The 144,179-nt window shown below is 42.7% G+C and overlaps 4 protein-coding genes across 5 annotated transcripts; 1 reads left to right on the forward strand and 3 right to left on the reverse strand.

The window, feature by feature from the left end:
* Window positions 1-19,175: 19,175 nt before the first annotated feature.
* Window positions 19,176-59,932, reverse strand: egf (epidermal growth factor). Its single transcript, XM_036550740.1, has 24 exons — window positions 59,476-59,932; window positions 53,883-54,082; window positions 53,557-53,738; window positions 52,643-52,870; window positions 51,853-52,058; window positions 50,782-50,901; window positions 45,194-45,316; window positions 38,585-38,707; window positions 38,159-38,284; window positions 35,486-35,622; window positions 34,863-35,011; window positions 34,222-34,326; window positions 33,515-33,738; window positions 33,229-33,396; window positions 32,974-33,123; window positions 32,477-32,629; window positions 31,948-32,064; window positions 27,704-27,829; window positions 26,988-27,110; window positions 25,959-26,136; window positions 25,151-25,315; window positions 21,496-21,610; window positions 20,665-20,767; window positions 19,176-19,565 (listed from the first exon to the last, which is right to left on the reverse strand). Exons 1-24 carry the CDS (start codon window positions 59,582-59,584, stop codon window positions 19,474-19,476), a joined length of 3,522 nt encoding a protein of 1,173 aa, XP_036406633.1. The 5' UTR covers window positions 59,585-59,932; the 3' UTR covers window positions 19,176-19,473.
* Window positions 59,933-64,733: 4,801 nt separating this feature from the next.
* On the reverse strand, window positions 64,734-77,451 carry LOC118793715 (leucine-rich repeat, immunoglobulin-like domain and transmembrane domain-containing protein 3). The gene is made up of 4 exons (XM_036551969.1): window positions 77,336-77,451; window positions 75,686-76,152; window positions 67,320-67,625; window positions 64,734-65,800 (listed from the first exon to the last, which is right to left on the reverse strand). The coding sequence occupies exons 1-4, from the start codon at window positions 77,449-77,451 to the stop codon at window positions 64,734-64,736; spliced, it is 1,956 nt and encodes a 651-aa protein (XP_036407862.1).
* Window positions 77,452-81,368: 3,917 nt separating this feature from the next.
* On the forward strand, window positions 81,369-86,597 carry LOC118793442 (uncharacterized protein FAM241A-like). The gene is made up of 2 exons (XM_036551624.1): window positions 81,369-81,577; window positions 84,828-86,597. The coding sequence occupies exons 1-2, from the start codon at window positions 81,440-81,442 to the stop codon at window positions 85,077-85,079; spliced, it is 390 nt and encodes a 129-aa protein (XP_036407517.1). The 5' UTR covers window positions 81,369-81,439; the 3' UTR covers window positions 85,080-86,597.
* Window positions 86,598-92,647: 6,050 nt separating this feature from the next.
* LOC118793266 (AP-1 complex-associated regulatory protein-like) lies at window positions 92,648-102,588 on the reverse strand. 2 transcript variants are annotated; one of them, XM_036551363.1, is made up of 10 exons: window positions 102,265-102,588; window positions 99,404-99,452; window positions 99,153-99,179; window positions 99,014-99,039; window positions 98,365-98,461; window positions 97,548-97,646; window positions 94,717-94,778; window positions 94,290-94,363; window positions 93,790-93,912; window positions 92,648-93,235 (listed from the first exon to the last, which is right to left on the reverse strand). In XM_036551363.1, exons 1-10 carry the CDS (start codon window positions 102,333-102,335, stop codon window positions 92,961-92,963), a joined length of 903 nt encoding a protein of 300 aa, XP_036407256.1. In that variant the 5' UTR covers window positions 102,336-102,588; the 3' UTR covers window positions 92,648-92,960. The 2 variants fall into 2 exon arrangements, with proteins under 2 accessions (XP_036407256.1, XP_036407257.1); XM_036551364.1 differs by lacking the exon at window positions 97,548-97,646 and having other exon boundaries at window positions 94,717-94,781.
* Window positions 102,589-144,179: the final 41,591 nt, after the last annotated feature.

A 144,179-nucleotide genomic window follows, 5' to 3' on the forward strand; every position in this document is an offset into this window, starting at 1 on the left:
TCACGTGTGCTCTTCCTGTCCTTCCCCTCTACCCCCAGCTGCTCAAAACCACCTCTATTACAGTGCTGCTCTGACTGATTTACAGTCATGGTTCCCTCACTACGCCATGGCGTGTTCTATTCTGGCAGTCTGTCTATCCCTACCCATCTCACTGTATATCCTCCCTGCCCCCCCAAGCCCTAGTTTAAATAACCCTCTGCTACCCTAAGCATACGCTGTCCCAGTGCAGCTGTACCCCTCCGGTTCAGGTGTAACCCGTCCTGCTTGTACAGGTCACCCCTGTTCCAAAAGGAGTCCCAGTGCCCCAAAAACCTGTACCCCTGTTTCCTACACCGGGTTTGTAGCCACGTGTTAAACCTCCATATAAAGGCTTGCTTCCCTTTACTTGCATGTGGTACTGGTAGAATTCCAGAGAAGACTACCGTGGAGGTTCTACTCCTAATCTTCCCCGCTAGCTCAATAAATTTTTCTTGCAGAACCCGGAACCTATCCCTTCCTATGTCATTGGCTCCAACATGGCCCATGACCACTGGATCCCCCTCCCCCGCTCTGGCCAGGAGCTTGTCCGCACTCTCCAGGAGGTCTCCAACCTGGGCAACAGGCAGGCAACAGACCATGCAAGACTCCTTGTCGCGTGAACACACTATGCTAATTACCCCTCTAATTAATGAGTCCCCCACTATCACTAATTCCCTTTTCTTGGAGGATGAGGCCGCCTGGGTGCCCTGGGGCTCATCAGTGCTCCCATTCTCAGGATCGTGGGCCAACTCATCGTGCAGTGGCATGAAATGATTGGTCACTGCGATCTCTGGGGATGCCGCCCCTCTTGGATTTGTGCACCCCTTTCTACACCTACACCCTACTGTAACCCATCTCTCTCACCCTATCTGGTCTGTATCTTCCCCCCTACCCGGCTTTGGTGAGCACACTATCTCCCTATAGGGCGTATTAATCAGTTCCTGAAACTCTAACAATTCAGGATGTCCAGCTAGTTGGGCCTCGAGATCAAGAATCTTGTTCTCCAAGTGATCAACAAGTCGGCAACGGTCGCAGATGAACTCATCCTGGAAGTCTTCCTCCAGATATCCAACCATTTAGCAACTTTCGCACAGTTTTGGCCACATTTTTCTCCCCTAACTAAACACGCTTTTAAATAAAGATTTATTGCCGAGACAGAATTACCAGTTAAGAAGTGCTAGAAGCACCGAGGTGGCCCAGAACAGCCAAAGGCAGAAGTCAAGCACAAGAAATGCCACTTAGCCTAGATACAATAAAACTACACTTACAGTTCAGCAGACACGCTAACACAACCAGAATCAGGATATTCTAAAACAGGGGTCGGCATCCTTTTTGATATGAAGTGCCAGTTTGAAATGTTCTTGTTAATTAGTGTGCCATATCAACATTAAGTTTAACATTAGGCTTGCACAATATGAGGGAAAATCTGCAATGTGCAATAACGTTGTTCAATATTGCGATGACGATATGACTTGCAATAAATAAACAAATATTGAAGTGTGCATATTACCTATCCAGTTCCTATGTCTTTCTGCTTCTGCTACATTGATTAGCCTATGCCCACTGAAGAAAGAAATAAATTATTTTGAACATGCTTTTACTGAGCAAATTGCACATGAATGCCCAACCAATTAAACAGAACATTAATTTAAATAAGACATTATAACTATAAGAAATTAAAGTTTAATTTCCCCTGCTCCCTTTAAAATATTTTCTTCTAAACCAGAGGTGCCCAAATTCTTTCCTATGAAGGGCCAAAAATTAATCTGGATGGTGGGCTGCGGGCCAAAAATATATGTTGATGTTGGGTGAAATTACATTAAAATGTAATACATTTTATAGAAAATTAGCATTCTAAATCTAAAATAAAATTTCAGAATAAAAACAATACTCTTTAATCTGCGTAACAGTAATTTTATTTGCAGCGATGATTGTCAAAAACATTAAACATCCATTTGCTTCTTTTTTGGAGCATGAACATATTTAAAAGGAAAGACAGAAAGTGCATGCAACTCAAGGTGCTTTAGAAAATTAAGTTGAAAACAGCTGTATTATCCACCTTTGTAATCAAGAGTGGAAATTTGACTTCAGCTTGAAAAATTGACAAAAATATAAAGTTAAACATCATACTGACAGCACTGAATAACAAATCAACATTAAGTTACACATCATCATAAAATGTCCCGATATGGTAGCTAATGACTCACAATATCAAAACGTATTAACGAAAATTACTTTCGTTTAAGAGTAACGTTGGCTAACTAGTAACACCAACAACAGTTTATTGGTCGGAAAAACAACAGAATCCGCTAACCCGGGCTGCCAGGTTTGGCATAATTATTTTGCCTAATTGGTAGTGACTTCGCACTGACATGTGTGACTGAAATAGCAATAGTTTGGTTTCCTTACCATAACAAAATAAAACATGCATTTTAGCCATCAATTACAACACTCGTTCCTGCGCAGATAAAGCCACGGTTTGTTTCTACGGTTAGCAGTTTATTGTAAGTAAACACATGGCAGAGTGTTGTTTTAGTACTTTTTCCAAAGCGAAACTTGTCGGGAATTGGTTTTGATAGCGTGTAACATGATTTCAGCTCTGTATGTGACGTCACTTGAAATCACACTGGCAACCCTGTCGAGAAGGCCGACTGTAGTTCGCAACGACACGCTTCTTTAGTGCATTTTATTTTCTATTCCAGTGTTTCTCAATCCTACTCCTGGAGGCCCCCTGTCCTGCATATCTTCTATCTGTCCTTGCTGCTTGATTAAATCAGGTGTGCTCAGCTAATCAAAAGTGCCACTGATGAGTTCAGTCAGGTAGATAGAGCAGGGAAAGATGGAAAACGTGCAGAGCAGGGGGCCTCCAGGAGTAGGATTGAGAAACACTGTTCTATTCAACCAGCGCTCGCTACGCCCCTGCCCCTTTCCGCTCATTGGTGGTACGTCAGTTTTAAGGGGCGCATCATTTTATTCGGAAGTAGTGGTGTTCAAAACGATCATTTTTAGTGATTCAGTTCCTTTCGTTCATTTCCATATCTGGTCGGACGGCATACACGAATCTGTAAATGGTTTTATTGCGTTTTAAAAGTTACTGTACATTGTTCCAAACATCAATGCCATTATTAGCCCGCGGCAAAACAGCACGTGTCACACCAAATGTCAATGAAATTAATAATAAGCCTAATTAAATCGTAATATTCATTACGTGAAACTGCACCATGCTATTCAAACAATCATGCAGCCGCAAAAGGTAATAGAACCCCACATTTTAACGCGTAAAATAGCCTAAGTACATATCATTTGCTAAAACTAAAAAAAAAAAAAAAAAACACTGAGGAAAAAAGAACCACGCTTATATTTGAAGCGAATAACTTCGTTTTACAAGTTTTGAACTAACCCAGCCCAAATATTTTAATATACTTGTTGGCCTAGTCAGCGTTGTCGTATTTTTATTTGTTGTTAATGTAGACATAGTACGCTGCAAATGTGATGCATAGGCTTATGCATCGCATTTCTGTTTTGTTTTGTAGCCCACTATGTTGACTTGTCAGTATTTATTAATAAGGACTTTATTCACGTTAAAAGGAAATATGGTGTCAACATTAAATACATCGTATCCTACGTAAAATTGCAGTTGTGATAAACACGAACTGCGATATGTTGTGCACACTTAAAATATGCTACTGCTAAAAATATAAATATAAAATAATATTCCAGGTAGATGAGCAAGATAATATTTAATAATATGTTTTATTCCTATAATAATGTCCAGGAAGCGCTCTGATTCCTTTTGCATCGTCACAGTCAATGGCGGATGTAGCCCAAGCCTGTTAGCGATTCTGGCAACACGTAGTCACCAAGTCTTCATAGTCAGTGAATCTTTGGAGTCCGAAGGAACTGGTGAACTGAGGACTCACAGTTCCTTTGAGTCGGAACGAACTGAGGACTCACAGTTTCTTTGAGTCCGAAAGAACTGGTGAACTGAGGAACTTGTCAACAGTTCATCAGGTCAATAGGTGGAGTTTAGAGTCTTTGTAGTCACCGGATCTTTTGCAGTGTCCCACATCGTCAGCTGCGCCGAGATGGCCAGTGGGAGGTGCTTCCAGAGTTTTAGCATTTCAGCCATTGGCTAGTTGTTGTCATGAACGTACTACTGATACAGTTTTGTGATAGGCTGCTTCATGGACGGACCGCATATCTAATATCCACTGAAGGGAGAGTTATAGCTCCTATGCCAGCTAATCAGCGCGCATGTTTGCAAAGAGGAAGAAACAAATCTTAGACTAGGGATTCAGTGCACTCAGTTCACCTCAAAGATTCGTTCGTTCATGAACTGCACATCACTATTCGGAAAAACATGGCGGTGGGAGCTAACTGAAGCTTAATAATGCTAATGAAAACATAATGAACCATGTAATATATTACACGCGCTACACAGCATAAAAAATAAGTTACGTGCAAAAGGGTTAAAAAATAATTAATTAAAAATCCTCTCTCGCGCGCTTATCGCCAGCGTGCCAATGATTACGCTGCCGCAAACCAATGGTGGCACGCCTGCCCAAGGTTGCTGACCCCTGTCCTAAACACTGAAGAAAAAAAAAAAAAAAATAGACAAGCGAACAGGCTAGCTAGCTAGCTAAACTACCCGACTAGCTAGCTAAAGTATGCTACTTAAATATTTAAAGATTTGCTCCTGAGAGGGCAAAATACCACAAAAAATCTATCGTCAGCAAGAATGTGCCCAATTAGCTACACTTGTTAATGAGCTAGCTCCCTGGCCGCTTCGACAGAGGAAAAAAGTGGAAAATTCCCTCTCTGTCCCCTAATGGCAACAAAAGATTCAGTTTTAGGAGCATATCAGACCCACTTTATTTAATAGCTAGGTAAATAGCCTCAATTTTTAGCTTTATCCTATAGAATGTAATGCCACTACTCCACAAACACAGCACAAACTAGTGATGGGAATTCTGGCTCTTTTTAGTGAGCCGGATCATTTGGCTCAGCTCAGCAATAAGAGCCGGCTCTTTCGGCTCCCAAATGGCTCTTCATTTAGTACCACTTCTGGCTTTTATAATTCAGCCAAAATTCAGCCACATGATTGGTATGTGTGCAGGTATATCACTTAAATTATTCAATGTAATTATACTAAACCTAATAATTTCCAGAAAACCATTATTTTACATTAACTTTGGTATAAAAACATTAATGTAAAAACATCAAACACTATTACACGTGTATTGAACATTTTATTTATATTGAACGTTGTAAATTAGTATTTCACTACAAACACTAAACACAGTTCATCTGGTCCTCGTGCATAAATGTATGTTACAATTCTAACATTCAGTCAGTGCATGGAGTGCCTGTGGCCAAGCAGTGTGGCAAAAAGATCATCCTATTATTCTGTCTTGTATTAATTAACAAAAAAAAAAAAAGAAATCGGCTCTCAGACGGGAGCCAGCTGCTATTGTTCATGTAAAGGAGGCATTAACTGGTTTCTCTTGTTGATGGAGTTCTCCGATGAAAATAAACCAATATTTTTCTAACAACATCTGTGGGACACGATCATTTGGCTCACCCAGTTAAGCACTATCAAGTTGGATTCACATAATAATACACAATATTGTCAATCATGCCAGAAATACACAGTATGACTAATGTTGCTAAAATCTTAACGTCATGCTATGTACCATAACAAACTGCCTATAAATGTACCTCTTGCTGTTGTGACAGTAGACACAGTGTGACTATTTCTCCATCTGCATGGCAACCAAGAGGCAACAGGCTTTTACCATAGTTGTAGCATTATTTTGCACCAAAAAAATGAACAAAGAGGCAACATATTGAAGAGATTCATCAGTAGAATGCAGAAGACTGTAAGTATATAGGCATTGTCCTCCACAAGTTGGGAGATGGCTATGAGCAAATTTATTATATGACATACATTACATTCATTTAGCACCAGAGTGGCTTCTAAACACAAGAGAACAGAAGTGTATCCATCCAAGTTAAATGAACAACAGTGCCAGACCAGGCTAACAACACTCCCAGAGATGTTAGTTCATGAACAACACCTTTAAGCATTACCTCAAGTCAACATTACTGTACTTAACAATGAACAGTATTATAGCACAACAGAACAGGAGTCTATCCACCCAGGTTAATTGAGCAACAGTGTTGGGTGAGACAACTCTCCCAGACCAGTGAATATGACCACAGCACCATTCAAGAACTACCACAAGTTAACTTGCTGCTGATGTGAAACTAGGCAGCCCAGAAAACTGAGTCAAGTAACACATCATCATTCATCATGCAGACAAGGGAAGTAATTCAAAAGCTTCATCTTGCCCTTTCCATTGTAGTTTCCATTATGAAGAGGTCTAAGGTTACTGGCACAGTTACAAGTATGCTAGAATGAAGATGCATGGTAGTCTGAGATCAGGCAACAGCTGGAGATATCCTAAACAATCGCCAATCTTCAGGTTATGAAGCATCAACGACAACTATTCAAAGTTGTATGCATGAATGTTGCCTTCATGGCTAGGCTACGAGAGAGACTCTTTCCCATACTCTTTCCCATAATTTTATGAACCCATGTTTTTGTATTAGCTAATTTCACATTAAATTCATCTCACTGTGACAACCTCTGCATTTGTACAGGTGTGCTGAAGTGAGAAGAGCACAATCATCTGATACACTTGCATGCACTGATTTCAACCATACAGATTTGCTACAGTGTTGGTGGGTTTATCACTACTAGCATTGCTTCTTTGTATGCTTCAGTTTTTCATAGCCATTTTTATCCTTTATTTAGCCAGTAGAACCATATGGAGAGACTCATCTTTTGGAACTGACAAAAAACAGTTACACATATTTTGAAAAGACCACTGACACGATACATGCATGTGCACAGTGAGATGGACCAATGTTAATCAACAGTAAAAACAGCAGTAGGTTACAGTGTCATGAATGATGTGTGTAAAATCAGAAAATTAAATAAGACTGTCCAATTAAAGGTCTTTCTGTAAGATGTCCCAGCTGGGTGCAGGGTAACTAAAAGCTGTTTTGCCAACATCACTAGAGTCTTTAAGGAACTTTAAAAAGAAGACTTTCCTCTCAATTTATTCATCAATTGTCAGTGTGGGTTTTAAAACTCAGTTTTTCATCCAGCCAAAAACCTAGGTATTTGTAAAAAGACATTTGTTCAATACATTTTCTATCCAAAGTTAAAATATTTAAGCTCTCGAAGCACACTCTCTAGTCAATACCAAACATTCTCTGCATTGATGACAGTTGAGTAGCTAATGTTGGCTAACATCATTTGGGTGATTTGCTACATTGCTAAAGTATGTGTCTGACTGGTTGCCCCGCCCAGTAGGATACTGGTAAAGCTAGGCAGTATTGCTGTTCCTGCTGCTATTAGGGGAAGAGGCTTTATGCTTTATGCTGTGATAATTGACTCAAAGTATGGCTGGAAATCTAATAATAATAATACAGGTTATTTAAAATTTGTAATAATTTTGTTTCATAGAAATTGGTATGTACATACAAGTATGCCATACTTCATGGAGTTACCAATTCCAATAAGGTTAATCTGTTGAAACAAAACTAAATGTTTTCTTTTAAATAGTTTATGTGTTGTCTTTCTCTGAAACACTGGCTTTTACTGATCATGCCCACAGAGTGAGGTCAGCGTTTACATAGAGGTGATGGGCATCGTTTGTGTCACTTATTCCATGAAATCACATTTTCCAGGTACATTTGTAAGTTGCTTTCAATAAGTGGGGTCATCACAAGTGACGTAGTGAGTAATAAGGCTAACATTGTGTGTGCATCCTCAGAGCTAACACACTGTGAACTGGAATTGGTTACCCACATGGGACATGAGAGGAACAAAACACACAAACTCACAAAGCAGAAAAAAATATTCTGTGCCATCAGGGTGAGAGTAAATAGGCGTATGCATTGTATGTGGTGAGGACATTATGGGCCATTACATCAGCGGCAGAGGGCTTCTCTCAAAGATGCTGCATCATAGAAAGTATACATCAGTTCCAGTTCATGGCTCCTGAAGGGGTGGGACTGTAGCCAGCCTGTTTAATACCGATCCCTAATGTGTTTGTTGTCAGTGTGTGCATCATTGGTTGTGTTTCTTCTTCATCAGAGCAGGATCTAGGAAAGACTTTGCTTGTTACCTTGCTTAGAGTAGCCATTGCATTCTATTTACTCTGTTTGCTCTGTTGTTTGGTTAGGGTTCATTGTCAATTTATAACCGTGTGTCTTGTTTAGTAGCATTGATAGTTTATGTTACTTGGTAGTCTTAGTTACTGTCACATTAGCTGTTGAGTTGCTAATTTGCCTTTGTTTGTTAGGTTGGTAGTTTTTTGCCACATTTGTTCTGGTTCCTGAGGGGGCAGGACTGTAGCCAGCCCATAAGCTGCGAGTGTGTGAGCCACAAGGCTCTTTAATTGTGTTTCCACTAAGCGGCAACTGGAGTGCTCTCATCTTCCTTGTTTTGTCGTACGAAGACTCAGTCGGACTAAGACAAGGGAATCTACCTGCGGGAGTCCACCGAGGAAGGAAACGAGGGGCACTACTGCGGTCTGCTTGCTAGCTACCCTGTGGTTGGTTTTTCTCTCAGTCTTCGTGCTCTAGTCGTTGTGTTGTTTTTCTGGTTCGTTAGTCCATTTTGTATATCTACTGAGTTTGTGCTACTAACACCTGTTGTTCTGCATTGTCTTGTCCCTCTCCCACACATACACTAATCATGTGCCATCTACCCATTCCTGTCCGAATCTCCCCTCCCAATCTTCGCAGGCAGCAACCTCACAGTCATAACCTGTCTAAACTTATTCATCCACCCCGTTCTACTGATATTACTGTTGTCATTTCCAGTGGCCTCTGGAACAGCCAGTTGGCAGTACAGAAGGCTGACTTCATCTCTGCTCAGGCCTCCATGCTGTCCCTTCACTTCCTAGCCCTCACTGAGAAGTGGATCACACCGGAGAACACCGCCACCCCCGCTGCCCTCTCCTCTGCCGTCACCTTCTCCCACTCCCCCAGACCCTCGGGGAGGAGTGGAGGAACTGGTTTCCTGATCTCCCCCTCATGGAGTTTCTGTGTCCTTTCCCTCCCTTCCATCTCCCTCACCTCTTTTGAATTTCATGCTGTTACTGTTTCCTCCCCTTGTAAACTGCACATGACTGTTCTCTATCATCCACCCTGCCCTCTGCTGTCGTTTCTAGATGAGCTGGACACCCTCCTCAGCTCCTTCCCTGAGGACGGCATTCCCATCCTGCTGCTTGGGGACTTCAATCTTCCACTGAACTCCACTCAATCTGCTAGCCTCCTCCAGTCCTTTGACTTCACCTCAGTGGAGTCCCCACCAACACACAAGGCTGGCAACCAGCTGGACCTTACCTTCACAAGAAACTGCCCTGCTCCTGATCTCACGGTCACACCTCTCCACACCTCTGATCACTACTTCCTATCCTTCTCCCTTCCACTCATATCCTCCCCTAAATCCTCTGCTCCCATCCCGTTAGTGTCAGCTCGATGCAACCTTCGCACCCTCTCCCCAAGTGCCTTCTCTTCTGCTGTGTGCTCTTCTCTCCCTTCTGCTGAATCCTTCTCACTTCTCTTTGGAAAGAGGAGGATAAATCCTCTACTGTCCTCTCTGCGCTGTCCTCCTCCCTGGACACCATCTATCCCCCTGTTACCAAACCAGCTTGCCTGTCCCCTCCCAGTCCCTGGCTGACAGACTGCATTCGTGCAGACAGAACCAAACTTTGTGCGGCTGAAAGGAGATGGCAGAGATCAAAATCTCAGGATGACCTATCCCATTTCCATTCCCTTCTCATTTCATTCTCATCTACCCTATCCTCTGCTAAGTCTGCCCTGTCCTACCTTTCTCTCTGATCACTCCATACACTCCAACCAGATCTCTCCGCTCAACCTCCTCTGGGCAGCTGGTGGTCCCCTCACTCCAGGAACCTGGCAGTCGTTACACTCGGCCACGTCTTTTTTCTGCCCTTGTTCTGAGGTGGTGGAATGACCTTCCTCACCCAATCAGAACTGTAGAATCACTCGCCATCTTCCGCAGGAGCCTGAAAACCCACCTTTTCAGAATCCACCTGTCCCCTATTGTGTAACCTTTCTGTTAGGTTTCTAAAAAAACAAAAAAAATCTTCTGTACTAACCCTGTCTCTATGTTGCAGGTTTTGTTTGCAGATTTCTGTTTTATTGTTGCAGGATATACAGGACCACGGTACTGTAAATAATTAATTTGCCTTCCTACTGCGATCTTTTGCGTATAAGGAAGTCAGCTAAACCTGATTGATGCGCTAATTGTAAGTCGCTTCGGTTTAAAAATGTCTACGAAATGCCAAATTGTAAATTGTAAATTCTCTACAGAGACTGTCAGTTAGCTGGAGGGATGGCCCTCAGTGGGGTATGCCAGGCTACAGACAGGGGCTTCCTGTATAATGGCAGCTGGTGCAGGGAAAAGGTACCCTACTACATCAAGACTGGACCCAAATCAAGCTGCATTCCTTTAGCCAGGTTATTATGTAATTATGGAGCCAGGATAAGCTTCACACATATTAATACAGGCCAGTAAGGACAAAGGTCCTTAGGCCATGCACTTTGGTCACTGCATTTCATGTTGAAAAGGTAGGCCACCTTTGTCATTACCAATGTCCTAAGGGGCAAATAGCAGTAGCACTGTTAGATAAGTGTGCACTGCTATGTTACCTGTGATGCATGTGGTAGCTTAACCTTGTTGAGGTGACAGGTCACTGCAGTGCTCTTATCTGAACAAGAAAAGTGGAACTTAAAAAAAAAGAATAGCCCTCATTTAGTGTATGACTGTGACATTGGGTGGCCTTGCAAAGCAGATGCAATCTAGTCATATCTCTCTCTACCCCCCGATAGCACTTAGTAATCACTGCAGGCAATCACTGAACATTCAGTCTCTTATCCTACAGAGGAGGGACTTGTATTTTCCTATGTTTAATTTTCATTACATTTTCCATAGACTCTATAGTGTCTTTTGCCAATGTTTTTACCAATGGCCAAAGCAAATTGAAACTTGATTTATCAGCTTGATTTCACAAAACTCTGAACACTATGAGGAAAATGCATTTCACATGTTTACTGTCAAGATGAGGGTATAAAACTCCACACCTCTGTAAATGTAATTCTTTCCTAACAGAATTTAAAAGGTTCATCTTTTAGAACAAAATGCAGGGTTCTCAATTTAAGTCAAACATTATTTTAAAATTGTTTGTGTATTTCATTTGTAATTTGTAAAAGTATGATAAATGAATTATTCCGGGGAAGATGCATTAGAAATAGAATATGTTGTAACACAGAACCTCTTCGGGCCGCCATGCTCATTCTGGCTGAGGGGTTTGTAATAGGCATACTTACAAAGTGACTGAATGACTGTAGGTACGTAGGCAGGTGTGGACAGTACCGCATCAGCTGAACGTAGTAAAAGACTAAATATAATAAAAAAAAACAATAACATTCCTGGCAGCAGCCAGCACACAAATGCAGGACTTTCCCAATGCACACAAAACACTCTTCTACGTATTATTTAAGCTTGAATATGTTTTAACAGAAAAAATAAAAATATTATGTACTCTGTGATAAAAATTGCCTTTAGTATGTCAGCAACTGTTAAAGTGGAACTATTTGCCATTGTTGCTTCCTTTCATCAAAGCCTTTGAAGGGACTTGAAGAAACAGGTAATTTGGGGTGATATGGAAGACTGAAGTACTGAAGTATGGTACTGAAACTCACCCTCCAAAAGTCTAAACAAACTACTGTAGTAGCAGTACTGTAGTAGGTGAGTTACTGCAGAAGCTGATGCATTTCATTGAAAAATGGTTCCATAATGAGATGCTGGCAGTGGTTTTATTTAGACCAAGATTTTATTACGAAAGGATTTTCTAAATAACAGAAACCAGCTAACACAGCTCAGACATAAAGTCAAACCCAACCTCATTCCAAATGGAAAATGTGCTGCCTCCCCAGTGCCTGGTCCCTTTCCCATGAGCAGTCCACTTTTCTCAATGTAACGGACAGGTCATACAATGACATCACACAGCACCAGGACAGTGATTCATAGCTGCTTTACTCATATAGAGTTCCAGTCCATCCTAGCTTAGCTTCTCTGAAAGAGTCATTACAATGTTATGTTTCTAAGCATGATTACATTAAATTACAATGGAAGTACCATCTCAGTTACCTCCCACAGCCATCTTCCATTTCATACACCCATCTCATACAGCCATCTCCCACCTTATACAACCATCTCCCATCTCATACAGCCGTCCCCCACCTCATATATCTATCTCCCACCTCATACAGCCACCTCGTACAGTCATCTCCCATCTCATACATCCACCCCCCACCTCATACAGCCATCTCCCACCACATACAGCAACCTGCCACCTCATAGGGCCACCTCCAAGCTCATACAGCCATCTCCCATATCATACAGACCTCCCACTTTATGAACTGTCAGTCAATAGCCCCTCACTGTATGAGTTACATCATTCAATATCCAATAAATCCAACTGCCAAAAAAGTGTATTCTTAAAACAGAAATAATACTTGATTCCAAAATTCTTGATGATTGGATGATTTCTTCTTGAATGGAGAATGCAAGTTTCCTTTCATAAATGCAGGACAGGCTCTGATTGGTCTGTTCTTGATCAAATACTCCTCCCCTCACCATATTGGCTGTGAGTACTTGGTCAGTAGCCACTCTATGAGCTTGTGAGCTGTTCTCCACCAGGAGTCATAGTAAAATCTTTATCACGTCTCCATCAGAGGGACCTGGCTCTGCAACATAGTGCCCTCTCTAAGCTTTTGCAGTGCCTGTTTGCATACGTCACAGGTTCCATCCAGCCTGGAATGAGTCTGCCAACCATATGGGCGGTGCCTGTTTTCCCAGCCTGTGCGATCCATGCTGCAGTTGGTCCTCCATGAAAACCACAGAGAGAAAACCGCAACACACAGAGGGACAGGGTGATGGGCGCATAGCAAACACCCATGGAGATCCTCATGCACTGAACACATAGCTCTGGCCCCATCATGTGAAAAGAGTCTAACGTGTATGTTACACTACTTATCTTTAGCTCTTATTTACATGTACAGTTATTCACTCTGCAGATGTTTATCCAGAGTGATGCACAAAGGGAAATCTAAAAAGCAAATGGGGGACAAAAATCACTGCTTACAGTTTTTGAACAAAAGTGTATATACAAAAGAGTGCTGCAGCGGTCAGTGATTAAAAAAAAATACTGCTACCATACTCCTGCAACACTACGTTTTGTTTTGTTTTTTTTTTTTGTTTTTTTATCTTGATTATCCTGTCCTGTCAACCACTTTGAGATGTGATTGTGGTCGGTACAATATATCTCTTGGCAATTGTAGTATCCCATTAAAATGTTTTTAACGGATATATTCCATGCAATTGCATTATTTCAGAGCCATGCAATCTCATTGCTATGGCCTTTTTTCTTAACTTCAATAAATTTAAGAAACATTTTTCACATGTACATTATTGCAGTCACAGTAAACACTTATTTCAGCTCTGAAATGCATCCATGTTGTCATGGCAACTCAAAATAGGGAAGAATAGATTGCTTGGGTCTTCACTTCATACAGTGAAGATGTGACAACACAACACTGGAATATCGTACTGCCTCAATTACAGATTACACTGAGGATTCCCCCAAAAATATCATAATTTGCTTTTATAAAAACTTTATTAGCAGTCAGATCATTTACTAAACACTATCGTAACATTGAAAAGACTCATTGTTAAAAATCCATAATAGTTTTGGCCCAATTACACCTCCGAACATTGTAAAACAGACAGTCAGCATTGAATGAAAATTGATTGTGAACTATTGCCATCTTCTGGACAGGAGAAATAATTACACTGCTTTCAGAAGCCATTCAGGATGGAGAGCAGCTAATGCAATGAGGACTATTTTTCTATGAGTATCCAATTGTGCACGATGAAACAGGACACATGACATGATATCAGTAGTTAATGCAACATTTCCTTTTGCTCATTTGAGGTAATAATGCAAATTACAACTCAGTGAAGAATTTGGATATGTTTGTTTTTTGATTATTCTCTGGGTTTCAATTGAAATATTTGCCTTGAGATATTTCTGTCTGCATCAAAGGTCAGAGGTTGTTTTAGGCCCAAATTTTATCTTGGTTCTTATCATTAGCACCACACAAATGTTGTACTTGTGCCAGTAAAAGTTGATCACTCCTGTTATTTAATTTATCTATTATTACCAAACTGGATCAACTGCCTACATCTGAAAATAAGAAACAACACATTCTTATAAGCATATCAGACAACTTAGTCCAACTAAAATGTGTTTTCATTGATTCTCAGGAGTTAATGAGGGCAGGTTTGCTGGTCTTTGGAGTTCTCCCCTTGGGAAAATGTCATCTATTGCTTTTTTGAGTATTCAGTTCATAGCAGTGGGGATGTCAACATACAAAGCATGCACTGGCAGCTGACGGAGACTGATGAGATCACTGAGTTTGCAGACCCGGAATCCCCCAGCCCCACAAATGACCACACCTTTGCCAGGTTGTATCTTTCTGCTTAAATACATGTCATACACTGCCCCCAATTCTGAGTTTGGCAAGGAGGCAAAGGTGAGGCCTCTAGGATCACCATCACAAATCCTGTGACTGGGCAGCAAATGCTTTATATTCCCCTGATCTGTACTCTGTATAGACTAATCTGTAGCTATCTGTTTAGACTAATCTGTAGCTAATCTTTGGCAGGTGATTTAACTTCTGTTTTTCTCTCATCCCAGTTTTAATTTGTAGAACTGTGATTGGACTGCAGTAAGATGTCAGTAAACCCCATTGGGCTCTCTCTCTCTCGTCTGATGTTTAAGTAAATGCAGCCCTGCTCAGACTAAAATGAATAAAGGTAAGTGATGAACTGTGGAATATTAATAATCCAAGCTATCAGTGCAAGTCTAGCATAGTACTTCTTACAGAATATATCAGACCCACCCACCCTCTCTCAATGCCACTTTTTCAATCAGGTTTCTCCTATACCACAATAATACTGCTTGTAGTAGTATATTCATGCATGCTCACAACAGAGTACCCAGCAAATCACATTTTATATGCTGTCACACAGGGTGAGCCTTAAAAAACTGAAACACCTTTCAGTGGACAAGTACTTTTGTGGGAAAAAACCCTCCTCTGACACATGGTTGTCTCTCCTGGCTCCACTGGAGGGTAACACAGTAGAAATTGACATTGGTTCAATTTCATCTTTATTGCGGAACCAATCTGGTTTCATTTAGAGTGTTAGCTGGGCTGGCCTCCAGCACCTAATAGAGGGCACTATACAGCTAAGTGTCCTCTCTCATGAAATCAATATCGATTTGGCCTCTGATGGTTTTGATATGGAAAGCATTTTGTTTTTCTCCACAACATAAGCAGAATGTGGCTGGAGAGGGGCTTGCAGTGGCTGCCCTTGTGTGCAATTGAAAGCCCTTTACTGCAGTGGGCTGTGCATGCAGGCAGACAGAGAGGAGGTGTAGCATTATCATTAAGAGGAAAACATACTATTTGCCTCAGGTACTTGGTCAGATTTATGAATTTAGCTCTATGTATTTAAATGTAGCTTGGAAAAACAGATATTTTACAGGGGTCTCAAGTTAATAGCCCTCACAAAGCTGATTTTGAATGTTCCACATCTTTCTTGCTGACCAAAAGTGAGAGATCTCTTTCACACTGACTAAATGTGACAGACCTATTCCTGTCTGTCCAAATGTGTCAGATCTCTGGGGTGCCAGTGAGTACTCTGCTAAATCGCACTGAGAATATGCCAGACAGCCTGAATTCAGAGAGAATGCACCTCATCTGAGTTATTTTTCTGGCACTGTCCTGGACATTGCGTGAAGTAGGGAGGCGTAATAGATGGACGACTACTTAAGCTTCTGCAAAGGACAGCAGAACATCAACAAGGCTTTATGCACACATAGCTAAATTAATTAAAGTGCTGTGAGTTATACATGTGCCTTAAGAACAATCAAATTTCATTTTCCTCACTGTCATTTATAAAATGGCAAAATGTGCAAGAGCAACGTAATGTCAATCTGGGTTTGGGTAAAAAAGGCACACACTGCATGTTTTCAAGATTTTATTACTGGACAAAAAGTCAAATAAGTATCAACTCAAAAGCGCGAAAACATTGAGACATGGGTCCTGTCTTGTCTTTCTGTTTTGGTTTATCTGAAAGGAAATGCACCACTGGCATGCTGTAATAGTTTGACAGGAAGGACCTGCTGTTTGTAGGAAGGAGAGAATACAGTGAAAAGGGAAGCACACTAGCAGCACTCTAATTGTTCCATACAGCAGACACCATCCTTTTCTCCTTCATCATTATTTTTTTAATCAAGAAAGGAAACAGAATTTTGAGCGATATTATTGACCAGAGACATACAAGATAAAAGATACAAAAAAATTAAAACAGGAAACAACAGTAGTAAGTCACATCATTAGTCTCATACTAAATAGCTTATTTAAAATTGTAGTTTAATAGTCCGCACATGCAAAGATTAATGTATACTTTGTAGCTGGTCATACACAGGATGGTCCATTGATAAAACATTATCAACTGTTATTAAAACTATAAAACTGTTATTACATGTAATTCTATTGTGATTTCCCCCCTGCTCCACACTTTGGCCCATATGGTTTGTTAATGGGCATGCAAGGTTAGGCCAAGCCCTGCCTTGAGTGTACCGGCAACTAGAAGAAACTGGGAGGATTCTAAATGAAAGATGCATAGTCAGTCCCTTAGCCCAAAGCCCAAGCTGCATTGCAGGATCATACAAGGTGGAATAGATTGAAATCCCAGAGAATGTGTTTGCACTATATTTGTTTGTATCGATTGTTGCCATTATTGCTTTAACTGTTAATATTACACTTCATCTTTTAAATAAAACCCTGTTCTATTTTCCTAAAGTCAACTCTGTACCAAAGCACATGGAATGATTAATTAAATCAAATATTGTACTGGTTTTTCTTTCAACACCATTCCTGTTGAAATGCAATGGAGCTCAAAAGATTATGTTCCCCATCCCAAAGGTCCCACTCTCCCCAATAGAAAACATGTAACTCCGAAACTCATAACCATGGTCAATACACCAGCTTGCTCCTGTCTAAGGAACAGGATACAACATATGTTTGGTAAAATAACACAAGTACTGTACATTAACTCTCCAGGATACATTCACAACTCCGCTCACAACCAGGGGTAAACGAGTTTCAAGAAAGAATGTATAATCAACTCACATGATAAGCATCCCAAGCACATTTTTTTATATATATGGGCATGTTTGCATGAACAGAAGTCAGGCATAGGAAACCATCTGTGGTGGCAATACATGACACCCAGCAACATTCTAAGTGCTACTGCAAAGGTAGCATACAGCCAGGCCAGCAGTTACAGGAGTGTGTGCTACAGTGATTAGTTTATCATAGGCCTGGCTGGCAGTACTCCAACTACAATCCAGGCCAGCTGAGGTTTACCTGTGATCATCACAGAAGCCCTTAATGGTTCAGGATGTGCTTAAGATTGAAATCACTAAATAACTGTGAAAATAGCAGCCATGTCTAATTCAAAAGTGAGCACTGGCAAGAAGACAAAGATTTGGGTATTTCCGTGTGTACATAAAGCTGCTTTCTGCTTTTCCTACCATTGCTCCTTCGTCACAACAGACCTGGGCTTCTGGCTCAGTGTGTGGTGCTGTGTAAATTTAACCAAGGTATTGGAGCAAGAGCCCTTCACAATTTTTTTTTGATTTTGGCAGTTGTTGAAATGAAACAGTAGAATGAGCTTCAACAACTAAGAACAACCTGAACACGCTCTAAATGTGTTTCTCAGAATTAAGCACAAAAGCATTCTGAAAATGAATCAGACAGAGATGTTTTTTTACCACTACATGGATAAGGAAAGATAGTAGACGACACAGCCAAACTAAATGACTAAATGTGAAGACCACATACAAAGCAATTTCCTACACATGGTAAAGTGATTTTTTAAATGTCACTTAGAATGATAAATGATACAGTGATCTTTAATTTAAAATTTTGCTAACATGTTCTGTATATTAACCAATATATAAATTATTGGCACTTCAGTACCCAGTCAGTCCTGTGTTACAACTACTGTATTTACAACGTTAAGTAAAAAGTCTTACTATTAATTGTATTAAAATACAAATCCAGATTTACAAAGAAAAAAAGTGACAAGGAACAAAGAAAAAAATGAGCCGCAGAAGCAACCTAACCTAAAAGTTTATTCTCAGTAATTTAAATCGATTTAACTAAATTTAGCTCCATTTTGTAATTTGAATTTTGTAAACACAAAAAAGCTATAATGTGAAACATTTAAGAGGAAAGCTTTGGGATTACTTGCCACTTAATTATTCAAATTGCCATCCTTGTTCTAATAAACACTCTCCATGCTGTAGCTTTCGCATAGCAACAAAAATTTCAGACAATCTGCAGTGTTTCGCAAGCAAATCATTTATTTCTAATTACACGATTGTGGTGTTGATTATTCTGTGAATTATTTGTTTTATTGTATAATCCATGGTGGATAAAGGGGAACAGTTTTTTGAAAGTAATGATTAGATTTAAAGGTAGTGTTTGGGCTTCCTCTGTTCCAGCTCACCCGCCACCACTGTTGTGTGTTCTCTTCTTTATTTTCGTAGTTTTATGAAGGAAACTCACGAAGAGGAGCTGAGGAACATTATTGTTTTTGGAGTGGTGTGCTCTCTCCTCACTCTGCGGGACTACATAAACATTGTCTGTGTCCTGTCATTTCCTGAACTGGTGCACAGTGCATTTCACAATTTGAATATTTATACCATGCTTCATGTTATAAGCATATTGTTAATGCAAAACTAATTATACCATGTTGATTTCTTACGATTATCTGTCTTACTGCCCATCCAAGCCTTTCTTGTAAAAAGCCGTGTTGTGGGCAAATACTGTCCTACTGATATCACTGCTGCTCCCAATGATCAGGTCAACATCAGGTTCCCCAAAAACAGTGTTTATAAAATCAGAAACCACCTGTATGTATTTTTGGCATAGTTTATTAAAACAACATATATTTGTATGCATCCCATATCTATGTATACCATTGTTTGTGAAGCGAGCCTCATTCTTATCATAATTTGATATTTGTCAAAAATACCAAGATCACAGTGGCTGATGGCTGTGCAAAGGAAGAGCACACACAGAGCTGGGCTCCAGTAGGGTTCCTGCATGCTAGGCCAGGCGGTGAACCCCAGAATTGGTGTCGTGGGTGGCCTTACATGAGTGGCGAGAAGGGGTGCTCGTCCAGGAATATGAGGTTATCGATGGATTTCAGATGAAGAGGAGTCCTGTTGGACCTCCATCGGAGCCCCGGCTGAAGGGTGATTCCAACATACACACATCCTCAGACACCACACTCTCACCTGGGGCACAGAAATGGTAATGGAAGTGTAAGGCCATGGTATGCACTTGGCTTTCAGAATGTTGAGCAGCATTAAGAAGGAAGAATGAAGGCGTGAAGAATGAAACTCTGTCACTGCAGAATATCAGAGGCATTAAGTGAACTCAGGTTTATTGTCAACGCTAGACTCCATTATAACATTACATGAGTCTATCAAAATAATAAAAAAGGCAGAAGGGATTAAGACACAACCGTCTCCCAATCTCGTCACTTCCAACCCTCCTCTCCTTTCCCCATCACCCCCTTGCATCCTCCCCACAAAGACAGCTAAATAAGATACATTATAAATATACAAATATCCAATATGCTGTGTCAAAATAAATGTTCCTCAGTGAAATTCTCACAGAAGCTCCTCATGGCTAATGTTACATACAGACAGAGACAGAGACAGAGGTCCTGCTAATACTACATACAGTGACAGTGCTCCTCACTCCCCACATCTATGTTACAAACCTGTTCAGCAAAACGAATAGCTTTTTTAAATACCTGCACCATTTCTCAAAGATTATTTGGGAATTCAATGCCCTGTTAGTGTTCAATATTACTAAGAGGCAACAGCATAATGGTTTATAACTTTTATTCCATTTCCTGTGTGTCAGTGTACTATGCACCTCCACAAACACATTCAGCTAAAACATCCCAGCACTCAGTTATTTAATGTTGTTGCAAAAATACAAGATGCTCTTGTCATTGAACTTTAAGTACATTCATGAGACTTTGTGAAGTTGTAGAATATACCAGTGTGTTAGAGCAGCGTTTCCCAACCCTGCTCCTGAAGGCACACCGTCCTGCATATCTTCTATCTATCCCTGCTCTACCTACCTGACTGAACTCATCAGTGGCACTTTTGATTAGCTGAGCACACCTGATTTTGTCAAGCAGCAAGGATACATAGAAGATATGCAGGACAGTGTGCCTCCAGGAGCAGGGTTGGGAAACACGGTGTTAGAGAAATGTAATAAAACAGCAAACACAAAAACACCCCCCAATGGTTCTCAAAGGGTAGTTTGGGTAATAATGTAGCACAGCATAAGCAATGGTAATTAGACATCATTGACTACCTGTTTCTGAGGAGCAAGAGGGGCACATTTGTCTTCTCTGACAGCCTACGACATGGATAACCTTCCCATCGCTTCCTGACCCATGCTCCAAGACCATATAGAACTGAGGGGGGAGAGAGGAATGCCATAAGGGTTTGACACTTTCAACAGTATTCTTCACAACTGCATACTAAGTTACACAATACTGGTCTTAGCAAAATTAATCAAGTCTCTAGGTGGAGATGTAACTTATCGATTACCTGTTTTCTTTTTATGTAAGTGCAAATGCTGCTGTTGATGTTTTGATACCTGTTTGAACTGTTGGAGTGTTAGCTTTTAACCTATGTGACGTGGGTTAAATCTGTACCTACCCACAGTACTGGTGAAGCTGTACCTATCCACAGACTACTGAGGCTGTATATACCTTCCACAAGGTTCTGAAGCTGTTGATACCTATCTACAGACTGTTGATATTGTACAAACCTGCCCACTGAACCTGCCCACAGAGAATGTATCTAACGCCAGAGCACTACTCAGGCTGTAGTTACCCACATACTACCGAAGCTGTACTTATCCACAGAATACTGAAGCTGTATATATTTGTCCATGGAATACTAAAGCTGTTCCTACCCACTGAAGACTGAAGTTCTACCTACCTATTGAATGCTGAAGCTGGACCTACTCATGAGTGCAGTTATGAAGCTACAGTCTATCTACCTATGTACATATAGCTCTAGCTGTACATCCTCAGCAAGTACTGAATTTGTACCTACTAACAGTTCTGGAGATGAATATACTCAGATTGCTGAATCTGTACCTACAGTACTAACAGAATTTTGAAGCTGTGCATACCCGTGGAGAGCTAGTGATGGTGGTTTCTATGGTGCTGTCTTCACTGGTGCTGGTGTCACTCACATCATCAGTAGGATGGTGTTTTGGAGAGAACATCCTCGACCGTAGTACAGATCTAATAAAAACACACACGAACACATCAAGGCTGGTACACCTTAACTGAGGGGATGGTAACCATATCATTGACTGTGCTCACATCCACTGCCACCCACCCTTATTAACACTTATTGAATATTAATAGCAATATTAACATACATATTACATTTAATATGACTGTTCAATCCCTAATCCAGGGCACCTAAAAAGTTTTCACAAGTCCAATTATACATATGCATATTTTATGTGTTTCCCTTCCTCCCTGCTGCAACATCAATGCCCTACCAAGGATTCAAATCTGTAACATTAAGGTCAAACAACCAGTTAGTCTATGAACCATCTGACTTCCTATCCTAGCCACTTCACCATCCTCTGCCTATCCAACCCACAGCACCATCCTCTGCCTCTATCCAACCCACAGCATCATCCTCTGCGTATAAGAATAAGAATAAGAATAAGAATAAGAATAAGAATAAGAAATACTTTATTAATCCCAAAGGAAGTTTGAGTGTCACAACTGCACCGTCCGGCATACATCAAGACAACAAAAGAATAAATTGAATAAAATAAATAGAGAGGTATAAAAATACAACAAATAGAAATATGTTTGTGCAATTATGCGTTGTGCAGTACTACTGTAGTTGTCATATAATGAATAAATGAGAATAGTGAGATGGAGAAGTTATCATCCTTGTGCTATAATTATATACATACTATATAATGAATTATGAAACAACAATAAACAACAGTAAAGTTATTGCTATTATACAGTATGAAGTGCAGTAGAAAAAGTTATTGTTGTACAATGTGCATGACAATGATAACTGTATAACAATAAGTGTTTTTCTACTGCACTTCATACTGTATAATAGCATCCAACCCACAGCACTATCCTCTGCCTATCCAAGCCACAGCACCATCCTCTGCCTATCCAAGTCATCATAACATCCTGCTGCCATCCTATTGTGTATGTTAGCAGTCAACCCTTGGGTCCTGCATATCTGAGTGGAATTAGAGCTTGTGGTCCTCTATGCCTGCTTTCACATGGTGACACTAGTAAACACACAGTGCAGAGCCCATGGATTCAATCAGCTTCAGTGCTGCTAAAAAGGTGTGTCTGTCCTGACAAATGCTGGCCTGCCATGGGGCCCGCGACCACATGTGTGGTATTATCTTGCCATCAGACAAGCACAAGTTCACTGGTCTATAGCACAAAGCACACATAATTGAGAGAAGTCATAACTGAGGACATTATTGCTATGGATCAACGATTCTATGAATCTGTGAATGGACAATGCTGCTTGCTGTTTCAACTTGAAGAACAGCAAAGCTGGTTTCCAGAAGTCATTTCAAGCTTACATTCATTTTTTATTTTTCATTTGCATTGTAACTGGCACCTGAAACTAATTTTGAGTTGTCTGGAAAAATTAAGTGTGGGTGGGGAGAGTAGTTGGGTGCACAGGCATATCATAAATCACTGTCCCAGCCAGATATATTTCTTATCATTCTTGGTATGTCCAACTAAACGCTGGTTTTGCATTCTCATAACACACATCATGCTGCCTTTTATTTGTGGAAAATATACCCATAAGCATGGAGCAATTGATTCAGAGGTGCTGTTTTTACCAGCGCAGTATTCATGTCTGTGAACGTCACTTCCCGAAGCTTCTAGATCTGACTTTCATTGGTTGTATGCAGAACAGGCATGGCAATCCGTGATACGCACTGATTTACATGAACAGAGCACCTTGCTCCCTGTCACACAGTGTTTGTGTATGTAAAGGAACACCACAAAATAATAAAGCATCAATTTCACACTCCTGCTGGGGCGTGGCATAAGTGGCTTTATGATACATGTTTAGATCTGATTTCTTGTGGGCCCACAGGCTTCAGTTTCCCCTCACAGCGAAGGAAATATGAATTAGAAGTAAACCAGGGGCAATGTACAGGAGGGGACTATGGAGGGATGAAAAATGAAAACAACACAAGAAAAAAACACCAGCAGTCAAGTGCGAAAGGCAATTTGGAGCAGAAATATTGTCGACCACGATGCGTTTAAATAAGGTTATAGATCAGTGGCTCCATTTTTGGGTGCAGAAATGACCTATTTTGATGGGTAATTGCTGTAGTACAAGCCAAGCCAAGCATGTAATTGAAAGCGTGTGGTTTAGCGGGGGAGCCAGGGCGATGGGGGACGGATGGGGGCTCGCTTTGTGAGTCTAAAGAGCCAAAGCTGACGTGCTGTGACTGAGCCGACACAGCATTTGTAGCGGGAATCAGGCACTTAGGCTGTAAAAAGTGAATATGGAGTTGAAGGCAGATGCCCTCTCTTTCTCCTCCACAGCATGCTAGACCACTGAAGGCGAAGTGGGTCCCCATCACACCTCTGACACTCACCTGCAGACACACGAAGGGAGCTTTAATACTTGCCATCATATTAACACGCAGGTTCCCTGGTCCTAATCCCTTACACCTCCCTGTTGCCTTCCATGGTGAAAAATTAAATGTCTTGTGTTTTACACAACTCTTTCCTCTGAGGCAAAAAAATGAATCCAGTCTGACAAATGAAGGAAAAGTGTGGCCCGACCAGTTAAAATGGACAAACTGCTGCTGGAGGATAAAGTGTTTGTTTATGGTTATTGAAATGTGTTATTTCAAGGGCTTTGGGTACTGTGATGATGAAAAGGAGCAAACCTACATGTAGACATGGATGTATGTTTTGAGGGGTTAAAATGCATTTGGTTGGATTGCAATCACTTTTGCCTTGTCTTTAGATTGAAAAAAACACCTCCATGATTAAATAACCAAGGTTACATTACCACACAGTAATGCATTACATCACACTTCACTACTTTATATAGCCTACATTACTGTACTGACAATATCCCAATCTCCATCATTGATTAACCCAGTGCTATTCGGCCAACATATCTAGAAAATTCTGTCTTTCAAAACAGCACTTTTCAGACATTTGTTGTTTGATTTGAGGTCGGGTACACATTTAAATACTGCACACATATGTAAAATGCAGAGCTGAATAATGGAATAATGGGACATTTCATGCCAACATATAAAATATATCAATATGTCAATATCTCATATGTTATAGGTCATATTTCATATAACAACAAAAAAACGTACCTGCCTTAATGGTCCCATAGTCTATTAAATTTCAAACTATTTTAAATCACAGTTTATTGCATGCTAACATGCAAAAGCATGCACATGACAAAGTGGTTTTAAAATACACCAGAGTGAAAAAAGTAGAAAAGATTTTGGACTTTTGAACACAGCAACACTGATACTATATTATATGACGTTATAATGATACTACATAACATTACAGTGACAACGTGTCATATTATAGTGATATTGTATGACATAGTATTATAGTGATCATATATGTTATTATACTGATACTGCATGATTTTACAATTTATGTCCAATAGATATGGGGAAGAATTCCCTCATGTCTTTGATGTGCTTTCTTACATGGCTTTTGAAACAGTCAGTATAACTTTGTGAACGGCACACTCATCTGGCCAGCAGAGGATCTCACCCATAGCAGTAGGTCAGACAGGCAGCCAGAGACAGCAGGGAGACAAGGCCCACCATGCAGGCAGCAATGGTCAGCTTGAGCCTTTTCTCCTTCTCTGCCTGTTGCAGCTCTCTCCATTCCAGATCACTGAATTGACAGCGTTCCCCCATGTAGCCTGGAGCACAGCTGCAAGCAGATGCTGCTATTAGCTATGGGAGACTGGATACATCACCCCAGGAATGGGTGGAGCCACCATGTGCTGTCCATCACTGACTTGTTTGCACTAATCAAAATGCTTTGCCCTTCACAACAAAGTAGTCGCTGACAACACGTGACAGCTCATGATCCTTAAGATGCAAAGAGCAGAAATTCACATTATCCTACGCATGCATATATACTCACAGGAACAAACAAGCCTGCACACACATGTGCACACACATATAAATAAATGCACACATGTGCACAAACAAATGCGCACACACACACACACACACACACACACACACACACACACACACACACACACACACACACACACACACACACACACAGAGTAACATTCACACAGACACATGCACATACTCCCACATTCAAATGCATTATGACAAAAGTGCATGCTAAACAAGGTACACTGGCTCAGTGGTGATGATGTGACAGAACACTACTGACATCTACTGTCTAAAGAGTAAACTTGCACCACCAACAGCAGGGCTGTTGTCTAGGAAGCTACTATGAAACACGCTGAGGTGAACCAGCACATCTGAAGACAGGTGTTTAATCACACACAAACACAGTGTGAAACAGCACAGGAAAAGATGTTTCTTCAGACAGAGGTACTTGCTTGCAGCCGTAGGACTGTATCTCTGGAAAATAAAAGCAGCTGCCATCATAGAGGCAGTAGGTGTCATGGGAAGAAGGACAGCTCTCAATCACGTTGTTGCTTTGCCACTGAGTAGTCACATGGTGGGGGTCCCTTGTCCCCGTAGGAGTGCTGGCCATTACTTCAGCTGCAGAGACAGAGCCACAGATTTAGGCTGTTTTCACACTTGGTCTGTTTTGCTGGTCCGAACTCGAGTGTGATTATTCGCCCCCCCCCCCCCCCCCCCCCCCCCCCTGCCCCCGCTGGTCTCCTTTCACATTAGATTTTTTGGTTGCGAACCCTGGTCCGTTTACGCCATCAACACGTAAGGAACGTGCAGCTTTTATTTACCAATGTCACTAGGCAACAACGCAAAAGGGAGGCTTATTTCCTGGTTTTAGATCGAATAGCTTTCACACTAAATGAGAACCGCACTGGAGTTGAGGTGAACCGTACTCCAGACCCCCGTTGTCTGGAGGACTCAGGTATGGTCCCTGAGTTCGGAAAACAGTGTTCACATCAACAAAACAAACCGAACTAATAGCTCAAGCGGACTTGGGTCTGCACCGAAAGCTCTATTGTGAAAGCACCCTTAATGTCACAACACCAGCATCGGTGGGCGTGGACCTCACCATCAATGCAATCTGGGCAAGCCCAAACTTGGGAATGTACATGGACTGCTAAGATTTTAGGACATTATCTGCAAATATTAACAGCAACAATTTTAATTTATGTCATACAGTCAGATGTAATATTTCATAAAACATGTCATCATTTAAATTCTCCAATTAGAGGTAAAGCAAAACAGTGGTGTGTCTCACTCCTTTAATAAGAGCAGTGGTGTGTATTACTCTAATAACAGCAATGGTATGCAATATTCGAATAAGAACTATGGTTAGTGTTACTCTAATAAGAGCAGTGGTTTGTGTTACTCTAACAAGAGCAGTGGTGTGGTACTTTTTTAATGGTAGGTATTATGAATGGCAGTTTCAGTTAAACCTTGGCAGGTGAATCCCGTCCAACGGAAGCCAGCATCACACTTGCACTGATACGCCCCCTCTGTGTTCACACACTTGCCAGTGTTGTCACAGTTGTGCAATCCCAGTGTACACTCGTCGATATCTGGGGAGGGGAGTGGTGGGGGTGGCTAACAACAGTAAAATGCAAACCCAATCCAAAATGCCTTTGCAGCAACAAAACATCTCTGACTGTGCGGAATTCAGGCTGGTTTGGACAGACAGTAGACTGTAGGCAAACATGGAAGGCAATGTTTCATTCAATTGCTATTACTATAGTTTGTTCTTGAACATCTTGTTTATCTTGTAGTTGTACTTGTTGCACTTGTATATTTTATCAAGTGTAAATTTTAGTCAGTTTGATAAATTTCTGGTTTTGTGAGAACTAGAATTACAGTGTTGTTTTTATGTTCTTAGCATAACAGGTGGTCAAAATGACTGTTCACACAAAAACTATGTCTTGTTTTCCTGTATAATGTAACACACATGTAATTTGCCTTGTATGAAAGAATTGTACCTCAGTCACCTCACAGGTGCACTGCATGTATCATTTCCCCTGGCTGCATATGAGCTAAAGTGCATAGTAAGCAGAGCTTCTTCCATTCAGTGAGAAAATTCCAGTAGGGATATCGTGGGTTTCACAGAGAGGTGAGGATGTCATAATAGGAAATTGTGGATGTCGCCCCAGAGGGCCCTTACCGGAGCAATGGAGGCTGTCCCCACTGAAGCCTGCCTGACACTGGCAGAGGTAGCCACCGTCTGTGTTCTGGCAGTCCGCATGCCGGCTGCTGCAGAGCGCGACACCCATGGCGCACTCATCAATATCTGCAGAGAGGAATGCAGCGTTCATCCCCATTAGCTAACTCAGACAAAGCAGTCATTTATGGTAAAGCCACAAGACTTCCATCACTATATAAATCTGAACTCATTTCTCTGTGCAATGTGTTTTATGAACGAGTTTGCAATACTGCATTAAATATGATGTCAAATAATGAATGAATTAAAAATCAATCACGTTAATCTGACAGTAGAGTTAAAATAGTGGTACAGTCTGTATTTTAGCCAAGGTTGATTTCTCTATTTATAATGTTAGCTAGCTACCCAATTTGCCTATCAAATACAACGTTATATGACAGTAGCGAATGTAGTGAATGAGTTAGCTACTTATGTTGGCATTGAAAATAGATTTATGTCATTATCACTGTTAAAAAGGACTACCTTTGTCAATCTCTGTTTGTGCACACCACCCCATATCTCACAGACCCTTTGTTTACAAACCAGCTGAAACCTGTCCAAACTTGTTCTGCTGCTCCCCTCATCAGAAGCACCCCCACAGGTAACCTGAGGCGCAGGTGCACCCCCAAGCACAATCCCCAGGTCACCAGTTGCCCCCTGACCTGTCTGTATCCATTGGCTGCCAACAGGAATCCCAACAAAGTTGTGATTACTTTCCCTACTTCAGTGCAGCACCAGTTCCTGTGAAGTGAAGATCTGGGGACACCAAACTTCTAGGTCCAGATTGTTGTGTTTTTGTGTGTATCTATGCCAACATAAATGTCTTGCCTTCTGTAAAACTGGTTATACTACAATTGCCTGTAGAGAGAGGAGGTTGATATGCATCCTTGTTAAATGTATATTATGTGTGCAGTGTAATTACAATAGTGTTCGTCTGTTATTTGTACTGAAAGGAACTGTTTGCTTGTGGATGACCATGCGTTAGCATTGCGCATTGTTTTTGAATAGACTACACTGTTGCGGAGCAAATAGCAAACAAAACTATTTTTCTACCGTCAGTCCAGCTAGCTAGCGTCATCAGTTCTTCTGCATGCATGTGGTGCAATGTGATGACAGTGGTACAGATAGGACCTCAGGCAGTCGCGTGACCACATAGCCATATAGGCTGTTGTTTTAGTTAAATCACGTTTGTGTAGACAGCTCCCCTTTCACTGTAAAATCCATGCAGTTGTGGCATTTAATGCAGTGTGAATGATTTACAGCAGTGACTGTACTCACCTAATTCCTTGTTCTTGCTCATTCCCTTGCAGGAAACCACACACACAACCACCCACACATACGCCCAGACACACATATCCCTATCCCTTCCATAAAGCTCTGAACTGGATGCCTTACTCTTGTGTTCTGACCGACACACCACTGTGAAAGCAATAGTTTCCTGAACCCAGTGTACGGGTGAATCTGCCCCCTCAGTTTCAATCACATTTTTATGTTATTATCTGAAGTACACATGCTCACCAAATAGGCTTCATTTTTTACCCATGTTCACTTTAATTGTGATAATTTTTATTGTGATAATACTTTTTTCTAGTGAAACAGTTAAGTAGCCACAGGATTTGACAAATTGAAGGCATTCACTTGATAAAGTTGTTAAGTGTGTTCACGCACACACACATTTACTCCAATCTGTGATTTATAAAAAATATACACATATGTAATTTACGCATTTCTGTGCATGCACATTTCCCTGAAATGATCGTACATTCAAATTTAGAATTGAATTTATCCATACCTTTATAAATGAAGTCCCTGATGTTTTGGGGGGTTTTGTAGGAGTGTGAAAGACAACAGAGAGGTTTATGGTGGAGTCAAATTACTTTGTATTTAGTTTTGTTTTAGTACAAGAAGTTAATTGTACTACATCATTGTAGCTGGCATGTTACCAGAAGTTCATGAAGTGAAATTAGTCACGTTATTTTTGTTGACATAAAACAATTTTAACAGCTACTGCTTTACTAGCTAATATAAATACACAAGCTACAGCTAGCTATATACATATATGCATGTATGTACTGTATGTGTATGCAAGACTTTCAAAGAAATTTTGAAACGTGAAACCAGTACACCATATCTATTGCTATGTAGCATTAGCATTGAAGCTAGCTAGCAATGTAAGCCCTTAGCACTGTATAGCTAAATAACAAATAGAAACCCCCCTTGCTAAATTTTGACATTGACTTACGCATTCAAATTATTGAAGAATTGCAGGACTGAATGCACACTGCATGAATGTGTGCAGTGGCGGTTCTAGCTTGTATGGCATTCTGGGCATTCTGCACTAACTGTAATTTATATTTTTTATTCAGACATTTGGAACAACGAGTTCAAAATGTTTCAGAAGTGCCCCTGAATTTGCATTGATATACAGTATTTGAGTCTGACACCCTAAATACATTTGTTGCACAATTAAATATACATGTCATTGTGCACAATTTATCAAAACTTTCAGAATTGGAACCAAATGAACCATACAACCTCGTTGGCTAATTCTAGGCATAAGACACCCCAAAAGACTCAATATATCACAAAAGATACAAAATATCAGCATAATATAGACGTCTTAAGTTAGCCTACAATATTGGAAATTCCCCTTACTGAGCTCAGGACCTACTCAGTACAATCACAGAAAACCTTTATGATGTCACCTCTATGAAAGTTAACTAAATCAATAATGTGCTAGTTGTAATCGTTTTGCTGCAGGCTACACACATTATCATGGTGAAACTTTGTGAAATTATATCCAATGTTATGTAAGACAGTTGGACAGAAAACAGAATATTGTCGCCCTATGTGTAATAGCATAGCAAGTGTAACAGGAGTAGACTGCGTTTTGTGTATATTAATTAGATGTTATGTGGGTCAGGGAGCGAGCGGGTTTCAAACCAGGTCTCAGGGAGCAACGTACTGTTGCACCCGCTCGGCTACTTGCTACCCCACAGGCTTTACGCAGGACTCACACAAGCTACTCACTATATTATACTCATAAAGAGATGACATAGCTGAATACCTTTATCTTTTGCGCGTTTCTCCTCTTCTTCTTTCCTCTTTTTCCTAAACTGGGCGCCTGATGGCTTAGACCTTTTCTTATTCATTTGTGTTGATTTGGCACTCGAGCATTAATACATTAGCCATTCCCCAACACTGTCAGCCAAGAGTCAAGGCTAAACCCATTCACCTTGGTGGTGTGCAGACTGGTTTTATATTACTCTTAACGATTTCGTACAAACCAGAAAAAAATGCAACAATATGTCTGTGAAACTATATATTCACAGTATTATGAATGAATTGTGGTTTATTTGGTAGCATTTGGTAGTATGACTGATTTTACTAATTGCATTAGTGCTGTACAAAGTTAGAGGTGCGCTATTTGACAGATTCCCCCGCTCCCCCTACCTCGGGCTTCCAGTGGGGAGACCTGAAGTCAACCTACCCCTGCCCTCCTCCCCATCTTGTACTTCTGAGTGGGAGACCTTCCCAAGCAGTACCCTACCTAGCTCACAAATTAGAATCAGGGCGCCCACTCCGACAAGGTTAATTGACCCACACGGTGACATGATATCATTAATGTGACAGGCAAATGAGCGATAGAAAACTGATTGTGCAAATGTCACCATTCCGAATGTTTTTGTGCAGGTGCCCCGTGTCGCCCCGGCAAGATGCCGCCCTGGGCAGCTGCCCATGTCGCCCATACCTAAATCCGCCACTGCCTAGAAGCAACGCACACTGACAGAAACTGACACAAGCTTTGTTTAGTCCATCGATCTTGACTCCAAGCTGGCTTTTGGGTCATGAAGTGCTATGATAAATCCACTTCACTGAGGAAATACTCCAGAATACCAGACAGCCTTCTTTTTGAGGATTTCCTAGGGGGACTGACATGAGTGGAAGTAAGATGCTTTCATGTTGATCTGTACAATCTGAATACAGGCCGGACCCGTCTCTGGGCCTGACAAACCAGAAAACCTATGCATTTTCTTGGTTAGGATCAGATACCCTTTTTTATGGGAATGTAATGGGAAAAACCGACCAACTTAGAGGAGGATTCCTTGGGATTTCACAAGCTCACTGACACTGTTCATGACTTCAGGGTGCATGTACTTTCATATAAGTTGTTCTCAACCCACAAACTCCAGTTTGACTACACTTACCCTCACACAGCATCCCATCTCCTGCATACCCCTCCAGACACTGGCAGGTGGCACTATTCCCATCCGAGAGGCACTGAGCATGCTTGTCACACTGCAGTGAGTAGCAATCGACCTGATCTGGGATGACCAGAAGATAAGATACACATCATTTCAGAGCCATTCTCTCTGGGCTATTCCATAATAGAACTGATGAAAATCCAAGAAACCTAGCACAAGAACATAGTTTGCATTGCACATAAGAATCTGGGATAAATTATCAGTTGCTTATATGCAATCCATCCACATCTTTTAAACAACATGCCACTCATAAGAATCAACGTCTTACTGTAATAACAGTTAAACACTGCCAGTCACAGGAAGCACTGGGTTGAAGACAATTACACACACTGAATATTGACCAGGTACAGGCATTTAAACATTTTCTGGTGTGTCTGAAATAAAATGTACTCCTATGTTTACAGTTATCATTCAGCATGCTCAGGAGTCAACATAGCCATGTCTGCCTATCTCAAGAAAGACACCATTATACCTGAGACCATCTTCTCTGTGACAAGTGTGGGCTCAAACTCCTCCTCTTCCTGAGCTGAAAGGGGTCTGTTGGCGAGTCCAAGGGGCACACCTTCATCGTTCAGGGTTTTCTTCTTCAGGCGGAAGGGCTCAGGGCCCTGGCTGTCTCCAGACTCTGCAGAAAAAGAATAGCACTAGGCTGCCCGTACTGCAAGCCTCTATTCAGGCTGATCACACAGCGCGTTGTCATCTTGCGTACTGTGAAGAGATGTGAGTGACATTTGACTCTGCTTCCATGTGTGTAGTGGCAAGCCCCTGCCCTTTGGCAGTATGATGCCAGTGCTGATCACAAGTGTAGGTACTTAACCCACAATTGCCTCAGTAAATATCCAGCTGTATAAATGGATAACGTTGTAAAGAACTGTAACCTATGTAAGTCGCTTTGGATAAAAGCGTCTGCTAAATTAATAAATGTAAATGTAAATGTAAAGTGACAGCAAGGATGGAGGCCTTACTCACCAATTGTTGCTGTGGTTGTATTGACTGAGGAGCAGGTCTTGCCATCACCAGACTCGATAAAGTCCAAATGGCAGGAGCAGTGGGCCACTCCAAATGTGCTCTCACATATTTGGTCACAGCCTCCATTCTTGTACAGACACACGTCTGCACCTGCAGGCACAAAAGGTCAGGACTATGGGAAACTCAGACCTCAGTATGAACACAGTGCAGTCATGGCCCCCTATTGAGAACACATTCAATAGATCTTTCTTGTACCAGGTTTGGCAATGGGGTGGACAACCACCACAGAGGCAGGCCGGACTGTGTTTACATAGAGTCGGCTTGGGTTCTGGCCAGTCCGCTTGTCCACCTTAAGGATAAGGTTATGGTCCCAGTCAGTGATCCAAACCAGGTCTTCAAATATGACAATGTCAAAAGGGTGACCTGGAGGTGAACATACAAACCAGGACAGGCAACCTTTACAAAGAGTACTTCTGCAGTGCCGGGACTTTCTGCTCATGGTTTCATCTTTAGGGATTGGAATAAGCGACATAAGCCTCACCCACTTCATTCCCTGTCAGGGTCCGGCGATCGGAGCCATCCAGACGGGCCATCTCGATGGTCCCCCTCACACTGTCGCACCAGTAGAGCTGGTCCTCAGTGTAGTCAATGGCCACACCTGTGGGTGCCACCAGGCCGGCGGTGGCGATGGCCACCCGGTTGCCCCCGTCCAGCGTGGCGCTCTCCACTGCTGGCCTCTCACCCAAGTCTGTCCAGAACAGCTTCCTCAAAGATAAAAGGTCTACATCAAATCAAACCAAATACCAGTAAAGCAACACTGTTAGTTATTTACTGCAATGCAGTTTTCTTTCAGAGCAGCGAATACCTGAGTGAATTAATCCTGAGGGGCCAGTTGTTGATTGTACTGGTGTATCTTATGAAAAACAGCTCTTATTCTTATAGAAATCTGAAATACACTAGAGGTTGCTCTGTGTGTTTTGCTGATGCACAGTACCCAGCCTTGTAAGGGGAAATGATCAATTGTGTGTAGGTTGTACAAATAAAAGCTTCCCCTGAGAATGGCATTTTCCATAAAACTCAATTACATGATTAATTGTCAGGTATTACAATGATTATTCTTCAGAAACAATTCTAGGTGGAAATAATGGTGACTAGGAGCCCCCACTTTAACCCACTGAGAGCATTATAAAAGTGACCTGTTACATGAGGGACTGCACAAAGCCTAGCCACATTCCACAAGACACTTACTGTGCCACAGGATGAATGGCAATTCCTCTGGGCTTCTGGAGACTGTGGCGGATAATGGACTCTCTGTTGAGCCCATTTAAGTCACTACGTTCGATAGTGGAATGCCTGAAAAGGAAGACAGAATAAACAGGCAATGATTTTGGATGAAACAGAATGGCACAGAGCAGAGGAGAATAAAACAGCAGAATATTAAGATGGAAACCTTATCATATTGTGACGCGGCCAGACTACATCCTACAGTCCCACCATTTTGCAAAGTTTAAGTTAGACAATGTTAGTTCCTGAAATATAAACCCCTAGACCTATGTAATTTACATTAGTCTGATTACTTCAGTGTAACTTACATGTAACACTTGAATGTAAATGGTGTGTTTTTTTCTTTGCACAGTAAATCAAAGGATTTATCCCTCCAGTTGTGTCAGATCTTTCTACTAAAGAATTCACTCTTGTCTCAAATCAGACTTCTAGACATGATGTAAGCCTTCTATGAGCAAATACTGAAATACTGCACTATACAACAAGGCCTCAGCAGGTGATGAACTGAGAGTGGGTTGTGGGCTGTATGGAACAGCTTTCCCTTTAATGTGCTGTCTCTAAAGATTCTCTGACACCACTGGGCCAAATCAGGTCACGAGACACACCCCCTGTCCGTCCAGTACAGCATGCGGTTGATCCAGTCCACAGCCAAGCCCTCAGGCACATCTACTGCCTCAATGACCAGTACCTCCCGGTCACTGCCATCCAGGTTTGCCCTCTCCAAATGTTTCAGGGCTTTGTTGGCAAAGTACACCTGTAGTAACATACACACACACCAGACCTTACACACTATAAGCACTGATTCAAGCAGGATTTCAGCCAATATCAACATTACACACTAAACCATGCAGGTTGCAGTTTCCCGGGCCTATCCTTTCCTGACAGCAAAGATCAGGTGCCATCATGAAGACTCACATAGGGCAACAATAACCCTGTCACTGAAAATGACCATATCTGACCAGCAGGTGACAGTAGTCATGTTTTTTTTTTTTAACTTGAGAACGTTTTTAATGTACACTCGGAGACAAATTCACCATAACCAAAATGCACACTTTATTATTGCTTTATCATTGGAAAAACCGGACAATAAGGGAAACTATTGTTGAAGAATAAAACATTTTAAAAATCATGGTATTTGCTTACATGTGTGAGGCTAATCGTGTTTCACTAAACCCTGGCACTGAGTTGAGCTTTTCATGTTAGAGTCTCGGGTAGTATGTTCCCTCACCTTGAGCTCTACTGGGTCATAATCTAAAGCTACAACTGTTCCTCTGGGCTCCTTCAATACAGTGAACTCCCCTGTGCCATCCATATTCATATGCTGGATATCTACGACGTTTGCCAACAGCAGGTAGGGTGCAGGGCCTGTGAAAGGTAAAATGGATAAAAATATGTCGCATTGAAAAATGAAAAAAAAATACAAAAAAGGTGTTCAATTATTCTGCCTGAAAGTCAGATGCCTCAGACTGTTAATAAAAACACTGAAAAAACCCAACTTCCATCTCAGCATTCTCCGGTGTGGCAGCCCTCTAACTGAACTCCCTATTGATGGGTGAGAAACCACCATTTATGGTGGTGTAACCTGGATACGTGAATGTAGTCTGATCAGAGACAGGATGGATAAGCCTGAATCTGCAGTTAACAAGAAAGAGGCCAATCAGGCATGAGGCAAGGAAAGGCAGAGCACATTGACACAAAAGAAAATAAAAACGCACAGGGCAGGTACAGGCAGAGTACATACATACACTTACAATCAAAACAACTGGAGCTGTTTCAACAATGGGAGATGAGAGATGTTAAATTTTAGGGAAACTGTATACCCTCAGATCATAACTGCTTGACTGGTGTACAGACTTGATAGAAATAATACCTGGACAGTAAAATGAAACTGAGAGTGCATTGAGTTCAGGTTTCCTTAACCCTGCAAGTTTAATGGTATTCCTCACCAAAGTTTTCGTCAACTCGGGAGGCTTTTGACTTTCTGAAACATTTGGGGATATTAACAAAGCTCTCAGTGGCTGGGTTGCTAGAGGGAGAGCTACAGTGCAACACCAGCAGAGAGAAGAGCCTCTTTCAAGTCTTATCCAAACATGAATAACTTAGATATGAAATAGCTAATTTTGATAACAAAATCCATCTGTCTGTTAGTGAACACATGACACTTACTGGATTGTGGTCCACTCCAGTATATTTCTCACCTGATAATTCAAGTCAGAAGAGAGGTGTAGCAATACTGATACACAGTACTGCTCTGTTATGTCTGCACTCTAAATTCACTGGTAAAGAGGGGAGTTTTGTGCTAGTTAATAAATCTGCTTGCATGGTGTCAGTCTCCATGAACAATGTGTACACACACCAGATGATCCATAGTTGAAGAAAATGTTTGATGTCATATTTAAAAAGGCGTCTAGGATGCCTTTACATTTCTGTGTGTGTCATGTCCCCCTTGTTGGACAACAGACCCTCATTTTCAAGCAGGAGCAAAACACTTAGGGACTGTTGTGTATCTGGGGATTATGGACACCACTATATATTATATTCCAACCCACACTTCCATAGCTTTCGCCTTGCAGGAGGGTGCAAAACGGAATTTAGAGGAAAAATGATCAGCAAAACAAGCCAAACATAGAATTGGAATACGACATTTGCATGTGGCATTCCAATTCAGCAGCAGCAGGAAAGAAAACCATGTTTGAACAGCAACCCAAAGGGAAATTAAATGAGCATAAGAGGCCTCTTTATTTCTTTTTATCTGAAAAAACATTAGAGGAATTTACAGCGAACATGCAAGTAAGATCAGCCAATTAGTATTACAACCTGTTAAACAAAGTGGGTTGACTTTTAAAATTAAAATGACTGAATCAGATAAGAAATATCAGAAACCTTTGGTACCTTCTTTATGAATCTTTTCAGACAAATTCACAGATTGTAACAGAATAAATCCCTATTTACAAAGCATTAAGTTGTTTGAATACTTAATGACACTGTAAATGTAACGAAGACTGAAAATCCCATTCTTGACCATGTCAGCAGACTTTTCTTCACATATAATGGATTCAGATCAGTCTCGTGAAATCCGATCCATAATGTCCACAGTCATGTGGACAACTTGGTAACTATCACTAGCTGGCTAGCAAAAATAGGTAGCTAAATAGCTAGTTAATAGCTAGCAAAGCTAGCAGTTACATTAGCTACCTAAATACAACTGTAGCCCTAAAAATCAAGCCCTAAAAAACACACACTATTTTGATGATCTTCCAATGATTTAAATTCCACTCTCCAGATAAATTACATCCTGCCATTGCTTCAATTCGCTATGCATGCACTCACACTGGGGATTAAGTGATGGAGGTTGTATTCATCAAAAGGTGTGATTGGCTGTCTGTAAGGTGTCTGAACTTGATCCATCGGTCATCATTAGGTCCTTGCAGGCTGAGCTTCCTGGCAGAGCTACACTCTCATCCTAATTTTGCTACATTCCAGTCAGAGCCAGAACACCTTACTGATTTCGATTGAAATACATTTTTCTAATACATTTTAATGGGAAGGCTGTGTTCTGTGGTCCGATTTGAATTGGACAAGAAGGAATTTTAAAATGTTCAATAGTTGGCGCTGTTTTGCTAAATATAAAAACTACTGCAGTAAGCACAAATAATCCTGCTTTAAATTCACACATTTTAATTAGGTAACAAGAAAAGAATGAAAAGTTTTTTAAAAAAAGTTTTTGATTTGTTTTTTAGAGGAAGAGTGGCTTTTCTTGCTTCCTCAGACTAGCTGCCTGTACTAATAAAAACTAGGAGGCTTGCGGCCCTTGGGGGGTTTGGGTTCATATCCTAGTGGGTGAGAGCGATGAAGAGTCAGCAGTGATGGGCGTTTCTCAGATAGCCATGGAGGCACTTACCTATAGCCATGCAGCGTTTGCCATCAGGGTGGATCTCGTAGCCGGGGAGGCAGTGGCACTCCCACCAGGTTGGGCCCAGGGGCACGCAAAGCTGACTGCACCCACCATTGTGCCACGACAGACACCCTAGAACACATAAAACTCCCAGTCTGTAAACTGAGTGATGCCCTGCTTCCCATTTAATACAGTACACTAACTCCCTGTTTAAATGTATTACAGCACACTGAGTAACACCCTACTCTCGGTTAACACATTGCATTACATTTAATACAACACACTGAGTAATGCCCTGATTTACATGCAATATGGCATACTAACATCCTGATTTACATTTAATACCACCTGATTCCTCATTTCTCATTTCAGCTCATTTCCTTTGCATGCATACACATGTGTATGACAATGTGTACACACATGTGCTCTTACCAGTGCATGTGTGTCCATCTGGCTGCAGCATGGATCCCTCAGGACAAATGCAGATGTCTCCTTCCTCTGTGTGAACACATCTGTGATCACAGAGGGTGGTGTTCTCTGTGCACACACTCAGCTCTATAAAAAAAACAACCCCACAAAATGAAAAAGAGTAGTCCTCAGCCAAGATGTGCCCTTGCTCTGGAGGTGAGATCATTCTTACTTGCTGTGCACCTGATTGGCCCTCAGCTCTGAACATCACTAGCCAAGTCTGTAAGACTCACCTGTACCTACAGGTTATTCATGTATTCCTGTACATCATATTACATTACAAAGCACATTGGCTTGTCCTTGTGCTGTACAACCACTACAGAAGACCATGACTGACTGTTCCCAAGTTGTACTAACATTACTGTGGACTGTGAGGTGTTCCTGTGCTGTACTAACATTACAGAATACCATGAGCTGTTCCTGTGCTGTACTGTACTAACATTACAGAGGACCATGAGCTGTTCTGTGAAGCATTATCAGCAGGTTAGCTGATTATAAAGTAGTTTATGTGATTATTTAACAGTTATGGCGCTTGAAATTAATTTCAAATTTTATGGAAAATTTTATATTATGAAGTATTTCAAAATGAACCCCAGGAGAAATTCTCTATTTAGATGTACAAATCACACACCACTAAAAGCCTTTACAGTCCAATTTTATATTGAAAAAGCTTTGTGAGTTTAAGCAGAGGCTTTCCCTTCATTCCAACAATGCTTTTTTAACATGTGTTCTCTTCAAACACGCTCTATCCTCCACACTACTCTCCCCCTACACACACAGACACACACACAGACACACAAACACACACACACACACACACACACACAGAGAGAGCCCTCTTCTCAAACACACAGTCTACCCTCTCCTCACACATATACACACACACACAGACCACACACTTTCTCTACCCTCTCCCAACCACAGATGGATTACCACATGGGCACAGTGGGCACATGCCCAGGGCCCTTGGCCTTTAGATTTATTATTATCTTTTTTTAATGTGTAAGTGTGGCAGAGCTGAAGTGTGAGTCCTGCATAAAGCCTGAGACCTGGTTAACTAGCATTGTTGCCGACAGGTTAGGGGTAATTTGCTGTTAGCTCAACTGGCAACGACGCTGGCTGCAAGGGGCCGGCAGTGAGCAGTGAGAACCCAGGTTTGAAACTCACTCGCTTGCTGGCCCACGTAGCATCTAGTTAAAACACACAATGCAGTCCACACCTGTTACTTAAAGTATTTTTGTTCTTAAAATATTGGAATAAATGTGATTTTGAAAATGTAGTATGATTATTAAATTGTTTGAATGTTTTGTAAAATAGCCAATTAAATCACATAATGTCAGAATGACGTAGGCTATATGTCAAATGTCAATTTCGCAGTCAACATGGAGAAATGCGCGCTTAGTGGGTCAGCAAAGCGTAAACTCAAAAAAGAAAAAGAAGCTAAAGATGCCGCTTTGTTGTCCAGGAGATAGACTTCGACGACTTGATAAATGATTTCTCTTCAGCGAAGGCCAGAAGAAAGCCGGTGGTTTAGGTAGGATATTTTTTACTGTGGTTTTATTTAAATTAAGGTGTGTGTTTGACTCCTAAAAATGTACATACTGTGCTGTACATGGCATGTATAGAACGAAACAGACTTAAAATGGCAGTAATTTAACATGTCAAAATAACAAATATAATTTGAAAGTAATACATGCTGTGTGGTTGTGGGTTGCCCTATGCTATTGTGCAACCAAACTCTGTGTGCTTGGGGAGGGCACACGACGTGCATGTGTACTATTTACATGTGAAGGTAGGGGCCCGTGACAAGTTTGTGTCCAGGGCCCGTGGTCGTGATAATCCGTCCATGCTCCCGACACACATTTGGTTCTGTCATACCCTTAGTGAGCACACACTATAGGACTGACCAGTACAGAGGAGTTGGATCAAGATGGTGTGGTAGCTCTCACAATACAACATCAGTACAGAGGTTCAAATTAGCACAAGGAAAATTTCTTATCAAAACCAAGGAATTCAAAAACCCAAATATAAAAAAAAGCCAGCTATCTTCATATGATTTGTTACTGTGGGGAACTGGGAAGCTAAAACCAGTGGTTGTGTCAAAATTAAACCCGGGAACAGAGATTGATTGGATGAATCAAGCACCCAACAAGTAGATGGCCATGGATGCTTGGGTGATATCAGAGACTGTGTCTCTTATTCTAACTGTGGTGTCAAAACAAAACGCTCTGGAGAGATTGGCTGGGCTGAGTAAATGAACTCGTCAAACAAGCCTCCGAAGTGCCTCAGAGTGGCAGGAAATAATCCTCTTGAAAAAGGAGAGAGTGATTTGGCTAACAGATCCTTTTATTGTAGTGAAAACCACACCTGGGAGAGTGGATCTTTCCATGGCATTTTAGTCAGCCTGTTGGTGTATGTCCCACAGATTGTAGAAATGTATCCAAATCTGTAATCTAAAACACACCTCTGACTATTATAGACAAGTCTTATGTGAGAAAGGTGGAGCTGAGTTCATTTTAATCATTTTGGTAAGAGATAACATCTTTACCCAGGCAATAGTCATAACAAAACAAAAATATTTTACAGTGCCTAACACAATGCAAACACACTGTGTGAAAGAGGTTTAGCTGAGATGTGCATTTTATGTTCCTCGCACATTCTGAAATCCCAACCACAAATAGCAAAAATGCCTTCCAAAGCAGTGAGGAAAGCCCTCGGCTCAGGAGCCTGGTGGTAAAACCATCACCTGGCTGCATCATAAGGAAGGGGTTCCTCTCCATGTTGCATCTTGTCCAGCAGCTACATTGTACAGTGCAGTTCTTAGACCGACGCTTTTGACCTTGGCCCTGCTCTAAATCATCTTAACACAGCAGAGCTGATGATTAAATATGTTCCTTATTAGCAGTGTCATGACCTACTTTCACAGCTGTGAGTCTGAGCTATCTCTTGAGTTGTGTGTCAGTGTTGTGTACTCAGAGTAGAGTGAAATGCCTTGCTACTGCCCACACAAGAATTCTGTAGTGACATGACATCAAACACATTTAGAAGTTCAGCAAGAGGCTGTTGTTCTCATGGCCATCCCTCAGCTGACTAAATTTCTCAGGACTTAGGTAGTGAAATGATAGATGCCTCCATCTATCTAGCCTCTATTTTTCTCTCTGGACTGATGTAGTGAAGGGGTTTCATTTTTTCTTTCTAAAATTTATTTCAATTAGTTCAAATATATTTTCAAACCCATTAATTTCCTTTAGTGCTTATTGAAGTCATTCCCCCACCTTTCACAGACAGATATGGACATTTCCAGTCTAGCAGAAGGTGGAGACATAGGTTTGTAGCTCTACATGCCAGAAACATTTTGCTAACATTGTAGTTACAACTTGAAACATTGTGAGGATCCAACTTGTTTGAATAATGTCACACCTTCTGAAACATTTTACTGAAACAACTTTTTTCTCAATTGTTGCAATATTAACATGCATGATCTAGGCTACTGTGTGTGTGAATGAAAAGATGATACCAAAAAATCAGTCAGAGGCACTCCAGAATGTTTTCTCTCCAGTGGTGACACATTCCAATGTGACTGACTGAAGTGCTTCACTTCCATCAATTTCTCCATGCTAATAGCAATAAGTTTAGTCATAAAAACCCAAGTAACATTCCCCATTGCTTTGTTATATAAACATGTATTGCAGTTCCCATCTTTGAAAAAATGTCCATGCTAAACGAAGCAACACATCATTATTGCCCATATTTTTAATTCTGGTGACAGTACAGCTGTCACAGCCATCTGAAATTAAGATGAGTTGCATCCTTGTATACATTGCACACATACATACAGTGGGGAGAACAAGTATTTGATACACTGCCGATTTTGCAGGTTTTCCCACTTGCCAAGCATGTAGAAGTCTGTAATTTTTATCATAGGTACTCTTCAACTGTGAGTGACGGAATCTAAAACAAAAATCCAGAAAATCACATTGTATGATTTTTAAGTAATTAATTTGCATTTTATTGCATGACATAAGTATTTGATACATCAGGAAAACAGAACTTAATATTTGGTACAGAAACCTTTGTTTGCAGTTATAGAGATCAGACGTTTCAGGTTTGCACACACTGCAGCAGGGATTTTGGCCCACTCCTCCATACAGATCTTCTCCAGATCCTTCAGGTTTCAGGGCTGTCGCTGGGCAATACGGACTTTCAGCTCCCTCCAAAGATTTTCTATTGGGTTCAGGTCTGGAGACTGGCTAGGCCACTCCAGGACCTTGACATGTTTCTTACGGAGCCATTCCTTAGATGCCCTGGCCGTGTGTTTCGGGTCGTTGTCATGCTGGAAGACCCAGCCACGACCCATCTTCAATGCTCTTACTGAGGGAAGGAGGTTGTTGGCCAAGATCTCGCAATACATGGCCCCATCCATCCTCCCCTCAATACGGTGCAGTCGTCCTGTCCCCTTTGCAGAAAAGCATCCCCAAAGAATGTTTCCACCTCCATGCTTCACGGTTGGGATGGTCTTCTTTGGGTTGTACTCATCCTTCTTCTTCCTCCAAACATGGCGAGTGGAGTTTAGACCAAAGCGCTCTATTTTTGTCTCATCAGACCACATGACCTTCTCCCATTCCTCCTCTGGATCATCCAGATGGTCATTGGCAAACTTCAGACGGGCCTGGACATGCGCTGGCTTGAGCAGGGGGACCTTGCGTGCGCTGCAGGATTTTAATCCATGATGGGGTAGTGTGTTACTAATGGTTTTCTTTGAGACTGCGGTCCCAGCTCTCTTCAGGTCATTGACCAGGTCCTGCCGTGTAGTTCTGGGCTGATCCCTCACCTTCCTCATGATCACTGATGCCCGTGAGATCTTACATGGAGCCCCAGACCGAGGGAGATTGACCGTCATCTTGAACTTCTTCCATTTTCTAATAATCGCGTCAACAGTGTTTGCCTTCTCACCAAGCTGCTTGCCTATTGTCCTGTAGTCCATCCAAGCCTTGTGCAGGTCTACAATTTTATCCCTGATGTCCTTACACAGCTCTCTGGTCTTGGCCATTGTGGAGAGGTTGGAGTTTGTTTGATTGAGTGTGTGGACAGGTGTCTTTTATACAGGTAACGAGTTCAAACAGGTGCAGTTAATACAGGTAATGAGTGGAGAACAGGAGGGCTTCTTAAAGAAGAACTAACAGGTCTGTGAGAGCCAGAATTCTTACTGGTTGGTAGGTGATCAAATACTTACGTCATGCAATAAAATGCAAATTAATTATTTTAAAACCATACACTGTGATTTTCTGGATTTTTGTTTTAGATTCCGTCACTCACAGTTTAAGAGTACCTATGATAAAAATTACAGACCTCTACATGCTTTGTAAGTGGGAAAACCTGCAAAATCGGCAGTGTATCAAATACTTGTTCTCCCCACTGTAATACACATATGTGTAATATGTGTGCGTGAACATGTGCAATATACTCTAGACAAGGCCTTAGAGAATTTAGGGTTATTCTCTAAAATCCTGTCAAAAGATTACTTCTATAGTTTAACATGAACATCTTATCTTATTAAATTAATCTTAAGACTTCTAGAACAATGACTTCTAGGGAAATTTAAGTTGAAGGCACCACATGCAAAGTCAATGGCTCTCCCAAGGCCTTTTAAAAAATGTTTACAACATCCAAGTAAGCATTACCACAAGGTTTAAAGTTGGAGTTATGGCACTTTAGTTACCAGTAACATACCTGAGCCTAGCTTGTTGCCCATGTGCTAGACTACTTAGCTAGACAGCTACAAACATATACCTGAATATGAAACAATGTTCATTTGAACGAAACTGTCGTCATTATGGCAAAACATTCACATCAGATAGAGAGCTTGTTTCTATGACAAGCCCTGGTTCTATTTTACCATTAAATGTTCAAACAGCTTGCCATATATTTCTTGATGGACAAAACTGATAAATTTGGTAGAGTTGAAACTCGTAGACACTGCCAATCTCAATGGTTGGTGTAACTTTTTAGTAATAGACTAACAACTAGTTCATACATCAGAAATATCCTGTGTGGTTCAAATAGGGTTGAACTTGGCAATGTTTAAAATTGAATTTACTAAATACTATCACAATAGCAAGGCTATGGACAAACTTATGCCAGCCCCTGAAGCTGCTGCATTGATCAGTGTATTCAGCATTATATTAAACAGCATTACTGACAACAAGAGCCAGCTTTGTTTCCACCCATTACTGACACATTCTCGAGCAGCTAAGGGTGTCAGCATGAAGATCAAAAAGATAATGCAAATGGACTTGTGGCAGCTAAAGGCTAGTTTTGATAAGTTTGTGTTCATATATAAGTGTATGTATGCAAGTTAGAAATACAGTGTAGAATACACTTAGCAAATAAAATGGTAAACCTGCAGCATACAACTACTTAAAATACTAAATCCTAAAATACAAAGAATACATCTCAGTAAAATCCCAACAGCTCCAATGTAAATCGTAGTAATGAGCTGTTAGCTGTCAGCAGAGCAAGAATAATGCATCCTCTGATTGGTCCAGAGCTCATGGGAAAGGAAGTCTAGCTTACCGTGACATGTCTTCATATCTGGTAGTAAGACGAACCCAGGAGGACAGGTGCAGAAGTAGGATCCTGGAATGTTCTCACAACCCAGCGTACAGCCATGGTTCCAATGAGCACACTCATTTACATCTGGCAACATAGATACATAGAAATACATAAAAGCACAGCAGCTCTCAAGGGCAAAACTCACCCATAATTTGCTATGATCAGTTAGGGTATTTGTGTATCTAATTGGAGCTTTTTTCAGTCTCTGTCCTTAGGTGCACTTTAAATCTGTTACATTACAGCACAATATCCAGTTACAATACACAGGAAAATATATACATTTTCATTTGAAAAGAAAACAAAGTTGTTCTCAGACAAAATGTCTCTATATAGTAAACAAAACTTTGATGACTTCTTAAATTTTATATTAGGGCTGTCAGCGTTAACGCTCGTTCGCGATTAATCTGGAAACTTTAACGCGTTAATGTTTTAACGCAAATTAATCATGTTATCAGGTTTGACCGCAACTTCCTTCCGTAATTCCAGCGCGGATATTTACCCAGTAAACAATTTGCGTTGGCCCAACGTTGGCCCATTGTCATTTTTCAACGTTGGGCAACCGTTGTTTTTGCTCATCGGTTCGAAGTTGGCCTAACCATGATGGCCCAACGTCGCACTCTTTTGTTCCTATGACGGTGGCCCAACCGTTCATCTGCACGGCTGGCCCAACGTCGGCAGCCAACTATAATCCATATGATATTCTGTACAGAGCAGTATTTGGTTATAGAACGTTACGCTAACACCGGTGGTCCAAAGTCGCCAGCCAACCGTCACTGATTATCCTACCATTTGGTTTCAATGTCATTTTTTTCTACAGCAAAGAAGCATTTGTTAGTCGACACGGTTCTAGGATAAATAAAACGTTTTGGTCTTCTGAAGCAGGCAGAAAAATGCTGCGCTACACAAGAAATTTCCATTCAGAATTTAAGGTTGGAGAAATGATTATCTGTATCACTTTTAACGTAGTTGTTGGAGATATCAAAGAGAGGAAACGAGTGGCCTATATTAGACTAAGTTAACATGAACAAATGACAAAAACATAATAAAGAAAACGGATTTATTAAAAACATTTTAATAAAACTAACAGGATTTTAAAATGGAATAAATAGCTAAAACAAACTTAAAAATAAATGTATTTGGAACAATATAACAGGCTAAACCATGACAAAATACATACGCAAAAACACATGACAGATCATATGTTACTTTAAAAAACAATTATTTAGAATACAACTGCATTTAAAATGCAGTGGGCTACTTTTAGAAACTTAATTAAAACTTGCGTTCCTCGCCTTCCTCCCTACGTCACGGTCTTTAGCATACCGCAGCCAATTTTTCGCTGATGTACAGATGTCAGCATCTGTGTGGCGTCAGGTTTATGTCAAAAGTCGCGAGCGCAGGAAACATGCTCGCGAGCGTATAAAACATTCTCGCGAGCGCAGAAAACATTCTCGCGCACAAAGCAGCCACCGCGCGCGAGAGAATTTCTCCTTGGCGAGTGTTGGAGGGCACACGCGCTCGCGCGGGTTAACTCTGCTCGCGCGAATCGACCTGAGTTTTGACAGTTTGGGGGCGGAAACCAAGGGAGGCACTGGCCCTCTTATGATTGGTCACTTTCAACTCAATCACACGACCTCCTTGAACCTTGATTGACAGCTTCCGTGAACTGAACGACAGGCAGACAGTGCTTGGCCAGAGGCTTGTTATTTCAAACACTGAGTCCTGACAACAAGTTCAGAGTTGAAGACACGATGAACGGAACAATGGCGGTGACCCAGCAATTTACTTACGGTAACGTTACTTATAACGTCTATTGCATGAAGTCGGCTGAATGATAGGGGAAGCATAGCTAACGTTAGCTATTTACATGTTCCAGCCAAATTTAAGAGTAAGTAAATTGCTGGGTTGTTAGAAGAAGCCATCTAGCAGTATCACTTACATATAAATCTTCAGGTATCGCCGCCATTGTTCCGTCCACTGTGTCTTCAACTCCGAACTTGTCAGAACCCAGTTGTTTGCAATTTCAGACGTGGGCTGAAGACACAACTTCAGACTCTACCTGGACTGACACCCTTGCCATTTGACCTTGTAAATCTAAGATTCTTGGCTCGTACTTATAGCAAGTTATGTTGTATTTGTAGCACGTTTTGCCTAGGTAGTATAGCATCACTATTGTTGTCCCAGTGGCTGTATTTGATATGTAACCTCAGATCAGATTAGTTCTGTCTCGCTACATTGATCTTGCGCTCAGCTTCAGCACTATCTGCATTGTATGACCTGTACACATCTTGACCTTGTGCCTGTTTGCCCACGATCTGCACTTTCGTACGTCGCTTTGGATAAAAGCGTCTGCTAAATGAATACATGTAAATGTAAAACAACATGCCTCTGGGCAAACAAGTGTCTGCCTGTCGTTCGGTTAACGGAAGCTGTCAATCAAGGTTCAAGGAGGTCGTTTGGGTGTGATTGCGTTGAACGTGACCAATCATAAGAGGGCCAGTGACTCCCTTGGTTTCCGTTCCCAAACTGTCAAAACTCAGGTCGATTCGCGCGAGAAGAATTCAACTTCGCGCAAGCAGAGTTAACCCGCGCGAGCGCCTATACCCTCCAACACTCGCCAAGCAGAAATTCTCTCGCGTGTGGTGGCTGCTGCGAGAATGTTTTCTGCGCTCGCAAGAATGTTTTATACGCTCGCGACTTTTGACATAAATCTTACGCCGTAACATACATCTGTGGAATCTTTGACGTTTGCCCGCGCAGCTCCTTAAAGACAAAAACAAAATAATGACTCAATAATTTGTGTCAGAAACCCCGCTTAAGGGTTTCTAAGCACTATTTTAATAGTGTAGTTACTGTGTTTTAGCGACATGCCAAACTGTAGGCAAAACGGCACTTATTCACTTAACTAAGCTATGTTTTGCCTTTTAACCATATGAAACTAACCTAGGTTTACCTTAAGCAAACTTTGACAGCTAGCGGCAGCTGTTTGGTGAAGCAGCAGACAGCTAGCGCAGAGTATCTTTTATTGATAGCGCTATGGTGTGGGCTATCTAGATACTACAGCCACTGTCATAAAAATTAATGAGGCCAGATGGAATATTTTCTTTGAATATCTGACACCCTTATAACGTTAACCACTTCACCGTTTGTATGAAATAAAAAACGTAGCCTTAGCTAACCAAGCAGTGTGGGATTAGCTAAAAGAGCTAAATATCCTACGTAGCTACCTACGCTAGTTAATTTACCTCAGAACCAGGTAATGTTAGGTAAATCCATCTCACTAAAAGTGGCTAAAACTACCAACATACAACAACAAATAAATATATAAATACCATATGTTAAAGATACCATTCCAATTCAAATTGTACGCTACATAATTAGACACGATACGTTTACTTATTTAACGAAATATAAGACAACTGTTATAAGGTGGGCTACTTACCCAGATGCCCAACGGAGTGCTAACGTTGGTTCATGACGGTTATGCGATGGTTGGGGTAGAGTGGTAGTCCAACGTACCAATGTTGGCTCATGATGGTTAGCCTACGTGACCGTTGGGCTAAAGTGGCATCCCAACGGTGTGCCAACGTTGGCAACAGACGGTGACGGTCGCCAACCATAAAGCGGAAATGAAGCACTGAATAATGTGAGCGTTTATCGGTTGCTTTTGATGTTGGGTAAGATATCGTTGTACAATTAAACCTGAAATTCAAGTAGTTTAGCTGGAAAATGATGTAGTATTTCAGATTTTCGCCACAAGGGTGCAGCCATCTTTGAACAAGCCCAAATGTGACGTCACCGGCATGGTTATTCGCGGAGCCGCTCTGTGCTTTGTTGGGTTCTGTGGATGTTGCTCGTTATCGCTACTATAGATGGAACGGGGTAAAGAGCATAGGAAAAAACGAGGTTGTCAAATTCATATTTGGGATTCCCCTGTTTACTGTTAGTTTCCCTATTTCATTCACAACGAAGTAGGCCTAATCAGCGACACTCGACAGGCAGTAGTAAATCTACCTCCCGCTCCTCTGCCTGGCAAGCTCGTTTATGCGCCCTGTCTCTGCGTCGGAGAGCAGCACCTGTCAATTCGGCAAGGACTGGTCTTTCGGTATTCCCGACGTCGTCTGGCTTCAGTCGATTTGTAGTGCGGCAAACAGATGTCACACACTCATCAAAGCCTCCCTTCTCCTGATAATCAGAAGCATTAAAGTGGTCACTGCAGACTCTTCCTCTCGGTCCCACAGGTGGATCACGGCACTTCAGTGCAGCTAGCCAACGGCGGAGCAACTGAGGCTTCTTCAGAGGAAGAACATGATAATAGACTGATTTACTCCTCTCCTTTGTTCTGTAATACCCATTTGAGCATCCTGGGGCAATACAAAATGAGCCTCCTCGTTTTTTCCTATGCTTTTTTCCCCGTTCCATCTATAGTAGCGATAACGAGCAGCATCCACAGAAACCTACGAACAGCGCGGCTCAGCGAACAACCATGCCGGTGACGTCACATTCGGGCTCGTTCAAAGATGGCTGCACCCTTGTAGCGAAAATCTACATCATTTTCCATTTTCTACTTGAATTTGAGGTTTAATTGTACAATGATATCTTACCCAACATCAAAAGCAACAGATAAACGCTCACATTATTCAATGCTTCGTTTCCGCTACCTTAATGACCATAAACCAACGTCGGCCCAACCACCGCATGTTTATTGGGTACCTGGCGAAATTACGGAAAGGCGTGGCAAACGTAGATGTGCTGAACGGCAAATTTCGTTTTAACCCTTTGCATGTAACTTATTTGTTATGGTATGTAGTGCGCCTGTTACCTTATATGGTTCGTTATGTTTTCATTTGCGTTATTAATTTTCTTACAGATTTCAGTTAGCATTTGCTATAGTTTTAGATTTAAATCGCTGTTTCCTCAAGGCTAAAATTAGCTAGAATTTCTCCAATCTAGTGTTCTAATCGCACCAGTTTTAGCATATGCGCTAAACGGCTAATCACACCGGTGTGACTGTACGCGCGAAAGGGTTAAAACGAAATTTGCCGTTCAGAACATCTGCGTTTGCCACGCCTTTCAGTAATGCAGCCAGGTAAATATCCGCGCTGGAATTACGGAAGGAAGTTGCCGTCAAACTTGATAATATGATTAATTTGCGTTAAAACATTAAGGCGTTAAAGTTTCCAGATTAATCGCGAACGAGCGTTAACGCGTCAACGTTGACAGCCCTATTTAATATTAAAATCTGAGTATATTTAATAGAGATTTCATCATGGAAACAGTTAGATAACAGAAGTTAAATGATCTGTTCATATAATATTACATTACTACAGTACATTATTGTCATTTAGCAGATGCTCATATCCAGTGCAACTTGGGTTTCATCCATTTATGAAGATAGCCTATTTATTGTGGCAGTTGTGGGTTACATACCTTGCCCCAGGGTACAACAGCAGGGTATCCAACCAGCAACTTTTGGTTACAAACCCTTACCATGACACCACACTGCTGCCTATTAATTAAATTTATTTGAGAGTCATGAGAGATGGTACCTTCACAGTGGTTGCCATGTGTGCTGAGCACAAAGCCTTCACGGCACTGGCACACGCCTGTTCCTGTGGCACCGAAACACACTGCCACACAGTCTCCTGCCATCGAATCACAGCCCCCGTCTGTGTGGCACAGAGGAACACATACCATACCACTAATATGAAACCATAATGATACCCACATATTACCAGCCTTCTAGTATGAAACCATAAGAATCCCAATGTATTACCAGGCCCTTATTATGAAACCATAACAATAACCACAGATTACCTAGCCTTTAGTATGAAACCATCATGACACCATCTTCATCCTTACCAGACCTCTAATGTGAATCCATAATTATATAGACATATTACTGGACTTCTAACATGGAGCTTTAATAATACTGACATATTATCAGGCCTGTAAAACAAAACTGTAATATTACTGATGTGTTGCCAGGCCCTAAATATGAAACCATAATAACACCAACATATTACCAGGCAGCCATTAATATGAAACCATAATAATACCATCACATTACCCTACCTTTAATATGAAACCATTATAATACCAGCATATTACCAGGTCTCTAAAATGAATCCATAATAATATAGACATATTTCGAGGCTTCTAACATGAAGCCATAACAATACAGACATATTACCCAGCAGCCTTTAATGTTAAACCATAATGATAATGGCATATTACCAGGCTTCTAATATGAAATCATAATGATACCTGGTTATCTGGTGTCTCATCTGGTCCCTAACATTTATGAAAGTATGAAATGGGAATGAGCTCCATTTGGAATCAGGCCTCTGTTTGGTGTCTATCTCTTTGTCCTCGACCTTTATTATGCAATTTCAGGTTTATAAGAATCATTGGAAGCTAAATAGATATTATGGGGAGAGTACACACTACAATATCAAGGGCCTGTGTTTGAAAGTATCCAAATTAATGTTGTGATGATCTCTTAACAATTTCAAAGAAGCAAAGGTTAAAGAATCTTAAGTTACTTTGTGTTTAGGAACAAGAGCAAAGTTAACTTCCACTATTTCATTAACAGCATGTCGGTGGAGGTGACCTCTGACCTGGGAGAATGGGGGACGGAGCCTCTAACACAGGCTGTTGGAGGGGGTGCACCACTTTGATGTTTGCAGGGGGTTGCAGTGGGTGTTTGGGGATGATAGTCGCCAGTTGGTCGCCTGTGTATTTATCCACACTTTTTATGGTCCTTGTTTTCATGTCAGTATAATACACATACTCCAGGAACACTGACATCCCCAGTGGCTGAGATCTGGGGTGTACAAAAAATGTGATGATATTGTCAGTGGGAATTCAGTTAACTTCTGGAGCACACTTTGAGAACAATAAAAATATATACTTTCACAGCAACAATTTATACAGTTGTATGAACACAAATGTGCATCTGCACATACTTAGTGTACATTATCAAGTGATGCCATGACTTAATGTGCAATCATTATCAAACAGTGCCCAGACTCAGACAGCCTGTGTACAGACACAAGAAGTGATGTAGAAACATACTTGGCTAATGAATCTCAGTTCTCTGGAATGATCTCAGACACTTTAAAACAATTATAGGCAATCTGGAATAATGCACAGTATAGGCTTGAGCTTGAGGTTCTTTGAGCAAAGTAAGCTTTCCAAATTATGTTTTTTTTTTTTTTTTATCAAACACCTGATTCAGTCTGACCATTGCTGTACAGCAATCACTCTCATGGTTATGATATTGATAATATTAATATTCAGATACTAAGCAATTCACTGTGGTCATTATTATATTTACATAATTCATATTCATATGCTGTCCAATCCTTACTGTGATGTCTATGACAGTTATTCATATGCTGTACTTACTGTGGTGGTTGATTTATAATATTGATAACATTTCCATTGTAGTCACAGGACCCAATGGTACCACTGTGCTCCAAACCAAACTGAATCCAGAACAGTCTCCTGTCAGAGATGTCCAGGGATAGAGTCCCCAGTCTGAGGCTGGTCCTTAGGATGGTGGAGGTCATTTCACCTTCCAAGGTTGACTGCTGAATGCTTGGCATGGTTCCATCTGAAACCCAAAATATAAACCTGACAGACAAAAGATCAGACCTTGATAAAAATGTACGCAGAAACCTCGTTCCCCACCTCCCAACACTCCCATGTCCTGCATAAAACACTGAACCTCCTCTGATGCTAGTCTAGGATCAGATCTGATGTTTTTATCTTAATGGTGGAAATAGGGAGATGGGAGAGAAAAGTGACTTCTATTCTGTGAGTTTGGATAGATAGTTGTATTCTTTCTAAATCCCATATAATTATACTCTGATTTTTTATATTGCATTCTAAATATTAGTATATAAAGGGGGTGTTGATGTATGTCAAATATGTCAAAATGTCAAAATTAAATATGTGTATACGGTATATGTCATGTCATATTTTTAAAAATGTTATTGCAACAGAACTTTAGAATATTGTAAAGACCTTCAAAGCATTACTTCAACAATGTACATGGTTGTGTTATATTGCACATTACACTTCTGTGTAACTATGCTTTCTGAGATTTCTCAAATTCGCAATATATCACTGTTGTGATAGTAAAGTAAAACAAAATAAAAGCACTATGAGCAAAACACAACAAAAACACCATAAAGCAGCACAAACCCACTACAAATAAAACACAGCTAAAGTGTTACGAGTACAATTCAACAGAAGCAAAACTAGTAAAACGCAACACAGAGTAAAACAGCAAAATCACAAGAAGTCAATAAAATCACCTGTGGTTGGGATCAATGGCGATGCTGCCAGGCTGGGACAGATTTGCTGAAATTATCTTTGCATTTTTCCCATTTGATCCAACTCTCTCCATTGTTCCCTTGACTCCATTGGTCCAGACCACATGATCGTGAACCCAGTCAAAAGCAAAACCTGTGATGCCTTTGTCAGCTAAATGCAGGCTCTGGAAATATACATTAAATTTGAATAAGGAAACCTAGAATTAACGAGTTCAGGTAAACATAGTCCTATAGCCTTCATTGAAATATGTTTTCCATTGTAAATGTTTGAGTACTGCCATTCATTCTGAGTAACTATTATTCTGTACCTGTCTCTGTGTTCCATTCAGCAGAGATGTTTGGATCAGTCCTGACTCTGTGTTGGCCCAGTACAGTCTGCTGTCAGTGTAGTGGAAGTCCAACAGAACCGATGTACCAGTGCCAGCCACTATCCTGCTCTGATTTTCCCCGTCAGCATTGATTTGGTATATAGCCTGATCATGGCTGAAGAGCAGGTACGGCTCTGGAGCTGTACACAGGGAGGAACGGACATACACACATACATTTCACTTGCACCAGTGAACTGACCACTTAGAACTGCTCTCTGAGACATGATCAATAGTTTTTCTTGCTGTTATCATTTAACACAAGTATGTTGTTAGAGCTTGAAAGCATATCAGTAAGCATTTGAGCATGAACTCTAAGGGTATTTTTTCACAGGAGCACTTGCCGAGCACTTGCTCAGTGAACAAGGCTGGTACACTCAGATGCTTCCCCAGAGTGGAGGCCCAGTCTGATGAGGGAAACTAACACTGTCAACCTTTTTGAAAAGCAGCCATTAGTGTCTGCCAATGGGATGGTTGTGAGAGCTATGGTTTTATTCCTGCTCTAGTTTGGATCTCTCACTGTGAACAGAATCAGCCATGTGAATAAAGAGCATCTGTTTATCCCAGGTGGAAATCAGCTGCTAGTTCAGCTAGCAGGCTGGTGGATATGCAGGGGGTGGACTGGGGGGGGGGGGGGGGGGGGGGGGCGGTCAGTGCCGATTTACTACACAGATTAGCAGGGTTGATTAGTTATGCCTGCAGCGTGCAGCAGTCACCACAGTGCCAGCACAGTGAATTGTGAAATAATGTATCATAACATTCAAGAGAAAAATCCACTGAAATAAACTGATTTTATAGAATAAACTCTCCTTCTAAAATGCATTGAGACATGCCACACTTGTCCTCCTCTGTGATATTTGTCCTCTGAGGTCTAGAGGATTCTTTTGTTCAGAATGGTAAATCTATCTTTCCAAGAACCAAGTTCAGCTAACAGTGCAAGTTTCTCCTCATCCTTCAACCTACTAAGACAAAGGAGTTGTGTCCTAGCAACACCACAGTGAATGAAAACCTTTGGACATGAACAAAGGCTCAATGACATCATGACATTGCGTACAAATTGAGGGTCAAAGAACGTGGATACATTCATGAACTCCATATGGGCAAATCACAAACGGATAATTAAGCTATGGTTTGAACAAAACCAAATGGGGCAATTGCTCTGTCAGCTAGCTCAGCTGCGCTTTAGAACTGTACTACGTAAACCGGAGTATCACGAGTTTAACGCGCAGCTGCGTGTTAAGCTAAACGTGACTGCTGTGTAACAACACGCACGGGTTCAGGTGATTCGCAATTAAACTGTCTGGAAACAGTTGGAAGTTGGAGATCTACCCAGAACCAGAGCCCGTCTATATAGATATTCTCTGCCAGAACACAGAGTTAACAAGAATGCCACTTAATGACATAATTTAGGATTCTTTGCGAGTTGGATCCTGGATGTAATATAGATATTATAGGCTATTGTAATTCTTATTAGGATTATATATTTCTTATACAATTGAGTTCACATCGGCCAAAAATGAGGTTTATTTCTCTGCAATAAATAAATAAAGACCCTTTCTGGATCCTGTCATCACTGAAGTGTCTGAAAGGGAACTAAAGTTACGACTTTGTTGTAAACCTCGATTTATAAGCATTTTGGTCTGGATCGTGTTTGAATTTTTATCATTACTCGGGGACGTGCGTAGACATTTCTTTTGGATAAGAGTGGCTGTGGAATAAATAAATGTGTCCGATCGCCGATTGTTTGTTGTGTGTGTGTACATTTCTTTTTGTTGAAAATTGACGGTTAAGCGTGTTTAGTCTGTCTTTGTGATTAGAAAAAAACAGCCTACAATTTTCAGTGTTTGTCTGTTTCAGTGTTTATCAATGTTGTCAGTGCTCCGCCCCCTTAGCTGTGGTGCTTTTGTTTTCCTTGTGTTCTAGTCCTGCCCCACTCCCCGCCCGATCTCCCACCGCCTGATTGCCTGCACACCTGCTTCCCATACCCTCGTTAGCCCTGCTCTATATCTTCCCCGTGTGTCCCTATCCGGTTGCTAGTTCGTAGCAGCGTGTATTTCACCTGTTTCATCCCCGCCGGTTTTTCCGTCTGTGTGCTATTCTGGGTTTTTTTTTTATTAATTTTTTTTTTGGGACCCGCGTATTATTGACCTGATTCCTGCCTGCCGCTCTGCCCTGATCGCCCGATTGTTCTGTCTGCCCGGTGTTCGACCCTGCCTGCTCATGTTTCCCTGAACCTGGATTGCCCTCGGGCTGCCTCTCTGGTTTTGACCCTGCTTGCTTTTCGATTACGATTCTGCCTGTGATTTCAATAAAACCGCCTGGAATTCGACGCTCCTGTGGTCTGCTATTGAGTCTTTGCCAGAACCGTGACAGATGTAGAGAGTTATCTCCGCAAACCTTAAGTATAGGACTATATAAAGAGATATGCCTATGTAGCTTTTATTTCATACAGTCAAAGTAAGTGATGACATAGGCCTACATGGAGGCAGAAACTAACAAAATATTGCTACAGTTTGTGTGTAGGATGTGATGTAGGTCTCATTGTGCAAATGAGATGGTTTAGTCTCCCCTTAAACCACCTCAGTGTCAGGTTTAAGCAAATGCACACAAAAAGTAACCTCTAGTGGCTGATATGAAATTTCTTGAAGACACAGCAACTGAGATCAAGCTAAACCTCAGCATTAAGTTAAACCACAGGTACCAATGACGCAACAATGGGGCTTCAGAAGCCACGTGACTTCCGCAACATGCACGTTTAAAACCGTGTTAAACTCTAAACCGCAGCTAAGCTAACAGAGCAATTGCCCTAATATGACTGGGCAAGGGCCTTGAAGTTCCAAACAAAATGTGTTCGGAAAGGTTGCAAAGGTATGGAAAAGGAAAAGATATATCATCTCATTTAATGCTTTAATTTAATCGTGTTCAAAAATCCTTATAAGTTGCATTTATTGAAATAAATACCCTAAATTGCCCTTTGGAGCATGGAAAAAAGCCATGATTGCCCATATGACACAATGTTATTAGAACTCTCAGACAAAGGTGTTGAGTACATTACTTCATTATCCTCAATTAAGGTTTAATGTGAATGACCTAGACTTTGGGTAGTTGCAGAGGATCATGGATTGCTCCCATCATGACCATCACATGTAGGTATTTTACTTGTCATGAGCCCATGGACACCCCTGGAGCTCTCTGGACAATGCCCACTCTGAGAACGCTCCAAGGTAGCATTGCCAGGAAACAGAATGTTTGCCCCCAGCATCACTGGCGGGGTCAGCAGAACAATCAGTGGGTCAGGCCAGCTTAGACAGCAGGGCCCCTGCTTTGATTGGGCCTGAATGACTGGGTGAGGGAGAGCCCTGCCATTCAGCAAGGGCCAGTATAGTATTCAGCTCTTTCCAGCATCAGCATACCAATTAACATTTCATAGTTTGTCATTATAATTTGTCTATATTTACCCATTAATTTATTTATTCATCTGTGATTATTAATCTCTTATGTTCTGTATTATTATTTAACCCTTTTTATTTGTATATCTACCTTTATGTGTTTATTATTCAGAGCAAATTGATCAAATTAAAGTCAGCTTGACATAACACATGATGCATGCATATTCTGCTGAGGTAAGAAACATGTTGGCACAGTGAAAACATGCTCACTAAAAACACAGTGCACTGTTACTGAAACGTTTGGGGTAAAGAAAGCATTACAAAGTAAGAATCATAGTGCATGTAGTACAGCAATTAGCACAGTACAATACAGTGCCTTTAGTACAGCAATTCCAATCAGCTTCACTTCATGTGGATGGATGTTTGGAAACAGCAATAATTATTACAAAATTAACCCCAGGGAAGTGTTTATTTTGACATGCCAAATGCATGCAAAACAGTTGTCATTACAAGGCTGATTTACGAGTAATAGATTTATCCAGCTGAACACTTTCCCTGGTTTATGCCTGTGTTCCGTGTCACCAAGATATGATGAAGGGAGAGTCTGTCCTGTGAGGACAGGTTTGAGTAGATCCAGTTGAGAGAACAGCACAATGCTGATCAGTGCCAATTCTGTTACTATGCTGAGTGAACTGTTTGAGCTGGTCTAAGTTCAAACATGGTATATAAGGGAAACAATTTTTTAGAATTTTTTCCATTTTAGATTTTTGTAATTGATTCAATTTCCATTAAGAAGAAACCAATCTACCATGCCCTCATAAATTTACCTAGTTTGGGATGTTTACGTATTTTGTGTTTTTTCTTGTGATACACATTCCCAGAGTTTTTTTTTTTTTAACTATTTATTACCTGAAAAGCATAAACATCACATTGTTGCACAATAACTGATGAAGTATAGAAGGACATGTTATTTTACATGGATGTGCATGGAGGCTGTGGGACATCTCAGGCTTTGCACACCCCTTAGAGGACCCCAGTGTCTGGGGTTTGTTCCGATTAGAGCAGCTTTGTGGTGTAGTGGTAAGGAGCAGGGCTCCTAATTGCAAGGTTGCTGGTTCACTTCCCTCCTGGAGCACTGCTGTTGTACCCTTGGGAACGGTGCTTAACCCACAATTGCTTCAATAAATATCTAGCTGTATAAGTGGACAAAATTGTTGCTCTGGATAAGAGCACTTGCTAAATGACAGTAATGTGATGAAATGTAGTGGTTACCACCTTGACTGACCATTCCTTGAGGCCCACAGAGATAACAGTGCTAGCCCCTGGCATCTGGGGGTGTAGCCAATTACCACTGAATCCATCCAAATAAAAGACACTGGCACCAGCCCTGATTAAGGCCAAACCCTGTACATTGCCTCAGTGTCCCTGCCAGTACAGCATGAAAGAGTCAGTTGTGTCAGTGTTCTCCATATTGTTTTTTCTAGGTGGATATCACACCTGTTTGACCCCATGTACCCAGAAAAATATCTAATAACTAATACTAATACTACTGAGCCAGTGGGATAGTAAAAATCATACATTCTGAGACATTAAATGATAAAATTAAATGTTACAATAATGTTACTCGATGAAGACAAGGCAGGTACACTAGGGCTATGAACGTTTAAAAAAATACCTTTTTTTTCAACTGACACACTGCATGTTGTAGACATATCAAGTCATGGTAACCTTTATTAAAACGACCTTATCTAAATGAAATTATCTAATATTTGGCTGGTCCGCAATGGGATTTGCACTGGGAACTGGCTTGTCCTAACATTTTCATGAGTTGATGGAAGACTGGAAGAGTGATAACAAATACTTTGTATTTTTAAGAATAGTATCAGATAACCACTGGCCCTTGTATGTTTGTGTGTTGGCATTAACATTTCAAAACATTGTTTTTGCTCTGTTATTCTCCTTTTGTCCTTTTGGGACAGAGACTCACCCATACTACTCCCACCAGGGACAGAGACTCACCCACACAGCTCCTGCCAGGGAGAGAGACTCAACCACACAGCTCCCGCCAGGGAGAGAGACTCACCCATACCGCTCCCACCAGGGAGAGAGACTAACCCATACAGCTCCCGCCAGGGAGAGAGACTCACCCATACAGCTCCTGCCACCTGCTGCTGACCAATGTCCCCTCCAGCATGCTGCCTCAGCGCTCACTGCCACCAAATCCAGCAGCGCTACCACAAACACGGCAAGTAACATAATCCCAAGCTCCGTGCATCTGCCGAGGGGGGACACATTCACTGTCCCTCAGGCATCCCCAGGGGCGCGCCACAAATCCCCGTAAAACTGGGCTGGCCTGCCGTCGCTTGTAGGCATCTCCCCCGCCCGGTGTCTCTAGTCTGTAAGAGAGGACACTCGGCTTCACATCCCAGGGGCCGTCAGCACTCTGTCTGAGGCCAGCTGCGAGCGCCCACCAGCTCCTCCTGCAAGCTGCTCCCACGTTTTTTGGAGGCAAAGTACGAAATGCCTGACACCTTTGTGGCGAATTTTGCACATCCAGGGCCCGCGGCTTGAGCGGCCTCTTTTCCCAGTGCGGGATGCAGAATGTGGAAAATGCCGGTAATGAGAGAGAGCTGCTGCTGTCTCAGGCAATAACAGAGCCCCCTACTCTCTGCTACCCCTCCCCCTTCAAAACCCACCCTCCCTCCCTCCCGCTTGCCCTGGTCCAGCTTTGTTGCAATCCATTTATTTTGTTTAAATTGGCTAGTGCCTGTTTCTTCTTCCCATTGATCCTTGAATTCCAGGGTCAACCCCCCCCCCCCCCCCCCCCAACCCCCCCACCCCCCCCACACACACACACACACACACACACACACAAACACACACACACGCGCACTGAGTCATCACTGTCACCCACCAGCAGCAGGGGCTGCCCAGATGAGGCAATTTGCGCAGTCACAGGTGATGGGACGGTTCTGTGTTGGCTGCTGTGGTGATTCCATTTGGACAAGCAGCTAATCCAGGAAGAGCAAGAGTGAGAGAGGGGAGTAAGAGTGATGGAGATAGGAAGAGAGGTAGAGGAAGAGGGAAAGATGTAAGGGTACAGAGGGAGACAGGCAGAGATATAGGGAGAAAGAGGGGGGTAAAGGTAGGGAGAGAGAGGGGGAATTCAATAGCATGAGCAGGAGAGATGCAGTCAGGCTGGCAAGGCCTTCCTCTCCATCTCTTTCCCAAAGCTTTGTCATGTGTTACTAGCGTGCTTTAAGGATCTATCAGCAGTTAATTCAGAACAATATCAAGGTCTTTTGGATATAATAACTGGCTGAATACATTATGGTTATTGTGATTATCATATTATGTGACTTGCACAGAAAAGCATATGAGAACAGTAAGATCAGAGTTACTTGCAGTGTCATTTTTCCAAGAAAAGGCAATCTGCATTCATACAGTAGCTGCCAAATTTGTGACCTCAACATAAGGAGCTTTTGGCCAGACTCATAAAGCTATTTAACTGTGACAGTTCGCATTTTCAGTGTATTTGCCATGTTCTCCACACAAACCCACCATACAAACTGCACGGTCGTCAGGATTCACTACTAGATAGTGCAAAGCAGGTGAGCACATGACTGAGTGGGGGGAGTGGGTTTGTTTTTACACATGGTTACGAGGACCAGCATGTAGATCAACACCCCACCCCCTCCCCACCTCACAGAACTAGGCCGACCAGCCTCTGTCCCAGGGCAATGGGATCTCTGTACTTCTGTGCTAGACTCATGAGATCTTTATGCCTCTGCCCCAGGGCAATGGGATCTCTATGCCTCTGTCCCAGGCCAATGGGATCTCTGTGCCTCTGTCCCAGGCCAATGGGATCTCTGTGCCTCTGTCCCAGGCCAATGGGATCTTTATGCTTCTGTTCCAGGGCAGTGAGATCTCTGTTTGTCCAACAGTCCAGATGCATCATGAAGATGCAACAGGTGGGGAGGCTAGCAGGGCCATTGGAGGAGGGGGCCGGGGGGCTTGCTGTATCCATGGGAACAGTTGACGATCATCCTGTTGCCCTCCACAGTGAGGCATGACTCATTGCTCTACTCTTGGTCACGCATACCAGGATAACATTCTCACATACTGCACATAACAAACTCACACTGTTAGACATTGCAGAATAAACACACTCACACTGTTACAACTGCAGGATAAACACACTGACTGAGTCACCTGAGAAACTGACCATCATAAACCACTGGGTTGCCTCTGCTGGGACCAAGAGAACTATCACATCACCAGTGAAGCATTGCCAAGTGGACCATTCTTGTGAAAAGTAGCTGGTAAACTCTCTATGGAAGTGATTATACCTTCAAATTAAATCAAAGCCACTGTCAATGCATTTTTGAAATTGGACCTAAGGAAAAGGTTTTGTTGAATATAGTAGTTCCAAAACAATTTAATGGTCCACAACCAGCAGATCTATAAATGCTTAATACATTGTCCTACACACTTACAAACTGCAAATTTATAAATGTTTGTAACATCCAGCCATACACGTTCCTCCTGATTGTCTGTTGTAGATAGTGTATGCACGTAGTCCTTTTAAGAGCTGGATGCCTCCTAGAGAAACTTCAACCACTAATGGTTGAGTCAAGAGACATGTTGGTGGTGTAGCCATGCTCTGTGAGCAGCACTGAGAAACACAGCTGGGTCCAGACTATGTCCATGAATTTGTGTGTTGCAGGACAGAGCAGCACATCTGTTGACATGAGGGGTGGGGGAATAATTCACCATAACTCAGTCTGCTGGAGAAACAGAGCTTTGCGGATTATCTGGCCACATATATCACATCAGCATAGACGCACCCTGCCAAGAGAATCTGACCTTATTCAGTTACTACCCTGAACCCGAACCCCTCTCTTCACTTTCCACTGCAGGAACCCTCATGAAAAATGAATAGTGTCAAATAATAGACATCTGTTTTTCAACATATTATTCAACATATATTTAAATACATGTTGTATTTTAAAATGCATTACAAATACATGTCTCACTGTTTCTACATCTCAATGTATGCTACTTTTTTCACAAGGGATGGGAAAGCTGGGAGCACCTAGTCTTCAAAAATTGTTCAGCTGTTAAATGTACAAAGTGATTAAAGCTTTTCAATACATGAACGAAAACATAGAATTCGTAAAAACAATGATTTAATCAACAACACAAGTCTGAGAAGTCATGTCTCATATATACAATAACACACGTAAACAAGAATGAATAGGCTAATAGTACACACGGTACTGAACATTCAATTATCAAAAGCTCTCAGACAATATTATGGTATCTTCACAAATGTACAAATATTACAACATGGAACATCTTGACCATGAGTTCAAATGTGCATAAAACTACATCAAGGTGAAAATTCATCTTACACTGATGAAAAGTTAAAGTTGAAATTGCTTGAAAGTCTCTTGATAAACCAAAAGGCATCACCAGACTGTTCTCCTCTCCAGAGAAAACAGCAACAATAGAAATAGACATTTTCAGCCAAAATGCTGAAAGCAGTGCAGCAAACACAGCAGTGACTTCCCAGCTTCGAACCCCCTGCTGCTGCTTAGGAGCTGTGCCTCCCTACCACCCTATGGTAATCAAAGTTCTCATTTGCTTTAGAAATACAAACAGGAGCCTATGGCTGGGACAGGTCCAACAGCCACTCGATGTTGCAGACACGGAGCCTGGATATCCATGTAGATGATGGCAATAGCCTTGTTTGTCTTCAGGAAGAAAGGCCTAATAATCTGATTAGAAAATCAGCAAGGGAACTTTAGCTAGTTTAAGAGTAAGAAGTGTCACTCAAACCCACACAAGGTTATTTATAACGGAGGGTATTCTCCATGTTGGCGGCTGTGAATGATATTATGGGATGAAGCTGTGTTGCTTTGCTGGTTTATAACATTTGATTATTCTGTGTTAGCCACACTGAAGGCAAAGAAGCATTATTCACAGTTATTTACAAAAGAAGAAAGGAAACAAACAGCAAAAAATTCTATCTTTATATACACATATGGGCCTATATATATATATGTGTGTGTGTATGCGAGACATTATCTTTAATCACTTGATTAATCATTAAATTAATTGATTAATAATTTATCTACATCTGAAAAAGGATTATTCGTACATGTTTGACATAAAAATGTAAGGCATGCCCTTCAAATGCCATGTTCCTCCTTTGCACCAAAGGTTTTGGTATTTATTTTGAAACACCACTGTCCACCTCCAGGTATTACACTTTAAATATATTTTAGATGCACAATATTTTAGACTGAGCACTATATATATATATATATAATTTATACATATGCACTCCTGAAACATAATCTGAGTTGCAGTGCTCTTCTCCCTAATATGAACAAATAAGGTGATGACAAAATGTAATATGACAAAAATTATCCCATAAGGCAATGATTATCTCCAAGCTCAATGTTGTCTGGTTACCCAGACTGAATAGACTGCCAAGTCTAACAGGCATTTTTCATGTCCAATTAATGTTTTATATTGTTTTCCTGTAATTATTAGTCATTATTTATCCCAAATGTGCAACCTAAATATTTAAAAATCTATATGACAAGCTAGTTCTAATAATATTAATATTATATAAAATAAATATCTAAAAAAATATTATAATATAAATTTTAAATACTACTCATTGTAATTGCTGCCTCTTCAGCACTCCACACATATGTGTGATAATTTTTCAGAAACACACTTTATAGGTTGGTACAAAATATGCTGTAATACAGGCCCATCTGTACGAGCAAGATACTTTTACTTCTTGTAATGATCATGAGATCAAGGTCTGGCATACACGCCTGTAATTTCATTCTAATGCGCATACCCTCTACTTGTGTGTAATTACAGCAGGAAAATAAATTATTGAGGTCAAGTATAAATTATCATAAAGAGGCAGGTGAAAAGTGTTAGACACAATGTTCTTTCTCATTGGTCTGTGAGAATCTTCTAGTCCTTGTTTTATACTGGGAAGACTGGTAATTTTTTTTCAGTTGAAAGTCTTAAAACACATCCATAAAAGTGGATATTTACTGAAGCATTTCTGGTAACAGACCCACCTGCCCATTCTGCCTGCATCCCATGGGATTCAAGCTTGGCTCACTCACCACTGGGCCACACTGCCCTTACACCATCTCTAAGGACCACATAATGACTCTGAACCTCCAATCTGAAACTGAGTGTTCCGGCTTAACTTTCTGGAGCAGTGCCCACCCTGGGGCTAGTACAATAACTCCCATCTGGAACTGTGTTCCTGCTTGACTGTGGAGTAGTGGCTACCCTGGGGCTTGCACAGCAACTCCAGTCTGGAACTGTGTTCCTGTTTGACTGTGGAGTAGTGGCTACCCTGAGACTAGCACAGAAACTCCGATCTGGAACCATCACTCTTGTAGGTAACCTGAGAGTCAATGCTGGACCTGGAGCACAAAAGCATTCTTTCTGACTCCTGTGTCTCCCGCCGGGCCCACAGCTCATTAGCTTGTTCACCCGCAGTCCTCTGCTTCAGGGTCAGTGTCTCAAATTTCACGTAAGTCTCCTTAGAGAGCTCCTCCTCCCCCAGGCTCCTCTCCTTCTTGCAGCAAAGGTTCAAGATCTTGTAGAGGAGGAGGGCGATGATGGGCAAAGCCAGGGCACACGCGATTCCACTTGCTATCATGAGCAGCTGGTTCTCGTCCTCGCTATCCTCCTCCAGGGTGAAAAAGGTGATGCACTGGTCCCGGCGAGCCTGGGAGCCTTTGGCAATGAGGCAAGCCATGTATTTTGTATTGGGCTTCAGGCCCTCCACGACTACCTGGCCTTTTCCCACCTCTGTGGTAATGGTCTGCTTGTCCTTCTCTTCATATGGAGAGTACACCACGATCAGCGGCACATTGCCCTCGATCCCATCGGTTTTCCAAAGCAGCAGAACGCTGTCGGTAGTCTCCTCTGCTACCTGGATGTCTTTGATGGTCGGTTTCTGGTCATTGGATGATGTAGTGTTGACCGGTCGCCCACTCTTCACATCTGGTGGAGGCCTCTTGTTGGCGCTTGCCTTCTGCCCTTGGTTCGTCTGGTTCCCCAGGGGCAGCACCCTCTGCTGGCTGATGGGAAATGGCAGTTTCCTGTCAGCAGCCAGTGTTAGCTGTGTGGCCCCTAGAGTGACGGTGGGCGTGGTGGGCGTGGTGGGCACTGTGACCGCAGCAGTGGTAGTGACGCTGGTCCCTGGCAAAGGCTCAGTCGTGACCTGGCTAGTGGTTCCTGTCTCGCCACTGGTTGGGAGCACAGTAGTGGTCATGCCCGCCACAGCCAAGGTGATGGAGGCCTCTGATGTGCCCGCCACATTCTTGGCCCTGCAGCGGTACTCCCCAGTGTCCTTATACAAGATCCCATTCAGGCTGAGGATGGACCACCGCATGCCCTCTCCTGGAGACTCCTGAACAACTGGTGTACAGGAGAGAGAAAGGAGAGAATGTGAGACTTAGCGTGCCTTTGATCATTTAGTATATCATGTTTTGCTTATTTGGAATTCCAATAATCTGGCTTTGTCATTTGCTTGTGGTCATTGGCATTATACCTTTCTTCTTCCAGACCAGAATATTGAAAATTTCACAGGACAGTCTTTCCATTACAACATACCAGAAAAACAAAAAACAAGCTAGTATCAAGCATTTAATCTGTGAAGAGAGATTCAAGACATTCAGTCTCTTTAGTGTTAAAATGGAAGTAAGTCAAGATCTGATTGAGGTCTGCAAATTTCTGAAGAAAGTGACTATTTTAAGATGTGTTTCATTATCATAACAAGGAGACATAGGTGGAAATTAGTTAAAAGTAAATTTCATTGTGATACTAGGAATCATTTGTTTCATTCAGAGAGTTAAAAATGCATGGAACCATTTATCAAGATTCGTAGTGGAAGCAGAGTGTATGAGACCAGGCCTGACACAGTAATAATGCACTCCAGACTATAGGCAGAATGGACAGAATAACAAGCCCAGTGTGGCTGACTGGCTTGTTTTGTCCTTAAACATATGCTTTTCTGAAAGAAATGCCCAGATTTTAGTGCCAGCTATTGCATACAAAACTTATTCAATGTAAATGACGAGGCTCATTGTTGTTATATCAAGCTCTTGCATATGCACCTCCTTGCATATATCTTAAGTAATTATTGCATAATTTGTAAGACATAAATGTTTGATATTTACAGAAATAAATGTAAATATACAGTTTTACAATATACATTTACAAAAACCCTGCTGCACATGCCTAAGAGAGAGCCAAAGTATTCCAACTCATATGACAAAGGCATTCCTGTGGCCCTTCTGCTGAGGACAGGCCAGGATATAGAGCACATAATCTGCTACTATAAACCCACCATTGGTTGGTGCTTGTGATTCAGAGGATCTAATATTAACATATCTTAGCAACACCTCCACATTGTTTATTATTTTGCTATGCATTAGCAGCCTCACCCCATTACTTGTTATTCTACATCAGCATTAGCAGCATTTCTCCATTATTTCTCATTCTGCGTTAGCATTAGTGGTACCACCATATTTCTAATCATTCTGCATTAGCATTAGTTGTCTCTTCCCAGTCCTTACTATTCTGATTAGTTTTAACGGCCCCCACTTCTTATTGTTATGCCTTAGCATTCGATTGCTCTTCCACAGTTCTAGTTATTCTGCATTAGGATTACATTATTGCATTATTGCCATTTAGCAGACATTCTTATCCAGAGCAACTTACATAGGTTACAATTTTATCCATTTATTCACCTGGATAGTTATTGAGGCAAATGTGGGTTAAGTACCTTGCCCAAGGGTACAACACCAGTGCCCTGATGGGGATTCGAATCAGCAACTGTTGGGTTACGAGCCCTGCTCAATACCACTATGCTGCACGCTATGCCTCTGCATTACCACTAACAGCACCCAGTCCTTCCCATTCTGCACTGTATTACCTGTGTTGGTGACTGGCAAGCCGTTACGCCTGGTCCATAGGAGGGTTGGCGTAGGATAGCCAGTGGTATCGCAGCGCATGAGCACATTGCTGCCCAATGGAGAAGTGATCTTAGTAGCTGAAGTCATCACAGATGGCTTGATGCATTGGTCCAGCTCTGCCCGCTGGAAGGCCACACCCACCAGGTTCTCCGGCCCACTGCATACCAGGACAGGATCCAACAGTGCCACAGGCATGTTCACCATCTTAGAGAGCTCCACCAGCTTTGAGATCTGGCAGTCACAGATCCAGGGGTTATCTTGAAGACCTGGGGGTGTAGAAGGGAGGGAGAAAGGGGGGAGGTAGAAAAAGAAGGAGAGATAGACAGTTCAAAAGGTGGAGAATCAGAGGGGAGGAGAAGGTGATGCACAGAACAGGAGAGGGATTAAGGGGAAAAGGGAGAGAGGAGGAGAAGAGAAAGAAGCGGTCTTACTGTGTATCTCCTCCTTCCAGAGTCATTTAATGGAAGAAAAACTCTCAACTACTGAGGCTTATTTCTTAAACCATGAATGCAGTTGTTTTTTTGAGTGCTGCATCAGCAGAAGGCAGTTTTTTGAGAAGAGTCACACTATATGCACCATGCCTTGTTCATTTTCTGTATGTCATTCTCACCACAGATCTGTTATCTGTCATACCAATAAAGCTCATTCAAGACTAACTCTGGACCTTGAAATGTATGAGCAACAATTTCTCTAAAGCTAGTGATCCAAGTTTAGCACTAAACTACTGAAGAAGCCAACAAGGCTGTGGTACCCCAGAACCAGGACAGGTTGCTGTTTGGCCTTCTGCTCCTGGAGTGTTTATAGCAGTGTTTGCTGCAGATCTAAAGTGCACTTGCAAACATGGCTCATGTTAGCAATGCAGGTCAGCAATATGACTTAGAGCGCTACCATGACAACACCTCAGGGTAACTGGAGTTTATATGGGTTGCTTAATCACTGAAGATTTTACACCCAACCTGTCCATCTCATCACTGCATCCATGGGGGGGGGGGGGGGGGGGGGGGGGGCAACAACCTTATATGAGATGAATGTCCAAAGTCATGCTAATGCCCATTAAGACTCAAGTTGTCCTAATACCCATGAAGACTGAAGTTGTGCTAAAACCCATAAAGACTCAAGTTGTGCTGCCACCCATAAAGACTTAAGTTGTGCTAGTGGCGCTGCAGTGTGGCGTAAGGTGCTTGGCTCATAACCAAAAGGTTGCTGGTTAAACTCCCCGTGGAGGAACTGCTGTTCTACCCTTGGGCAAGGTACTTTACCCACATTTTCCACAGTAAATATCCAGCTGTACAAATGGATAATAAGACTGTAATAATGCCCACGAAGACTAAAGTGCTAATTCCGATGAAGACTCAATGATCCCCTTATCACCTGTATCTCTGCATGTCATACTCACACCCCTGATTTCACAAATTAAATGTTTCCGATAACCAATACAGATTCGTTGGTTATTTATTGATACCACCTGAAACAGAAATAATTTGAAAGATCTCAACATGAAAGTACTCAACGTTGAAGTATGGGAGACATGTTCAGCTTCACATGAGTGAAAAAATCTCAAATCTGTGTGCCTGTTCTTGGTCTGATATAGAGCTTCATGGACCTCATAAACAATGGACCCATACGGGCAGTCCCACTTTTATGGCACAATGGATTCCTGCAATACACCATCGTACACTGTCAGGAACTGAATCATATTTTCTGTTCTCAAAAATGGGATTAAAATATTTTTATTATTATTATTATCATTTACAAAAAGGCTGTATAAATATGGGGCAGACATTTTAAGTTATTGGTTTTGGACAAATATTTCTATATGTTAATATTCTGTATATATGAAGTACTATATTAATATTCAGCATAGTGATAGGACTGGTGTGACATGGAATCTGGAATGGCTAATGACACAGTCTTCAGAGAGGTATCAATTTACACAACAGGATGAAGGAGGCTACACACAGATAGGGAAAAGCAAGAAAGTGTTCATCTTCTTCTCACTAGTTCTCTGAACAAACACTACAAGCTAAAGACTAAAAAAACTAAAAATGAAAATAAAGACAAAAGAAAACATGTAAACAAACATCTCAATGGGAAACATTGTTGTGTTTTCAGACTTTTTCACTCATTTTCAACCCCAGCCTCTTTCATCATATGATATTATGTCATAAAACTATAGCAGTGTTTTTGTAAATGTGATAAGCACAAATCAGATCTTCATGAAGCAGGGCTGCTTGTATTAAGATGTCTCTTTTCTGAATATAGCCGTTTACATCTGGTGAGTAAAGTTTGGGGTAACCTTGGTTCTGGTAGTGTTGGTGAAAATCTGAATGCATCTTAATGTAATGACACTATGTGCAGGTCAGAGCAGAGCAGATCATAATCATAGATAGGGGTTTTGCAAATGTGGTTTTCAGCTGTTTTCATTGTAATTGTCTCAAAACATATAGCCCAGTCTGTTCCCTGAAAAAGGAGTTATCTGCTTCCTCATCACCGCCCTGCAGCAGAACCTGGCAGGGTGCTTTATGCCATTGCCATCCGGGAACACAATAATGAACAGCTTATGCCCTTGAGGCAAATCAACAAGATCTACATCTGCACAAGTCCCACATACATCTGTCAGTGAGAGAATCTGGGTACAAACAATCAAGACTGCATCTAGCCAAAAGTCCCCCTGTGGCCAGGTAAAGATCTGGCCTGCTTTGGCTATCTGTGTAGCATAATCACTCTACTGCCAGGAAAGTGCTGCAGACAGGATTAAAAGCATGTATTCCAGGGGAACCCCTGAGAGCAGTGTTGCAGCATTTAGGTAAAGGCGACCCCTCAGTGCAGCACAGCAGAGTTTGGGTAAGGGGAGCCCCTCAGCGCAGCACAGCAGAGTTTGGGTAAGGGGAAGCCCTCAGCGCAGCACAGCAGAGTTTGGGTAAGGGGAAGCCCTCAGCGCTGTGCTACAATGTTTAGGTAAGGGGAACTGAGGTGGTTTTCTTCCCATCCAAGCCCTCCCCGTTTCAAGGACTCTCCCTCATCCTAGACTCTACAAGCCATACCACCAATAGCACTGTCAAAATCCTTGGTGTAATGCATGATAGCCAGCTGTCCTCCTCCTCTCGGGTGGCAGCAGTGAGTCGGGCCTGCAAATTCTTCTTGTACAACATCTGAAGGATCTGACCCTATCTCATTATGTACTCTACACAACTCCTAATTCAGGCCCTGGTCTTCTCATGCCTGGGCTACTCTAACTCCCTATTTGCTTGCCTTCCTGTCTGTGCAATCAAACCTCTACAACTAATCCAGAATGCAGCTGCATGACTTGTCTACAATCTCCTTAGTCAACATAGTCAAGTTACTGCTCTCCTCGCCTCACTTCACTGGTTTCCTTCACTGGTTTCGCTCGCATCAAATTCAAAACCTTGGTGCTGGCATACAGGACAGTGAATGGGACAGCCCCTTCATACCTACGACCGCTCCTCAAACTCTGTGTTCCCTCAACATTGCTGTGCTCTGGATCTACAGGGCAACTGACTGTCCCGACCCGATGGGGTCGCTCTTTTCAGACACGATCCCTGTCTGTATTGGTCCCTCAGTGGTGGAATGAACTCCCCATTGAGGTCAGGACAACAGAATCACTGGTCATCTTCCGATGCAGACTGAAGACCTACCTCTTCAAACTGCAACTCAGTCCTACTTCAATCCCTGCCCCCTAATACTTGTTACCTCTAGTATTTGACATTTATTTTGTGTAATATTGTGATGCATTTTGATTCTCTGTTCTAGGGACTATTGTACCATAGCATACTTGGCTTCTGCCTGAGTGCACAAGTTAACTTGTGGTAGGGCTTGAATAGTGTTATACTCACACTCACTGGTCTGGGAGTGTTGTTAGCCTGGTCTGACACTGTTGCTCATTTAAACTGAAAGGATATGTTCTATTGTGATACAAGTTGCTCTGGAGAAGAGCATCTGCTAAATCCATGTAATCTAGTGTAACCCCTCAGTGCAGCACAACAGAGTTTAGGTAAGAGGGGCCACTCAAGAGAGCACAGCAAAATTTGGGAGGTGCATCTCAGACTGTTGCAGGAAACTGCAGGGACTTCTTTAAGCTCCAGATACACATCCTTGGAGCCTGACAGGCTTTGGCTTCATTGCATGTATCTGCTAACACCCTGGAAAAGTCCTGGTTTGGGCATCTACCAAATATGCTCAGAATTAAATCAATATATGAATACATGAGAAAGAAGAATAAATGTACATTTAAATAAAGTCCCCCTTCTTCCCCCAGTTGTATGGATCAGGTTTTTCTGTGCTCATGACTATTAGATAAGTTCCTGAGATGGCAAATGCATTTATCGGGAATTGGGGAAGTTCGATTTGGGTCTCTTATAGAGCTAGACATGATGTAACTGCAAAATGTATTTGCACATCATTATATGATTGAGTTGTTTTGCTTCCTCTGATCATGAGACTCTCTTCCTTTTGAAAATCAAGGCTGGAATCCTGCATCACTGTCAGTGACAAGGATAGACAACGCATGCCATTATATTAAATGAAATTTATCACACATCAGCCACCCCTTAAAGTTTCTAACAATATAATACTCCTGGACTACTCTAAAGTACATCCCATGGACACTCCATTAACAGGATTATTCTGCTGGGATTCTTGGGAAAACCACAGACACTGAGCCTCCCATTGACTTTTAACTCAACTAGCTAATTGTTCTCTTGCTGTAAGCCTTTGATGATATTTCATGTTGATTAGATGCTCTGATCCAGGGACAGGAACATGGGCCTGCCTTACACACAGCATGTATTGCACAAGCAGGGTTACCTACACACACACACACACACACACACACACACACACACACACACACACACACACACACACATATAGATCCATGAGCCTAGATCCATCTATTGCTTTTGAATAATGCTAAGTGAGAACCAATTGAGGTTTTCCCTCTCTTATGATATGGGTATTGACAGTATATTTTTGGATCAACTTGATGATTCACTATCATATGACTACATGTAGCTAACCACTTGAAGTTGGTGCCAGTGCATAGTAACTGCCACAGAGGGTGAGACGGGTGGAGTACAGTCATACCAATGCCTAGTACAGAGAGACCTGGTGGAACATGGCCATGCCAAATTCTTAGCACAGCATAGACAGGGAGACTGGGCAGGGCAGGGTCATGCCACAGCCAACAGCACACAGAGTGACTGGCCCCATAGGCAGGAGTGCATGCAGAATGGTTCTGTCTTCCTACTCGAAAGGAGCACGCACATTCAGCCTGCTGTTGGTTGGATACCTAATCCTGGATCTCCTTCAGATGTGCCAGCTTTTCCTCAGGGGATTACCAGGCCGGGCCAGAAATATCCCAATAATCTCCAAACAGTGGGGCTGCATCTCTCCATGCCACTGTTTTGCGAGGGGTACTAATTCACCCTGTGCGCTGGATGCTGAATATACAGGGCTCTGCAAAAGTATTCAACCCCACTATTATTGGCACCTTTACCTTTACATTTTGTCATTTAGCAGATGCTCTTAGCCAGAGCGCATACAAAATGGTTAGGCTTAGAGCAGAGACAATGCCAAATCATCAATATTGCAACCAACAGTAGGAGTCATTACACAATATGTAGCTTTCTGCTAAGTGGCATAGTAGGTGCAAGAGGGAGTTTGATGCTATTTTGCTTTTACTTTCTAAATATATTGTATGGATACAATATGAATGTTCAGACATTGGGGTTATCTTAACATCGATGAATTCTGAACTCATGAGCTGTCAGTCTGCAGAAGATGGACAGTGACTCAGCTGTCCTGCTTGTGCGGGGAGCTCATTCGACTACATTTTAATGGATTATTTATGATGTACCATTCATAATTATTAATAATTATTCATAATAACCATAATTATTAACACTTATTCATAATAACCTTTTCTCAAAAAGCGTACTTCAGTTGTGCTTCACCTGAGCACCATTATACGAGGAAAAGCTTTAATATGTGCAAAACTTGCAAATGCAAGATTATTTAACTGGTTGCATTGCAAGTAATGCAAGTATTCTGTCCCCTGAGACAGTATTTAGTGAAAGTAGAGAAAGCACCTTTTGCAGCAATTACTGATTTCAACAAAATTTATTCAGTATAGCACATTTTACAACCACTTTGTCTCAAAGTACCTGATAGAGGTTTTCTAGAGGGTATCAAAAACAGAAAAAACCTCAAAAGCCAATCTGAGATAAAGTGAAAATGATTCCCTGACCCTTAGCAAAGAGACGAGTGAATGAAATGAAGGGTGAGGTATGTGTAAGTCACCAAAAATTAATTAGCAGTCTTTAACAGGTGCCTTTTCGTCTGATATTGCTGAATCCCTTTTGGGTAGGAGTCATTTGCTTTGCACAGTGGGTTTGGGGAAAGTTTTGTTTGTCCTTCAAGGGAAACTTCCTCCAGTTTAGATCAGCTTGTTGGGGTTGCCAATGGACTGCAATAACATAATGTCATACATTTTCTATTGGATTCAGTTCAGGACCACTCTACTGTAAGACATCAATACAGTCAAGACATCAATCTCCCCAGTTTGAGATTAGCATTCTTAGCTGCTTCTAACAGGGTCTGACAAGCTTCCTGACAAGCTTCCCCACATCTGCTGGTGAAAGCATCTACATTCTGCAATGCTGCCTCCACAATGGAAGCCTCATCAATTTAATTCAAAGTTCAGATTTTATCTCATCTTCCCATTCATTCACGGGATCATCTGCATGCCTCTTTGCACTCCACAGGTGATTTAAGATATCTTTTTTTTTAAGTAATGGCTTAATGTCACCCATCCATACATCATTTCATTTTGCATTCATAATTCATTGCTGGTGTCAGAGTGACATCCTGAAGCATCCTGTGTCCCGCTTTCCCAGTGGCCCAACTGGCAGAGTAAGGGTGGGTTGGGTGGACTGATCTGGTTGGTGAGGTCTGGATACTATGATTCACTTCTGAAAGATGGGCTCCACAGTGAAGTGAGTACCTATTCAGTACCTCTTCCCTCTCTGTACTGCTATTGTGACTTGTTTTTCCTTTGTCAGATCACTATGTGAATTGCAATTTGAAAGTCTTTATATACCTGAGAGGACTGACTTGCAAGTGCACACAGGTGGAAACCATCTCCCAGATTTTGTGACCTTGCAAACATATCATATGAGAACTGTTTGTTAGGGCTGTGGTAGCAAAGTGGTTAAATAATTTTTTCTCTTGAACATCCTCATGTATGCTTACATGTATTTCGACTGTATCAGCTGTGGGTAAATTATGTAGATTCTACATATAAATCCATGCTTACAGACGGCTGCCACACCCATTGGCCAAACTGTCATTACCTGACCACAACAGTTTTTGTTGTCCCAGTTCTCAGGCTTTTAAAACATCATTCAATGGAACCCCTCTACAGTTAGGTCTGATAGTTTCCAGCTATATAACCATCTCTCACTGCATTACTACTTCAAAGGATGACAAAATGTTTTGCCACAATATGTAGGTGATTTTACTTGGTGTGGATGACTCAAATGATTCCAACCAAGGTGCAGTATCTGTCAAGTGTTGCTGTTGTTGATTATGTAAATGAATAATTAAAAAATTAGAACACAAATATATAAACCTTGGTGTTGCAAAGGAAATTTTAAGGATTTTTGCTGAAAATGCTCAAAAATGTCTGTTGTCATTGGCTGACATTTTCTTTCTTTTTTCCAGTGAGTGTCATTTGACACCCAACCTGGCAACCTTGATAAAAACAATGTACTGACATTATTAAACAGTATGCAGAGTTAAACAGGTCTAATCATATGAACTGACATGCAAAATGGAACAATCAGTAGGCCATATTATTTGTCCTACTGCAAAAAAAACAAGCCTGCTAGAGAGGCCTGCAAAGCACATACATGTGACCAACCAGTTTCCAGGAAGCAGCCAGAATTACTATGACAGCACACCCCCACCTCACCCAGCCCTGCACCACTCCACCTTTCTCCACCCCACAACACCCCACCCTGCTCCACCCCACTACACTCCACGCTGCACCACCCCACACCACACCATCCTGTTCCACCACACTACACCCCACCCTGTTCCACCCCACACCACCCCATCCTGCTCTACCGCACTACACCCCACCCTGTTCCACCCCACACCACCCCATCCTGCTCTACCGCACTACACCCCACCCTGTTCCACCCCACTACACCACACTCTGTTCCACCCCACTACACCCCACATTGCACCACTCCACCCAACTCCACTTGTGGCCCCACCCCACAGCGCCATGCCCCACCCCACATACCTAACACCACTTTGGTGGAGGAGTTGTTGGCCCTGACAAGGCCAGAGAAGGGTGGCCAGATGTCCATGAGGTCAGAGGGCAACGAGGTCAGCTTGTTGCTGGAGAGGTCCAGGTATGTGATGTTGAGCAGGTAGCGGGCGGCCTCGACAGGCACAATGGAGAGGCGGTTGTTGTGCAGGTCGAGCGTGCGCAGTGCAGGGGTCTCCCGCAGTGACTCCCAGGGAAAGCTGGTCAGCAGGTTCCCGTCCAGGCGCAGCTCATGCAAGCTCTTCAGGTTGTACAAGCTCCTGCTGTCCATGCTCACCACGGCATTGTAGGTCACCCACAGGTACCGTAGGTCCACCAGGTAGTAGAAGGCCTCAGCTGGGATCCGGCGGATCGCTGTCTTCTCCACTCGAAGCTTGACTGTGTCCACCGGGACATTCAGCGGGACGTCGGCCGTGTCTGCATCGTTGCACAGCACAGATCTGTCGGGGTGGAGGGGGATGGAAGAGAGAGCGATGTACAGTGTGCCTAACTGATGTGGTATCCTGTAGCAAAATCAATCCAATATCAGAAATTCCTGGTTTGGAAAACAAATCTTTCTCTAGCTCACCATCTCATGCACAGTTTTTTTACTGCGTGAATTTCTTTTCTAGATTGCAGCTGAGAGATTGCAGATTGGAGATCTTAGTCATTTTGAATGCGCTCAGAGTAGGCCTTCATCACTGAACAGGGAATGCAAACTCCCTATAACTGCAATTCAGCCAATCATGGGCTTAACATCAGATTCATTTCAGACATGGAATCAACAGATAGAAAGATATATGACATATATATGTAATTCATATGAGATGGATGTGTGACTGACAGGCGGTTAAAACTTGACTGATATTTGATGGAGGTGTAACTGATATGTGGTTGGTATGTGCTTTCCCGTCTGTTTAGACTGATGATGAGACATTTTTGTTCCAGAAATGAATAACTGACACTGGCTCTTGATCCAAATCACTGTAAGAGCCTGGGCTGGGCAGTAGCTCATCCTCAATCCCTTTGTATAGACTGCATGGCTGGATCACTACAGGATTTGTAGTCCTCGGGAGAATTTCAAATCCCACTAAGCAGAGAGGCCCGTTTGTCCTTTGTGTTTCTGAGCTTAGTGCCCAGCAGTCTGCATGCACTACTGTCTAATCAACACCCGCAACAGCTGCACAAATTATGCACCTACTGAAAATCTGCAACACATTCTTTGCATTATGCATCTACCACACAAGCACATGTAAGGCTATTAGACTACCCATCTCACTTCACCTGTCATGTCTGATACTGTTACCATTTTCCATACAATTCATACATGAACTGCTCAGATGAAATCCTACTGATTCATACAAACTTGGAATTAAAAGCCACCCACAGATGTCTTTCAGAAACAAAATACAAATATAATATATGATTGGTGAACATGCATAATTTAAAGTTTCCTGGAGAACTATTTGACAAAGACCCACTGGGAAAGTGCTTAGTTGGGAATATCACATATGCATGTCAATGACCCACCATCAACTGATGTGCCCTTTGCAGATAGATGTATGAATGTAGAAATACACACTGATAGTTACCATAAAAGCTCCAGACAAATGTACAGAAAACCTTTGATAAAAGCAGAAATACCTGGTCCCTGTGCCGTCAGCCTTTCCATGGTATGTGCATGTGCATTGGGATGGGCAGAAGGCGTGCGCCACACTGAAACAGCAGAGCAGCAGCAGTGCGTAGAGAAGACCATGCATGTTGGACGCCGCGGGTGCAATTGTCCCTAAAACCAACTGCGGCTGCTCACGACACACAGGGAAGCTCTGTCATTGTGAAGCAGGAGGAAAAAGGGTTGATGTTCAGATATTCCAACAATGCAAACAAGAATGCTCAAGCATGTCCAGCCATTGGGACAGGGAGAGATCCTAGGCAGCTTAGCTGGGGATTGAGGGGACTAAGGTCAAATTAACACTGCTGCACGCTAAGCAGCCAGTGTCTGATCATGTGACACCCCTCCCTACATGTATTCACACATATACATGCACACACACACACACATGCATACTCATATACATATGCATGCAAACACACTGTTATGTTGCTTTTCTTTACCTGTCCTGTCCTTTGACTTGATTATAAGCACATGCACATTCAGTGGGTGAATGTTAGAACCAGTGATGTAGAGGATGACAGCTCCATTCAGCTCCAGCTCTGCTCCAGGCCAATCAACATGCCAGCTGTCACAGTACTTTTAAAAACGTTCTGTAATGCACTGGTACTGTTAACATTACATTACATTACATCATTTAGCAGACACTTTTACCCAGAACGACTTCCAAATAAGCGCATCACTATGCTAGTTATCATGAAGTATTACAAGAAGTCAGTAAGATACTGAGTCAAATGCTAAACTAGTGTAGAGTACTTTTTGTTTTTCTTTTTTTATAGAAAATAAGGATAGATAGGATGGAAAGAGATAGATAGAGAAAAAGGTAGACTAGAGATATAGCTTGAAAAGGTGAGTTTTCAGCTTTCTCCTGAAGGCGCCTAGGGAGCCTGTTGTACAAATCTAGGCAGGAAGCTCATTCTACCAGTGTGGAGCCAGAACTGACCCAAGGTAGCAGAGTGCAGCATTCTTACTGGTTTGTAGGCCTTGATCATGTCCTGTATGTATTGGGGGGCTGATCCATTAAGTCCCTTAAAGGTTAGTAGCAAGGTCTTGAACTTGATCCTTGCTGCAACTGGTAGCCAGTGAAGGGACTCCAAGAGTGGTGTCATGGGCCTGCTTGGGGAGGTTGAACGTCAATCAGGTTGCTGCGTTCTGGATAAGCTGCAGCGGTCGGATGGCATATGCCGGCAAGTAGCGAGGTGCACTTCAAGGCTGTCAAGGCTGGCAAGTGGGTTTTTTTCAGGTGTTTCTTTTAGTTTGTTTTGTTTTAGTCTATGCATAGATAGGTGGAGGAACTTTATATCTGTCTTCCCATTATGGAGAGGCCTGGGTTCCTTCCTTTCTTTATTTTTCTTTTTTTGCTGCTCAACCACACCACTAACACTGTAAGAATGCAAAATAAAGCAATGCCAGTGGTGATAACCTCTATGCTCAACTCTGTTTTGTTCTTTTTTTTTTTTTTGCTGCCTCATTCTGTATTTACTATGTTACAGCTAAGGGGTAACCCTTGGGTTATTGTTGTTTAGAGGGTTGTAGCTGTAACAGCACACACACACATGCATACATACACACACACACATAGAACACACATACACATGTATACGCATAAATACACATCCACCTATCATTACAGATTCAGTTCACTTTTAACTGACTTGGGATCAGAGGTTGCTCCACACTGTGGAGCAACAGGTTCAGAAGACAGGTTCAGCTCTGCTACACAGACCTGAGATCAGAGGCTTCTCCACCCTGTCATGATAATTGGAGCCTCCCATTCACTGACCTGGGATCATTTTCAGCTTTTCCACCCTGTGGTAAGGATAAAGTTTAGGCTTGACTCAACTGTTCTAGGATCAGGTATTTAATGTACACATTTAGGTATAGCCAGCAGTGTTGACATGCTGCCATGTTCCTTTCTGCCTGGGCTGCTATGTTACTGTACTTGGTTGTGAATTGCGTGACAGAACTCAGTGACATGTGGGTGCAAGATGTAGTCTAGGGTGTGATTTATCACTCCGAGGCAAGGGGGGGGGGGGGGGGGCACTCTGTAAGACTGGAGAGAGATGGGTCAACATTCTCCATTCAGTGACACACCCTGCGAAATAAGATACAAGCAAGGCCTACCTCTTGGATCCTCATCAGCTGTGATCAAAACATGTGACTAGCTGTCTTTCTATGAGTGCACACAGGAGTCTGATCAACACCTGTAGACCGGTTAGAACAAATTGGTACTCAGCTATAATACATAGCTGGTGATTTATCTAACTGCACTGTGACATATTAGTTATCTGGTTAAAATAGCCAACTAATTATAGCAAGTACTTAACTAGATCGCTCTATATACATGAGAATACAGTACTTTCTTTGATAGCAATGCATGGTAACCAGATGTTGGCTTACAAAATTGCCCATTGTTGTTTGCGTAGGGTATTAGTGATATTTTTCTGTCTTAAAATGAATTTAGGGCTTGAAACCAGTGAAATCTCAGCCATGTCATTAGCGAACATTGACTGGGAGCCCAAACTGATGAATTGGCTTTGTTCCACCGAGGGTACGGTTGTATATATGTTGGCAGGGGTTGCTCGTCTCCCAGGCACCCTGACTCATCAGCTACCCGCAGGTTCCTTGGATGATATTAATGAAGTCTTCAACTCACTATTGTACTCTGGGCAACTTGCAGTGTGTAAAATAGTTGCTGTTGGAATGTGAGTGTATCAGAAGATTATGAGGCATCATAGCAGATTGCATTCACAAAACCCCAGTATTCCTGCATGAGTACAGTGGTTGTCACAGTGATACAGGCACAAAGTAACCAATAAGTGATTCCAATACAGGGCTGCTAAGGAAAATAATTGCAGGGACAGATAACAATTTACTTTTTTCAACCTGCATCCCCCCTCCCTCCTGTTTGTGCACGTATTTAAACAAGCAAAAACATCTGAACCCTAGATACTGGTTCCAATTCTACCCAGACCTGGCGCCAGAAGAAAATACAGAGGGGTGTAATTGCACCCACGGGGGGTGTCATATTTTTCAAATAAAAAACGTAATAAATACTATGTAGATATCGGAATATGTGGAGACAACTGGGGGTTTGCTGAGGTCCATCTGGGGGTCCAATGCCTAACCGCTAAGCACTCCCATAGCGCCGGGCCTGATTCTACCCACGTCTCAAACAATTTTGTTATTAATCAGCACACGGGCTTCCTCGAAGCTGGGAGCGCACTTCACCTAGGCTAAGGGAAGATGCGCCATCTGCTGCTCAAAAGCAATACTAGCCTACCTAGAGCGCTTGTATTCGCTTGAATCCGCCTGTATCCAAATGTGTTATACACGAATGTGGTGGAAATTACCAAAATAATTAACCTCTTATAGATATTCATCAGTAAATAATCAAAAATTAAATAAAGAACGGACATCTACGCAATTATATCTGAAATAATCGTGACGGCACTGTATCCTGTATATTTTGTATGTCATGTTAAAAAGAATTCATGCTTAGAAAGAAGTTGTATGACTTTCCCCACTCGTTTAAGCTTTTCTGTTCAGTTTAGGGTGTATGAGAGTAATGCTTGCCTTCTTGAATTTGTTCCTTTCTGAATCACTGATTACCTGTCGAGGTTTATAACTTAGAAAACTACCTAACAGGAGTAGTAACTACTGTTCAGCGATAATCGACATATTGTATTTATGCATTCACCACCTGCACGGTTGCACCAAAGATTCTCTACATTAACAAGATATTCTCTGATTTAATTCGAAACTTCTGTTCACCCAAAACCCTTTATTCCGCATACAGTGCTTCGGCAACAACCGGAACTTCTTAACAAAACCAGGAAGGTGAGCGGACTCTAATTGATTCTGTCACTGCTTGCTCTATACTCCAATCAATGGTTTCATTTTAACATTCGGAGTATGCGCCCCTCCCCTTAGTGACGTCTGTTTAGACTGGACAGAATTGTGCGAGCATGTAGTCCGGAAGCAATGCCTGTCATTTTTTGTACTTTAAACCTTGAGGTCCGAACACGGAGAACCCTTTGAAACACACAACAGTTCACGGGCAGTGAATAATTAATATGACGTCCTCTACCGTGTCCACGAATGTCAGCAACAGACTGGGTTTGCATCGACGTGATTTTGAAGACTGGGAAACTAGTAGTCGGAGAAGGTATCACTCGCATTATGCAGTGCATTATTCACGTCGAATGGAACAGGTGAGTATGCAGGTTTGTGTCAGTCTCTCAGTGCTGTCATTAGAAACGAGCCGTTTCTAACACGTAAAATGTATTAAAGTAAAATGACGCGCGTTAATGACTCAGTGTTTAACATAGTGTAGTCTATTTAATTATATCGATTTAACGAGTTTGCTAATTAATGACATAATCTTAATATTTTCTTCGCAGTGTCGTGGGACCTGCGCCAAGCGATTTGGCTACTCAAGAAACGCTCACAGGTTCTGGTGCAATACAGAAGCCTGTTTGCTTTCAGGAATAACGCTGGTTAAATCTAGATGCAGTAAACTATTTTGCAAATTAAAACAGATTACCAAGATTAATAAACTGTACACGTGAAACACTTTTCACAGATGTCATGTAAAACAGCAAATATAAAAATTTTAAAATTGTGATAGTTGTTCTGTGCAATTTTGTAAGAGAAATGTCCAGTATATCACTTCCCAGTAGCTAGCATGTACCTGGGACTGGTAGACCAGCACAGCATAGGGCACAATATTATAGTCAGTGACTCACCTTTGTGTAGCTTTATAGTCCATTATGTACCACTGTATGTCCCTGTATATCTTTGTGCGCTCTGATAGAACAGTACACAATCAGTATTGGGCCTGCTACTCCAGGGCAGCAGTAAAATGATTACAGTTCAGGGTCATTCCATATCAAGTCACCCAGAGGGTCCCAGGTCACCCTCTCAGATTCCCCTGAAAAAATTCACAGGTGCTCCTATACCAAACTTGTGGACACATTCCAAATATTAGGTCTGTATCTCTAATAGTATTGACTACTGTCACTGTGAATCTGAATACTATTTAAAATGATTGTTCATGTCTTGAGAAGCAAAGGTTCTTGCTGTGATTATTTGTCCATTACTGGTGATAATTCTTTGGCATGTTTTTGACAATAAAATTGCTTAACTTGAAAAAAAAAATGTTGTTTATTTTCACTATTTTGAATAAATTTATGAAGGGGTAGTATGTTCCTCTTATTGAAATAAGTCTATGAAACTGAAACTGTGAACTATGTAGTATTTGTGTTTTGGTTGAATTTGTACGGCAACAAGAGCATGACAGCTCATTCTTTAAAAAAATCAAAACTCCAGAAGGAATCTCAGCAACAACATGGAATTTTTGACAGGTCATCTTCAGATATATAAGAATGCATGGTAAAAATATGAAAATGATAGTTAACTGCCATGGTCAAATGAGGACATGAAAATAGGCAATTTTGAGGAAATTTGAAAATAGAGCACATTTCAAAAAATTATTCTGACACTCTTATAACAGTAATAAATATGGTCACTGCATACACATAGCCTAATATGTCATAAATCACAGGAAAAAAAAATCTGAGTGCTTTATCCAGCATACTGTTTGAGTGAGAAGCTCTCAAAGGGGTGTCAATTTGCTACATTTTGAATTTTTGGCCATTTTCAGAGTCTTGTAGGAGGAAAAGTACATAAGATACACCTGATCTGATTACATTACAACTCTACAGAAAAAGTCAGCCCTAGTCACAAAGTTTCAAAGCTGTACATGCCATATCAAAGGAGCTATGAATGTCGGAAGTTGGACTGAAAGGCTCGTTCGGCAAAATGCATAATATTAATAAAAATTTCAAAGGGCTGTAGTTTCAAAACTATTAGAGCTACAGACTTAATATTTGGGATTTCTCCATAAGTTTCATATAGGAGCACCTGTGATTTTTTTCAGGGGAATCTGAAAGGATGACCCGGGAAAAAAAAAAAAAAAAAAAAAAAAAAAAAAACAAAAAAATTTTTTCTCAAACTGGGTGATTTGATATGGAATAGCTTTTCAGTATAATTCAGCTGTTAAACAAGCTAACCACCACAGTGACATTTCAGCGCTACAAAGACCATTTGTGTTGGATTTAACAGTATATAAGTGATACTGACCAGTAAGTGTAATCTGACGTACATTAAGGCAGCCAGGCTGGTGTTAAGATAGACCTACTAATGATAGCACATTGGAACCCGAGCAGCTGATATTTAGAAATAGTAACATTCTAATAATAATAATATGCAACACCACTGTAGTTAATGAGTATCTGAAACAACATTGAAATTTCATTATGATGGCTAGATGTTTCCCTTGAGCCTATCATAATTTATTAAGGGATTGACTCACCAGATGTTTGATGACAGGTCCAAATTTTGGGAACTGAGGTTTGAATAGGTCTTTTTTGATTGGCATCAAAAGATGGTGGGTGATTGTGGAATTGTAACCATTAGAGATAGTTCATCATAATATTGAATGGTTACTGAGGGAAAAGGTGAGGTTGAGATGTGCAGCCATAGAGGGGAGCAACAACCAAACTAACCAGAGTCTGCTGAGCAGAGAGCTCATTGTAGGTCTGTAGGGGCTGATGGTGGATTGGAGGTAGGAAGGAGGCCAGGCCAATAGGGGTACAAAGAAGAGATGTGACATGGACATGTTTTTGAGATGAAGAATAGCCTAGCAGTAGCATTTTTGTTAAAATGAAATGGCCTGGGGTTACAGGCTGTATATGAAATGTACAATCATCCAAGCAAGAAAATGTGGCAGGCTTTCCAAATCTAAGGTTGCTTGGTTGGTTAGTTGACAGACTGCCTAGCAGGAGCTGCTTGCTACCCATGAAAGTTCTAATACCAATGCGGACAAATAGCACAAAAAATGAGATTCTGAAACCTTCTGAATAAAAAAAATAAAAAACATGTATATAGGAAATTAGGTTTATGTATTTATTGTCTGTATAGATGATTTTAAGTGTGAGTTCATTTTTGTGATGGAAACCAAAAAGTATTAAGATCCTGTCAGATTTCAGTTGTCTTGTCACTTTTCACATGCAGAGAAATAGTCCTTGTATAGACTTGTTGGAAGAGAATGCATATTATTGTTTATGTTAGCTTGGCATTAAATAATAACCAGGTTTTCTCTCTACCACATGCTCTGTCAAAGAGGAGCCAGAAGTTAGTTTTATTTTCATCGCTTACCTTACAGTTAAGTACTAGCATACTTACACAAAAACTATTCTGTGTAGAATACATGTCCATCAAATAGCTAGGGGCAAACTGAGGTACTGTAATACATTAACTGAAATAAGAAAACAGAACTTTTTAAATTATATAAATTGTGTTGCTTCATTCACAAAATCATGCTGCCAATTGTGCAGGAAAAAGGCCTGTAAAATGGTATCAGTGGGCTAAAGTGACCTCTGGCTTTTATTGTTTTGCCAGGGGGAGCAGACAAAGGACCCTACCTTGCAGCCACCGCCACGCATTGTTGACGACTGTGAGAAGCTGGGGACACTGTTTGGAGAGCTGAACAAATATCTTCGCAATATGGGCTTCTGGCAGATGTATTTTGGGGAGAGGGTGGTGGAGCCAGTGTTGATCCTCTTCTTCTGGGCCATGCTGGGGTTTCTGGGTATTCAGGCTCTGGGGCTTGTGGGAGTGGTGTGCATCGTCATCATTTTCATTCAAAAGTGATGGGCCATGCCCTGGGCTCAGTTTAAGGTATGAAGGAAGAGGAGAAAATTCTACCTGTCATGCACTGTAATTTCATGCCTACGCTCATTTGGCTGTATTACCCCAGTAATAGGTGGATGCCTTCAGGGAGCTGGGTTATATAACTGCATTAAGCAGGAATTTGATAAATTTAAACATGACCATTGTTGGGTCAGGGGGATGGGTGAGTTGTTAGATAGTAATTGAAGAATTATTACCTTAAAATACATACATATATAACCACAGAGATTCTTTGTGAAAATATATTTGCTTATTTTTTAAATTTCCAATCCAGACTGTTGTTTCCTCAACACAGGTCAAAGGGCACCCAGGACTGTTTTATGAAAAATGATCAGCAGTTCATCCAACAGTTACCATTCAGTGTCTCTCTTCAGTTTAGATGTATGTACTCCAGAAGACATAGCTAGAAATGAGTCCCTTAGGAAAGCATTTAGCTGGATGTTCAAGTGGCCTTGACTTAAATGCATCATATGCTCAGATACATTCCCTGGGTTTGCTTTTCTGCCAAACCCCACAAAAGTGTCTCTGCATTTAGTGTTGTAAGTCTCCTAGTCAAGCCATAAGACATGAAGAAATGAAGAGACACAAGATTTCCAAGGGATACTTCAGAATTTTTATGAGCAGATGGCCTGTAGAAATAGAATGTATTCTGCCAGTAGAAAGTGGTATGACAATAGAGGGCATCATGTCATTTGTTCTCAATTTAAACCCATGAATGTAGCTTTTAAAAAATGAGTATCAGAGTGTTTCATTGCTGAGATTTAAGTTGGCTGTTAGAGTTAACTGTCTTAAAACCTCTCTGAGTTTATGTATAGCCTGTATGAGAAGCAGTGGTGCTTTAATGATTTTGCTGTATAAATACTGGGCAGGCAGAAGAGAACACTAATTGATTTTAGTTTTTGAAAACATCCTTGCCAAAATACACCGGATTGCCATCCAGATGTCACTTTTTGTATATAAAAACTGTAAGAGGTAATGCTGGAATTTGTTCAAAGGGAAATTTATTTACAGATTTGAGAATAAAATCTAGTAAATTATGTGTGCAAACATGACTTCAATATCAAAATATCTGAATCTGGTTATATGGTTAGCAATGCTGGGGGATGTGAGAGCATGGAAGGCCTCCACTGAAAGTGTAGCTGAAGTTCACAGTGTTTTCATAGTGGCACTAAGATGTTAATCTGAAAAAGACACACAACACTCCAGCTGTCCTCAAAAGTAGATCCTCGTCATGCAAATGAGATAAAACTAGGTTCAACCTAAAATGTGTGCCAGGACTACAGAAATGCCCGTAGCCAGCTATGAGGTCACCAAGGTCCGGACCTTGGTAATTTTTTTGAGCTAAAAATAAAATTTGAAGCTAAATACAACTGGATAAAAAAAATCTGTGGTTGAGAACTTCTTCTCCAAGATGAGTGCACGCTTAATTCAGTTTAAAATTGTTATTTAGTGTCCGCTGTGTGTGAGAGTTGTGAGAAAGGGGGCGAGCGCAACCCCTTGCATCATCAGCACTTCCACTGACAGCAGCAATTGGAATTTACACACGTTGGCAGCAGCAGGTGGCTTGTGTGTGAACTGGCAGCATACCATTTGGTAAGACAAAGCAATGATGGTTATGCCATTATCTGTAAGGAATGTTCAAAACAGTAACCTGGTACAGCGTCTGGAGTAAAGGAAATTTTATGAAACGTGTTAAATATGCATACTCTGGCCATGATGAAGGCTAGGCTATTTCTTTCATATTAGTAGGCTAGCTAACGTTTCAGACAACACCATTGATTAAAAAACAGCTTATGCAGGCAACGGCATCAATAATAGTAAGCCTACAAAACATTTCAAAGCCAAATTTGGAAATGAATATAAGTGTATAATGATATTAGCTTGTAATGGTATTACTCTCAAGCATTTTTCATTTATTTTTATAGCTAGCTAAGGTTACCAATGACCTTAGCTTAATTTTCATGCTTCATACTGTAGACCTATGTATTTTGATGCTCTAGATAATGTTCTTACGATTTATTATGTGGGGTTGGGAGGGGGCAATCCCCAAATACAAAACTGACATGATAGGTTATTCAGTACAGTCCAGTTCAGATGGTGTACCTTACAATTAAAACACAAATAAAATGTGTTTCTTGTAAATAGCAACAGGTCCCTTTCTATGTATGTAATGTTTAATATGTGTAATTTTGACAAAACCTAACCGCACCCCCCGCACCCAGAACCCCACCCCCCCACACCCCCACCAGGCCTCACTATTTTTCAAACCCTGGTTATGTCCATGACTACAGACACTTCAATCTGTTTGGCATTCCCTCCTTTTAACACTGTTGTATACTGGGATATTGACAGTATTGTGGAAGAAACAATGGCTGCATGTCAGAAACAATTACTGGCGTTTTGAGCTGGACTTGCCAGTTGTGATTTGGTTCTCGGTTTGAAACGTTTTTGCTGTGGGTGATGGAAACGTGTCAGTGAAAGGGTCTGTGCATAGACTCTTTTGTGTTGAGACTGTCACCCCTCTGTGTTGTGTGGATTACTATTGGTGACCACAGCCTTGGACAGGCCAATGGGACAGATAGGAAGAGTAGTGCTTTATTGTTTGCAACTTCATGAGGCACACATCACCATTACAAAAGAATATCCCTTTCTCACATACTGAGGTCACATGGATGTAGACTGAAAATCAATATTCATATGAAAGGGGTTAAAGGAAGTGGTGAGGTAGATTTTTAAAATTTTTCTTTTAAGATAATGGTACATTTAATAATGTACCACTCTTTTACTGATTTCCATTTTCCAAGAGGATGGTACATTTGAACTGATTTCCTGTGAGCACTGTTGCTTTGGTTTTTGCACTAAGCTGTGGTGGTGTACACTATGATGGCATTGAATGTTTTGAACAGAATATTAAATTTCACATATCATAAGGGTCTGAAACATGTTCTTTTTGGTTTACAAGAGCTGCACATAGATCTGAACATAGAACTAAAGTAATTTCTGAACTCTGAATTTCAACTAAATGAGTAGAATGCTGGTGCTTTAAGACCTTGCTTAGCTTGTAAGCTTTGTAAAGCAGATTGCACTCTTTTAGAACAGGTTGTCTACCAGTGCTTGTATTACCATGACAACATCTCATGTAGCCATACCAAGGTGCTTGCATTGTGTGTGCAGTAGCTGTTACATGTCAGTGTGTAGGTCTCTTACAAATAGTGAAAATACACACTACGCCCAATGGCACTAATGTCACACTATGTTTCTACATCGCTACCTCTAATGGAAATGTGTTCACTGGTCAATCCTGGTTGTGGAACTCAGTGATTCAAAGGGACTTAGAGATGTCATTCAATCAAGAAACATCTGGAACAACAGCTTCCTTAGTAATAGTTGGGTGAGAGCAAAGACCAGACACTTGGGAACACCTTTGCCAATCTACTGTCATGACCAGTAGGATTGTAGATGACTGTTATACTCATATCTGCCCCATCACCCAGGTGCAGGACATGAACCACTTTGTTCTCATGTTGTATTTTCAGTCTCTTGTTGGAGTGGGATGTTTGGAAATGATTAAGTATTTGATTGAAGATTTCCTTTTAACATATCATTTTTTAAATAAAAAACAAGCCTTGTATGTGACTTGAGTGTATGTGTAAGAGTATATAAAGTAAAGATATAAGTAAAGATTAAAAAAAAAATGTCTCATTAATGTTGTCCCTGGGATTCAGTCTCATCTGGCTCTTCATAAAAGCAACACAAATATGACAGTGACAAATAAGTACAGACAGAATACACACAAAAACAAAGAGAAAGAGAATGGAAAAAGGGATTTTGCTTGTACTCACTCTAAGATACAGTAGCAGGTACTACCTGTTACCTGTGGCAGTAATTTCAAAGTCTATGAAAAAGGGAAGACCTTTCAGGGCCAACAAAGTGAACCACAGCTCAGGAGAGTGTTTTTGTCTGCATTTTATTTGTGGTGGAATTCATTACAGTGTGTTGAACGAAACTGAAAGGCACACTTTTGCATTTGAAAGGAAAAAAAACCTCACACCTATCAGACCATCTGCCTCGGCCAGTAGCAGGTGGCTTCCCCATTTATCATACAAAAATATACATACCATATACAAAAAGTGCTATACAAATAAAATTGAACTGAACTGAATTGTATTGGAACACATAGTGTGCAAATTCCATCTGGGAAATAAAATTGCTTATTTACAAGTACTCCTCCAAAGAATTCTTAAATTGTCTCTAAATGCACGGTGCAGATCCAAGATCAGTAGGCCCACATGTCTAAGTCCAACCCAACTATTTTGTGTTAAAGATGGATCCTGATACAGGCTTAGAGCTTAGAAAATCTTTCAGTTGTACTTGACCTTGGAATAGTACTAAATATTTGGTAAACTGAGGTGTTCTACACAAATCCGAAACTCGAAACTTGTACGTTTTATTCTGATACACTGTTTAGGTGGCTTGGTTATATACATGTAAATAGACCGGGGGATTAGGATTCCATTGCTTGTCTTATGCCTAAGTTACTTTTGGGAGTGCATTATAACTGCTAGTTTAATTCATTGGTAGTTTAGGCTTCCCCCTCTCAGCTGGCTGCATAAATCTGTGAAAGAGGGCAATTAGTTCAGGGTGCATTTCTCCCAGTTTGGAAGACCCAATCAAGTCCTTAGATGCTGCCCCTGTTACTGCAACCCCTACTGTCAATGTGGGAGTGTGTGGAATGTTGGGGCTTAGTGTTTGCACCTGGAGAAATGTGTGGTCTTTGAGTTTAGGTTGTGATGACTTAATTATATTGAGAGCATGTGTTTGTTGAAAGAACATATTGTGCAATTAATGATTTATTTGGCCACATTTGTGTAAGGTTTTGCAGAAAGAGTTTTGAATATTGAAACGTGTGGAAACAGGTGAATAGTGTTTACAGTTGTGAGAAAAGTGTGTATCTTTTGGGAAATGAGGCAAGGCTATAGGTTTTCTTGCTGAGGGAACCAGTTATAATGTGTTAGCAATTGGGAAAAACTATAATATAATCTGTCTCAACAGCTTAATGGTAGTTCTTATTTATTAAGTCCCTAACTGCTCCCTAGCTGATAACAGAAAAGGTGGCCATGTCCTCCCGGTCTAGGCTGCCCACTCCTACAGAATACAGCTTCATAAGATGCCATAAGTGCTGCAGAGAAAGCACAGCGCTGGTTTATTTCCAGAAGTATTCATGAAGGAATATAAAAAAAGACTTAAGCATTTTGTGTACATAGTAGAATTTACACAAACTGGGCAATCCCAGGTCTTGGGATAACAGCCCACCCACTTTGACAGGACATCCTTCCCATCACTCTCATTGTCAATCTGAACATCAGTCACCACCAACATGATGAAAATACAGGCAGAGTGGAACAATAAAAAAGCACAATTCAAAAACAATAAAAAGCACATTCAACAGCTAAAATAGTGTGCAAATTTACAATTTATTTTATTTTCCTTGAGCACAGAAAAATCAAATGGAAAATATTGCCATTACTTCATAATTCAAAGAACACTGATCCCAGTACCTACTGCTGCTAATCTTGGGGTTACTAAAGCCTTCAGACTAGAGCCATTTTTCTGGACCCATTTCTGACAAAACCGTCATTGAACAATGTGAGTTTTGGTCCAGCTGTAAAGATGGCCAATGACTGCTCCAGAACTCTGTCTAGTCTAGAAGAGGGTGCCACGCTCTGGTCACTCCTGAAATACCTGCTGTGACCAAGTGCAGTGTGAAGGAGCTGTAACCAGGCAGCACAGAAGCATCCAGCAGATGCTGGACATCAAAGGACAGCGATGGCCACCCCTCTACAGGACAATGTATGGGCGGTGGGCACCCCTCTACAGGACAGTGCAAGGGCCATGGGCACCCCTCTACAGGACAATGCATGGGCAGTGGGCACCACTCTACAGGACAGTGTATGGGCGTTGGGCACCCCTCTACAGGACAGTGTATGGGCGGTGGGCACCACTCTACAGGACAGTGCATGGACGATGGGCACCCCCATACAAGACAGTGTATGGGCGATGGGCACCCCTCTACAGGACAGTGCATGGGCGGTGGGCACCACTCTACAGGACAGTGCATGGACGATGGGCACCCCCATACAAGACAGTGTATGGGCGATGTGCACCCCTCTACAGGACAGTGCATGGGCGATGGGCACCCCCACACAAGACAGTGTATGGGCGATGGGCCCCCCTCTACAGGACAGTGCATGGGCGATGGGGGCCCCCCTACAAGACAGTGCAAGGGCGATGGGCACCCCCATACAGGGTAGTGTATGGGTGTTGGGTGCCCCCCTACAGGATAGTGTATGGGCAATGGGTGCCCCCCTACAGGACAGTCAATGGGAGGTGGGTGCCCCCTATGGGACAGTCCATGGGCGAATCGTGCCCCCCTACAGCGCAATCCGTGGGCAATGGGCACTCTCTTATGGAACAGCTACCTCTGAGGGTGACGTTGGTCATACCTTCAAAGCAAAACTGGAATGTAAATTCCAAAAAATGGCCCCTCTATCCTACCCTGGATGCAAATTTGAGACACATCCATGGCTGCAAATGAGTATAATCTGAGCTAAAATCTACCACTTTGAGTGAGTAAAGATCTGAGCTCAAATCCATCACTGACCAAATATAAATCTGAGCTCAAATGATGATTGTAAGTGAGTACAGAATTTGGCTCACACCACATATACAAACAAATACATCCAGATTTACAAAATTAAAATGTATAAGTGACCAACTAGTCTCAATGCTTCTGCCCAATGAAAAGACAACAAGGGTGGACCTATGAGAAAACAAACCCCAGGGAAAATGTTTGACTGGACGTTCAAAGCACTCATAAATGGGTCCAGTGACTGCAGATCATTGACCTGCCCAAATAAAATCAACTAAACTCTAGGGTTTCTAGAAAATCAAGGGTTTTTCCACCCCAAAAGAAGTTGATTTTCACACCCAAATTAGATATGAATGTATGTAAATTCTAACTCCACAGTGGAGCAGATTATTTTTCTGAGAGCACTCCTTGGTGTCCTTTAACACACAGAGACAGTCACTGATGGTGCTAATGCACACTGGCCCTTTGGCCTCCTCCAACTCTCACAGTTAGCAGGACCTGCAGTATTGTTATTCAACAGTTACACAAAATGTCAGCAAACCAGCTCCTGTAGACTGACCAAAATGGCAAATGACCAACTCCCACAGATCACAAGCTACTGCCAGGGATCACAGACAGACGTCCCCATTCGAGCAGAGACTGCAAATTCACAATTCACTACCCAATCTGGTAACACCTGTGCAGAAAGCACAGATGGCAAACACTAAACAGAAAATACAGAACCCATTAAAGGGAAGGACGCATCACCCATTCCCTATTAAAGGAAAGGGTCCATAACCTATTCCCACATTAAAGGAAAGGGTGAATGTTAAAGACCACAACAAGTATTATAGGCAAACTTGCGAATGAAAGAGAAAGAAATATCCATTCAGATTGGGGCTTGCATCTTCTATATGCCCATACCACTGCTCTGAGCCGGCAGGTTCGTGTGGCACAGAGTTCCTACAGCTGCCCTACAGCTACCATTTTACAGGGATAGCTAAAAGGAGCTTTAAATTATAAATGCACATTTTTAGGGAAAAGTCAAATGTTTTCCTGTTCATTTTTAAATTAACTGTATGTAAGGTGTTTTGCAGGACATACCAAGACCCATCATAGGGCCTCCACAATTTATACACACCTCCTTTGGGTGTGCCTGTGTGCTTTTCAAGCATCATCTTATTTGGGACATCATCCCTCTGATCTCCTTGTGACTATCTGTCTTGCATCTCCAGGCTGGAGCTCCCTGTGGCTTCGTCCCCAGAGGGCGTGTCCAGGACGGGGTTGACAAATCCGTCATATTCGGAGTCACCTCCGCTGTCGTGGACGTGAGCGCTGATGAAGTCATTCTCCCACTCCAGGGCAGTGGAGTCCTCGGAAGTGGATGTGGGCCCGCTGCCCGCTGGCCTCCGGGCCAGACGGAGTACTGCCTGCAGGATGTCCTCCTCCGTCCTGGACCGCTCCCGCACCGGCACTATCCGGGTCATCCCTGCACACGGCACATGGACACTCTACATTCACCAGACATGAAACCATGCAAGCTGGGGCACAGTGTGGGTAAACTTTGGTTACTCTTAACAATATGTTCAACTTTGTTGATAGTTTTCAAAACAGCCACCCAATTTCCTTTCTATGTTGTAAGCAATCAAAGAATATATACTATGATATTCACTGAGCTGCAGCTCTACAACCTTGGCTTTATCACAAACCAGACTAGAATGAGCATGTAGCAGAACAAAGAGAGCATGTGAGCATCCTTTGGGCTGAGTTGGGTCTGCTCTTCAACCACTATGTCACATAGCCACCTAATGTAAAAGTCTGAATTTGGGCCAATGAGTGAGATCAGTACACAGGTCTAGATCTCAACCAAAATGTCAATGTGGAAAAGAGTATAACATAGCCAAGTGTGTGAAGATGTCAAAGAGTAGTGTGAAAGAGTCAGAGAGGAGTGTGAATGGGTCAGTGTGTGAAGGAGTCAGAAAGCAGTTTGAGGGAGTCAGAGAGTCGCATTAAGGGGTCAGCATGTGGACATCCAGTTCTTACCCTCCTCATCGTCCCACTCCAGATCCAGTGAAGTGGCATCATCGTTGCTGGACCGTGTCTTGCTGGTGAAGTCACAGCTGCTCTCTGTGTTTGGTGTGGCCCCATTGTTCTCTGAGGACAGCCCTGGAATGAAACAGGACTGCAACATTAACAGAACCAACCTGGCTTTTTATGTAGTAAATCGTGCAAGATGTGGCCAAGACCACTGCACATATGAAAGCTTAGTGTGGCGTTGTGACAGAATGAGTGGTTTGTAAAGGGGTACACATACTGTATTTATACTGTACTAGAGAATGGCTGTCAGGATTGGAAAATAAACGGAGATGTCTCCTGGATGTTTGTATTTAATTAATTCTGATGTCGCATGGATGTTTGTATGCAGTGAATGGTGATGTTTCCTGGATGTTTGTATGCAGTGAATGGTAATGCCTCCTGGATGTTTGTATGCAGTGAATGGTAATGTCTCCTGGATGTTCGTATGCACGAGACGCCTGACTCACTGCTGCTCCTGAATGCCTCTGACCGGGCCTTCACATTCTGCAGGTAGGGCTCAAAGGCCGCCCTCGCGGTCAGCCTACAATAGATTCACAGCGCCCTCTCAGTCCATTGCCCCCTAATCCCCAACCCTGTCAGTCCACTGTCCCCTAATCTCTCACCCTCTCAGTCTACTGTTCCCTAATCCCAAACCCTCTCAGACAACTGTCCCCTAATCCCTAACCTTCTCTGTTCACTGCCCTCTAATCCTTAAACCTGTCAGTCGACTGCCCCCTAATCCCTAACCCTCTCTGTTCACTGTCACCTAATGATGGGCTCCAACTAAGAATTCAATAAAAATGATCCACATTTCACCATCTTGCAAGGCCTTTGAGTCCTGTCAAGGTTATATGATCTTTCATTAATGTTATACACACAGCTGCTTGTACTCACGTTTTCTGGCCACCTCCGATGCCTTCAGCCACAGGTCTTACTCTCACCCTCTGTGCCAATTGCTGCTGTCGATAACACAAAACATTTAGCACACTGCCGAAGTCCACCACCACTCTACTGCAACAAATGAAGACTCAACCCTGCCAAAACTGGCTTAGATTCAAGTAGTTAAACACTGGATTAACCTACTTGCTGCCTCAACTGAACTAGTGTAAAGACTCAGATTGCAGACTGTGTCTCGAACTGAAGGACACACAGGCTCCCTGTATGCAGTCTTTCAGACAGGGTATCTCTATTTAAAGCAACAATCTGCATCTAGTGTGGATTTCCCTTACGATTCCTGAGGCCAGATCAGAATCTCTGCTGACTGGCTGTCACTGATGGTCAAACATAAAAGTTTCTGTATAATGAGGGGCTGATGAAGTACAAGAGCTGGTCATAGAATATAAAGCCAAGCCAGACTTTTTAGGAAAAAATAAAGGGCATTTGAATGATGGAATAATGTAGATTGCAGAAGAAAGCATGACTGGCAAAGGAAGAGCAGTAGAGGACATTGAAGGACGCTTGTATTTAGGGAAGAATCTGAATCTAATGACCTCCCAGAGCAGGGAGTTTCAGCAGGAAGGGGATACTGAGGCTCAGGTTTACAAATAGTTTTCCACTGCATCTGCTGCCAACTCTCACAGCAAGCTCTGTTTAGGGTACCCAGAGTAGTTCTATGAGAGTCTAACACACAGGAAAAGCTGCTGGACACACTAATAAATCAGTTGAAAAGGTAGTCTTGAGCAGTGGCGGTTCTAGCTTGTACAGCGCCCTGGGTGAACCCCCCTTCAGTGCCCCTTTATGATGTCACCTCAATGACAGTTAACTAAATCAATAATGTGCTAGTTGTAATCGTTTTGCTGCAGGCCACACACATTATCATGATGAAACTGTGTGAAATTATATCCAATGTTATGTAAGACAGGTGGACAGAAAACGGAATATTGTCACCCTCTGTGTAATAGCATAGCAAGTGTAACAGGTGTAGACTGTGTTTTGTGTATATTAACTAGATGTTACGTGGGTCAGGGAACGAGCGAGTTTCGAACCTAGGTTCTCACTGCTTACTGCCAACCCCTTACAACCAGCACCATTACCAGTTGAGCTAAAGGCAAATTGCCCCCATCCGCAACAACGCTAGTTAACCAGGTCTCAGGGAGTGACGTACCGCTGCAACTGCTCGGCTACTTGCTACCCCAAAGGCTTTACGTAGGACTCACACGAGATACTCATTTCAGCTCTGCCACACTAGCAACACAAACATAGGCTTACAAACATAAGTGTTATAATAGCCTATTTCATTACATGTATAATATTATACTCATAAAGAGATGACAGCTGAATACCTTTATCTTTTGCGTGTTTCTCCTCTTCTTCTTTCCTCTTTTTCCTAAACTGGGCGCCTGATGGCTTAGACCTTTTCTTATTCATTTGTGTTGATTTGGCACTCGAGCATTAATACATTAGCCATTCCCCAACACTGTCAGCCAAGAGTCAAGGCTAAACCCATTCACCTTGGTGGTGTGCAGACTGGTTTTATATTACTCTTAACAATTTCGTACAAACCAGAAAAAAATGCAACAATATGTCTGTGAAACTATATATTCACGGTATTATGAATGAATTGTGGTTTATTTTGTAGCATTTGGTAGTATGACTGATTTTACTAATTGCATTAGTGCTGTACAAAGTTAGAGGTGCGATATTTGATAGATTCCCCCGCTCCCCCTACCTCGGGCTTCCAGTGGGGAGACCTGAAATCAATGTACCCCTGCCCCCCTCCCCATCTCGTACTTCTGAGTGGGAGACCTTCCCAGGCAGTAGCCTGCTTAGCTCACAAACTAGAATCAGGGCGCTCACTCAGACAAGGTTAACTGACCCACACAGTGACATGATATCATTGAAAAATGAGCGATAGAAAACCGATCGCGCAAATGTCACCACTCTGAATTTTTTTGTGCAGGCGCCCCGTGCTGCCCCCAGCAAGATGCCACCCTGGGCAGCTGCCCATGTCGCCCATACCTAAATCTGCCACTGGTCTTGAGAGCCGTTTTTTGGTATGTCCAGTTTAACACTTTTCCAAGGCTTCACTTCTGGATGCTGATAATTTACCATGATGTTTACATAACTTATTGCCTTGTTACTTTGTTCAAGCATAAAAGAGCTGTCGCCCCTAGTAATTAAACTTAGCTCCAATTCCCTAGCCACACCTCTGCACCACTATCAGACACACCTGTTCCAAGATCAATTCTCATCACAACTGTCAACCTATCAGATATACTTGTTTGATGGCAGTAGTGCAGTAGCACACTGATGATACTCTGAAAACTCCCTAACATGCTCTTTTAGGATGCTGCTTTGACATGATGAAAAACACTTGATAAACACTATGCAGAGATAGGCAGTTTCAGAACAGCAGAGATAGATTCCAGTCTTAAGGCACTAGGCCTAGGGCTCCATCCAACTGAAATTTCCAGGTAACATCAAATAAGCCTTTAATGTTCACAGTCTACAGATCAGGGGACGAAACTCACTATGTAATGAGTACTTTTCAGGCAGACATTTCCTTGTGAGCACTGATCTAGGATCAGGTGGCCCTAGATCTGACCACTCAAAATGCTAAAACTCATCTGGGCTGAGTACATGTTTGCTGGAGGGGGAGGCATGGCCTCAGCAGAAGTTTCAAGTGCCATGGCAAGAGGGAGGGCTGATCACTGAGATACTGGGGGCAGAGAAATGAGAGGCTGGGGGAGAACCAGAGGCAGAGAGCGTGCTCAGTGCCTCCTCACCTCCTTCAGTCTGCACTCACGCGCTGCCCTGGCAGCCAGGCGCTGGGCAGTGCAACGCGCCTCCTCTTCCTGTCTGAGCTGCTCCTCCTGAGCTGCTAACTGCGCAAAGATGACAGGAAGGGGACGTTAGCCCATCTGCACAAAACAGCGCAAACCAAGCCAAAAGAAATGCATAAATGAATAACAAAGAAAGCTTCATGAGGGGAAAAAAAAAACTGAACAAAAACATGGTACAGTAGCCATGGTATGGAGATTGTGATTGACTGACTGACATCACTGATTCTAAAATAGATTTAAAGCTCCAATGTGGATGCAGCTGCCACTGGTTAGTCTCATCTAATTGCTAACAGCGTCAGCTGCCTCAGATCACCCCAAGGACATACAACACTGTAAAGCAATCTAAAAGCAACTCTTCCAACGAAAGCAGTGCAGTTTATATACAGAGACAATCGGAGCCAGGGCTGCTTCTGCAGCTGACCAGTTGGAGCTCAGTGGGTCATTGGAAACTGAATGACCAAAATCCATCAAAGCAGTCTGCACAGCTTGAAATTATCTATTAAAAGTGCAACACCTGAGTTTAATGAATTCAGAATCCCAACAAAGTCCTTCCTGATGGTAATTATTGTCTTATAATATCATTCGGCTAAGCTGCAAATAAATGAAGGGGTGCTGAATAGATAACAGGCATTGGCAAAACAAACTGGATGTGTCTGTAGATGTAGCAGCAACAGTGAATCCTGCTGTCCACGTGGCCAGGGCAGTGGGCATATCTGCCAGGTGTTGTCAGCGCAGTGCTTGTGGTGTTGCCCTCAGTTACCTCTGCCCGTAGCTTCTCGTCCAGCGCGGCCTGCTTGTCAGAGATGGCGGCATAACGGAGTGCCTTCAGGTGGCCCATCTCCTCCTCGCTGATCGCTCTGTGGCACCCAACAAAGCCACAGCACTCTATCACGGTATGGTCCCCAACAGCTGACTCGGGATCAGATATTAGCTCTCCGCTCTAACTACAACCTCTCATCTTTAAAGCTAAACCCTAATCCAAAATCAGTAGCTTTGTACGTGCAGAATCCATCTACATTGTGCTGAAATCCCCTTTCACTCTAGACACACTGACAAGAACACTTAAAACTCGGTATCCCCTGAAGAGGCTCTGTGCTTGCTAAATTGCACCTGCATTAAAAGCTAACTGTTCACACAGGCACAGAGCAAAGTGAGGATGATAACATCACACCAGGATGGAAATGACCTAACTTGTTGCTTTGATAGATTGCTGTTTTTCTTTCTCAATTTATTTATTGTTGTTCTGGTTGCTATTGTGCCATGTATTTAATGTATCTTGCCATAATAGCCTTCTAAGTCACTTTGGATAAGAGCATCAGGGTTGTTTTTGTCAAGTTCATATTATGAAGGAGAATTTTACTTTTTGTGTCTATAAATTTGAGAAAGAGAAAGCCGAACAGAGAACATACCGTGCACAGCTTTGCGGGCTCTGCTCCTGGAAATGGCAAGAGTCATTGAATAAAATGAGCAACATCTGCAGTATTCCTTCAAAAGGACAGTGACATGGGAAATTAGATCAATAAAGGACACCACATTACTAACACTCACCTCATCGCTGTCCACAAGGTTCTCAAACTGGAGGAAAAAAACAAAACAAAAAGCCCTCTAAGCTCTCACCACAATTTACCACATTCATGTCTTACAGTGAGGTATCTGGGCATACGCCACTTTTACAATGAACAATGAGTTCATTTGCCACAAAATACACTGTGTACAATGAGTTATCACAAGATGGAGAAATATAGTGTATAGTTTGTCAGACTTTAGTTCCCTTACATGTACAAAGTGAATCACTGTACCTCTATGGTGTAATGCTCTCCGGGGGTACTACTTCTGAAGTACTTAGACCTGTGTAAATGCATAAGTGAAAAATACAGACAGTGAAGTTACACTAAATTCTTTTCCTTACCCACCTCTGTTCTTGCCATCTCCCCTGCTCATGTTGTTATATGAGCTCACTACATAGAGGGCTGGAGGTTCGTTTGTTTCTTTTTAGTTCACAACAATACACCAAGTCAAACTCAAACGCACACACACAGTTAAGTGCCCACTTGTGCAGTTTTCCCGGCATGTGGCTTTGGCACACAACTCAAATGAGCGCACACTCGTTTGAGCAAGTCAGTCATATGAAAATGTGAAAAATACTGCTGTTTGTTTGTCTTGTTTGTTTGTTTCTACCGTTTATTGCACTAAAGTGTTTATTTTGAGCTCAAAGAAGAGTTCCACAAAAAAATAACCTGTCATGTATGAAATTGCAGAAAATGCGTTGGCTTTAGAAAACATTTTGAATTGTAGGATAGTCCCACTTGGAGTCCACCCCAGCTCTAACCTCAAAACCAGTAGTGAGCTCATCCACAGCACTGGCGTCACAATAATCCTATGACTGACATGCTCAGCTAGTTAGTTCTGTCTAAAATTCTCAGCAAATTATACAGTTTCTAAATTTACATTGCAGTTTCACTGCATTTTGTTGCATTGAGCAAATATAACTATATACATGTATACGTCAGTCTTATACTGGAAATAAAAAATAACAGTAACTATTTGTTGTATTGTTAACATAACTTTATTTTCAACCAGTGTACTTAGCAAATATGCAAGAGAGCTACCTAATTCCAATTCTAGCCATTTAGCTCACTAGCTAGTTCATTGGGTACGGTTAGGTAGACAGAACTATTTTCTGCCAGTATGCCCACTGCCTCAGCGATCTAGACAACTTGCAGGCTATCTTGATGGCTATCTAGTCAGCCAGTTCTGTCTCAGTCAGCTAGCTAATGGGTTGCCCAATGAGATCTGGCTAGCTAGTTCAATTAGATTAGATGGCTAATTTTATTTTCAAGCAGTTGGCCCATTAATCAGCTTCCTATCCAGCTAAAAATGTAGAAAGCTGAATGTTACCCAACCAGCAAGCTAATAAGCCTGAGAATGCTTTACTCAACCTACTCTATTTTTTTATTATTATTATTATTATTATTATTATTATTATTAAGCCAGCTTACTAGCTAACCCATTAACCATCCAGTTTGTTTCATAATAAAATTTTAAAATGTGCAGAATCCCTGCCCAAAATGCAAAGATTGACCATTTACAGGTTATGGAACATCAACTCATACTCAGCCATCTTCTATCCCATAGCATACAGTATAAACATAAATGGTATCTCCACAAAACACTTCCTGCACAAAAAATGTATAGAATTCAGTGGAAAAGCTTGCAATTATTAAGACTATTGATATAAAAAGGAGCCCAAGTCATGCTACACCATTTGGGCCTTATTATTTCACACAAACTCCTGCAGTATTTCACTATTCCAAACTATTAAAACTATTTCAAACTAAAGCTACCCCGTGTTTCCTTTTTCCCCTCATTTAAGTTGGCACTGTGTTTCTGCATCTAATCATCTAAAGTTAATGTGGTCTTTTCATAGTAATGTGGTCTTTCAGAGTATGTGTGACATCAGTACTATTATACTCTCCCCTTGGCCAGCATGATTTGATGCCATGTACAGTATTCATTAATAACTAACCTAATTGTATATATGAGTGAATCTCTGGACAGAAACGTTATACAATGAGTCTGTGCAAAAAGATTATTTAATATTGAGTCTGTGCTGAAGGTTGATTCAGCAATGAGTGTGTGCACACAAGGTTATTCAGTGATGACTCAAAAGAAGCCACTAGGACGGTGCCTGGGTTGTCGTTTTCTCCCAGTAAGATTTCCACATTTCTTAAAATATTTTTTAGAATACAGGGATGAAGATTCTATATTATTGTTAGGCTTTTTATACATAGGCATTTGTCATGTGGGACTTCTGGGGCTTCTGTGTTCCTGGTCAGGCACTGGTCGGCACCATGTGGGGGCCTGTTTCTATGGTCAGACTGTAGTCGGAATCCATCTCTGCCAGCGTGCGTGCTGCGGCTGCATCCCCTGCCAGTACAAGTTATCTGATGAGCTCTGCTATGCAACCAAACTCAGCAGATGCTGGCTCCAGACGGCACAGACAAATGTAGCCGGAAAAACATCATCACCGAACGCATACTGTCCACAGATGTGAAATCCTTCCAGTTAGTCTTCACAAATTCCGAGTTAGGGCTGGGCTAGGGATGCTATATCTGGGAATATGATCTTTGAGAAGTATCTCCGCTGCGCTCTGCGGATCAAGTGTGGATATGGTTTTCTTCTATATATTCTGAACTTCAGATAAGAGAAAAAGTATTCGCCTCAAATAAAACGCTTTCACTGATGACAGCTTGCGGCCGTGAGCTGTGTGCCACAACGCCGGCACGGCTCGCTTGGCAATTCATTTCAACTGCAACTCATCCAGGTACACTATGCGTGTTTTCTTGGCATACAAAGCCAATCATGTGAACGGCTTGCTGTCTGGAAAAAGCGTCAACTGAAAGTTTGCGGCAGTAGCTAGCTAATTGGCTAACTGGGTTTACTAATTAGACAGCTCTGTAACTATACATATACAATAACGTTCGGGAGAAAACTGTAACATACAAAGTGGGTACCTAAACGGCAAGCGCAATTAGATGTCCATCAACGGGACGGCATTTGGGTTGGCAGCAAGTGTAGCTAATTAAATGTTATCTAACGCTAGCAAGGTCCAGATTTCTAGTATGACTTTCAACAAACAGCACCGGGCAATATGACTTACCCTCTTCCTCTCTGGATCCTGCTAGCTTCCCTCCGAAATATCTTGCAACACTGAGTCCAGCAAGTCCCCATCACATTCTGTCTCTACACAGACACAGCGGAGTAGATGCTAACTAGCTACTGTACTGAATTGAGCTAGCTAGCTGCTAGTTATCAACTAATAGATCAAGCACATCATGCCGCCGTACACGTCAACCAGTACTTGAACCGTGGTTTTCTTTAAATAACAAAATGCCCCTTTTTCGTCATTAAATGCATTTGTCAGGATGCATAATGTGCAAGACACACGCAACGTTTCCCCAGCAGTTCTGCATTTCTGTTTGAGGATATCCCTCATTTCACATGTGACTAAAACGAAAGTATGGAAAACCACGAGGGTAAAAACTTACTGGAATGGGTGTTAATGTAAATACACAACGAAGAAAACTGCATTACGGTTTTTATTTGCTTAAAGGGCTCATTGAATCGAAATAAATCACATTCACGTGTTAATATACCTTTATTCCAACAACTCAGGACAGAGAGCTGACGACAGATATTCATGTGAAGCTCAACTGAGATCAGTATTGATTCAACAGCTCAAGCATCATAATTTGAGAGCTCACCTGAAATGAAAAACCAATATACCCAGAGGGCCACCAGACCTATATGGATGGGAAACAGTTTTAGTTGCCCGTTGTATTGGAATGTTACACATTCCACCAGTAATACGGATTTTTAGCTACTGCATACAGCCAGGGCCGGCCCGACGCATAAACGAACTAAGCGCCTGCTTGGGGCCCCCCGTGGCCACCAGAGGGCCCCCAAGAGCACTTGAAATGTCCCACAAGAGAGCTCGAAATGTTTTTTTATTATTATTGTTATATTATGTAAATGGCAATCATACAAAACCGCAATATTACGTTAACAGGCTGGCTAGCTAATACTATTGGTTTAATCAATTACCGCTGCCTCTGTCAGAGCTGGTGTCCAGTAACGGACGTTAACTGCATTTTGATGCAGTAGCCAGCAATATCTGAGCGAATCCTCAGTAGGCCCTATGGTCGTATCGATCCGCCAAGTAAGACTTATTTCAGCCAATTAGAACTCTATTCCTCAGTGATAAGCGACCATGTTTCCGCCACATCTGATAGTCAGAGGGATAAGAGAGCCTACTAGCAGTGAGTAACATTTCTCTTTCTCTTTCTCATGTCTACTAACTAGTGTCCTCTTTTTTGAAAACCAAAATATTTTCACCCTAGGTAAATATTAACGTTACATATTTACCATGTTCACATATCTGTTGGACCGGTCCGTTCATTATCTGTGGGACAGCAGTGCTTCCGAATGAAATTTTGTATCAGCTAAACGTTATCGAGCTAGCTAGCTAGCTAGCTAATTAGCTAGCGCTAGCTAATGTAATCTAATGTTAGCTAGCTAGTTAGCTAGGCTTGCTAGCTAATGCTCACGGTTATCGAACACTAAGTATGAAACTGCATTGTATGGTTTGCTAATTGACAAAAAATGATTCAGGAAGAGCCTGCCTAAAAGTTTTAGAAAAACTGTGTTTGCTGAGGAGAGAGTGGGAGAGAGAGTGGTAGTGTCAGGAGTTTCTCCTGATAGTGGATGCACTGTACTCCCTGGGAGAACGAGGGGGCTCGGGCGTAATTCAATAACTGAATTATTGGGTTGTTGATGAGATTCGCCGCCTGGTGCGCGCTCCGCACCTGCAGCCTATCTGGTTAAGGGGACGCCAGGACTACTTAGGTGAGTGGGAGCAGCATGCTAGAGACACTGACGGAGACCGAGTACACGGGATTTTCGCTTGCGTTATTTTTCATTGAATATGCCGGCACGGTTGCATTTAAGTTGGTTATTTTCGGTTTGGTTCGTTTTTTTTTTTTGTTTGAGCTCCGGGAGTCACGACCCAGGGTAGATGTTGGAGTTTGGTTTTCATTTAATTTTTTTTTTCCCCTTTTCTTTTGGTGTGTGTGGATGAGAGGTTTGTCTTTGTGTGTGTGTTTTAGGCGGCTCCAGGAAAAGCGGCGACCAGAAGAGCGTACCGCGGAGTCCCTGACGGAGAAGGGAAAGGACGAACACTTCCAGGACGAGGCCGGGACCGAGGAGCGCCCCCACCCTGCAAAAGTGCGTGCCCAGGAGGTGGATCCCCCGGCTGAGAGGGAGGTGATACCGCGAACCGGCAACTGTGTGTGTGAGTCCCCGGCACAAGGTGGAAAGGGAAGAGGGCAGACTGGCTGCTTAACCGTTTCCCTCAGCAAGACCCCGCGGAGCCAGCACAAGCTGTTAGCGAGAAGACCATGTGGGTCGCCGCTGGATCCGCCAGCACGTCCACAGGAGCGACATCGAGGGCTTGTCTTTTTGGGTTTCTTATTTTGGGACGTAGGCGAGGCCCGGCACGGTGGCGCGAGCTGCGAGATGCGTCTCCCCTTATATTTCCTTTTTGTTCTGCGTGTGTCTTACGTGGTGTACGTGCGTGTGTGGAGCGTGCAAGTGCAGCACTGGCTGGTACTCTGCTTCTTGTCAATGTGATTTCACAGCACTGGCTAGCCTCATAATTTGACAGCTTTGAAAATTTAACATTACCTGTGCAATGTCGTCCAACAGAGTTACTATGTGTTGCTATATGAACTAACTTGTAGTACTCAAGGTTGGCTAGTTAAGATTGGCCAGCTAACATCGGTCACCTCGGACCACTGTCTTTTTTAAACCATTAACGTCCATAAACATCTTTGCTCACAAGAAGGCACTAGCCTACTGATTTTACAGGAATGGTTCAAAATGCCTTAAAAGGGAGTTGGTGGTGAAAAAGAAGGGATGTTTTAGCCTACATTTTTGGTACACATAGCATATTAGTTAGCCTACAAATTTTCCTGGAGAAAAAATAAAGTACAAATGTATCTACAGCTATAAAATGGACCCACTTTACTTATGCTTCTGGACCTCGGTTAAAATTTTGCCCTGGCTACGGCACAGGCATTGTACACTTCCATCTTGGTCTTCCCTGTCAGCTTGGGGTTGTTCCACACTCGAGTGGTGAGGTGGGCAAGTGTTGTAGCTGCCTTCCCGTTCCTCTTGTCGATCTGTGTCCAGGGAGAGGTGAACCGATGGACGACATCGAGTTCGTAGTCATTGATGGTGATGACTGGCGGTGTCTCTGTATCCTGTCCCAGGACGTTTGTCGTCTTCAGGCTGATGGTCAGCCCGAAGTCCTTGCAGGCCTTGGAGAAGTGGTTCAACAGTGACTGGAGTTCTTGCTGCATGTGTGTCGCAACTGCTGCGTTGTCAGCAAACGGCACGTCTCTAAGAACTTTGCGTACACTTTTCTTGGCTCTGAGGTGGGCAAGGCTGAAAAGCCTGCTGTCTGATCTGGTATGCAGGTAGATCCCCTCTGTCAGTGCCGAAGGTGTGATTCAGGAGCAGAGTGAAGAGTGTCCCAAAGTGTTGCAGCAAGCACGCAGCCTTGTTTGACATCGCTGCGGATGTTGAAGGGCTCAGAGCAGCTGCCATTGAACTGCTGTGTTGGAGCAGGGAGAGATCTAAAACATGCAGGACATGTGGTCCTCCAGGAGAGGTTTGGGAAACTTTCAGCTCGGAAGCCGTACTGTGACTCTGGGTAGAAACGTTCTGCCAGCTTCTGCAGATGGGTCAAAAAGACCCAAGCAAAAACTTAATATTGGTGTCCCTCATGTCCTGCGGTACGGCTCCTTCTTGCCAGCTTTGGCAGAGGACTTCATACAGTGGGAGCAGTAAGGTACTCCTGCAGTGCTTGATCAGATCTGGAAGAATCCCATCACTGCCTGGGGCTTCACCTGAGGTCAAGTTGTCAATGGAACAGAAGTAGTAGGTGATCCAGGTACCGTTCAACTACTATTAAATGCATACTGAGTATTTGGACACCCTATGGATTGTGACGTACTGCTTTTTGCGTATTATATAGTATGGAAGTATGAGTATTCGGATGCAGCCATAGATACCGCGCTTGCGATTTGACATGCGTCTGCATGGTCGCCATATTGGAGTGGTCAAGATCTGCTAGTAAACAAATGCAATGTGTATTGAGAGATGTAGACTTCTCTACAAAGTCGACTCTTTTGAACTGATTTTTGTTAAATTTGGTTTGTTATAAACGTAAGAAATTGAACATGATACTGGTTACTTATTGGAATTAAATTCAGTTACTGGGGGTGGATCTAATCAGCTCTATGCCAAAACATTAACTTTCTGAATAGCCACAACTTCCTTTGGGACATGCAGGCACCAATCTATGAATAGGCAACATAACGTGTAAATTTAGAACTTCAGCGTTTGTGGGTTTCTCCAAAAATGTACATATAGATATCTATTATATTGTTATAAAGCTGCCTGGTTGCTTGTTATTGTATTAATAATTAAATCAATTCATTAAGAAAATAAGACTATTTTGGTTCCCCAGACTCCAGTTAAGAGAAGAACATCCGGTTAGTTCATCCGTACACCCTGAGACACATATGATAATTCCACTTCTGTAAGCTGGATAGTTGCCATTACACAAACAAACAATGTCACAAATATTGTGTGGTGGATCTTTCCCCCTGGTCTGGGCCAGATGGACTGATGGACCCACACCTCAGTGCCATTTCAAAAATAATCCTTCACAAAGTCTGATGTAATTGGTTTGAGTTTATTGTATATGCTGATCAATCACAAATAATAATCGGGCTGGTCCGCGTGGAGCAACACACACATTCACTCTCCCCAAGCATTCTGAAAAACCCCCTGAAGGCACCTCTTTTATGCCTATTCCCTGGCCACTCCTCAGACTCAAACTCTTACAAGGTCAGGCCACATTCCTTTCTGGTACATCTCTAATTTTTTAAAATGTACCTGCCTGGAATTTACACCATTATTCCCAAGGCCTGGCTAAATTGATTTTTTTTTTTAAATGCAGACATCTGGCTTGGCATTCCCGCAGTGCACCAAGGTCGCATGTTACTGATACTAATTGTCCTGCAATAGCTTTAAACGGAGCATATGAGCTAGAATAACCCCCTGGTAATTCTTAGAATCACATATGATCTCCCACCACATTTCCCCCCTTTGTGACCTGTAAGTCACACCAATTGACTATCCCTGCGCGGTTGTCAGAGTCCATCTGGCCAGGCAGCAAGACGCCGCCATAGGGCCACAACGATCAACAAGACGATGACTCGCTTAGAGGGAGGTCTAACAGCAGAGCAGAGGAGAGTGTGGAAAACATCCCCTCCCTGTTTGGCGGGGAGTGGGTAAAAGCCATTCTGCGCTCCTGTCCCTACACATTATCATCAATAGAATACAAGCTGAAGCACAAAAGTTAAGGTGCAAGAGCCAGCCAGAAGTTGAACCTAATCAACATAACATCACATAAAATCAGACAGGGATGTCAAATAAATTGAGTGCAGTATATATGAAATAAATCACCTGCTAAGCATGGTTACATCAGTAGGCAATTGCACCTATGGGACCAGCCACATATAATCAGTATCATTAGAAATCACATCAAGTGATTTTTTTTTATCAAGTAAATTAATGATCGCTTTCAGGTAAACTTAATCAAATCACATCAAATCACGTAATTTAGCTAAGCGGAGTAATGTCGTCTCTTTTTCCAAGGCCTCGACGGGGCGTTGGACCAGTGGACAGGAGAGGTTTCTAGCACTTCACTCAGCCGTTGCTGGTCATGACTCTTCTCTGGCAGTGGTACATGAGATAACTGTGTGGGTGTTTAACTATCTGCCATGGATTAGGGAGCATTAGGCTCCAGTAAATGTATGTCAGCTTCTGTCTTCATGTAAATGTGTAATCAGTGTAAGTGTGTTCGCAGTGTAGTGTGTGGTTGTCTTCAACCTAGGTGTTTTGCACGCTGTGGAGGGTCATCACTGTGGAGAGGTTACTAGCACTTACAATGCACAGTGATTTGGATGTCTCCCCGAGCTCGGCAGTCACTCCCACTCCAGGGTATGGTGCTTGAAGTAAGCAACAGCCACTTGGGTCCGTCGTCACCGCTCACCACTTCAAGCATGTCCATAGAAACATCCTCAGGTATCATCTGTGGGGGAGCTTCTGAAGTAATGCTGAGATTCACAGGAAATTGTCCAGCCACAGTGGTTACCATCTTCTTAATCATAAGTCCTTTCAGACATGCACTAAAACCCTGAACTTATCTAGACATTACCCGGAGGAGCTGTATGTGAGAACGCAAATGTCCGAATCAGTTGGACCAGACATTAAACAGATTTTACCCTGCCAGCTCCCTATTACAAAGTCTGTAATGTCCGGTTGAGTCCATGTGTGAATAGAGCAGGTTATTGTCCAGAGAATTCACAGTGAGCGAGTGGGCGTGTTGATCACGTTTCTATCATGCGACTGGTGTGAAACTGGAAGAATACAAACATCTGCTTCGTACCCTTTTCTGCTTGCCTGTATATTGCTTTCCACTCTTTTGTTGATATTGCGGATACATCCAAATACATGTTATTTTGAGTCCAATGATCGATAAAGAGACAGTTAGCTATAGCTATACTACCAAAACTTGTCTTTTACGATGATTAATAACATTGATTAGTAGTTTATCTGTTTAGTAGCTAGCTAAGCTGTAGCCAAGTAATAGTGATAGATATAGTGAGATAGGTGAACTGGTGACCTAACATTACATAGCGAACAACAAAAACATCTTCCTGTTATAATAAATGTATAATTAATAATAAATTATGTGTACCGGTAGCACCATTTGGATGGCTATGTGTGATATTTTTTTATAAGCTACCCAAAAGTACAATAGCTATGTTCACCTTCTCCTCAGTGCCACATTATGTGCCCGTACCACCGAAAGGTAAGACATTGAAAAGAAAAAACCTGAAAATACTTCAACTCGCAAATACTTTTCATGAACTCGCCAATACTTTTCACTCGTGAGAATGCAAGTGGCATCTAACTGGAAAATACCACAAGGAAATCTGGACGTTTATAAACTCGCAATGATTTCACGCGACAATGTAACATACTACAAATGTTATTATTAATGGTCGCATACTGGGTACTACACTGAAAAATAGCATGCAGTATACCGTATATACGTGTGTAGTACGCAGTACACAGTATGCAGTAGGCGGTTTTGAATACGTACAGCCACTGTGATTTCTGCAGCGTACTTTTTGTGACATGTCCTGTCTCTACTCCACGCTCTACCCAGGCGCCACCCCTCGTCTAAACCAAACGGAGTATTTCCAGTAGGTGAGAATGCGTCTGTCACAGACAATCTCCTGTTGTGTGCTACATGTGTGAAAGGGCAACTGAAGGGAGAATCAGGTCCGGACATTGTCCGGAGTTCATTAAAACGGCTATCGACTGAATCAACAGGATCACACAGCATCAGGCAAACAACAGCAGCAATAGCACCAGTCCAATAAGTAACCCAATCTTAACTAAAGCTGATTTCCATGACAAATTCAACCAGTCCCAAAATGACCACCCCTGCGATTCCCCCTGTGTGTTTTTGACATGCTCCTCTCTCAACCTTCGAACCTCCAAACTTTCTAACGCGGTTGTTATGTTGCCCCCTTCTCCTGTGTGCATTGGAATAACTGTGCAACAGTGTTCCCCTATACACTCACACACTCCTTGCTCCTTGGCTAACATGGTGTCAAGGACAATCAAATTATTTACAGTACTCATGGATGTAATTCTGTGTTCAGCAGGTACGCCAATAGGAGCACCACCCCAGTTCACATATACTCCATCTTCTGTGTCCCACCTACCCTCTCTTCTCTGTCTAGTGGGTAGATTGAGAGCTTCATTGGAAGTATTAACAGGGATTATTGTCAGCTGTCCTGTCAACATAATAGGTGCGCAAATACCTGTCCAACCCATCTCCAGCACACATCTGCTACTGGGTAGATGCCATCATGAAAGTCAGGCATGGAAAAGTTAAACTGTATCAGTGTCCCATTATCTATTTTACGGGTGGTCTATTTTGCATGCTATAGTACCCTTTGTTCTCCGAAGTGCTCCTAAGTCTTAGCGTTAAGCTTCTCATAGTTTTCAGTTAGCATTTGCTATATTTTTTAACGTTAAATCGCTGTTTCCTCAAACCTAAAGTTAGCTAGAATTTTTCCAATCTAGTGTTCTAATCCCACCGGTTTTAGCATACGCGCTAAACAGCAAATCAAACCGGTGTGACCGTACGTGCGAAAGGGTTAATGGAGTAATGTTTTGTTTTATTTTAGGCCTATTTATTTTATTTTAGTATGTTACTGTTCATGATGCCACACTATGTCGGACAAGTTCTTCCTCCGATGCACTTCAATGTATTTTTAATAAATTATATAATTACATGTCTGATTTAACCATTTTTGATAATTATTGCAGCAGTCTGCTGTGGTGTAATATGGGTCAAATCTCACTAATGACATTATAGCCTATCATAATGTGTGTGACATTCTTCATAATCGACAACCAACTTTAAGTTGGTGTGCCTTGAGGTTCTGGTTTGACCTTTGATGTGCCTTAGCCCCTAAAGGTTGAAAACCTCTTCTGTAGGGTATCTGGAACTGTGACCACTGGTGGCATTCCAATGTTCTCCCCTCCGTGTGTATACTTATCCCAGCAATGGCTTAGATTAATGTGTATGTTCCCATGTAAAGTCTGGACTTGGACATATCCGTCTTCTACCGGCATCTGTGCCTATATCCAATCATTGGCCTCTCGTCCTAGCTTCTTACTGGCCATAAGGGCCGTGTAATATGCAATAATTGCAAATGACATGTATTGTTCCCTGTACATTCCTCCTGTGTGTACTGTGTACTGTGTACTAGTCTGGGGAACGCAGGGTTCCTTATGACCATATATGGACTTCCCTTCCAGGGGGTTTCCTGGCCATCACATGTAAATGTACCTCCTGAAAACTGTATAAATGTGAACCATACATTGTACCTGACGAACTTCTGCTCCATGCTGATGTTCCCACGGCTGCCTGTGCAAATAAACCTTCCTGTCTTTTTCTACAAACATCGGATCTGCTTCTTTGTCAGGGACATTTACTAACAGGTCTCACCTGGGGAGTTCCACCAGCAGCAGAATAGCATGCTATGCACGTTTTGTCAGTTACCTGGCATGCAGAGTAATCTAACCACTGATAAAACATATTTGTTGGCCATTGAAACGTCTGTTGTCCGCTCAACTTCAACTGTCGAGCATGCATGTCATTTCTCAGATTCATGCTGTGGTTTAAGGCATGGGATAAAACATTCTGCATCAGTGTTCCCCCCTGACTAGTGTTTGAGGTGGTGGGCAGGGCAGACGTAGTGGAAGATGTGTCCTTTGTGCACTGCTTACCCCCCGTCGGCTCTTTTACAGCAGTCGTTGCCCTCTGACGTGTCTTTTGTGCACTGTGTATCCTTAGTCATAGTCACCCTGAGCTCCCGCACCAACCCCTTCCTGGGGAGAAGGTCAGGATACACAGCGGTGTGCTTCCTCGGGTCACCGCCTAACGGTCGGGCAGACATAATAGGACACATCCGCACTAGAGCCCGACCGATATAGGATTTTTAAGACCAATACCGATTTTGATATTTGGGGATTTAAAAAAAAATAATAATAACCTAAACAAAGATTTTCCATAACAGTTATGTGTAGTTATTTAAGAGTCCTCACCAAGATAACATGACATAACGCAATTTAAAAATAAACTTGTTTTATTGTCATAAATAGTATTTTGAACAAAAGTACAACAAAATATATTAAAGTTATGATAAATAAGAGTCAAATGTATAAAAATACAAAAAAGTTTACAAAAATATCATGCCATCTTGCCTATCATGCCTATGCAGTAAACTGATACAGTGACCTAGAGTAAACGCTGCTGTTGAATGCATCTAATACCACAACTGCAACGAGGACTTGCAACTTTGGGATTTCAAACTACACGTTTGAAAGAGAAGCTAGATAACTTTGTTTGGTTACCAAGCCATGTTAGATACTTGTTCAGCTCACGTTTATTTGCATGTCCCATCTGGTGTAACCCTTTCGCACGTAACTTAATTTTTATGCTATGTAGCCTGCATGTTACCTTACATGGTTCATTAAGCTTCTCATAGCAAATGCTAACTGAAAACTATATTTTCTTTAGAGTTAAATCGCTGTTTCCTCAAAGCTAAAATTAGCTAGAATTTCTCCAATCTAGTGTTCTAATCGCACCAGTTTTAGCATACACGCTAAACAGCTAATCACACCAGTGTGACCATACACGTGAAAGGGTTCATAATTTCCAATGCACCGACTAACTACAGACATGCAAGTCGCAGATATATTTACCATTATCTCATTTAGGCAGAATAAGTTAAGCGCTATAGTTTAACCGCTCATTAACATTAGCGGTCTTCCACTGATAAACATGGCATTAGCTAGCTTTCTGGGTAACCTAATTTAGCAATGGACAGCGTATAAGCTGCTGTAAGTGATGTTGCCAGAGAATTTTTAGAAGTGATGGGGGAGAAATGATTGGACTGTTGTTTTTTTACTCGCTAGAACTGCCACACTGTTATAAATAAACCTATAATCAAGTTTGTCAACAGCTTAGCCTACACCACTCAACTACCGTAACGTTAAACATAATTTTGATGTTTGACGGTACTGGCTTTCACGTTACTGTAGCAAAACCAGGCATGGCTGACATGAATGTTGTCAGGCTTATTAAGGCTAAGAGAAGTGATGGAGGATATTTATTATTAGTGTGATTGCAAAGCAAACACAATATTGTTTATAGTTTTATTCTTCTTCTTATTCCACCAAATTTTGTCCCGCTTCTCCTCCCACAGTTTTCAAGATATTGACCACAAACTAACTTTAACCAGTCTGGTCTGACCCCAATCAGTGTGCTTGTATACAGCTAAGCCGTACCCGCACCCGTTCTCTGGTTTTTGTTGTTTTTTCATATTTTTATCCCATAGACTCCCATTCATTTTCAAAATCACCCCCCTCACACTTCATGGCCTTCCCACTCGGTCACTTTTCACCCCATAGCCACCATACCTCACATGTTGCCTCGGGACAAATCATCTAACACTCATGCAAGACCGTCTTGACCCGCACCCATCTTTTTGTCGTTCACTCATCCCTCCATCCTCCCATTGACCTCAGTTCATTTTTCAAGGTCTTACCACTCGGTCACCTTTGGCCCAACAGCCACTGTACCACATATGCTGGCTCAGGTCATGCCACCCAACACTCACCGAAACCCATACTGACCTGCGCTCATCTTTTTGTCGTTCACTCATCCCTCCATCCTCCCATTGACCTCAGTTCATTTTTAAGGTCTTACCACTCGGTCACCTTTGGCCTGACACTCACCATACCCCATATGCTGGCTCAGGTCATGCCACCCAACACTCATTGAAACCCATACTGACCCCACACTAGGCTTTTACTCGTTTATTCATCCCTCCATCCTCCCATTGACTTCAATTCCTTTTTCAAAGTCTTATCGCTAAGTCACCATTCAGCCTACGGTGACAGTAACTGATATGCTGGCTCAGGTCATGCCACCCAACACTCACTGAAACCTACAGTAACCCACACTTGTCTTTTACTCGTTTATTCAGTGCTCCATCCTCCCATGCACCTCAGTTCATTTTTAAGGTCTTAACGCTCAGTCACCTTTGGCCTGACAGCCACCGTACCACATATGCTGCCTCAGGTCAAATCACCCAACACTCATTGACAGCCATACTGACCTGCACTCATCTTTTACTTGTTTATTCATCCCTCTTTCCTCCCATTCACTTCAGTTAATTTTTCAAAGTCTTACCACTCGGTCACCATTTGACCAATAGCCATGGGACCTGATATGCTGCTTTGGGTTATGTGACCCAACACTCACCAAAGGTGGGTGTGTCCCTAGCAACCATATTGTTTACTCTAGCATCCGCCTAGCAACCACTTAGCAATACCCTAGCAACCGCCTAGCAACACCCTGGCAACCACTTAGCAACACTTTGGCAACCACCCATCAACGCCCTAGCAACGCTCATAGACCACATTGTTTACCATAGCAACCACTTAGCAACACCCTGGCAACCACCCAGTGACACCCTAGCAACGTCCCAGCAACCATATTGTCTACCCTATCAACCACCTAGCAACACCTTAGCAACACCCTGGCAACCACCCAACAACGCCCTAGCAACCACTTCATCTACCTTAGTAAGCATCTAGCAACACACTAGCAACCACCTAGATACACCCTAGCAACCACCTTATATACCTTAGCAACCACCTCGGAAAAGCCTAGCAACCACCTAGTAACACCCTGGCAACCACCTGGCAACACCCTAGCAACCACTTAGCAACACCCTGGCAACCATCCAACAACACCCTAGCAACCACCTCATCTACCTTAGCAACCACCTAGATACACCCTAGCAACCACCTTATATACCTTAGCAACCACCTCGGAACAGCCTAGAAACCACCTAGCAACACCCTAGCGACCACATAGCAACACCCTAGCAACCACTTAGCCACATCCTAGTGATCGTCTCATATATGTTAGCATGCTTTCACTGCTGGGTCGCAAACACACTCTGCATTTTCCTCAGGTAATGCACTTTTCTAGTAACTTAAGTAATGTATTTCACGTGACAGTTATCAACTTACTATGAATACAGATGATCTCTGTCACGGGCTACTCTGCTCGACTGTACTCTCTCAAGCTGCTCAAGCAAGGGTCCATTATATGGACCTCTAAGATATGGTACTGGCATAGGACTATCAGTCAGCATTTCATGTGGGGTTAGGTGTATACTTCTGTTGGTCTGCATCCTCATACTCATCAATGCCAATGGCAATGCATCTACCCAGTTAATCCTGCAATCTGCACATATTTTAACTATCTTTGCTTTTAAAGTGCCATTCAAACCTTTCTACCATTCCCTGTGATTGTGGATGGTACACACAGCCAAATCTTTGCCTAACCCTAGTTACAATTTTCATTAATTCAGCTGCAAAATGTGGCCCATTATCAGAACTGATCTTATCTGGAATCCCAAACCTGGGAAAGACTTCTTTGCACAAAAAGTTTGCCCCTGGCTTGGCATTTGGGCTACTTGTAGGTACTACTTCCACCCACCGACTGAACCTGTCTACAACCACCAGCATGTATCTTTTGCCTTGAAGCCGTTCAATCATGTCCACATAATGTTTCATAAGGTGTCTAAATGGCCCATCTGGTGGTGGGATGTGTCCAATAGGCGCTGAAAATGCTTTTCTGATGTTATGTTGTACACATGTCACACTCATGTAATGCACGATCTACCATGCTTGTCAGATATGGTGACCACCAGGCTTAATGACTTCCCCCCTTGTGCAATGATCTTGACCATGTGCATCCTGAAGCAGAGTGTGAATCAAGGACATGGGTGCAACAAAGTGTCCTGCTGGCCCTCCTCACAACTCTTTGTGAGGGCCATCCTGAGTTTTCCGTGCCTCCCTTTTTACCCAAAGACTAATTTCATACACACTTGCTTTTTCTTGGGCTTGAATAAGTGAGGCTAAGTCCCCTGCGGGACTGGGTTCTTCTGCCAACATTGGTGCTATAAGGCTCAGACCCACGGCAGCTTGGCATGCTAATTTATCTGTCAAATTGTTGCCCTCAGCTACCAGGGCGTGAGCCTTTTGATGTGCTGGGCATTTGAAAATAGCTACTGCTGCAGGCAACTTCATAGCCTCTAGCAAGTCTGAGATCGCTTCCCCATGTGTAATTGGCATGCCATCTGCCCTACAAAACTCTCTTTGTTTCCAGATAGTACCATACACATGACAAACACCATAGGCGTAAGCAGAATCAGTGAAAATGTTAACACTCTTGCCCTCAGCCAGTGGACACGCAGCTGTCAGGGCTTTGATTTCTGCTAACTGGGCGGAACGACTTTGGGGCGACTTTACTGCCTGCACTTTAGAGAAGGTCGTACCATCAGCATGTAGCTGTGCAATGCCATATCCTGCATGATTCCCTTTCTCATCCCTAAAGCAGGACCCATCTACAAACAACATTAGGTCAGCTACAATGGGTTGATTGTGCAAATCTTCACAAGCTTTAAGGAAAGTATTTGTTCTTTGGACACATTCATGTGGGGTACCATCTATGGGCAAAACCATTCTGGTTGCTGGGTTAACAGTTGTACATCTCTGAATGGTAATATCGGGGGCTGACAGAATTACTTCATAGTCAAGTTTTCCTGGCTTGGGTCAGAACAAATCGTGGACTGGTTAACAATGCATGTAATTGGTGGGATGAATACAATGTTAGTAGATGCCCCATCGTCAAGGTGGAGGCCTTTTGATGAGCAAATACAGCTGCTGCTAGACCCTGGTAGCATGGTGGCAGGCCCTGCTCTACGGGGTCTAGTTTTGTGCCATAGTAAGCCAACAGTTGTTTGCCTGTAGGTGTGTTCTGCATCAAAACTGCATTAGCAAAGCCTGAGCACTCTACAACATACAGATGGAATGGTTTGCTATAGTCTGGGTTTCCTAGAGCTGGGGCTGTTTGCATCTGACTTTTTAAGGCTTGAAAAGCATCTTCTGCCTCTTCTGTCTATTGCAGTTGAGCTGTATTATTACCCTGCCCTGCTGCTCTAATTAGTGCCTGTAAAGGTGATGTAGTAACTGCATAGTGACAAATCCATGGTCTGCTATACCCTGCCATCCCTAAAAAGTTAAGCATCTGTCCTACCGTTTGTGGTTTGGGTGCTTTGGTGATAACTTCAACCTGAGATGGTGCAATGTGTCTCTTGTTCCCACTTAGTTGTCTGCCTAGATAGTCAGCTGTTTGCTGACAGAACTGCAATTTGTCTCTGCTAACCTTGAGGCCTCCCTTTGCTAGGGCTGTTAGTACAGCAATCAAATCTGCTTCACACTGTTCTTTTGTGGGGCTACAAATCAACAAGTCATATAGATACCGAATCGGGGTACTGGTTATGTTTAGATGCTGCAAATCCTGGGCTAACACCCTGTTGAACACTGATGGACTCTCACAATAACCTTGTGGCAATCTGGTGTATGTGTACTGCTGACCTTGGTATGTAAATGCAAAGAGGTACTGTGAGTCTGGGTGTAGTGGTACGCTGAAAAAAGCAGAACATAAATCAATCTCAGTGTACCATCGTACGTCAGGTGGAATGTTAGAAAGCAATGTATGTGGGTCTGGGACAATGGGTACTTCTGCTTCTACAATGGAATTAATTGCTCTCAAATCATGCACTAATTGGTAGTCATTTGAGTGTGGCTTTTTAATTGGAAAAATTGGAGTGTTGCATGGACTTCTAGTTTTTACCAGTACACCTGCCAGTAATAGGCCATCAATTGTGGGCTTAATACCATCTATTGCCTGCTGTCGGAGGGGATACTGCTTATGGTACAGTAAGCTGGTTCCTTGTTTCAATTTAATACGCACCGGCTGTACAGAGCTAACACATCCTATGTCTGCTTTATGTTTTGACCACACACTCTCCGGTAGCTGCTGTAGTAAGGCTTCATGTTCTGGCATGATGGCCATCTGTATTGGCATTCTTCCCTCCAACAGAACTTCTCTGCCAATCCCTTGTCATATGCCTTTACTGAGATCCTGGTGAACTGTTTAACTTCAGAGGTATGAATACACTTGCTTGTTGTTGCTGTCCACTCTAGCACCTGCAGGGCTTGTCTAACTATTGGTCCCAGTTCATGTGATTCATGGCCTTCTGCTACCAGCAACATCATATGTGGGGTGGATCTTCTGAAACCATTGTTGATGTAGCAGAGGCGGTGGCAACATCACTGCGGCTGCTGCTCCTTGTGGTCCAATGTAGATGTCTTGACTTACAATGTGATATTGGCGCCCATTGATCAAGTCATCCCAACATTCTTCATAGTCTCATCATACCCGAGGGTGCAGTGTAATAGCAGTTGAGGTTCAGCAGCTTTACCTAGCTGAGTTTGCACCCAATTGTTCTATTGCTGCTGCAACATTGATTCTTGAGGAGTCAAGCGTAGCCAATATACCATGGGTTTCAATAACCCACTTTGTCGAGACAGCATAGGCATCATTTTATCTGGGGATAATCTGGGATATCTACATAAATGCCATCTACATAGATGCCATTTTGTGTACAGATAATGTTGACTTTCAATGGACACAATATGTCCCTACCTAACAGGTTGACTGGGGTCTGAGCTGAATAGAGTACATTTACATTTACATTTATTTATTTAGCAGACGCTTTTATCCAAAGCGACTTACAAAAGTGCATACAGTAAGTATAGCGACAGTATGGGGACAGGATGTGTACAGTTCCACAATGAGACAGTTCTCAGCTGAGAGCAAGGTTTGTTTGAGGACACAGTACTATCAGATTTGTACAATTACAGCGTATAGGGCAACTAATACGATACACCTTCAAACAGCAAACTTCAACAACTTCAAACAGCGCAATGAGCGTCAGGGTAAAGGCGGCAACAAGAAACAATTTAAAAAGCACAGCAATTTTACGACAGCACACAGAGTAAAGGTGCAACTATGGATTTTCCAGCTATTCGCATTGGGACAGGCTGTGTAAGCGGAATTATCTGTGGATTCCCAAAGAAGCCAATGGTTTTAACAGATGAACTGGAGAGGGGGAGCCCTGAGCCTGTTTTCCCAATGCATGAGTAAGTTGCACCTGTGTCCACCATGAATTGATGCTCGTGTTGATTGATGACTACTGGTATGGTGGGCTCATCTTGTGGTTGTGTTGAGACGATTGGTGACATTGTTCCCCCTCTGGCTTCTCTGGGCACCCCTATGCTTGCCAGTTTGCTGCTGGTCCTGTCCACGGGTTGGCGGGTGGTGGTTCTGGCCATGAGTTGGAGGGAGCTGGTCCTACCCAAGGGTTGACCTGACAGTCCCTCCTGATGTGCCCAGGCTGCTTACACCCCCAGCACACCTCTTCTCTGGGTTGGCCATCTGTCGGTTGTGATCCTTAGTTTGGGTAGCTCAGAAGTTGGCCCCCTCCTCACTGAGTCATTCCACCTCTTTGTCCAAATCTTCCTCTTCCTCTTCCTCTCATTGGGGGTCAATAACCCCCTCCTGACTGATTCACATATACTTGGATGGGTGGATCCTGCGTGGCTGTTGCAGCTGTTGGGGTCACAACTGAATCAGCTGGAATTGGTGTCTGTGGCATCTGGTGCTTGTGTCTTTGGTGCAGGTACTTCAGCTAGCACCACTGGTGCTTGTGTCTTCCCTTTGTCTTTTTCTCTGTCTTTCTTGGCCTTTGACAATTCCCCCAGCTGCAGTTGTGCAAGTTTGCTGGTCAGATGCTTGTCTTGTTCCTCTGCGTCTTTCTTCTCTTTTCGATACAGTTCCACATGGTGTACCACATGCTCTGAGAATATTGGCCACTCCATTTTCATCAGTCCTACTACCCCTCCAGACGCTTCTGCACTGGTTGTGGCATGCTCTTGTTTATCATCAATTTAAACAGGTTCTGAGTAGTGGCATTTGCATTCCAGGGACTTTCTGTCTCTTCTCTCCATCTGTGTTGGAATGTGTGCAGAAACTCCTGCACACTCTCTCCTTCCTTTAACTCTTCTCCTTACAACTTTGAGGGATCCATTTTCTCCGGGTATTGCCGCTGAAGTTCTGTCCATACTTGGGTTCTGTATCCTCCAAATTCCACATGATCCACTGAGTGCCCCGTGACTGCCCAGTCCAGTCCTGCTGCTCTGAAGACCTTGTCAGTCACCTGCTTTCCGAGCACGTGCATCAGCAGGGCTTTGATGTCGCCTAGGGCCAGTCTGGTTCCCCTTGTACTCTCTTCCAGGGCTGTAATCTACTTTCCAGCTCCTTCTGTGAGATCTGGCAGTCGTCCTGCTAACCCTACCATGTCCATAAATGACCATTGTACATACTGTGTCTGACCCCCTTTTTGCACTAAGGGCATCTGGAGTACTCCCATTTCACCGCACATTTCTTCTTCCTCAGTGTATAAAAGGCTCTGGCATTTCCGGGTGCCTATTACCTTAATACTCCCATTCCACGTATAGGAGATGACGTACGTCTAGGAGATGACATATGTACTTGCTAGTTTCCTTTTTTTGCCATTGTGTGGGAAAGAATGTGTGCTTAAGTTCCCTGGGCACTACATTATAGTTTAGTTCTCCTTACCTGCAATGATTAACATTCTGTGTAATTTCTGTGTGATCCCGTTTGTGATTCCAAGTATTGAGCCAATGACAGAAAGTACGTGCCTGTTGCTTCGTGTTACGTTTATATCTCGTAGGTTTAACCACGCATTCGTATGTATCCAGCATGCTACAAGATATTGTAAATACTATTACGATGCTTAGGTTGTAATTGACTAGAGGAAATATTGAGTTAGCGATTAAGAAGATTGTGATCCTTCATATATATAAGTTCAAGCGGGACCGTTTACCGGCGTGAAGAGCTAAGTTAATCGCGTCTCCATATAGGGAGGCAATGTTCGCCCTATGTGGATACTATTATGTAGTACTTTTGTTTAACCACAAGGTGTCGCCATTTTTCCTTATCTAATGTGGTCAAAGATACCATATGTGGACGTTTGTTTATTTCCCTTAAGAGTAACATTATCATTTATATGTACCTCTAGGACACTGTTCCTGTTAGCAATGAGTGTTATATTGCTTATTGATATTATGTTGAAATGAGTCTTGGTGGCTCTGTGTTGATATTATGAGTGGTGGAACGAACTCCCTGTCTCGCTACGGACAGCTTCTTCACCCCATTCCTTCAGATGGGGCCTGAAGAGGCACCTCTTCAGACTCTACCTGGACTGACCCAGCACACAATTGCTGCCCCCCCCAATCAGTGCTGTCGTAAATTGCTGTGCTTTTCAAATTGTGCTTTTTAAATTGTTTCTTGTTGCTGCCTTTACCCTGACGCTCATTGCGCCGTTTGAAGTTGTTGAAGTTTGCCGTTTGAAAGTGTATCATATTAGTTGCCCTATAGGCTGTAATTGTACAAATCTAATAGTACTGTGTCCTCAAACAGACCTTGCTCTCAGCTGAGAACTGTCTCATTGTGGAACTGTACACATCCTGTCCCCATACTGTCGCTATACTTGCTGTATGCACTTTTGTAAGTCGGTTTGGATAAAAGCTTCTGCTGAATAAATAAATGTAAATGTAAATGTAATGAATAGGCATTTCTTTATTCATATTTTACAGAGGTTTATGCCCTGTCGCTGTTAATATGCCAGTGTCTAATGGCGATGTTTGTTATTCCAGACTGATGACAATACTGTTGAAACCCAAAACAGTATCGTGAAAGAATTACATCTCCTCAACTTTATTCCTGTGTCCTGACCGACACACCATCCTGTTTACTGCCACAACCGAGATGAGCTAGCCCTACCTGGTTACCTCACATACACTCAGTGTCATGCCCCCTCTGCTCTTGCCTCTTGGGTATGCTCTTACCGCTTCTCAGCTTCAAGGAGTCCAGCACCCCACAGGTCTGTTCTTCCAACTTACTGAGTTCCTTATCTATTAGGTCCATGCATCTCTGTCTCTGGTCCAGCATTCTTCGTATCATCGTCTCCTCGCTCTCTCGTCTGGCTTGAGCTTCTTCCTTACCTTCTACTCCACACTAATCACTGTGTTCTTCGGGGTGGGGCTTCCTGTGCTTCTTCACAGGATGTGACTTCTTCCCTTTCACTTTCACAGCTTGTTCTGCTTTTTGTAGTGGAGGTGTGACATACCTTACACTTGACAGTGGATGTGCTTTGCGCTTCTCCCCTTTCCCTCACTGTTGTTACTTTTGCATATTCTCGTCGATCCTTCATTGCATAAGGGCACTCACTCACTCATCTTGCTTCCTCCCCTAACTGCATAAAGACACCAGTTAATGACATGTCAGTTAATGACCTGGCCTCACTTTTTACTGTCTGTTCCCACTACTGGTTCAAATTCCACTTTTCCTTCCACTTCCATTGTGCTTCCTGCTGCTCCTCTGAGTACGTACTGGCCGCTCTGAATGGGTTTTTGTCATTTGGGTAGGGTGGTGGATCTAGCATGGGTCCCAACTTCACCTTTTCTTGTTTCCCCTCCTTGTCTTCGCCACCCACCATGCTTCTTAATGTTTTCATTTTCTCTCTGTATTAGTCACCCTCCTGTTTAAACAAACTCAACACCTCCCTTTCTTTTGCTCTTTTGCCCTCACGTTTATCACTCACATTTTTATCCTTGTGATATTTGATGGCAGCCTCCATTTATTCCATTTCTCCATACACATTTGAATGTGTTTTTTATGGTCTGAATGGCGTTTTATTGTCAACACCATGGGAGTAGTTACTCCCACTTCTGCAACACTCCTACTCCTTTTCACTTTTCCTGCATGTACCCCCATGTATCCCTGTCTGTCTTTCTACCATTCCCTGTGATTGTGGATGGTACACACAGCCAAATCTTTGCCTAACCCTAGTTACAATTTTCATTAATTCAGCTGCAAAATGTGGCCCATTATCAGAACTGATCTTATCTGGAATCCCAAACCTGGGAAAGACTTCTTTGCACAAAAAGTTTGCCCCTGGCTTGGCATTTGGGCTACTTGTAGGTACTACTTCCACCCACCGACTGAACCTGTCTACAACCACCAGCATGTATCTTTTGCCTTGAAGCCGTTCAATCATGTCCACATAATGTTTCATAAGGTGTCTAAATGGCCCATCTGGTGGTGGGATGTGTCCAATAGGCGCTGAAAATGCTTTTCTGATGTTATGTTGTACACATGTCACACTCATGTAATGCACGATCTACCATGCTTGTCAGATATGGTGACCACCAGGCTTAATGACTTCCCCCCTTGTGCAATGATCTTGACCATGTGCATCCTGAAGCAGAGTGTGAATCAAGGACATGGGTGCAACAAAGTGTCCTGCTGGCCCTCCTCACAACTCTTTGTGAGGGCCATCCTGAGTTTTCCGTGCCTCCCTTTTAGCTCTTCCAGGGCTGTAATCTACTTTCCAGCTCCTTCTGTGAGATCTGGCAGTCGTCCTGCTAACCCTACCATGTCCATAAATGACCATTGTACATACTGTGTCTGACCCCCTTTTTGCACTAAGGGCATCTGGAGTACTCCCATTTCACCGCACATTTCTTCTTCCTCAGTGTATAAAAGGCTCTGGCATTTCCGGGTGCCTATTACCTTAATACTCCCATTCCACGTATAGGAGATGACGTACGTCTAGGAGATGACATATGTACTTGCTAGTTTCCTTTTTTTGCCATTGTGTGGGAAAGAATGTGTGCTTAAGTTCCCTGGGCACTACATTATAGTTTAGTTCTCCTTACCTGCAATGATTAACATTCTGTGTAATTTCTGTGTGATCCCGTTTGTGATTCCAAGTATTGAGCCAATGACAGAAAGTACGTGCCTGTTGCTTCGTGTTACGTTTATATCTCGTAGGTTTAACCACGCATTCGTATGTATCCAGCATGCTACAAGATATTGTAAATACTATTACGATGCTTAGGTTGTAATTGACTAGAGGAAATATTGAGTTAGCGATTAAGAAGATTGTGATCCTTCATATATATAAGTTCAAGCGGGACCGTTTACCGGCGTGAAGAGCTAAGTTAATCGCGTCTCCATATAGGGAGGCAATGTTCGCCCTATGTGGATACTATTATGTAGTACTTTTGTTTAACCACAAGGTGTCGCCATTTTTCCTTATCTAATGTGGTCAAAGATACCATATGTGGACGTTTGTTTATTTCCCTTAAGAGTAACATTATCATTTATATGTACCTCTAGGACACTGTTCCTGTTAGCAATGAGTGTTATATTGCTTATTGATATTATGTTGAAATGAGTCTTGGTGGCTCTGTGTTGATATTATGAGTGGTGGAACGAACTCCCTGTCTCGCTACGGACAGCTTCTTCACCCCATTCCTTCAGATGGGGCCTGAAGAGGCACCTCTTCAGACTCTACCTGGACTGACCCAGCACACAATTGCTGCCCCCCCCAATCAGTGCTGTCGTAAATTGCTGTGCTTTTCAAATTGTGCTTTTTAAATTGTTTCTTGTTGCTGCCTTTACCCTGACGCTCATTGCGCCGTTTGAAGTTGTTGAAGTTTGCCGTTTGAAAGTGTATCATATTAGTTGCCCTATAGGCTGTAATTGTACAAATCTAATAGTACTGTGTCCTCAAACAGACCTTGCTCTCAGCTGAGAACTGTCTCATTGTGGAACTGTACACATCCTGTCCCCATACTGTCGCTATACTTGCTGTATGCACTTTTGTAAGTCGGTTTGGATAAAAGCTTCTGCTGAATAAATAAATGTAAATGTAAATGTAATGAATAGGCATTTCTTTATTCATATTTTACAGAGGTTTATGCCCTGTCGCTGTTAATATGCCAGTGTCTAATGGCGATGTTTGTTATTCCAGACTGATGACAATACTGTTGAAACCCAAAACAGTATCGTGAAAGAATTACATCTCCTCAACTTTATTCCTGTGTCCTGACCGACACACCATCCTGTTTACTGCCACAACCGAGATGAGCTAGCCCTACCTGGTTACCTCACATACACTCAGTGTCATGCCCCCTCTGCTCTTGCCTCTTGGGTATGCTCTTACCGCTTCTCAGCTTCAAGGAGTCCAGCACCCCACAGGTCTGTTCTTCCAACTTACTGAGTTCCTTATCTATTAGGTCCATGCATCTCTGTCTCTGGTCCAGCATTCTTCGTATCATCGTCTCCTCGCTCTCTCGTCTGGCTTGAGCTTCTTCCTTACCTTCTACTCCACACTAATCACTGTGTTCTTCGGGGTGGGGCTTCCTGTGCTTCTTCACAGGATGTGACTTCTTCCCTTTCACTTTCACAGCTTGTTCTGCTTTTTGTAGTGGAGGTGTGACATACCTTACACTTGACAGTGGATGTGCTTTGCGCTTCTCCCCTTTCCCTCACTGTTGTTACTTTTGCATATTCTCGTCGATCCTTCATTGCATAAGGGCACTCACTCACTCATCTTGCTTCCTCCCCTAACTGCATAAAGACACCAGTTAATGACATGTCAGTTAATGACCTGGCCTCACTTTTTACTGTCTGTTCCCACTACTGGTTCAAATTCCACTTTTCCTTCCACTTCCATTGTGCTTCCTGCTGCTCCTCTGAGTACGTACTGGCCGCTCTGAATGGGTTTTTGTCATTTGGGTAGGGTGGTGGATCTAGCATGGGTCCCAACTTCACCTTTTCTTGTTTCCCCTCCTTGTCTTCGCCACCCACCATGCTTCTTAATGTTTTCATTTTCTCTCTGTATTAGTCACCCTCCTGTTTAAACAAACTCAACACCTCCCTTTCTTTTGCTCTTTTGCCCTCACGTTTATCACTCACATTTTTATCCTTGTGATATTTGATGGCAGCCTCCATTTATTCCATTTCTCCATACACATTTGAATGTGTTTTTTATGGTCTGAATGGCGTTTTATTGTCAACACCATGGGAGTAGTTACTCCCACTTCTGCAACACTCCTACTCCTTTTCACTTTTCCTGCATGTACCCCCATGTATCCCTGTCTGGTGCTGCTGGCTAGTGACCTGGAAATTTCTGGTTCCTCGTCTGTCTCCGTGTTCTGATCAGCACATTTTCACTTATTTTCCCTGCTCTGTATTTCCTGCTAGGGTTTGGATTAAAAGTCAACTTTTCTGAACCATCAGACTCTGGTGTCCTTTTAATGTCAGCCCACTTGCCTGTCTCCCACCTAACTCTCCTAGGACTAACAGTAATATACAGTCTTGGGTTTGTCCTTCTAGAAAAACTGTCACAAGGTAATTTCAATTCAGCTTCTGTCATTTTCAGTGAGCTTGGCATTTGCCCCCTTCTAAAGTGACAATTAGGCTACTGTAACCAGCACTCCGTTTAACTACATCCTAAGTAACATAGGTCCATTTTAGCTAAATGTATACACAGTTTTTTCATGAATTAGTCTCATGTTCCAAAACAAAAACAAAAGCAAATTGTTTAATTACATTGTTAAGTTGAGCTCAACTTTTGTTATAATCCTCAGCAAAATGGTAACGTTAGTAACGTTCAACGAGTAGTCCCAGAGCCCTAACGTCAGTAACGTTATACAAGTGGAATTTGGAATAACAAGTACGTTAGCTAACGTTAGACTCCATGGAAATAATGTTAACACCACATCCAAGTTGTGATGGCTAGCATTCGCTAAATTAAAACAACTCAACCTTATCAGGCTAATTAACAGTCCCAAGCTTGACATATCATCATATAGGCCAGTTAAGGTTATTATAATGCTACTGTAAGAGATTCTTACCTTAACCCTTTCATGTGTACGGTCACGCCGGTGTGATTTGCCGCTTAGTGCATATGCTAAAAATTAGAACACTAGATTAGAAAAATTCTAGCTAATTTTATCTTTGAGGAAACAGTGATTTAACTCTAAAAATATAGCAAATGCTGACTGAAAACTATGAGAAGCTTAATAACGCTAATGAAAACATAACAAACCATGTAATGTAACACGCGGTCTACATAGCATGAAAATAAGTTACATACGAAAGGGTTAAGCCGTTAAGGCATGTGGGCAGACAAAAATTGACCTCAGAGACGGCCCTCTTCAGTCTTCACTCAGAAGACGTGGTTCTCATTTCATTCCCCGTGACTCTGTCCTTGTAGACCCAGACCCCAATTTCAAAAACTCATTGGATCTACACGAATCACACAAATGACCTATTCTGGATTGAAAACGGCGAAGAAACGCAGAAAGGTGACAAGTTTGCATCCCTGAGTAACAGTTTGTCCTGTCCCTGTACAGCAAACCCTTCTGGTATTCCTATAAAGGGTGCAAGTGGTATAGTCGCTGTTGCCTCTGGATCGTCACACATGTCATTTGTGACTACAACTGCTCCCAATGTCCCTACTGTCCACAGTCTCCTCAATAATGGTACCTACTGTATGTCTGGAAAATCAGTTTGAACCTGCTCTAAATTAACCCACTTAGTAATTTGCCAGAGTTTTAGGTTGATCAGTTGTATATCTTGGTATTGTTCAACCCCTTCTGAATCTATATAAGTGCACTATCCCCCATCTATGGTTAATTATCCATCTAATGACTGCTATCCACAATACTACAAATGTGTAGTACGTGTGTGCTGTTTAATTACTACTTCCTCTGGGGACACCTCTCCAAAGGAGTTGCGCATCTATCCCAGTCCTGGTTCCCCAGCCACGCCTGAAACCAACCCTCACTTTCCCAATCTACCAAAAGGGGTCCATGAGGGGTTAAGTGATAGGACTGCTGATACCTTAGTTCACACGGTAAGCACGGCTTCCCATCTATTGGTGCCACGCACCTAAATGGTTCAAACGGTGATGTAGGTAGATGATCTGTTTCAAATGAGAATTTGCTGGGATAACCTGTTGACAGTAAACTCAGTTGACAGTAAACAAATTACATTATCACCCACACAAATCTTTACCACCTCAATGACTCTCCTGACCTCACGCCTCCCCCACTTGGCTTCCGTCCTCTTTCGCACCACTTCTAAATCTAGGTCAAAGTCAACCCTAAACTTTATTATTAAGATATTCCCTATTTTGAAATATTCTTGTGCATGCACTCTTATTTTCGCGTTATGACACCAAATCCACACTGCCGCCTGTCTTCAATATACTGCTTCAAATGCCTATTAACCCCATTAACCCCAACTGAATCAAACCACCAGCAAATGCAGTACAGAAAACAAACCAACACACTATCACCACATTCAACATCCACTCATTCATTCCTTCTCACATACCCATTCCATTCTTTTCACTCATACACACACGATATTACATCAGACTCTTTTTACCAAATTTAGACTCTTTTGAGGAGAGGCTTTGCACTGCCTTGGCCTGGGCGGATGCACACTGCTCTTGGATACAACTGACTAGCAGACTTTGGAAAAAGGCTCTGCTTACCTTTCGTTTGTGGCCACTGTTGAACCGAGGAGCAGCAGTTCTGTCCAAGCGTTTTGGCGTCCTCGAGCCCCTCCTGGCTGGCTCGCCAATTAAATGTGGTGGATCTTCCCCCTGGTCTGGGCCAGATGGACTGAGGGCTTCCCCCCACACCTCAGTGCCTTTTCAAAAATAATAATCCTTCACAAAGTCTGATGTAATTGGTTTGAGTTTATTGTATATGCTGATCAATCACATACAATAACTGGGCTGGTCCGCATGGAGCAACACACGCATTCACTCTCCCCAAAAAACCCCGAAGGCATGTCTCTTTTATGCCTATTCCCTGGACACTCCTCAGACTCAAACTCCTCTTACAAGGTCACGCCACATTCCTTTCTGGTACATCAATAATTTTTTTAAACATATCTCGCCTGGAATATACACCATTATTTCCAAGGCCAGGCTAGGTTGATTTTTAAAAATGCAGACATCTGGCTTGGCATTCCCCCAGTACACCAAGGCTGCATACCAACCATTAACATGGTCGAACCTCCTTTCAGGCACCGGGAACTGGACCAGGGGGGCTTTGGTGTGGCGGTGCGCTTTAGAGTGCTGGCGCCCCACGCAGGTGTCAGCCCAGTATCCCACGTCTTTTTTGAGCCCATGCCAAATGAACTTGACCACCACCAGTCTTTGAGATGGCTTTTTGCCTGGGTGGGAGAGGCCATGGACAGCGTCAAAAACACGCTGCCTCCATCCAGTGAAAACGACAGGGTGGGGCTGACCCGTGAAGATGTCGCACAGGAGCGTGGTGCCAACATCATCAAAAGCCACGTCCTCCAACTGCAACCCTGTGACAGCCGTCCTGAAAGCCTGCATGTCTGGGTCAGCGGCCTGATCAGCAGCCATGCGGGCGTAGTGAAGTCCCAAGTGGACGGCCCCCCGATGGCCCATGAGAGGCAGTCGGCGACAAGGTTGGTTTTGCCAGCCACATGTTGCATGTCCATGGTGAACTCCGCAATGTAGGAGAGCTGTCGCTGCTGGCGGCCGGACCACGGCTCAGCCACCTTGGCCATGGCGAACGTCAGCGGTCTGTGGTCCACAAATGCTGTGAACTGACGGGCCTCCAGCAGGAAACGAAAGTGTCGAATGGTGAGGTAGAGGCCGAGGAGCTCCCGATCAAAGGTGCTGTACTCGTACTTCGCTGGGGCGTAACTGTTGGCTGAAGAAGGCAAGCAGCTGCCAGGCACTGTTCACCCACTGCTCATGCACTATGCCGACAGCATAGTCCGAAGCATCCGTGGTGACTGGGATCAGAGCCTTGGGTGATGGGTGCGCCAGCATTGTTACGTCAGCCAGTCTTAGCACCCACAAATGCTTTGTCCCTCTCTGCAGACCAGTCCACACTGTGTTTGGGGGCCTTGCCTTTCAGGGCCTCATACAGGGACCGCATGAGTTGAACAGCTCGGGGGATAAAGCGGTGGTAAAAGTTCACCATGCCAAGGAACTCTTGCAGGGACTTGACTGTGAGCGGTCGTTGGAAGTTTGCAATGGCATCCACCTTCGATGGGAGAGGGACCTCCCCATCTTTGCTGACTTGGTGTCCGAGGAAGTCGATGGTGGTCAGCCCGAACTGGCACTTAGCTGGGTTGACAATCAGCCCGTGCTAGCTGAGCCGCTTGAAAAGAGTCCGGAGGTGGGACAGGTGTTCTGCTTTGGAGGTGCTGGCGACGAGGATGTCATCTAGATAGACGAAGACAAAAGGCAGGTCCCATAGCACTTAGTCCATGAGGTGCTAGAACGTCTACGCAGCATTCTTAAGGCCAAACGGCATGCACAGGAACTCAAACAGGCCAAAAGGGGTGATGACTGCCGTTTTGGGGACATCCAGCGGGTGGACGGGCACCTGATGGTACCCACGGATGAGGTCCACTTTGGGAAAGATGACTTTTCCAGCCAGGAGGACGGGAAAGTCCTGGAAGTGCGGGACTGGGTCTGGTGTTGTCGCGTCATTGAGTCGCCGGTAATCACCGCATGGGCACCACCCGCTGCCAGGCTTTGGGGTGATATGGAGGGGTGAAGCCCACGGGCTGTTGGAGTGGCAAATGATGCCGAGGCGCTCCATATTCTCGAATTCTGCCCTGGCGGCGGTGAGCTTGGCCGGATCGAGGTGCTGAGCCCGAGCATAGACCGGGGAGCCAATGGTGGCAATGTGGTGCTCCACCCTGTGCTTGGCGGTGGATGACAATAAGGTGGGCTGCATGAGGACCGGGAACTCAGCGAGAAGCTGGAGAAACTCATCTGCAGCGGAGAGCATGTTAGACAGTCTGATGGAGTCCGCTCCGCTGAGAGTACACTCATATGAACAAAAGGTGACAGTGTCGATCAAGCGGCGTTTTTTGACATCCACCAGCATCCATACGCGCATAGGAAATCCGCACCGAGGAGGGGAACGGCCACTTTTGCCGTGACAAAATCCCAGCCAAACTGCTGTCCGCCAAAACACAGCTCCACATACCTAGTGCCATAAGTGTGGATGGGGCTGCCGTTAGCGGCTTCCATGGGGGGGCCGTGTCCGCCAGCCAGAACGTCCACTCTCAATGCGGGCAGGACACTCCTCTGTGCGCCCGTGTCGCACAGGAACTGTCATCCGGAGATGGTGTCTTGGATGAACAGCAGCCTGCCAGATCGGCCGACACCCATGGCCACTACTGAGCACCGGACCCGGCGTTTCCTGCCACACTGAAACTGCATGGAGATCGGCACCGCTTGGCCTTGGGTCCAAAATTTGCATGGTAAAAACACAGGCCAGGGTCCTGCCGCCGTTGAGGAGCTGCTGCTGCAGCAGCGACTGTTGTGTCTCCAGGCAGCGGTGAAAAAGCTTGGGCCAGAAAAAGCGCGGCCGCGCAGTGCTGTTGACCTGTGAAAAATTTAACAGCTTACTCGGCCAAAGCACGGCAGTCAGTGATGGCGGTGTTGGCCAAAGCAGCCCGTACCTGAGAAGGCAACTGTCACAGAAACAGTTGGATGAAGAGGAAGTCGGGCTTGTGCTCTCCCAGGAGATCCAGCATCCTGTCCATGAGTTCAGACGGCTTGCTGTCACCAAGGCCTTGTAGAGGGAAAAGCCAGCTGGCCCGCTCACAGTCAGAAAGTTCAAAAGTTTTCAACAGGTGAGCCTTGAGTGTTTCATATTCATCCTGCTGTGGAGGATTTTTGAGGACGCTCACCACTCTGGTGGTTGTTGAATAGTATTTTGTGGCATCCGTGGTGATCTCCCGCAATACAAACTGTGCTTCTGTCTGGGCGAACCAAGCCGAGGCTGACGACTCCCAGAACTCCAGGAGCTTGAGAGAAACTGCATTAGTAGTCATGTTCATGAAAAGCTGTCTCTGGAGACGTCCAGCAGACAAATGTCAGGGTCACCAGTGTAGAAATTGCAGGAAAGACGGGACGGACAATTTCTCTCAATCACCACACGAATGCATGTGTTATTTATTTTTTTCCAAAAAACCCGCAAGCCAGCGAGATTGCGCTCTAAAACTATATCCCAAGCAGTACTACGTTACCCAGAAAGCACTATTTCTTAAAGGGACCGTGTCTACCTAACACAGTAAAGCATTAACTGCGTGTGATCATACACTAAACCACCGATTATGGTGAATTATGTCCAGAGAGTCTACTACAGGCTAATGTTTTCATTATTCCCCACTTCAACATCCTTTCTCAACTGACTACCTGTTTGTCGTATTTCATACACAATTTTGGAGGGCGCAAAGTTATAAAGTGTGGAGATGACGACACACCACTGTCATGTGAATTTATGGTCTTGCTGGTGCATTTGCTTTGGTTTGGAAACATGGATCCAAAGGCATACGAAGATATTCTAAATTATAAGACACTAGGTGTCTACCCTGCGGGCCTAAAAAAGGAACAGAATACCTTCTTCAGAATACCGTCATTCGTAGATGTTTTTCCAAATTTCAAGTTGATGGTAAGCCGATATGTAACACTACAGCGACCCTATAGTGACGGTTACTTGTTTGTCTTGTAATGACAATATAGCTGTTTCAATAGGTGGTCAACTTTTCCATGTGTCAGAAAACAACATGGAATTGAAAAGGAAAGTAGTGGTTGGCCCTAATGAAGCCAACCAAATATTCAAAGAATTCCATGCAAGTCTGCACACTGTGGAAGTGCCAAGACAAAGTCAGCCAACTCAACCAGATTCTACTGGCCTGGAATGGGTGTTGACAATGGGTAAATATTTAATTATTTCCTTTCAGCTTTTCCTTTGTAGACATAGAAAAGGATCACTTTCAGGACTGCATTTCTCATGTGTTTATTTGTTTTTGAATATCAGGTTTCACAGTGTGCCCCGTGCCAGTTCAGCTGCCCATCCATCAAACAGGAGCCCAAGTACATTCCAATATGTGTATGTAAGCTTGCTGCACAGATGTGCATGTGCATGGGGTGGGGATGTTTCATTAAATCACAGAATATAAATATATGTATTGTGTTGTTTTAATTTCAAGGTAGACCAACCTTTGGAACTACTTGGAATGGATTGGATTGGTAAAGTCACCCAAACCAAACAAGGCAACCAATACATCTGTGTCCTTGTAGATTATTACATGAAATGGGCCGAAGCTTTTCCCATTCCAAATAAAACAGCCGAGGTTCTCTCTCAATGCATGGTCAAATTCTTTTACAGATTCGGGGCACCAGAGAGAATCTTAACTGGACAAGGGACTGAATTTGTAAACCAGGTTAGTAGTTAGGCTTCTTGAATGAGTTAACTTCACTATGCATCAAAGATTTAATATATGCAGAAGATAATCTGTGGGATTCTGTGCTATTTGCAAACCATATTTATGGTTTATTATAGAATCAGGTAAATGTATGTTTTCAAAACAGATCAACCAAGAACTATGTGGGTTCCTTAATGTGGAGCAAAGCCTTTGTGCTCCATATCATCCACAAACCCATGGTCTTGTGGAAAGACTAAATGGAACCATTCAAAGGTGAGGCTACATTAAAAACAGGTTCTAAATACAGTATTCAATGAAATATTGGTGTGTTTTGAGTTTGTTACTGATGACAGTTAACTCCTTTTTTTGTTCTGCCTCCAGAGCCTTGTGTAAACTGGTAGAGAAGGAACCAGAGAAATGGGATGAATACCTCGAAGCAGTAATGTTCGGGTTGAGGACCAAAAAACATTTAACAACCAAATTCTCCCCGTTCTTTCTTTGCAGCAAAGAAAAGGAGGGAAGCTGGCGCACAGCTGGCTGGGAAATTATACCATAGTCAAACTTACAGACAAAAGTGCAGATTTACTGGATGAAAAGGGAACAGTGTTTCCTAAAATCAATACTGGTCATTTAAAACATTTCAAAGCACACTCACCCCAAATACCCCACAAAATAAACTCATCCTCCGAAGAACCATTAGGGAGAAAAACCCGTCCAGACAGAGAAAGGCCACCTGTACAATCCCCTCCACTCCCACCTGTTGATCTGACCATTATTGTTGTACCTGACAGCCAGCATCCACAATCACCTCCATCGTCTCCACTTGGTTTGTCAACCAGACCACCAGACCAATGTCATCCTCCCTCTCCAGTAGACCTCACATACACACCAGAACACCAAAAAAACAGCATCTTTCAAATCCTCTCCCCTATCACCAAGCACCAGGGAGGAAACTGTGCATAGTTGTAAGTATCTAAATACATGCCTGATGATATATACTCAGATATCAATCTGAATTCTAATATGTTTGTCAGGTGTGAGGTGCTGTATTTGTTTATCCAATGTAGGTATCCAAAGCGTGTGGAGTGGGAAAGATAGCTATGTGCTGCTGTCAAAAATAGGTCCATATAAACTTTTTTTATAAGGACATACAACAGCTTGCCCCTGGGAAGGAGTTGGAGAGTGAGGTGCATATTTCATTGATATTCAAAGCCATAAGGCTTTTAGCTGCTAAATGTATTAATATCTTCTTTTCCAATGTTCATCTAGGCAATAAATGCATATCTGAGACTCATTGTGAGGCAACACATCCTTAATGACACCCCAATCAGCTTCTCGTCTGATAATGAAACAGTAAACAAGATCAGAATGGAAATAGCAACAAATCTACTCTGTCAATCTGGTATGACTTTTCACGATTCCTGTGTGTCATTGATGTGTACTTTTTGATGTGTATCACTTACATTAGTGTCTGGGGAACTGGGAAATGACTAAAATAAGGGGAATTTCAGTAATCACACCATGTCCATTGTATGCTAATTCATAGATGACCTAAGCAACTTGTGTCACTTCTGTGGGGATGCAGAAACTTTTGATGATGCAACAGAAGTTCTCTGGGTAATTATGACTGGGCATTGTTGGTTGGTGTGCAGCATACACTAATTAATGAATGAACCAGGACTGTTGCTGTCAGTATTTCTTTGAAGCAGTTCACTTTTTTTTTTTTTTTTTACAGATTGCCTGTGATACCTGTGGTAGGTGGTTCCACACAGGGTGTGTGGACAATCCATCTGTGGAGGCTACATACCTATGCTTTGCATGTTCATAAGTGTGTTCACCAATAGCAGTAAGACCACGGGTATTTAAGGATACGCGCCATAATGGAGCTGTCGGTCAGTAACCAAAAAACTAAATCTGACGGATCAACACTGACGGCTACTTTAGGCTATACCAACACAAGACCATGTAAGTTTATTAAAACACCTTGAACTCTTCAGTTAAGTATCTTTGCATTTGCTCATATGTTGTCGATTCGTGCAGCCAAATGGAGTATCTGATGGCACAGAGAATTTTAAGACGGCAAAGGCAGAGCGTTTACCAGCCGAGACATTCCTATCTGTCCTAGCTGCGCCTATCTCACCAGGCTGTGACAGACATCTCATCTCCTGGCAGATGATCTGGGAACTAATCTGGGTCTTACTGCTATTAGCTAAGATGGCGGCGCGTACGGACGCAGTGGCTTAAGGCTCTCTACTTCAGTGCACTCTTTTGTGTTTTTACTCGTTGCTTGTCTTGTTTTGTCACGGAAAATTAACCTACAGTCGTCAGGAATTGATAGGCATTGGACTTCAGCTTAACACTGAAATCACAAGTGCCTTCACACTGACTTATATCATCCCACTGGAGTTAGCGAGACCGCCGGGAGCTCCGTGGATCGTTGCCGGGCCCAGCAGGCGACGGAGGCGGCGCAGAGAGAGGAAGCAAAAGCGGGGATGCAGAGCCGGACTGCTAGCTCAACTAAGGAAGCAACCGCACAAACCTCCGCTACCAGTCTGTCCAGTGCAGACCGTTCTATCTGCCACGGGAGCTAATTGTAGTCATCGTTACCGCTGTCTATATCCCGCCGGATGCTAACGTTAGCACGGCGCTCGGACACCTTCAACACATCGTTAACAAACAACAGAGGACTCATCCCGACGGCGTCCATATAATCGCCGGGGATTTCAACCAAGCATGCTTAAAGACTGTGCTCCCCAAACTCCACCAGCATGTCAAGTGTTCTACTAGGAGAGAAAATACACTTGATCGTGTCTATACCAACATTAATCATGCTTACAGAGCGACGCCCCTCCCCCACCTAGGACAATCCGACCATCTCTCTCTGCTCCTCATTCTGGCCTACACCCCCCTCCGAAAACAAACAAAACCAAGCACACAAACCATCAGAACCTGGCCTGAAAATGCTCTCTCTCAGCTACAGGACTGTTTTGCTTGTACAGAATGGTGCATCTTTGAACAGCAGGACCTAGAGGCATACACAGAGACTGTGCTTTTCTACATAAAGAGCTGCGTAGAAAATGTCACAGTGGACAAACGCATCCGTGTTTTTCCAAACAGGAAACCATGACGAATGAAGTCCAGACTCTGATCAGAGCTCGTAACTCTGCCTTCAGGACGGGAGACAGCTCACTGTACAGCATTACCAGAGCCAACCTGAGAAGAGGCATCCAACATGCCAAGGAGGTCTACAGGAGGAAGATGGAGGGCTACCTCATGGACAACAACCCTCGGCAGATGTGGAGGGGCATCCAGGCCATAACCAACTACAAAGGCCAGAGCCCAACGACCACCGGCAGCAGCAGCACGCTGGCAGGAGCTGAACAGCTTCTTTGCCCGCTTTGAGATCACCACACACCTGCACTCACTGCCTCCCCACAACTCCAGCACCCCCCCTCTCTCTCTCCAGGAGCATGAGGTGAGAAGGACACTGAGAGCAGTGAACCCCAGGAAAGCTGCTGGACCTGACGGCATCCCAGGGACTGTGGTCAAGGCATGCGCAGACCAGCTGGCAGGGATCCTCACCAAGCTGTTCAACCTCTCCCTGACGCATGCCACCGTCCCTTCATGTCTGAAGGCCGCCACCATCATCCCCATTCCTAAAAGACCTGCCATAGACAGTCTCTGTGACTACAGACCCATAGCCCTCACGTCTGTAGTCATGAAGTGTTTTGAGCGGCTAGTCTCTCAGCACATCAGAGACTGTCTCCCTCCCTCCTTCGACCCCCACCAGTTCGCTTATAGAGCGAACCGATCTACAGAGGACGCCATCGCCATAACACTTCAGAGAGCGCTGAGTCATCTGGAGAACCGGAAGAGCTATGTGAGGATGCTCTTTGTGGATTACAGCTCAGCGTTTAACACAATCATCCCGGACATATTAGTTACCAAACTGTTCAAACTGCAGATCCCTCTCCCCACCTGCACCTGGATCAAACATTTTCTCACAAACCGCCCACAATCTGTCAGACTTGGCCCCCACCTCTCCTCCACGCTCATACTCAGCACTGGTTCTCCTCAGGGCTGCATGCTGAGCCCCCTACTGTACGCCCTGTACACTCACAACTGCGCTCTGTCCCACCCAACCAACGCCATCGTTAAGTTTGCGGATGACACCACCGTGGTTGGGCTCATCTCCGATGGGGATGAGATGGCATACAGGGCTGAGATAGAGAAACTGTGTGGTGCTCAGAAAATAACCTGTCACTGAACGTCCTTAAAACAAAAGAACTTATCATGGACTTCAGAAAACATAGACAAGACCATGCCTCATAAATGGAGAACGTCTGGAAACTGTCACCACCTTCAGGTTTCTGGGCACCCACATCTCTGCAGATCTCTCCTGGACATCCAACACCAAGGCCTTAGTGAAGAAGGCTCAGCAGCGGCTGCACTTCCTGCGTGTCCTCAGAAGGAACAACCTGGACAATAAGCTGCTGCTGGCCTTCTATCACTCCTCTGTGGAGAGCATATTAACATACTCTCTGGGGGTGTGGTACGCAGGCTCCACAGCTGAGGACAGGACGGCTGTGCGGAGGGTTATTAACACCACCCAAAAATTATTGGCTGCCCTCTGCCCTCCCTGGACGATATATCCAGATCCCGCTGCCTCAGTAAAATTAAGGCCATCACAGGAGACTCCTCACATCCCGCCTATCACCTGTTTGACCTGTTGCCCTCCGGACGGCGCTTCAGTTCAATCAAGTCCCACACCACCAGACTAACATAGCTTCTTCCCCTGGGCCATACGGACTGCAAACAAACACTGACACCCCCCACCCCCAACCCTCTATGTCGGGGCTCAGGCAGGGACTCAGGCGCGGACCACGGGAGCGTCGGGTTCCGAGCGTCTTTAACGGAATCGTCAGGCAGATCGCTAATCCGAAAACAAGCTGGGTCGAAAACCGGGAGACAGTCCGTGGACAGAGCGAGGATCGGGAAATCGGAGCAGGCAAGGTCGGGGAACCGGACAGGCAGGCAATCAAGCGAACGAGGCAAGGAGGCAGGCAAAAACGAGGTCAGGGTACAAGCAGGGTCGAAAAACGGGAAACAGGCAGACAGAAGCATAAAGCAAACGCGGGGACGAAACAGCGAAAAACACTGTGACGAACTAGCAACAGGACAGGGAAAAGCAGGGAACATGTAGGGCAGGGCAGACGAGGGGATGGAAAGCAGGTGTGCAGGCAATCAGGCGGGCGGAGACCGGGCGGGGAGCGGGGCAGGAAAAACACAAGGAAAACAAAAGCACGACAGCTAAGGAGGCGGAGCACTGACACTCTACCTCAATACAACTGTGCAATTCCACTGTGCACGAGAAGTTTTTAAAAAGGCCATATAAACGCACAAGTTTTTCTTTATATTTCTTTTCATTTACAATGTGTCTTCTTTTTTAGATTTGTAAATTTGTATTTTACTGTATTTATTGTATTTTATTGTATATTTTGTATTTTTTTTTTTCCTGTCGCGTGGCTTATTTGTACTGTGTTTACATAAATGTTCCTCAGTGCACTGCTGTTGCAGACCACCCACAATTTCGTTGCACCCCCACCGTGCAATGACAATAAAGTCTATTCTGATTCTAATGCATCCTGTCCCTATGCCCTTCCCGTTGCTGTTAAAGTAACTGCTGCGCTGCAATTCTATGCTAGTGGGTCATTCCAACATCCCCTGAGTTAAATTGGAGGCATATCACAATCTGCCATAAGTTCGGCTGTACATGCAGTTACCTCAGGTCTAGTCCGACATGCTAGTGAATACATTCAATTTCCCATGACACCTGACAGCCAGGAGCGGATTAAACAGGAGTTCTGGGCGATGAGTGGGTTCCCTGGCATCCTCGGTGTTATAGACTGCACTCATGTGCGACTACGTGCACCATCTGAAAACGCACTGATTTATGTCAACCGCAAGGGGACCCAATCAATTAACATGATGATCTGCGATGCTGCATGTCGAGTCACCCATGTGTTCACAAATTACCCTGGCTCAAGTCATGACTCCTTCATACTGGGCAATTCTGTCATTCCTACAGTCTTCCAGAGGAATCATCCCCTGAAGGGGACAATGGCTACCCATTATGGCTGATTAAACCATACATCATGCCAACAACAGTGCATAAATTGTCCTTTAATCGCAAACATGCAAGAGCACGCACTGTCATAGAAAGAACATTTGGGTTGCTGAAAATGCGCTTGGGATAAGTCAGGTGGCACATTACAGGACAGCCCTCAGAAAGTTGGAGCATTCTTTGTGGCATGTTGTGTGTTGCATAAATATATAGTCTAAGTAAATTTACTTGAAAACAATACACACAATACATAAAATGTTAGTATTCATTGTTTTTGCATACTAATGGAACTGGTAGTAAGCAGTATTGTACAGTATTATACATCTACCTGACATCATTGTAGCGTTTTCGGCATTGCAGAGGTGTTCTGATGAGGCCAGAAGACGAGGAGACGCTCGCCGCAATGTCTTCCCACGCATGCTTGACCTCGAGGAGTTTAGGGGGATTTCTTTTATCCCCATATATGATCTGCCTTTACTTCACGCATGAGCAGATTGGTCTCTTCGGAAGAAAATCGTTTTGGTCTCCCTGTTAATTGCGGCATTGAAATAGCAGTCCGCCATTGATCAAGCGCCTCGCTTTTAAAGGGAATGACAGATGAAGATCTGATTGGTTCTTTGCATGCCACGCCCAAGACACACCTCTGATTAATTAGGTAGAGTAGTCCAACCCTTTTGGAGCAATGCGCCAGCGCTTGGCGCGTTTTTCCGCCGTCAAAATAGCAAAACGCGCCAGACCACACCCACAACGACAGCATGCTTCATGCCAATGATGATGCGCCTTAGATCGTTAAAATAGGGCCCTTAGTCTTTACTCCAAAAAACGATCTAATGTCTGTCTTTGGATCCATGTTTCCAAACCAAAGCAAACGCGCCAGCAAGACCATAAATTCACGTGACAGTGGTGTGTCGTCATCTCCACACTTTATAACTTTGCGCCCTCCAAAATTGTGTATGAAATATGATAAACATGTAGTCACCTTGCACCCCTAATTATAGCTCAGTTGAAAAAAGATGTTGAAGTGGGGAATAATGAAAACATAAGCCTTCTTATATGTTCAATGTCATTTAAGCCTACAAACACTATTTTTTTTTTACAGATGCGATTTAAAAAAGTTGTTTTAATGACAAATCGCGTGGTTGTGTGGAATTATTGTTCGCAGTTTATGTTTTTATTAGTGTCCATAGATGTTATTTCATATATTAATGATAAGGGAACAGATTTTGACAAGGTAGCATAGCTCACCTGAGTAAGGTTGCCCTAACGGAGAACTAAAGGTATCCATCCACAGTCACGTGACAGCTCACCCTTCAGATGGGCTCAAAAAAGACGTGAGATACTGGGCTGACACCTGCGTGGGGCGCCAGCACTCTAAAGCGCACCGCCACACCAAAGCCCCCATGGTGCAGTTCCCGGTGCCTGAAAGGAGGTTCGACCACGTTAATGTGGACCTGGTGGGTCCCCTGCCCCCCTCCCACGGCTTCACTTACCTCCTCACACCACCGCGTACTACCTGCAGGCCAATGGGTTGTGCGAGCGGTTTTATCACTCTATGAAGGCCGCTCTTCGGGCCAGCCTCAAGGACAGCGGCTGGGTTGACAGGCTCCCGTGGGTCATGCTGGGCCTCAGGACCCCCCTAAGGAGGACCTCCAGTCCTCATCTGCTGAACTGGTTTACGGACAGCCGCTGTGGGTCCCGGGGGATTTTGTCCACAATGGCTATCTGATCTGCCATTCATCAACAGGCTAACATCAACAGGCCACGGTCCTCGATAATGCCAGAGTTTTTTCACTGGTCCCCACTTCGCAACATGGCCTCCCACAATCTCACGTCCCCTCATATCTGCAGTAGGCGGAATACGTTTTCATCCGCCATGATGCCCACCATGGACCCCTGAAACCTCCCTACGATGGCCTGTTCCGCGTCCTGGAGACCGGAGATAAGCGAGAACTAAAAGTATCCATCTACAGTCACGTGACAGCTCGCCCTTCGGATAGTTCTTTAAATGAGTGTTGTTTGTTCGCGTGTTAAGTTTACTATATATTTATCATTATACATATCCTTACTTCCTTCCTCCCTTCTTTTAAACATTCATTCATTCATTCATTCATTCATTCACTAATTGAATAACCCTGCGTGGCAAAATTGGGTGCTTCTGGAGCTTCCGTGAACAGAAATGGCTTTCTCAAGGGGGAACCTGAATTCCTAAAGGGAACAGAATCGGCTGCTACACCGGCCCTGATGACTGTGCTCTCACAGTTTGCTGGCTTGTGAATTAGCAGATCTTGCACCCAGCCACAGCAAAACTTCATGAGCTTCTAGGGATTTAAACTTTTAAACTCACGCAAGGTGTATGCACTCAGTCCAAAAATGAGATAATTTACAATGTCCAGGTATGTGGGTAGAGGTAGTGTATCGGGGTGTGTAATCCAGTCTTGGGCTGCCAAGTCCTATGGATGTTTGTTATATCGTTGTTAGTTTGTCCAAATACCATTTCTTGGCATTGCGATTTAATTTCTCCCGGTAGGGTCCGTATCCTTTCTCTTTCCCCTTCTCCATCAGATTTGAACGATTTAAACAACTTTTTGGACCTGGCCCAGCACTGGGCCAGCTCCGAACCAGATGAGTCTTTTATGGGCAGATATTTGGGCTCATCCGGCCCGGGTCCGTTTTGGACCCGTTCATGTACTAGCACATCCGGCCCGTGTCCATTTTGGACCCATTCATCAAGTAGCACATCCGGCCCGGGTCTGCTTTGGACCCGTTCATGAAGCAATTCATCCAGATTCCCGCCCTCTCTGATCATAATGGCTAAATCTAGTCACTATTACAGAAATATAATCTTAAATCTACATCGCTTCAAATATATTCTTTACCAACTAATTTGACCAATAACACGTCAAGACATGATAAAGTGAAAACCTATTATGTAAAGCACTCTAGATTCTACAGTCAAAGGCTTTCACTTATGGTATAAAAATGAGGTTAACATTGCTGTACCTTAATTAAGCTTTACTTCACTGCAAAATCAGTTTTTGAAAAAAATGTAAATGTTATGCTGGGGAACATAAAGCATTAGTGTCTTGTAAATTATGCACTAACTAAAATAGCAGTGCTTCTAAACAATAGTGCCACTAAACAAACACTAAAATGGTCATTACAGACATAAAATAGCCTAAGTATTACAAGTAAAATGAAATGCAACCATGAATAGTATCAACAGTAGTTCTTTCTAAAAATCAAAACCTTGGATAAATATAATATATAAAAAAACACAAATACAAAAAATAAAGTATAGTCATTTTGCATGCAACATCAATGTAAAAACAGTGCAACATTTCACTTGCTTTGTCTTGACTTGCACAGGAACAACCCACTTGAAGCAGTGCTTACTAATAAAAACAAGTCATAAAAAAGAGAAAAACATAAATAATGCAAATTCAAACCTTGTTTTTCTGTTATATTGTATATGTTTAATGATTTGGTTATTTTCCTATTTGAACTGATAAAGTAAACTGCACTAACAGTGGCCACTGTATGCCCCCCCATCCCCACCCCCTGCGCCCCCGCGACACAGAGGCCCCCACATAACAAATCCCAATTAACCCCGTTCATGATGCTTCTTTTTCTCTCTCACGGTCCTTCCTACCACCTCCACGATCAGAGATGAGATGAGCTTTAAAAGTTGGCTGGCGGGTCTGAATGGTAGACGCTGATTTGTCTGGCCTTACATTATTTCTATGTGGATTTTGTACTTTGTAAAACTGAGTGGAATTGACGCACGTTTAACAACGGAAGAAAAGGATTATCGTATTTTTAGTTTGCATTCCTTGTTGAGCGCAGCGAGGTATGACATTTATTCATTTCAAAAAATCTATAACCATGGAAACATGTGAATGATTTTATTGTTGTTCAGTATAGCTAAACTTTGCCGCTGTTGACATTTTCATTTAATGAGTTTGATTGTGGAACAGGGTTGTGAAGTTTGTCGTTTGTATGTTTTGATATAGTTTTCACGCTGCTGTATGGTGATTCGACGATATGGATTAAAGTTGCTGTTTGAACGAACTGTTGCTGTGATGAACTTAAAGAAACCCGACGCATCAGTTGAGACTCTCTGGATCCAAGGGCTGCTACAGTGAAAACTCGACGCTACATCTGGGTCTTCTGATATGCTACAGCCGGCTGTCTTTGTCGCCGGGGAGCCTGTATTCCTTGTTCCACGCATTCAGGCAAGGTCGTAAATTGATAAACTAAACAGAGACTACAGATGCGGTGAGATACTCTGGTTAACGAAAACGAATTAAACTGTTAATACGATAATTTTAAGAAGAACTGAACTGTTACATGGCGATATTCTGATTTGAGTTAAACCACACTAAACTGGCTCAAATGTTTGAGAATGAACTTTTGGGTTAAATGCTTGAGATGGTATGTGTATGAAATGTTGAATGCTTTGAAATATCGAATGGCTTTATTTCACGTCTAAATAGCTTGTAAATTGTTTGAGTTGAAATTGTGGACTATGGTAAAAGCTTTGTTTTGAAGGTTAAATTTAACAAATATGTTTAATTTTCATTGCGTAGCTCTGCCTAAACTCTCTTGAAACTGCAATTTAAAGGTGCGTTAGATATTTCATTTTTACTTTTAGAGGCTTAATATTTCATGTTTGAAGTGAACAGTGTTACAGTGTTCTTAAAGCACAGCTACCTGAAGTTTAAATCAAGTTCTTAAATTATTCTGCGGAAATATACAATGTCAGTGTCAGGGGAAAAGGGAAAATCCACTAGTGAGAATGCCTTAAGTCCTGCAGAAGAACCCTTAACGGGGAAAGAGAAGGAGAAGTCAACTGGCACGCAAAAAAACCCGCTCTAGTTCTCGTGAACGACGGCTTACAGAGAAAGGTAAACAGATGCATGAAGAGGAAGCTAAAAGGTATTTAAAGGCATTTTTGAGAGCTTATGAATCTTGGAAGAAGATAGCAAGAGAAGTTAGAACAAAACTTAAGAAATTTTGTGTGAAGGATGATCTTGATAAAATAAATCGGCACATTCAAGGTAGATATGACCGTGTG

This window comes from Megalops cyprinoides, chromosome 18, assembly GCF_013368585.1.
Source record: "Megalops cyprinoides isolate fMegCyp1 chromosome 18, fMegCyp1.pri, whole genome shotgun sequence".
In the NCBI taxonomy this organism is placed as follows: Eukaryota; Metazoa; Chordata; class Actinopteri; order Elopiformes; family Megalopidae; genus Megalops; species Megalops cyprinoides.

Excerpts from the sequence above, each read along its gene's own strand:
- LOC118793715 (XM_036551969.1), bottom strand. The coding sequence starts at position 77,451 with ATGCATGGTCTTCTCTACGCACTGCTGCTGCTCTGCTGTTTCAGTGTG. Across the intron at positions 76,153-77,335 it reads GCTGACGGCACAGGGACCAG|ATCTGTGCTGTGCAACGATG; the intron begins GTATTTCTGCTT and ends CCACCCCGACAG. Across the intron at positions 65,801-67,319 it reads CTTGCCAGTCACCAACACAG|TTGTTCAGGAGTCTCCAGGA; the intron begins GTAATACAGTGC and ends CCTGTACACCAG.
- egf (XM_036550740.1), bottom strand. The coding sequence starts at position 59,584 with ATGTTACTTGCCGTGTTTGTGGTAGCGCTGCTGGATTTGGTGGCAGTG. Across the intron at positions 54,083-59,475 it reads AGGTGGCAGGAGCTGTATGG|CTCCAGAGCCGTACCTGCTC; the intron begins GTGAGTCTCTCT and ends CCCTGTGTACAG. Across the intron at positions 50,902-51,852 it reads TCCGTCCCCCATTCTCCCAG|ACGGGGGCTGTGATTCGATG; the intron begins GTCAGAGGTCAC and ends TGTGCCACACAG.
- LOC118793442 (XM_036551624.1), top strand. The coding sequence starts at position 81,440 with ATGACGTCCTCTACCGTGTCCACGAATGTCAGCAACAGACTGGGTTTG. Across the intron at positions 81,578-84,827 it reads ATTCACGTCGAATGGAACAG|GGGGAGCAGACAAAGGACCC; the intron begins GTGAGTATGCAG and ends TTGTTTTGCCAG.
- LOC118793266 (XM_036551363.1), bottom strand. The coding sequence starts at position 102,335 with ATGGGGACTTGCTGGACTCAGTGTTGCAAGATATTTCGGAGGGAAGCT. Across the intron at positions 99,040-99,152 it reads ACCTTGTGGACAGCGATGAG|GAGCAGAGCCCGCAAAGCTG; the intron begins GTGAGTGTTAGT and ends TGCCATTTCCAG. Across the intron at positions 97,647-98,364 it reads ACGAGAAGCTACGGGCAGAG|TTAGCAGCTCAGGAGGAGCA; the intron begins GTAACTGAGGGC and ends ATCTTTGCGCAG.